Source organism: Chrysochloris asiatica, unplaced genomic scaffold, assembly GCF_000296735.1.
Source record: "Chrysochloris asiatica unplaced genomic scaffold, ChrAsi1.0 scaffold00128, whole genome shotgun sequence".
Lineage (NCBI taxonomy): Eukaryota > Metazoa > Chordata > Mammalia > Afrosoricida > Chrysochloridae > Chrysochloris > Chrysochloris asiatica.
The window spans coordinates 3674134-3801792 of NW_006408646.1; the positions used below are offsets into that span (position 1 = coordinate 3674134).

Consider the following 127659-nt stretch of genomic DNA (forward strand, 5'->3'; position numbering starts at 1 on the left):
GGACCATAATTCTTCTAGGATAATGGTAGCAAACTGGTTAAGCACTTGGCTGGGAACCAAAAGGTCAGTGGTTTGAACCTACCAGCTACTGCATGGGAGAAAGATGGAACAGTCTGTTTCCATAAAGATTTACTGCTTCAGAAACCCTGTGGGGCAGGTTTCCTCCCTCCTGTAGGGTGTTTAGGAGTTGGAAATGACTCCACTGCAGTAGGTTTTGTTTCAGTTTATTTTGGAGGGTGGAGGTGGGAAGAGCCCTAGTGGCACAGTAGTTAAATGCTCAGATGCTAACCAAAAAGTTGGTGGTTTGAACCCACCAGCTGATCTGAGGGAGAAAGATGTGTCACTTTGCTTCCATAGATATACAACTCTCTTGTAGAGTCACTATGAGTAGAAAATGACTTGAGAGCAACAGTCTTTCTGTCCACCACATCACCTCCTCTCACCTGAACTAACTCCGGCTTGTTAAGCCATTCAACACATACTCTTTTGGGGTGCCTATAATGTCCTGGGCACTGTGTGACCAAGACAGACATGGACACTGCCATCATGGACTTCCCAGGTGAGCAGGTATCAATGTGGAGTCCTGGTATGACACTGTAGGATAAGCACTGGACCACAAATCAGTTTAAACTGCAAGTTCAGTGGTTCAAACTTACCAGCTGCTCCTTGGAAACCCTATACGGGGTCGCTATGAGTTGAAACCAACTTGACAGCACTTAACAAGAACCACAGCAACAATAGGATTTCAGTGTAAATGTCTCCGCCTCCAGGAAGTCTTCCCTGATTGTTCACAGGGCTCTTTGGGGTTACCCTGGGTCCTTATGCTGTCCCCATTCCAGTGCTGTCACCCTGTGTGGCCACTGGCCCATCTCCCCAGCTGGACAGGGAGTGTGTCATTCACTTCCTTGTGGCCCAGGCCCCTAACTAGCACAGTTTGCTTGAATGGGGAAGCTGGGTTCAGATCCAGTTCCACTATTCTCTGGCTGGGTAACTTTGGACACCTCTTCCTCCGTTTTTTCAGCTGCAAAATGGGTAAAGCAGCACCTGACAAGGCCCATAAAGCACATAACAGGTGAGGTGAGTTCATGGTAGAATTATCGTATTTCACGCAGGAGACCTGGGTTCAACTCCTGGGTAATGCACCTCGTGCATGTTGCTGTGATGGTGAGCGAGTTTCAGCAGACCTTCCAGACTAGGATAGACTAGGAAGAAAGGCCTGGCAATCAATTTCTGAAAACCAGCAGTGAAAGCCCCAGGATCCATCCATCCTGGGGAGGGCATGGGACTGGGCAGCACTTCATTCTGCCATTGTGCGTAGGCTTGGGACAGCAACACTACTACCAAGTGGGCAACCAAATAGTAATTCCTCTCCTCCCTTGCACCATTTTATGGAGGCAGGTCCTGAGTTTAGTGATCCCATTAGGGTTGATCCCAGGCCTCAGGTTTCTCCACCAAAAAACTAGGTTACAGGAGCATTCACCCCAAGCCAAGCTGCGCAGACAACACAGTGTAGCTACAGGTGCCCCTTCTTCTGAAGCTAATACCCCCTCCTCTGTGAAAACATCAAATGTTACCTCTGACGCACTGGTTAGAAGATTGACATCCAAGCAAGAAAGCCACAGGAACAGTGAAAACGCATCTATCTGTGACACCCTACATTCAAATCACTGTTCTCCCCTACTCAGTCAACTGACATGGCACAAGTCCCCGCAGCTTCTCAGAACTTCATGTTCCTCCTCCATACAGTGAGGATACCAAGATCACCTTTTGTGAGGAAGAGATGAGACAAAGAATAAAAGTTGGCTTGGCCAAGTGCCTGGCTCCAGTAAGGGTCAGAGCATCGTGACCTACGTTAATCAGAGAGCAGACCTTCCAGCACCCAATCCCATCACCACCCAATCCCATCACCATTGAGGAAGCAGCCAGGAGACGGTGCTGCTGGAAATTTTGCAAGTTCAGCCTCCGATTTCCCGTAACTCCGTGACTCCTACTAGCCTCATAACTTTGGAAAATATTCTTGTAGCGTTTGCAATTCTTGATCTGGGCCCCAATGCTGAAATTATTGCAGACTTTTTTCTTTCTTTCTTTCCTCTCTCTCTTCTTCTCCTTTTTGACAGCTTGAGCAAAAGGAGCTGTTTTTTTCATTTCAAGAGGGGAAAAACACACAGGCACACACACACACCCTCCCAAATAGCATCGTTTTGCAGGACAAAATGTCCCCTGTGCTCTGGAGTGCACAGCCCCAGCCCCGCTCCACTGGCCTCACAAACGCTCAGTGTCACTGTAGCTTATATAAGTGTGGTTTGGGCCTGCGAGGTTGGACGTGGCCTTGAGTTTTGAAAGGAGACAGAGGAGTCTGGGTGAGGAGCTGCTTGGCTTAAAATAAATCCAGGAACTCAATGAAGGAGGGAAAAAAATCCTTAAGACTCAAATGGAGGGACCATTTCAATGTATAGTTTAGTGAGTCCTGAACTCAGGAAGTAGAAACCAGAGCCTGGCCAACTTGGCTTTCTCAGCCCCAGGATCCATGTGGGCAGGGCCAAGAAGTCAGAGGAGGAGAGAGGTCACAATTTGACCCCACTGATGGGATTCAAAGGAGTCCTGGTGGCAGAGTGGTTTAAGCATTGGACTGCTAACCAAAAGGTTAATGGTTTGAAACCAACAGCTGCTCCTCTGGAGAAAGATAGAATTGTCTGCTTCTTCTATTAAGTTTTACAGCCTTGGAAATCCCAGAGAGAGCAGCTCTCCTCTGTCCTATAGGGTGGCTATGAGTTGAAATCCACTTCATGGAAGTGGGTTTGGGTGGACTACAAGCAACAAACAGGGAGACCACCGTATTGCTGGAGGAGAACACAGCAATTCTTCTCTTTTTTAAACATGTGGTTTTGTTCACCATGTTTTCAGTCATTTCCAAGGGGCCGAGCATTTAGCTACTTTTGGTAGCGTAGTGGTTACGAATCGGGCTGTGAACCTTAAGGTCAGCGGTTCGAAACTACCAGCCGCTCCGCGGGAGAAAGATGAGGTTTTCTACTCCCGTAAAGATTTACACCCTCGGAAACCCTGTACAGGGTCGCTATGGGTCGGACCCGACTCGATGGCACTTAACAACAACAACAACAACTGACTGCTACAGGACTGTTTACTGGTGTGGCGCTGTCAGATCAACACTGGACTGAGAACCATAGAGCTGGTGGTTCAAACCCACCAGCTGCTCCTCGGAAACCCTATACAGGGTAACTATGAGTCAAAACGGACTTGACGGCACTTAACAACAACCACATTGACTGCTACAACCCCACAGAGAACTCCATGGAGCACATGGGGGCTCTACCCTGCTGGACCCCATTACTTCTTACAGTAGAGTCAATTCTCACTCACAGTGACCTTTATAGGAGAGAGTAGAACTGTCCCAGCAGGCTTCCAAGGAGCAGACAGTCTCTTCTTTCTCCTCCAGAGTGGCTAGTGAGGTGGCAGTCTGTTTCCATAAAGATTTACTGCTTCAGAAACCCTATGGGGCAGGTTTCCTCTCTCCTGTAGGGTCTTTAGGAGTTGGAATTGACACGAATACAGTAGGTTTTGTTTTAGTTTATTTTGGGGGGTGTGGAGGTGGGAAAAGCCCTAGTGACACAGTAGTTTAATGCTCAGATGCTAACCAAAAAGTTGGTGGTTGGAACCCACCAGCTGATCTGAGGGAGAAAGGTGTGTCAGTTTGCTTCCCTGGTGATACAACTTAGGACACTTTATGGGGCAGTTCTATTCTCTCTTGTAGAGTCACTATGAGTAGAAAATGACTTGAGAGCAACAGTCTTTCTGTCCACCACATCACCTTCTCTCACCTGAACTAACTCCAGCTTGTTAAGCCATTCAACACATACTCTTTTGGGGTGCCTATAATGTCCTGGGCACTGTGCGACCAGGACAGACATGGACACTGCCATCATGGACTTCCCAGGTGAGCAGGTATCAATGTGGAGTCCTGGTATGACGCTGTAGGATAAGCACTGGACCACAAGATCAGTTTAAACTGCAAGTTCAGTGGTTCAAACTTACTAGCTGCTCCTTGGAAACCCTATACGGGGTCACTATGAGTTGAAACCAACTTGACAGCACTTAACAAGAACCACAGCAACAATAGGATTTCAGTGTAAATGTCTCCGCCTCCAGGAAGTCTTCTCTGATTGTTCACAGGGCTCTTTGGGGTTACCTGGGTCCTTATGCTGTCCCCATTCCAGTGCTGTCACCCTGTGTGGCCACTGGCCCATCTCCCCAGCTGGACAGGGAGTGTGTCATTCACCTCCTTGTGGCCCAGACCCCTAACTAGCACAGTTTGCTTGAATGGGGAAGCTGGGTTCAGATCCAGTTCCACTATTCTCTGGCTGGGTGACTTTGGACACCTCTTCCTCCGTTTCTTCAGCTGCAAAATGGGTAAAGCAGCACCTGACAAGGCCCATAAAGCACATAACAGGTGAGGTGAGTTCATGGTAGAATTATCGTATTTCACGCAGGAGAACTGGGTTCAACTCCTGGGTAATGCACCTCGTGCATGTTGCTGTGATGGTGAGCGAGTTTCAGCAGACCTTCCAGACTAGGATAGACTAGGAAGAAAGGCCTGGCAATCAATTTCTGAAAACCAGCAGTGAAAGCCCCAGGATCCATCCATCCTGGGGAGGGCATGGGACTGGGCAGCACTTCATTCTGCCATTGTGCGTAGGCTGGACACTACCCAAGGTCAGCAACACTACCACCAAGTGGTCAACCAAATAGTAATTCCTCTCCTCCCTTGCACCATTTTATGCAGGCAGGTCCTGAGTTCAGTGATTCCATCAGGCTTGATACCAGGCGTCAGACTTCTCTATCAAAAACTAGGTTACAGGAGAATTCACCCCAAGCCCAGCTGTGCAGACAACACAGTGTAGCTACAGGTGCCCCTTCTTCTGAAGCTAATACCCCCTCCTCTGTGGACACCAGGTCTTTCTCCCATGGCGTGACTGGTTGTGGTCAGTGAGTAGCCAAGCACTTAAACAAGGGACTTCCCGATAAATGCCTCAAACCTGTGATTGCAGCTAACATTTTCCATATACCTGCTTCACACCAACTGAGTGTCTCGTACATAATCTCTTTATAGTTTCATAGGCCTCCATGATGAGGGTGTTTTCACCCCAACTTTACAGCTGAAGGGAATGAAGACTCTGGAGGATGTTGTAAGTTTCAGAACATGCAGTTGCCTCTGAGCCCAGCCACTTAGCCACTGGGGTGGAGGGTTCTTCTGGGCTTGGCTCCTTTTGAAGCACTTGCTCACATAATTTCAGTGAGTTGTTTTCTCAACAACCTGTACAGATGAGGAAACTGAGCCTTAAACAGGAAAGGACTCATCCAAGGTCACAGAGCCGGGAGGTTGCAGCTCTGGGATCAGAACAGTTGCAGCAAGTTCTAAGTGTTTGCCGGGCCTGGAATGGGCCCCACCTGTGTGCACAAAAGTGGGTGAAGGATTCATGCTTGGATTCAAACTTGGCTCTTTCTCTTTCCTGCTATGGGCTTGGTGGATCCATGGTCTAAATAACTTTCAGCTGTAGAACTGGGCGCTCTTTCAGCATCTGGCTGTTGGTTATCTCAGGCCTGTCCCCCTCATTCTCTTTGTGGTCTTCCACATCAGCACCCAATTTTTTTGACTCTTCAACGCCTTGATTGGCATCAGAGCAGAGTCTGGGGAAATCCACATTTCACCACTGCCTTGATTTGGGTTTCTCCAAAGGTTAGCCCTTCATTTGAGAGGTGATGCCTAGAAAGTGCAGAACGGGAGAAGGGAAGAGAGAAAGCAAAGGAGAAAAGTCAATAAAGGATGCATTGAGGCATGAATCACCACTGTGGGCAACTGGGGTGCAACCCTGCTGAGGGGACCTCTGGGAGACTGTGTGGATTACACTCCACCGATGCCCATCCCTCTCTGGTTGAGGGCTGCTCCTGGGGTGGGGTTGGAAGTGGGGGTGTCAACTTGTTGGCTCTTGTAGCCAGTTGCCCACTCACTTGGCCAGATCCTGTAAGAACTGGCTGTAGTGATTGGAGAAAGCTGACATTTGTTTCACCTGCATCTGCAGGATGTTCATCCATCCATCCAGTTGTTCAAGCAGCAAGCATTTTCTGAGCACCCTTGTGCTCGCCAATGCTAAACTTTGAACAAAGACCCCCTGGAAGGGTGGAACACACACCTAGTAGATGTCAGGCACTGAGATGGAACAGAAATATGTAAGTTTTTTCAAAATACATATACTCATATGTCGTTGTTAAGTGCCATCGAGTTGGTTCCAACTCATAGTGACCCTGTAGCAGAGGTGGGGAATCTCTTTTTCTGCCAAAATTTGTAATATCATTCGCAGGTCATATAAAATTATCAACTTAGAAATTGGCCTGCTATATTTGGTCAAATATTTAATTAACTGACTCCTAATGTGATGACTAAGGAGCTCTGGTATCGTAGTGGTTACTAATCGGGCTGTGAACCGCAAGGTCAGCAGTTCGAAACTAGCAGCCGCTCCGTGGGAAAAAGATGAGGCTTTCTGCTCCCGTAAAGATTTACAGCCTCGGAAACCCTGTACAGGGTCCCTGTGAGTCGGAACCAACTCCACGGCACATAACAACAACAAATGTGATGACTGGAACTGGGGTTATCTTGGCAGGGTCAGACCAAATGATTTCATGGGCCTTAGACGGTCCACGGAGTGCTGGTGTGGCACTGTGGGTTAATGCACCAGACTGCAATGCCATTTGAACTGCAAGTTTGGCAGTTCAAGCTCACCAGCTTCTCCTCGGAAACCCTATACAGGGTTGCTAATGGTCGGAACTGACTCGACGGCACTTAACAACAACAACAACAACAACATATGGTCCACGGGTCGAACTTTCCCCACCCCTGCTGTATAGGACTTCCAAGGAGCGACTGGTGGCTTTGAACCACTGACCTTGCAGTTAGCAGTCCAGTACTGATCCTAAAACACCACACTGGACTTCACATTCATATGTATAATTATCAAAACCACTTTACCATTTTCTGTAGCCCCCTTCTGACTCACTGTGGGACCTAGGGCAAGGTGAATCACCTGTAATTCCTAGAATTTTTCCATCTGTAAAATGGGGATGAAAATAGTACCTACCTCAGAGGGTTATTAAGAGGATTCCATTTAAAGTTCTTGGAAACAGTGCTGGACACAAAGTATGTTCTCCATAACAAGTTTCTATTTTTCTTTCCTTTGTATTACCACATTTCACCAAATCAAAAATACTATCAATTTGTAAGCTGCTTCTCAATTTTAACATCACTAGTTGCTGTTAGAAGCCTAGATGTTGCAAGCAGTTTGCAATCGGCTGCTAGCCAAACATTGGTGGTTCAAACCCATCCAGTAATTCAGAGAAAGACAAGGCCTGGAGAAGCTCTTCTATAAAGATTATAGCCAAGAAAGCCCTAGAGAAAACGTGTACTCTGTAACACACGGTGTCTCCATGAGTCAGGGAACTTGAAGGCAGCTAGTAACAACAGTGGAGTCTTGCGGCACTGTTAACCACAGTGTCGGCAGGTTCAAATCCATCAGCTACTCCGAGGAAAAAAGATGAGGCCATCTGAGAGAAAACCCTGAGGAGCAGTTCTACTGTATCCTATAGTGTCATTATGCGTTGGAATCAGCTGAATGGCAGTGAGTAATAACAACAGTTGTCACTAACTCTGTTCCACTCAGGGTCACCCCATGTGTGTCAGTGTAGAACTGTGCTCCAAAGGGTTTTCAATCAAGAACTGTGATCTTTCAAAAGCAGATCGCCAGGCCTTTCTTCCAAAGTGCCTCTGGGTGGACTCACCTTCCAGTTAGCAGTTGAGCACCTTAACTGTTTGTACTACCCAGGTTCTCTGCATTCCAATTTTAGAAATGGTGAAATGGCACGGGTGTGTGTGTCTTAGAATTGATGTTATACTCATTATTATTCCTGTTTACCAATGAAATCATTGCGACTTCAGCTAGGGATACAATTTGTCTATTTTCTCCTAGGTTCCCTGCTTTCTGCCCTTGGGAAAGGGTCCTTACCAGGCCACCTTGGTGTCAGGTTCAGGCAGATTTTGTTATTAAGGCCACGCTGCAAGAGGAGACTCACCCTTTTCAGACCAGGATTAATATATTTTACTGCCTTGTCAAAGAGAAGCAAAAGTCTGGAGCAATTATGTTGATGGGGCCCCTACCCACCCAACACCCTCTTCCCAGCCTCTGCCAAGATGACTCAGCCCAAATTATCCCCCTAATTGTCTCAACCTGTTTGGACTCCCAGCTGGGGCCCTCCTTGCCCCAAACCCGCATTACTGGATCCTCAAAGTCCGCAGACAGACAGACAGACTCTCCTCTCTCTAAGATGGAATGTAGACTTCCAAGCTCACCATTTTCCATAAGCCCCGTTTCACTTCCCTCTCCTTTCTGCCTCCTCTCCTCTGCACGTACACACACACACACACACACACACACACACACACACAAGGTTATTTTAGTAACTTCATGAAAGTTCCTGTTCAGAATAAACCTCTTCCCTTGCAGATGCACGTACCTCCACCCTTAGCCTTGCCTTACACTTGTTGATGTGTCTGGGGAAAGAGAACTGTTGATTTCTAAGTCCTTTTAAGAGAGAAACTATCTTGTGCTGACATCTAAATCCCACCCAGTAGAATTCATTGCACAGAAATGCCATTCAAGACAAGTGGGATGAAAAAAGAAAAAGAAAAAAAACAAAACAGTTAAAGAACTTAGATCATGAGAGAGAAAAGCAGACCTTAGAGGAAGAGGAGAGCTATAGCTAAATCAAATTCCTTTAACAAGAATAAACAGACACAACAACAAGAACAAGCAGACACAAGAATGTTTCACACAAACCAAAGGGTACACAGGGGAGGTGGAAATGCACTAGGAAGTGGACTTCTACATGTAGGACTCAGTAAAGAATCTTTTACTTCCCAAGAAAACTCTCTTACTATATTGTTTTTATGGATACAGATCTCCCATAAATGTCCAGTCCATGAGGGAGTCAGATTGTGGCACATGGGACCCTGACCCTATCTATGAGACCACAAACTGGGAGACACGGTGAAACCTCACTTATTTACCTTTAATTAGCAAGTGCACAGGAATTAATTGATTCTCTCAGACACTCATCCATAAGTGGCTCACTATCATCTTTGGTCTAGACACACATATACACACACATCGCTTCCCATCCCTGCTACATAAACATGGATCAAGTATTTAATGCAGAGTCACCCTTCCTTCTGGTCCACCTGCTGCTCCTTTGCTTGTATATTTGTGTTGGAGTATGTGATTTCCAAATGAACACACAGTAGATCATCCTATGTGGCTCACGTGCAACTTACTTTTCTCTAACAATACATTTTTGAGATTTATCCTTGTTGGTAAGTGTAGATGTAGCTCATTCCTTTTAACTTCTGCATAATACTCTGTTCACGAAAAATCTATATCTATTCATTTCCCTATGAATAGACATGTAAGATGTTTCTAATCCTGTCCCACTAGACATTCAGTGTTCTTCTTTAATGAGCTCGTCTATAAAAATGAGGTACCACTAATGACCTCCAGCTTGCCACCACTGACAGTCTAAAAAGCAGCCCTCCCCCCCAGGAAATTCAAAGGCGAGTCAGAAGGCCCTTATTTGTAGAATTGGGTGCCAAATGTTGTTGTTGTTAGGTGCCATTGAGTCAGTACCAACACATAGCAACCTTACGCACAACAGAAGGAAACACTGCCCGGTCCTAGACCAACCTCACAATTGTTGCCATGCTTGAGCCTGTTGATGCTGCCACTTTGGCAATCCATCTCGCCGGGGGTCTCCCTCTTTTTCTCTGATCCTCCACCTTACCAAACATGATGTCCTTCTCCAGCGACTGGTCCCTCCTGGCCGTATGTCCGACATATGAGAGACGAAGTTTGGCCCTCCTGGCCTTCAAGGAGCGCTCTGGCTTCTTCTCCCACAGATTCTCCTCTCTGTTGTTGACATCTATACATGGCTTACTCTGAGAAGCTCTGCACAATGCTTGGCACAGCTGGAAGAATGGCACGGCCATATATCCTCTGGAATGAATGGGAGGAGAGGGGAATGAGAGGTGAAGTTCTGATGTTTCCATTCGGGCGGGGGGCGTTTGCCTGTTTTATCAATGGCAGCCCTGCCTGGGGAACTTCCTGCCCCAGACTAGCAGGATGCACCTCACGCCATGCTGTGGTTATCCTCTCGCCATTATATATGTTGGCGGCAGAGTCCAGGAAATCACCACTGGATCTATAGTCCCGTATTTGGGGATTAAACCCTGCTGACATGAACCTCATTCTGCAGTATTCCCTTGTGATCCAGACCCCGGGGGCCCATCTGAGGGTGGATCTGGGATTGTTGTTACAGGAGAGAGAAGGAAACCAGAGCCCAGGCCCACGAGCTTCAGAATCAGATTGAGGGCCCAGTGGAAACACTGCCATATGCTTAATTGTGCTCCAATTACACAGAATGCTCCAGAATCGCTGCTCTGGGGTGGAGAGACGCTAATGGCCATTATTACATTTGGACAATCCTGTTCAGTTTTATGTGATCTTTGCAACTACTGTGTGGCTCGCTGAGAGTCGTCAACCTGTTCTAATGGGAGAAAAATGGTAGAGTTACTAATTTGCAAATGCTGCTGAGCCAAATTCCAATCCAGTCTCTGAGGAGATGCAAAATAGTTTCTCCTGGAACATCTAGCCCACTAAGCAGAGACAAGTAACACACACACACTCACACACACGTATGATATATGTGCACAACAGATATGATAAATAGAAATGTATATAGGTGGTCCAGGGAAGTACACCCCAAAGGAGGCACAGTTGAGCATCCAAGAACTAAATGGAGAGAATGATGGAAAAGTGCTATGAAGAGAGGGAACAGCCAGTGCAAAGGCCCTGAAAGGATGGTGTGCTGGAGACAAAGTCAGGAGGCAGTGTGACTGGAACAGAGTGAATGAGAGAGAGAGAAGGGGGTCAGAGAAGGTATGGAGTGATCAGTGGTTCACGGTAAGAAGTCTACACTGACTGAGGGAGCTATGGAAGGTCTTTGAGCAGAGGAGGTGTTTAAAAGAATTATTTGGGGTTTACAAGAATAACTCTGGGCTTCTCTAGGGAGGAGAAGGGCACAGTTGGGAAGTTCTCAGGCAAGTACACAGATGAGATAGTATGGTGGCTGGGTTGGGCCAGAGTTGTAGCAATAGAAGTGTTGAGAAGGGTCAGGTAAAAGATGTATTTTGAAGGTAAGGCTGATATGATCTGCTGATTCATCCAAACTGGGGTATTAGGGTGGCCTTGACCCAGTCGTGGAGCTGAGGGTTGAGCCTAGTCTTATGCTCAGCTTTGTCCAAGGATCACAGGTTGTTGAGGGGATTCGTTGATCCTCTTGAAGAAGTATGCTGACTATAGCTAAAGCTGGTAGGTTCAAGCCAGCTTCACACTGCTGTCTGAAGGTAGTCATGTGACTCCTTGTTACAGTTAGACTCTACTTCTTGCTTCTATTCCCTCTTTCCAAGAAGGTGATCAGGGGCAAGGTGTGGGACTAGAACGCTGGGTCAACTACAGGGTTCCAAGGACAGATAAAGCTCACATAAATAACCCTTGCTGTTTTCACCTACTTTAAAGATACAAACCAGAAAAAGGAGACTCTTTTGTTATCCATTGTTGAACTCAGTTGCCCAGGAGAGAATGATCACTTGACTGAACTCTACATACTGGTTGAAGAGTGAAGAATCACGGTGCTGGGATCCAGCCAGACACTTTTCCCACTTCTTCCTTTGGCATAACCTGTTTCCCAAGTTCCATGCAGGCTTTCCTGAGGATTGATGGTAAACCAGGCACAGAGACAGGCATTAGGATCCAAAAGGGAATGGGCCAAACTCTCTTCCCTTGAGGAGTTCAAAGGCGAGAGGACAGCAGACAGCATAGCATAATAAATGAGTGGTGACAATACTCTTAGGTGCTGAATTCATCCAGCATGTTGTTTTTCTACCGTGTGCCAAGCACAGGGGTGAGATGATACAGGTCCCCAAAGCACTGAGAGTTTAGTGTTATGTTTCCCAAGTTCTAACTCATCACAATCACTCCTGGGACCTCATCAAAAATACAGATCTCTATGCCGGAACCCTCCAGGATTCTCATTCTGCAGGCCTGGGCCAGGTCCAGGGAGGGTGACCAACTGTCCTAGTTTGCCTGGGTCTCTCTGAGAGCTTTCTCAAGATGAGAGACTTTTTCAACACTAAAACCAGGACAGTCCTAGGAAAACTGGGTCAATTGGGCCTCCTAGGCCCAGTAATCTGCATTTTAGGCATATCCTCTTAGGTGATTTAGATACAGGTGGTGGTACAGAGAGGACATCCCTGGGACAGGCAGGCAAACTGGCCAGATGTTGTAGTCCAGGAGGTATTTGCAGGAGTCCAAGTGGGATAGCCAAGGAGCTCTGGTAGCGTAGTGGTTATGAATCGGGCTATGAACCGCAAGGTAAGCAGTTTGACACTACCAGATGTTCCGCAGGAGAAAGATGAGGCTTTCTGCTCCCGTAAAGATTTACAACCTCGGAAACCCTGTACAGGGTCGCTATGAGTTGGAACCAACTCCACGGCACGTAATCAACCAAAGTGGGATGGCCAGGGCTGGGACTCCAGGCTGAGGTGACCACAGTCCAGACACCCTATAGTGAAGACTGCTGACCTGGGTATGCTTCAGAGCATTCCCAGCATGCCATGCAGGCTAGAAGAAATAAAAATGAAAAAAGGATTGATTAGCCCAACTGGGTGGAGACTTCCAAGGCTGTCGATATTGTAAGGCCAAATTTCCCAGCAACCTCCACAGCTGGGCTTCCGGGAGCTGCAGGGTATTTGGAATAAAGGTTTGACCTTGGAGAAGTATTAATGAAAATGTCACAGGCACTAAAGTCAAAGCAGATGCAGAGCCGGCTACAATGGTAGACCTAACTGATAAGAAACAGCCCAGGAGAGAACAAAACCTCTTGAGATTAGGTCAAGGGCAGACAAAAAAAAAAAAAAGAAAGAAAGAAAGACATCGGGGGTCCCCCATGGCAACTTGGAGGAATGCTGTCTCTCCCGCGGAACAAGCTGACATTTTTGTGCTGCTGCTTTATATACTGACATCCCGACAGGGCAGCGTTTCAGAGGCCTCCACACCAGCACATAAATATTACGTCTCCATCTTCAGCTAAGCAGAGCTGTGTTGCATTCTTATTACTTCATGTGGATTAACCATCTGGAAGTTGAATCAAGCCACAGAGTAAAGAATGGGATCCAATTTTGCATTCACCAAAATCAGCCGTACTAGTCTCAATTTATGGCAGATGGTTATGTAGTCTCAGCGGGCCAAAAAATCTCTCTGCGAAAGAATAAAGTTTATGCCAATTACTGTAATAGGAACCAGCACAACAACTGTGTGGGGTTGACTAAGATTGCAGATATTGCTGTACAGCTCATAAACTGCGGGGGGCCGGGGGGAACGATGGGGACCCAGTTAATTCATTAAGATAACGCGAGAGAAATGAGGAGCTGAGTTCAGTCATAAAGCAGAAATATTTCCTCGACAAGGATGGGAGATGAGGTGGAGTTGCTCTTCTGTTGGGATGGGGCATGGTCACAGGGAGGTTGGGGCTAGGAGGAGAAGGGTTCAATTCTGAACTTCTCCACCCCATTAATTTCAAACAGGTCTGGTCAGGCTCACCTGTTCCAAGCGTGGCATATAGTGAGTGTGGCCTGGGGTCCACAGTGGTTCCTGTTCCTTGGAACTCCCAGCCTGGCTGAGGGCAGTGCACAGGAAGGGCTGGCTGGGAGGTCAGGGAACACTTCTTTGCGGATGTGGATGAAGGATGATGGAGAGGGAAGAGACCGGACCGGTCGTGAAGACATCAGGGACTTTTTCTCAGAGGAGCTGAATCAAGGCCAGTGTAGCCGGACCAGAGGTGCAGGGCCTGCTGGCACACAGAGGAGGTTTGTGTCAGTCCTCAAAGCCAAGATCCAATGACATGAGTCACCTTAGTTTTGGAGAGAAGCCTCTTCTCAGCTGAGGGTCAGGTTCTTGACCTCTTGGAGGTAAGTGTGTAATCTCGCTCCCAGGTCACTAGAAGACAGGTACTCAGGTGGAAGAACTGACCTCTCCCCACCATGCACTGCCGTTACTTCCTGGCCAGCCAGTATCTCCTGAGACGACAGGCTTCAGCCCAGTGCTCCCCCTTGAGCACTGGAGAGAGGGGACGTGCAGGCAGCTGGTCTGGACATACCAGTTTCCACAGCAAGGTCACCTGTTTCCACTACAATGCCAGTTGAGTTTTGATATTTGTTTTTAGATGAAAGTACTGACATTTGCTACTCATAATAGGATTGCCAAGCAACACAGCTTGTCAGGGATGGTCCTAGTTTTAATACTGAAGTCAGACTTCCCAGGAAACCCCTCTGTCTAAGACACTGGTCACCCTAGTTTTCTAACAGTCTGCCCTGGGGGGCAGGTCCAGTGTAGTAGAGATTTTCACAGGTTACTTACACACTTTTTTGTCTCGTGGCCACCTCTTGTATTGGTATTATTAACTAACTGACGTGCCAGGAGTCCTGGTGTGGTGCTGTAGGATAAGCACTGGACTGTAAGGTCAGTTTGAACCACAAGGTTGGCAGTTCAAACCCACCAGCTGCTCCTTGGAAACCGTAAGAACCAATTCGATGGCACTAAACAACACATGATAGGCCAGGAGCCCTAGTGGCATAGTGAGTAAAGCATTGGTCTGCTAACCACAAGGTCGGTGGTTCAAACCTACCAGACACTCCTCAGGATAAAGGACTGTATGCTCCTGTAAAGATTTACAGTCTCAGAAACACTAGGGGAGTTCTGCCCTGCCCATATTATAGTGTCTCTATGAGTCAAAATCTACTTATCAGCAGTGGGTTGGGTTGGGTATGTTTTGCCAATTGACTTCACTCCCTCCTCAAGGTATTTTGGTCTAAAAAATTCATAACTTTGCAGCCTGTATGCTCCACCACAGTCATGAAAATATTTTCAGCACATATAAATATTATTGTTGTTAAGTGCCATGGAGCCGGTACTGACTCATAGCAACACTGTATAGGGTTTCTGAGGCTTTAAATCTTCATGGGAGCCTAAAGTCTCTTCTTTCTCCTGTGGAGCGGCTGGAGGGATTTGAACTTCGGACCTTATGGGTCACAGTCCATATATATTTTATATACTCCTGGGTTGTTGTTATTGTTGTTAAGTGCTGTCGAGTCGGTTCCGACCCATAGCGACCCTGTACAGGGTTTCCGAGGGTATAAATCTTTACGGGAGTAGAAAGTCTCATCTTTCTCCCACAGAGCAGCTGGTAGTTTCGAACCGTTGACCTTAAGGTTCCCAGCCCGATTCATAACCACTATGCTACTTTTTCACACCTGTCCAGCCTGTTCTATTAATGCATCTACTCACAGATCACTGTAGGACTGTGTCTACAATAGAGGGACTGAAACTTCCTTCCCGGGCCGTTGCTCTGTCAGGAGCAGTGACAGACTATGAATGCAGGCCTTGGATGTCAGAGGCCCTCCACACAGCCATTGCCTCTTGGAGAGAGAAAACAGCAGTGACCGACCATTAGTAAGAGGCGATGGCACTGTGACATTCTCTGGGAAGGCTGGCAAATGAGGGAACACAGCCCTCCGTAAACAAGTCACCCTGCTGTTCCTTTCCTGGCCAGACATCTCTCCTTGCTCACACAAAGGCTTGAGCAAACACAGGGCCACATCATCCTGGTGACTGTGAACCAGGGTTGGGCCAGGCTGTCCCTAAGCCACCGACTGAGCTCCCCCAGGATCTGGGTGCTGTGTGAAGCACTGCGAGCCTAGGATAAGGGGCCTAGGATGGGGTAAGAATTCCAGGGCGAAAGGGAGAACCCCCGGCTGAGGCCCAGCACTCACATGGACAGGGAGCTTGCCAGCAAGAATGCAGACTCTGGCCTCCATCTCACAAGTGGAAAATCTGAGCCTGTTGGGCTGGAAGGGGCCATTGAATCCTGAAATCCTCCCTTCGGCTTGCTGGCAGGCACTGAGGAAGAGAAGTGAGCTCATGGGCCTCCAGATGCGGAACCCAAAGACCTCATTCCCATGGCAGAAGCTGGGCATTAGTGTATGGGAAATGCTACAAAAATCCCTTTAAGTAACATTCTCCTGTAAGGAAGAAATACAACAGCCCTGTGATAATAAGACACGTCTACAGTTACGCTCATTTCTCACCTTGAGGTACCAGATGCAAAGTTGCTTGCCTTTCCAGGTATGCTTCTGAAGAGTCATTAATCCTTCCGCAAGTACCTGAGGGGGCTTAAATAGAAGACATGGGTACAGAACAAACCCTCAAACTTCACAGCACCACTGCAGAAATGGAGACTGAGGGGTACAGTGGGGGAAGGGAGTCACTCTAGACTAGGAGCCTTAATCAGGAGACCTTGCCCATTTCAGTGTTTACTGTAAAGAGACCACCCATGAGGCATCTGCATTTTACTTCCTTGTAAGATGTTTTACAGACCAACTGGCATTGCCCACCTTGAAGGATGACCTTCTGCTGGGGCAGAGACCAGACCCCCCCAGAATAAGTTGTGCCTGCCCCTACCTTTATGGTGTGGTGCTGTAGGATAAGCACTCAACCACAAGGTCAAGCACTCAACTCACTAGTCGCTCCTTGGAAACCCTATACAGGGCCGCTATGGGTCGGAACCGACGTGATGGCATTTAACAGCTTTTGCAGAGGAATCCATATTGAATAAATGATGTGCACACAAGCAATTAGCATGGCGTCTTCTACATTGGTCCTTTGGAGAAATCCCCGCCTAGCCTATGAATAACTATGACGTCTTCCCCCCACCCCCTGCCCCGCCCCTTAAAACCTTTTTTAAAAAGCCTAGCAAAGCCTTGGCTAGGGGAGTCGGGGGTTAAGCTTTGCATTAAGCCTCTTTCCTGTAATAAACCTTTGCTTGTATGGAAACCCTTCCTCTCCTGACTATTCTTGACCAGTAGAAAGAACAACCCTCTCTTTCAGGCTGGAGGTGGTGCAATTAGCCCTCTTAGAAACTTCAGGAACCCACCTAAGAGGCTGCTCACCTGGACAGAAATGCAACATGGAGTTTCCTAATGCCAAGATAGAGCCGGTAAGTTAAGTGCCTAGGAGAAAATGTTTTCTCGGCTCTGGGTTCTGGGGAAAAACTGTCACAGATGTTTGCTCCCAAGAGGTACTTAAGAACACAGGAAATGCTTCATAGACCGCTTACCAGCCTTACATTGGCCTCAGCAAATGAATGCCACAGGGATGGATCATGACCTGGGGCAAATTCCACTAGTCTGTGCTTCAGTTTCTCATCTGTAGATTGGGAAAGAGAACAGCATCTACCTCACAGGTTGGTTGTGAAGATGTGTTACTTACAGCAGTGCCTGCCACACAGGAGACAGGGGGTGTCCCAAACTTTGTGGAAAACTTCCATCATCTTTTCATTCCATTTTCCCACAAAGTTTTGGAAGCCCCCACATAGTAGTGATATTAAGTGTTGCGTTATATTTTTCTTGCGAGCTATGGCCCTCAGACCAAATCTGGTCAGTCACCTATTTGTGTAAAGTTTTATTGGAACACAGCCATGCTTACGTGTTGTCTGCCTTTTGCAATACTTAAGTGGCATTCAGTTGTGGCCTTAAAGTCCAAAATGTTTATTATCTAGCTCTTTACAGAAGTTTGCCAATTTTGATTTGAAGGAATAAAGGCTTGTGTGACGTTCACACGTAGCTGTTCTGGGCCCGATCCTAAGCCTCCTTCCTGCCTAACTTGGGAGAAGTTGCTTATCCTAAACAAGTGTCTCTGGAATGACACCGGGGATGGAGGGATGGGGGTGGGGCGGGGGGGGGGGGGAGGAGATGACGACTACCAGCACCTCTTGGTAGGCTGAGAGGCTGTCACAGGGCCTGCTATGTGGGCCAAGGGAAAATGGAGGCAGTTGAGAGCACAGGCATCAGTATTCTGGGCTGCAGGGAGCCAGCCTGTAAAGGGATGCCCAGAGGCGAAGCTTTTGTTTAGCACATACATTAATAAACACGAAGCCACTCCTCCGTTCCACTTCAACAACCCCTTAGTCTGGAGTGCAGGGCGATGAGCAGGTGGTGTCAGAATCTTTAGGATATCAAAGTGGAGGCATGCCGCAGCACCTTCCTGCTTCTCAGTAACCCTAGCAGCAGACACATGACCAGAGTGTCACCGATTTAGAGCACCTCTGACCTTTAACTATGCTCCATGAGGAGCCAGGATACCAAGCTCAGGGCAAAACATTCACCATGGTAAATACGGTGCCAGATTTCAACCGTGGAAAACTTATAGGAAATCTACCCACTTTTTCTCACAAGGACAGCATTTCGTCTGACAACCACAGATGGTATTTTCTGGACAACAGACGTACAATGAAATAAAATATGCCAATTGAGAAGCATTTACCCAGCATTATCTTCATTGTATTTCATACATCAACAGCTTTTGTTAGCACATCATCGTTCCACCCTTCAACTTTCAGTTGGTAGTAGTTGGCAATCAGATGCAACAGTTTCCCTGTTTCTATGGACTACACAGGCGTTCAGGGAGGCAGAGAATTGATGATTCCCTTGACCTGTGACTGACTCTACTGAGGCTGTGAGGTGGACAGGCACCTGGGCTCCACTTAGAACTTGAAGAATGTGGCTCATGTTGGTCACTGCCTTTGGCTGCATCAGGTCTTTTGGGTTCCAGGTTGCTGCACAGGGTTGTGTTCAATGAGTAGGGAGGGATGCAATATTATCAGGGATGTTCTAGACAGCCATCTGATGAAGGTGTTAGTAGGCAATGCCCTAGACCAGGGCTTGGCTAACTGCCATGGGTAAATCCAGATTGCTTGAACAAAGGAAGTTTTATTGGAATAGAACCGTGCTCATCCATTTACATATTGTCTGTGGCACTATAGGATCAGCAATGGACTGTGAACGTCAACAGTTCAAACCCACCAGCTGCTCCTCAGAAACTATAGAAAGTTGCTGAGCCGGAACCAACTCAACGGCACTTTAACAACATAGCTGCTTTTGAATAAGGGCAGAGATGAAAAGTTCTGACCACATGGCCTGCAAAGCTTTAAGTCTTTACTACCTAGCCCTTAACACAGAAGAGGCATCAGGGCACGGCTTGGACCAGGACATCCAAGAGGAGCCGGAATTGATAGGCATTTTTGTGACTAATCAGAATTTGTGTTTCTGATTGGTCACAAAGACAGTAATGTAAAAAATTGTCATTTGGAGACAATTCCAACTCAAGGCAACCCCATATCAGAATACAACTGTGTTCCACAGGATTTTCAATTTCCCAAATCTTTCTTCTGACATACCTCAGGTTGGATTTGAACCTCCAGTCTTTCAGTAAGCAGCTGGGCACAGAAGCTCATTGTCTTACTCAGAGACTCCAGTAAGGCATATATAGTATAAGGAAGGTGAGAGATCTAAGAGTTTGGTTTTAGATTCCTTCAATGACAGTGAACCAAGGAAGAAATGAGGGCCTGAAACTTAACCCTGTATCTTTTCATCATACCTGGTACCATTTGCTACCAGCATGATTACATCTTCTTGTAGCTAGTTGTTCAGGCTTTCATTCTTGGGGATGAAATAAAGATCTTACAGATTTTTGGCATCTCCTCCAGCGCCTCCAGGTCTCCTGAACTCCCAAGGCACAAAAGTGGCCTTGGCATAGGGTAGACAAATATCTGTGTGGGAAGGAGTTATTTCACAATTGAAGTGACCAAGAAGGGAGGTAGTTTCTGGGTACAACTGTGGCCCACTTTGCCTTTGAAGATCACTGATTGCCCCCTCCCCCCCCCCACCCCCAGCTGATTTGGGAGACAAAAATATATAAAGATAACACCTACAAAATGACATGGTATTGTTGTTAAGAGCTGAGGAGGGCATAGGCTACTACAGAGGCTACCACTCTAGGTCAAAGCCAACTTCCTGAAGAAGTGGCGTGTGGTCTCAGGGCTGTGAAGAGAGAATAGGAACCCCATTACTTTGAGAAGGCCTTCATCTCAATGATTTTCCATGAAGGCAAGGTGGGCATTTTCTTACCTGCCTTTTCCTGTTGACAAGGGTACACCCAAGCTCCAGGAACCAACTGATGGGCAATCAATGATCTTCAAAGGCTCCCCATGTGATTATGGTGCAGCCAGAGTCAAGAACCACTGGTGTACGTGAACCTAAGCATTTAGAGAGATGGGGACCCCCCATGACAGTGGGGCAATGAGATGAACCTGGTTGGAATGATGAAGACATTCTTTTTCAGTGGAACTGGGTATCAGAGCAGTGGCTCCTGACACGTGATGACCAACTGTCTTGAGGGAGGGGAAGTTAACATGTTTTAGACAAAAAAGATGCCTAGTAATATGACACTTTCAGAAGGCAGTATGTGGTTAACACACCAGTGTTGGGCTCCTCGCGTCACTGAGCAGGACTTAGTTTGGCCTTACAACTTCTGTGAGGGGCAGCTTTAGAACACCTGTGATTTCTGGTTTTCCCAGCACCATCCTGTTGAAGAACTGGTTTTGAAGGAGATCTGTTGTTGCTTCAGGTTTCCAAGTCAGAAAGCACCAACCCTTGTGACACTGGTAGGGTTCCTGGGAAGCATTGTGTGTCAGCAGCCGATGTTCCATGCTCAGCAGGATGACCTTTAGACTGTTCTCCAGCCTCCCTCTCTTCTTCCTTTACAATCATGCAAAGTCCCAAACACTACAAGAGCCAACCAGTGTGATCTAAAAATCAATTCTGGGCCCATTGAGCCGTTATCGCAAAACATTCTGTGGGTCTTATGATATCATATTTGAGGGGCTAAGAACTGTCAGAACACTCCTCTTCCAAATAATCAACAGGGAATTCCACACCATCCCCATGCCAACTCAGCTACTGAGAGAAGATGAGGAAAAGAAATGTTAGTAAGTGCCTCTTGCTTCCTCATATAAGGTTTGAAGCAGTGAGTGGACTGCAAACTTCAAAAACTTAAGTGAGCTAAAGAGGACAGAAAGGTGAACTTCTTGAAAGGTAGTGTGATGTCCACAAAGACAGGGGGGATCAATTTGTAGAGTTTGGTAAAGAAATAGAACAGGGAAGAATTACACTTAAGGGAATACATGATCTCAAATTACCTTGCCTTCCATAAACCAAATCCATTGTCATCAAGTGGTTTCCAACTATAATTCTGACTCTGTATAGGAGTTCTAGTGTGGCACTCTGTGTTAATGTGCCAGACTGCAAAGCCGTTTGAACTGCAAAGTTGGTGGTTCAAGCTCACCAGCTGCTCCTCAGAAACCCTACACAAGGTCGCTATGGGCCAGAACCGACTCGACAGCACTTAGCAACAACATAGGAGTCTTGGTGTACTGCCACAGGATAAATAAAAAATTCCACCTCAAGGTTGGTTTGAACCACAGGTTGGCAGTTCAAACACACCAGTCACTCCTCGGAAACCTTATGCAAGGTGACTATAAGTTAGGGAAGACTCGACTGCACGTTAACAATAGTTTTTGAGAATAAAGCTTTGAAGAAGCGGACAGCCCAACGCCTAATCCGCAGCATCACCAGGTCTTCTTACAAAGAGCAGGAAAGATTTCTGCCTCCATTTTCTAGTCAGAGGTCTAAGACAAAGTAGAAGACAGGAACAGTCTATAGATGGTTCTTGATCTCAGGGCCCAGCACTGGCCCAAGAGCTGCATCCTATTAAGTTCCTTTAGTCCGGCTGCCCAGGTGGCTCTGGTCTGACTTTTGCTGTCCCGTCTCTACAATGCGCAGGACGTCCAAGATCCTTCTCAATCAACTTGTGACTCTCAAGTCACGATTCTCACGATAAACAGCAATGTAGCTGTCCACATGTTTCCTACAATGGACTGTGCCCAAATTTTTGTCCACCAAGGTAGCTTCATCAAGACTCAGTGCCAGGTGTACAACTGCTCTTTGCTGGCTGCATGCACGAATGACAGGATGTCAACGTGGTTGCAAATGTTATGCCTAAAAAATTCTAAAAAATATGTTATCTGTTCAATTCTTCACGTAACTGCCTCCCTCCTCTCCTAAGTGCTGAGCAGATCTGAAATTTAAGTTAGAAGCATGAGAAAACAGTGGTTGTGTGAAGAGAAGTAAAACGGAGCCCCAAAACCAAAAAACCACAATCATGAAATGATAGAACTGGATGACAAAATCCTTACTGGTGCTTTAAAACTACTGTGGGTTCACTGTACTTTTCCCCTTTAAAAGTAATTTAAAAAACAAGATTCAAACAGAGACCAATAACACAGAAAATTATTTACAAAACCAAAGGTAAATAACCTAATGTGGCCCAGTTGCACTTTGAAAGAATCTGAAAAACAAAAAACAAAACCACCTTTTTTTTTTCTTCATTTCTCCCAGAACGGTAGTGTTGCAAACTAGAGAATGCCTTAACTGCAAAGGGTAGAGAAAAGGCCCCAGAACTCAGAACCAGACACAGCAATGGGAAAACCACCACTCAAACACACAAGTGGCATTTTGTGATCAAATTTATTTTTTGTTTAAATTTCATTTACTTTGTTTTACTGTAATTTACACAAGAGACTGCCAAGTAAACTAGGTATTTTACATTCATCACACATTCCCTCCAATCTGCACAGTTGTTAGAAAAACATTAAAATCTATGCACCGGCTCTTGCTTCCACGTGCACCCGAGCTCCCAGCGAAGCTACAGATGCTGGTTGAGAGTGCGTTTCATTAAGTGGGAGAGACTTTTGATTTCACAAAATTAACCCTCCCCTTCGCACTTTGCACACAATGATTATGCTTTGACGAGACCCATCTTAAAGCAGTGCCCAGAGAGTAAATGCCAGTTTTCACCCTGAGAGTACAGAGACCATCTGACACATGGGACTTGCTGCCTAGGAATTGGACACTGTGGTGCAGCAGCCATCTTCAACATCCTATGTTATCACTTCAGTTGGTGCAGGGGGCACGTGGGAAACTCAGGAGCAGGGGGGTGGCTGTCAGCACTCAGGTTACTAGAGCCAGTTGACTGCAGGGGCTGGTGTGTCTCAGAAGGATGCGAGGTAAGAGTTAGTGACCGGAAGGCTTTGACAGTTATCACTCTACTCAAGCTCCCAAGGACTGATGTGACAAAAAACTGGATCCAGACAGAGAAAGCTGATACAAAGCTTACCTAGCTATTGTTCCTTTCTTAAAATAAAAGATGGTGGCTTCTAACCAGCATTTTCTGAATGCTTATCTAAGACATATTCCAATGGATGTCCTACGTCAGAAAGAAAGAACTCAAAAGGGTGGAGGGAGGTGTGGCTACCTCTGGGCGGGGTCTCCTACCTGGGCAGGCAAGCCTCATGCTTAAATTCTTCCTATCTCAAAGTCAGCATCTTCCCTTAAGGTATATTTTCAACATGAAAAGCGCACAAGGGCAGCACTACATTCACTCTATTCTATTGTGTAAGTTGTGATGAATCTAGACCACTTGCATAGTTTCCAAACTATAATTTCAGAAGACAGTCATTTCAGAAACAGGTTTCTGGAGAAGTGCCGTAAGTCCAATGTCTCTACCCAGCCTGCAATGCTATTAAGATGAATTTCTTAACCAATTCCCTGGTCTAACAGGTGCCTGGAAACTGTATAGCAGTGTTTATTACAAATCACAAACCATCATCTCCATTTTGCTAGGTTTGATGTAGAAAAATATGTGAAATTTAAAATACAAAAATCCAATAAAAACCAGAATTTTTTTTTAAAGGATTTTTCCTTCAGGGCAAACAAGTAAAAATCAGCATGTAAATTTGCTCCTTCCTATTAGATACTGTGAAATTTGGCTATATGATAATGACCATCCAGAAATAAATAGTTATAAATACATTCAGAGGATACATTCCAGATTTACTGGGCTACTAAAAAATTTAGACTACACTTTTTCTGTGGGAGTCTGTTTGTTGAAGGGCTGAAAATACCAATTTCTAAGAGACTGATTTAAAAGAACAGAAAAATAATAAAAGGCTATATATATATAATATATATTGGTCCACAGCTTGACATTTATGAAACAAACCAGCTAGTATTACATTGCAGTCAATTTGTCCATGAATGGTAGTACTCTGATAATTATTAAAATCTGTTCCAGGTATATATATTGAAAATATTTTCTTTTGCATTCTTGTTGAAGATAGGTACAGTACTTTGGAGAAATTGTACTAATCCCTTCAGTATGTTCGTCTGTACATATATATACACACAAGTGTGTGTGTCTTGCTCTGTAGCTCTACATGCATTTTATATACAGCTACAGACACACGCACATACATATATACACACGTGGTTGAGAACCTGTGCATGTGTGTACATAACCACAAGCACTCATTTGGGAAACATCAACACTGCAAGATACTGGTCAGATTCGTCTTCACTCGTCACTGGCTGCACTTGTTCCCCTCACTTGACCTTGATTACGTAACTGTAGGAAAAGGGAAAGAGTACAGGTTGTTAAAATACAGGGAAACACACACAAAAAATGATACGTCATACACATTCTCCAGAAAAAACTCTAATGTATCAAAGCTTTCAGCAGAAAACATATCCTCAACAACTACATTTAAAAAGTTTTTATCTTTCTTAAAGATTTTTGTGTAACTAGTGATACAGCATTTTGTTTCCTCAGAGGGAAAAATAAAGTAGAAGTAGAAATAAGTCACAGAAATGTGACTTAACAAAAAACAACAGTAAGAAAAAAAAAATACATGAAGTTAAGCAAAGGGCTTCAGAGGCAACTTGGGAGAGCTGATTCACGTATTTACTTCTGACTATTGAACACTTCATTTATCCCCATGCCCAATAATTAGACAACAGGTAGCTCACAGAAGAGTGCAGCAAAAAAAAGAAAAAAACAAACAAAAAAAAAAACCAACCCACAGCGGAACAAGGGGGGGAGTGTTATATCTTGTTCTTTGCTAATAAACATCTTAGTTCAATATTAACAAATGATGACAGCATACTGTTGATTTTTGGTTGCTCACACTGGTTTCATTCAATATGTGGGGTAGATTTTTATGCACTTTTCTCCAGGCTAAGCAAATCTCTTATTAAGAGTATATAAATTTGTCTTATAGAAATTTTACGACCACAGCAGTTTTATTTTAAAATTGAAAGTGAAGTGCATATCAAAGTTAACTGTTTGAATAACTGAAGAGTCAACATGAAAGAAGACTTTCTGGGACACAGGAAATATTTCAACTAAAATGGACTGCTAAAGTTGGGACTCGGGGGATGGACGAAGGACTTTCCTTAGTATGATTTCAAGTGCTTTTACATACTTAAACTACAAATGGTCTTGCTAAGAAATTGGTATTAACCAGGGCTTCACACTGGCTCCTCCTGGTTCAGTCATAGCCATTGAAGGGAAACCAGAAGGAACCCAAATTGGTAAAATGTTGGTGAACCTTTATGACAACCAAAACGCTTAAAGTAACAGGTGGATACACTACTAGAAACTTAACCTCCCTCTTAGAAAGTAAAAGCAGTGTGGGTGTTGCTTAACAATGAAATCTCTTGACTGGCAGAGTAAAAAACAATAGCACCCCTTCAAATACGGCGACCAACCATGTTGCTTTGAAGGTGTATTGCTATCCACATTCCTGGCAATAATTCAATCTCCTGCATCAGGTTCTTGAAATGGTTCACTATGCCCTTCCAAGTATCCTACTTCAGGGCTTCAACCCTTAATTTTTCCTGTTCTGGCTATTGTTCCACTTCATCTAATTTTTAAAAATTTTGAGTCTGTGCTGATTTTGATTCACTCATCATGAATGAACCGGTCTGAACCAGTTCAAAGGCCTGCAATGAACTTGCTCTGGATGAAGCAAACTCAGCTGGTGTCTATGATGATATTACATACTGAATGAGTGTACTTGGTAGCTGGTTTTCTCACTGTAAATGCTTAGAACTAGCCCAGGATTATGAAATCCAACGTGTTCCCCATGGATAAAATTCATACAGAATGATAATGCAAGTGGCCACTGTCAATTTCTAAAATATGTTATCTTTTACATTTCAAAAATAAAACCACGTGTAACATTTAAGCTAGAGGTACAGCAAGTTAACTAACTACCCATAACCAGAACAATGTTGATTTTCAAACAGTTCTTTTACTGAGGTCTTCACTTACACAGTTTGATATTGTCTCTGACCCTACAGGGGACTCATCTAGACATCAGCAGCCGACGTGCCTCGGACGGAACCCTTCTTACGCATCTAAACGTAAAATAAAATCATGAGCTGCTAAAATCACAGAGAGAGGGAGAAAGGAGAATTAAAACCAAAAAAGAAAAAAAAGTCTCGAGAGATTTTGAAGTGATGGCTGCCTGTTTATAACCATATCCACATTGAGAATGAAGTTCTGAGGCCTCTTAGTCTAAAGACAGTTTTGCAAATTGGCCTTTTCTTTACACAGCAGGAGAACTATTGAATCTAAGAAATAAGAGGATATACACTGATGATATGAAACTACCAAAGACAGCCAAGTGTAAAGGAATGGTTCTCTCCGTATGAGGGAGCTTCAAAAAGTTTGTGAGAAAACTGGAATTGAAAGATAATGGAATTTTCCTATGAACGTTATGAAGCCCCCTTATATAATACAAGGGAACATTCCATTGGTCTGGCCTATCTGTTCCTAGTTCCTGGAGCAGATCCTTCAGCTGCTTTTAAAACCAGGGCCTCTCAGAGGACTTCTTAAGCATAAATTTACTTAAGAGAGGAGAGGATGAAGGCAGAACAAGATATACCACAGAACACAAAACAAGGAGGCATTCAGAACCATCATCTACTGACAATCGTAAAGACTTAATGAGGAAATCAAAGAAGAAAGGAAAGAAAAGGAGTAAATATAACAGGCACATTTAAAACTACACACACACAAAAACAAAAACAAACAAAAGTACTAACGGAACAAATAGGTATACATTTGCTTCTAGTATTCCTCTGGTTGCTAAACCCAACCCCAGGGTTGCTTTTTAGGGTTCAAAGCAAGGGTAGTCCTCTTCTGCCCTGGCTTCTAAAGAGGCTAGTTGTTGGCTAAGCTAAACTGTATTCTTCAAAACTGTCTTATAACCCCCACCCTCTACGGTTATGATTATAATGAGATGTCTTTCTGATGTTAATGGGGCAGGAGTGTGCCTTGAGTCAATCTTCTGAGATACAAAAGAGATTAAATAAGCAAGTTGAGAGCAGAGATGGGTAAAGAGAGATTCCAAGATACATGGAGATCTCCAAGGAACCAGGAAACTGAAGCAGAAGAGACAAGGACCTTCCCTCCAGAGCAGGGAGAGAGACAGTCTTCCTCTAGAGCTGGCACTATGAATTTGAACTTCAAGCCTCCTAAATGGTGAGCACTCATTTGTGGTTATTTCTGTTCTAGCTCCACTAGATAACTAAGACACTATTTCCTTCTCTCCATAATTAAAACTCATAAATTCAATTTTCAAAACTGGCAAACTTAGAAGAGAGTAACAGTGCATCAAGTTCTTATCAGCAGGTGTCAGAGGAACCGGACCTCCGAATGAGGGCGTTGAAAGCTCTCAGTGGTGAAGAGGACTTTCACAGGAGGTGGGCGCGCTTTCTGGGTAAGCATCGATTCTAAAGATGTCTACAAACCATCTGTTAAGACCCAATGCAGAAGCAAGTCAATGTGGAATAAGGCACCCCCTAATGACTAAGTAGAGTAATGGTTATGAATCGGGCTGCGAGCCGCAAAGTCAGCAGTTCGAAACTACCAGCCGCTCCGCGGGAGAAAGATGAGGCGTTCTGCTCCCGTAAAGATTTACAGCCTTGGAAACCCTGTGTAGGGTCGCTATGAGTTGGAACCGACTCCACGGCACACAACAACAACAACAACAACGACCACAAATCACATAAGGAACAGCACTTAAGACAAAAAATGTGTCTTTAAGTAACTGACCAGCTGCTCTTACCCTGGTGTTGTGCTGTGGGTTAATGCGCTGGACTGCAAGATCATTTGAACCGCAAGGTTGGTGGTTCAGTCTCACCAGCTGCTTCTGAGAAACCCTATACAGGGTTGCTAATGAGTGTCGCCGGCACTTAACAACAAGAGTTTTACAGTGTCTAGAGGGAAGTAGTCCTTTTATGCCATGTGGATACAATATCTTCTCATAAAGCAGGCTACCGCCTCATAACTTCTCTTATGTATTCTTACTGTGTGTCAATACTAAAGTACCACCGACTGACTTGTCTGAAGAAGTAGCTAAGCCTGCACATCCACTGCTGCGGGTGGGCACAAGAGGCACCCCTTGTGTTTGGGGATCCTGATGTTGACTGCAAGCTTGTGAGGAAAGCAAAAGAACTTCCAGGGGAAGGGTGGGAAGAGGGAAGGGAGTCCAGGAGTCTGGAGGCAGGCAGGGCTAATACTCCCACCAGGTCAATACTGACAGCTCTTCTTCAGATTATGATAGTTCTACAGCATACAAATCAGAACCATGAGTTTCCTGTCGTGTTTGGTAAATCCTTGTTGGAAATGCCAGCCATATCATGAGTCTAGTATGAATGAGTATAATTCCACTGCTGTCTTTCTGGATGTCCAGCAGAGATGGAGCTGCTCTAATGGGATGAAGGAAAGATGGCAGGTATTCTGGAGCCTGAAGCACTTGAAGAGGGGAAAATGGCAAAGGTAGGGAAGAGAGAATTCAAAACGGAGGTGAAGGGGTTCTTGGAAAACAGCACCTGGCTCTTGAGCAAAGAAAAAAAAAAAATGGGAAAAGAAGAGGGAGGCACGGCACCCCACCATACTCCTCTACATGTTTCAATGTTTTGCCCATGGGGTGAATCAAATAAAGGGGTGGAGGAGAGTTGTACATGCTCCCCACTCTGAAGATCCAAGGTCATCCAATTAGTAGAACATGGGGTTCAAGAGGTTCCCACTGGCTGGCCTAGAAATCTAATCCCTACTTAGAATGTTGTTTCTGTGGGAAAAGGTATGTTCCAAATTTCAAACAATCAACTTAAAATTTTTGGAACAAAATCCATTCATAAGCTGGAGACTGCCTATAGTTTACTTTATGTCTAAGATAAGGTTAAAACATTTTATTGCCTTATAAAGGAAGTATGTTCTGGTCTTCTCAGAAGGTTTGTACAAAACTAATTAGAAGCAGATCTGCTGTAATCACCAAAAGTAAGCAATCTTAAACACAGATTCTTTACGATGCCATGTGCCAGAAAAAGGGCTTCTCTTCTGTGCCAAACAATCTGATTCATGGCCATTCTCCAGTGATTCCACAGAGTTCCTCCTGTACTCACAGGCATTCGTCAAAGGCTCGAGCCTGCAGGGCTTCCAACATGGACTGCTGGCAGGACTTGTGATGACTGCATGGAGACTGACTGCTATCCTGTCCTACACATTCCTCGGGTTCAGTTCCCTAGTGGGGCTTTACTGCCAACTCAAGAGAAGTGGGCCAGGAGAAAAGCAGAGCTAGGCACATGCGAGACAGTGTCAGGGAAGAGCGAGTCCCTGGGAGAGACACAAGGAGTCCGTGCACACCCTGCAGGGTGGTGGCTCTCTGTGGTAATGAGGAGATACGGGGTGCTTTGACTTAGAAAGATGCTGTGAGGGCACCTGGCCCAAATACCACCTGAACTTTTGCCTACTGTTTGTGAAGAAATAAGGGTTCCTTACTGGTTGGGAAGAGAAAAAGTGTTTCTAGAGTCGAGGACAACAGCACTAGCCTTTACCTTTTCTACAGAAGAAGGAAGAAAGACTTGCTCTGATAATGTGTATGATCTCCCAAGCAAGCCAGAGGCATGCTGCTTGGTTAGCCACAATGAATCATTATACAAACACTGTGGAACTAGCTAACAGCACAGAGATAGCACATTAAAAAGAACCCAGAACTACTGGGCATTTCACAGTGAACAAGTTCTAGATCAAGGACACTCAAGTCTACCTTCATAGAAGATGCTCAAAACGCAAGAAACTAGAAATCAGGATAGTAGTGTCTACGACACTTGACTTTGATGAGGATAAACAGATTTGTGGATGGCTTTCAGAAACACTTGTCTGGAGTCTAAGGCTACACTTACTAATAAGCACGTCAATGATTTGGAAAAGGACAATTAGAGAATTACCACAGAGAGAAAGTCTTACTGTTTCTAGTTCTTTTTGAGTTTCATCTTCCATTCTCCTAATGTCTTCCATGGTCAGATCAATCCACTTGTCAATCCAACAAAAAAGCTGGCGATGAAAGTTTGTAAATATCCTTTTTTCTTGCTTTTAAAACAAAGAAGAAATATACAGTATGAGATCACAAAATCTGATAATTAATGACAGAGCACTTTTAAACTTTAGTAAATGTTAATCCATGTCCCAAGTAATCCATGAAATGAGTATGTACTGAGACTGAAAAGACTCTACTATTAATGGTGTGGAGCTGTAGGGTAAGCACTGAACTGCTACCCACAATGTTGGTGGTTCAAACGCATCAGCTGCTCCTAGAAAACCCTACAAAGGCTTGTTATGAGTTGCAACCAACTCAACAGCATTTAGCAACAATAATCAGTGAAATTTTTACTTCCATCCTATTATCATTTTGTTCCACAGAAAGAAAAGTTTCTCTCAGAAACATAAACAATCTTATCTGGCAAAGGTAGTGTGGTTTAGTGGAAATTGAGTAAGTGCAATGTACACTTTCTGATCCAACATAAATTTTTCCTGGACCTGACTTATTTTTACCTTCTTCTAAATGTCAATGACCAAAGGTCAATTTGATTCCTTCTGCTATAAAACCTCATAATGTCATTTTTAAACGTCTGCAATTCCAAGGGATACTGTGGAGGTGGAATACAACAGTTACCTGAAGCAAAGAGCCCTGGATTCTTCAGCCCAAGATGTCTTGTTAAATCAAGAATTATTACTTACTCTCATCCTTATTAATTTTTCTACTCTGTATGTTATTACCATGACACATATAATCCTAATTATAATTAGCAGTTTTCATTGCTGGACTATATGTTTTAATAAACTTTCTAAACAAGGAAGAAAGTGCATGGAACAATGAGTATGTTTGTATAATCTTCAACTTTAAGTCCTCTCTGACTTCCCTGCCTGCCTCCCCCACCATGAACAGAAGGGATTTTATCAATTACATGTATGACTTCTATTTGTCATAACATGGTTGTTAATGTATTATTATAGCCCAAAAGAATGGAAGGAAGCCAATATTTAGATTGTCTACCACTGGTCTCCTGGTATAGCGATGTCGATTAATGCACTGGACTGCAAAGTCAGTCTGAATCACAATGTTGGCGGTTCAAGCTCACCAGCCATTCCTCAGAAACCCTACACAGGGCGCTGTGGGTTGGAACTGACTCAACGGCACTTAACCACCACCACCATTGTCCAATTGAAAGCCCAAGGGAAATCAAAGTTCCCCACACTTTAAGATAACTTTCTGTTTTTAAAATTATATATGTTGTTGTTATGTGCCATGGACTTCCGAGGCTGTAAGTTTTTACAGGAGCCTAATCTTTCTCCCATAAAACAGCTGGTAGTTTCTAACTGCTGACCATGAGATTAGCAGCCTGATTCGTAGCCACTATACTACCAGTATATGTGGGGACTTCAAAACTTGTGGGAAAATTTCATTATCTTTTAAATCTCATTTTCTAACGATGGTTTTGCAGTCCCCTTATATGAGAAAAAGCTTATTGTTTTGATGGTTTTAAGTGTGTCTTTCAGTGACATGACATTCACCATATTGTACTCACTATTCATTTTTAAACAAGGTATATCTCTCCAAAAGGATCATTTTCTTCTTATATATTAATGCAGATAAAAGTGAAAGGTAGAAATGAATGTAAAATTAATGTTCTCCCATGTAGACTATCACACAATTCATAATAAAACATTTAAAAAAAAAAAGTGAAAGGTAGAAAAGTTAGGGTGAAATCCAAGATTCAATTATCTGTGAGAATCAGAGATATAATGGTAGTTTCGTTACAATGACAAAGGAATAAATACTCACCTGCTGAAAAAGCACCAAAGCAGCTTTGTGTAGTCCTTGTGTATTTCTAACTATGTGTGTTTATTCAAGTGCCACCCTTGCTTCTTCCAAGTTACTTTTATATGAGAAAAAGCAAGTAAGATTAGAACCCTTAGATTGTTACTGTGGGGTTCAGGGTATAGAGAGAACAGTTCTCAATGAGATCCGTAAGAGAAGACAATTCATACTGAAGTGCAAGGAGTGTGTGTATACGTGTGTGCATTAAGGAGCTCCCTGGCAGGGTCTTGCCATCTCCCTTCAGCCATGCTAGGTAGCCAGGTCCCCTGGGGGACTTGCTGTACATGGAGACAGTCCTCTATAGAAGACCTGGACAAACTAGCCAGTTGTTGTTGTTAGGTGCCTTGGAGTCAGTACCAACTCACAGCGACCCTATGTACAACAGAACGAAACACTGCCCAGTCCTGGGCCAACCTCACAATTGTTGCCATGCTTGAGCCCGTTGATGCTGCCACTTTGCCAATCCATCTCGCTGGGGGTCTTCCTCTTTTTCTCTGACCCTCCACCTTACCAAACATGATATCCTTCTCCAGCGACTGGTCACTCCTGACAATATGTCCGAATATGAGAGACGAAGTTTGGCCCTCCTGGCCTCCAAGCAGGTTGCACTTCCAATATTCTCCTTCAACACCATACTCCGTACATAAAACATAAAAACCATGCTAGACTATTCCTCAAAGAAAGCCCCTTAGTGCTTCTGCTGACTCTGGTCTTTATTGTGTACAAAGAAGAAAAAATAAATAAATAAGAAAAGGACAAGAAGAAGTATGCAGAGACAGTTAAGTCTCATGTCATAAAAGAGAAGGGAGCATAGCAGCAAACAAAATACCCTGCGAAGTAGTAGCCATTTCAAATCCGATCCTAAACTCTTGCTACCACATTTTGCACCGGCTTTACCTTCTGAATGAAGTTTTCTACTTTGCTCTGCAGCCCCCACCACTTGAATTTGATGGTCACCAGCTTGTAGGCACACATCTGAGGACCACCTGGGTTGTTTGCCAGCTCCTTCTAGATGAGAAAAGTTGAGAAGGAGAAATCAGGACTTCGATATTTATGTTTTGATTAAAATGGACTGCCGTGTAATGACATCATAGGCATTTGTGGAGAAAAATGACAATCTCTGGTGTATACAATAACTATTTTAGCAGAAGCAGCAGTATTCCCCAGCCTTACACAGATGAAGTTACTTCCCAGCTCTAGAGTTTAATAGATGCATTGCTCTGCCTCAAATTACACTGTTCAGACTTCATATGAAATACCAAATAGTCTTCACATCGTATCAACAGTGAGTCCGTTATATGTGTTCTCCTAACAGCATTATCCTGCTCCCTTCGTGGCTGTGGCAAGACACAATACAAAATGATGAGGAAGTGGATTCTTCTTTTGTGTCCTCATATACTGGCAAGTAGGGTGGCAACTGAGACATTTTAAAAATTGAAGGGGGATATGAAAAGTCATGGAACAGCAAAGATGACCCATAATTATTACATGTTCAAAGGAAAATCGCATACATACGTACTTTTAATTTCTATAATTGATTATTACACCTCATTGTTTAAATACCAGGGAATCAAGACAAGACTTATTCTGATCATGGTGAGTGGAAGAGGGGGAAAGGCAGCAATGAAGAAATGGGCTGAGTACAACCACATTCCATAGACGCCCGATGACCTGAAGATGAGAGAGAGAAGAAGGGACTGGTTGCTCCAAAGTGTGGTGAGACCTGAGGACTCTTGAGCCCATGGACAAGAACATAGCCACAGAAGGCTAGAGCTGAGAGTGAAGCATCCAGCTGATACGAAGTGAGGGGAGATGCACAAGAATGCCCAAACTTGCAGACAGTACCCATTTGACCTAGCCTCAGAACTCAACTAGAGGAAAATTAAAACAACAACACACAACCATTTTTGATAAAGGAAACCAATGGTAAATTACTATAACTTGATGAATTTGAATTGAGCTACACTAATGGATGTGGTGGCCATGTGTTGTGGAGTTGGTTCCGACTCATATCGACCCTGTACAGGGTTTCCGAGGCTATAAATCTTTATGGGAGCAGAAAGCCTCATCTTTCTCCCACAGAATAGCTGGTAGTTTCAAACTGGTGATCATGAGATTAGCAGCCTGATTTGTAATCACTACGCTACCAGAGCTCCTTATCTAAAATTGTTGTTGGTGCTGTAAAGTGCCATCGAGTCGATTCTGACCCATAGTGGCCCTGTGTAGGGTGTCCAAGGAGCAGCTGGTGAGCTTGAACCACTGACCTTACAGTTCAAACGACTTTGCAGTCTGACACATTAACCCACAGTGCCACACCAGGCGATAAAGGCACGAAGTGACTGGCTTGCAAGTTTTCAAGAGGGAGTTTAAGAGTATGTGGGAGAAGATAAGAGTCCCGACTGAATAGTTTTCTTCTTGTCTAAATGGGTCTGGTAAAAAGAGATGGGGATAAGATTTCATATGATTCAACAGTGAGTAATTGCGACTGTCAAAACTGTAAAGGTTGAAGTTTTTTTAACAAAAACAGGGGAGTAGTTAATCTTACAGTCCAGAAACAGAGGACCCTAGGACCATCAAGGGAGACGAGCACAAATGGAATGTGGGACCTCATCCAGAGAGGCAGCAACACCAGAGATGGAGGTAGAGATGGGGACATGGAGAGAGAGAGCAGCTGAGGACTCTAGATTCATGGAAAGAGAGTAACTGAGAACTGGCGCCCAGGAGGCAGACTTGCAAAATGTGCACGTTGGTGGTTTAAATTATTAAATATGCATGCGTGTTTAAAAAAAAAAAGCTAAAATGAATAGAGAGAAATGTTAACTGATGGTACATGGAGGGGATTATAATCATTGTAACGAAACAAAATGTATGATTTATTGAATGTAAAACTGATGATCTGTCCTGTAAACTTTCACTTAATTCACAATAAAAACTTGAAAAAATAAAAGGGAAAATACTTTTAATAGAAAAAAAGGTGAGGGAGAGCATGTGCATGAACAAGTGAGCTGGGAGGGACTATTCTAGATTATAAGAGACTACAGAGATACAATACACATATATTGTGAGCATATAATGTCTGCATTTTCTTTCAAATAATTTAGCCAAATAGTTTTTTAAATGCACATATTGTGTGGAGGAGGGAGGAAAATGGGGATACAGAGAAGGAAAGCAGATATGATAAACCGCTAACAACTGCTGAATCTAGGTGGAGCAGTTGTTGTTCCAGTCTTTCAGTTTGTGGGTGTCTACAATCTATTACAAGGAGCTCTGGTAGCGTAGCGGTTACGAATCAGGCTGCTAACCTCAAAGTTGGCAATTCAAAACTACCAGCCATTCCGAGGGAGAAAGATGAGGCTTTCTGCTCCCGTAAAGATTTATAGCCTCAGAAACCCTGTACAGGGTCGCTATGAGTAGGAACCAACTCCATGGTACTTAATGACAATCTATTACATTACTACTTCTGTGACACTGACCAGTGTAGGCTTTTGTGCATTTTCTTTTTTGGCAGGAATGAGGCTCATCAAGGTGATGTGTGCAGGAGAGCAGCACCCTCCTGAGTTGACCCAGAGCAGAGCCTGGCACACTCACAGTGGCAAGCAGGCCCGGCCAGGGTCTCAAGTCTGCACAAATCTAGAGGGGCAGGGCCACTCCGAGAGGCTCAATGCTCACTCAGAGATGGTTAGGGCAGTAGATACACACCACTCCGGTCAAATCCACCCAGACTCATAGTTTTTCTCTCCACCCTTTATTCTTTAACAGAAACATATTCACCACATTGAAGCTGTAAAACAGTTAAGATTTTCCCCCCTAACCTGTAGAAATTCACTACCTGGGTAAGACTACAGAGGCCCTTCTATAAAAATTAAAATCATTGAGCCAAAGAGCAGAGCAGTGTTTTCCAAAGGCTTGTCCACCCTACTGGCAGCATCACAGGCCAGTAGCAGTCCCACTGTGCACCATTGACAGAGATCACTCAGTCTCACACACCACCTTCAGCAAACATTCTCCCATTTAGTTACAGACACAGTCATTTTAAAAAAAATGATGGATCCCTAGGTCTTAGTCTAAATCCTCAAGATTATTCTTCATTATGAAATCATAACACCACACCACTTTTTTTTTCCTCCAAAGTCTCCATAGTATTCTGAGTGAATTCTAAGGATAAGATAGATGAACGAGTTCTACCTTGGTATTATTAATGAGACTGAAAGTTCTGTACAGTCCTGCATGATTGATCAACTTTTCTGAGAAAATCTCTTCTGTAATAACATTTCATCTTCTGAATAATGACTTAGTGCATGGGTTAAATCAATGAGGTAACACCAACAAGCATTTAAATAAAAATATCACACCAAACTGTCCATCTGCAGGTGAATTCTACATCAACAGCAGAACCTGGCTAGCTTAACCCATTTCCCTCCATAACGTTCTTATCCATATAGAGCAGCAATGTGAAAACTCAACATTCATTACGCTGTACTGTACAAACAAATCTTATTCGGCAAGTATTTTGTGGGTGCCAATTCCCATTTTTTCTGTTGCCATCAAGTGGACTCCGACTTACAGCGACTCTGTAGGAGAAAGTCAAATTGCTCCCTAGGGTTTCTGAGGCTGTACATCTTTACAGGAGCCGACCACCCCATCTTTCTTTCTCTCTTGGGATGGCTGGTAGGTTTAAGCCACTGGCCTTGAGGCTAGCAGTTGATCAATGAGCCCACTGCGCCACTAGTGCTCTTGCGTGTGCGCGCGTGAACACACGCATGCACACACAGACCCACACACTTCCCACCAGGTGCCAATTACACAATACCCTAATTCTGTGCTAGGTACTGTCAGGGAACACAAAAGTGGAGGATAGAGAAAAGAATAAAATCACCAGTGTATATGATGTCAATAGATTCTTTCAAAGGATGCCCTTCTTCTGTAGATGCTGGGGGTCTGTCCTATAATCATTTATATACTGCCCTCCCACTGCTTGACCTGCAGGCCCCTGACACTTAAGTTGGTTTCCTGTGTGGAAGCCAACCAGCTTTCCATAGGATACAGATGGCTTCTAAGTAGCTAGCCTTATTGATTTGGGCATGTGTAGAAAATGGCACTCAAAATTGTGAATTAAACTAGCCAAGCATTAGTGTTAGACTAAAAGGGGACTTGGGTTGTAGCTCCCAACTTCTTGTGCAACTTCTTGTGCAACATGGGCAGGATCCTTGATTTTCCTGGACCTTGCTTCTCTTTCTGTAAAAGGAAAGGCTAGACTCAACCAGAACCTGTGAATTATGGACTAGTAACTGTTTGGAAACTCCCCATCATTGGCCATCTTGTTTCAAAGAAAATCCTTGGGTGTTTTCAGTAGAACCCTGACTCTTTAGAATTCTTTTTGTAAAAATAGCAGGATGAAGCCTGGTTCTAATTAAGGGGTAAGTTAAATGTAAGACAAACAGGCCTACCTCAAATCTGGGTTCCAAGAACAGAGTGCACACACGTGCCTTCCACAATTAACCACGTTTGTTTCTCACATTCTTTCCAGGGATCCTGTCAGGCTGCTCAAATCAATCAAGGTAATACTGGCAATGTATACGGAACAGTGGTCTATAAAATGATCTAAGGAACTGAAAAATAACAGCACAAAAGACTGAAGTAAGCTAGCTCCCAAATCTGAACTCAGTTTCTATATGTTTTCTCTTCTCTACCCAACTTGCAGGTAAGAAATCACTTACCAAAAAAAAAAACTTCAGGAAGAAAAAAGCATCCAAGAGCCAACATTTCACATAGTATGAGGCACAGGAGGTAATCCTACAGGAACATCATCTCAGTACCACCAGGAGAAGGCAGTGAACCTACAAGTTGGATTTTCTCCTTGAATTATCAACAGACACATAATATTTAAGGTCTCTTCCAATTCTAAAAATGATTTTTGCGATTCACCTCTCAATTTGAGGTATAGTCTTAAATTAAGTAAGACCTTAATTAAAGTTTACAAATAGCTTAAAAATTCTCCACTTAGGGTAAATAAAAATGTGAAATTGCTTTGACGTGTTATGTAAAATCTTCTGGCACCACCTTTCTAAAATACAACTAGAGACTATGTAAGTCCTAAAGCTGTTCATGTCCTATGTATACATTAACCTGGTAATTCCACATTCACACTTTTCCTTTTCATGTTTTATGAAAATAAAAAACAACACTATAGATATATTAACATAAAAAAAAAAAAAAAAACTGAACTTAATCTCAACACCCACTTATGAAGAGACATTAAATTTTAATTCTCTGGCCTTCCCAGTAACGGGTATTATGAATAAAGTCATGACAAAAACCATCTTTTCAAAGAAAATGAACAATTTCGGGAAAAAAAGGATAATATAAACAAGTCTCTATGTATGTTATAAATACTTGGAGCAAAATGACCTACTTGAATCAGGAAAACACAACAAAAACAGTAATTATCTTTAAATGGCAGACTACAATTGATTTCTGTTTTCTACTGCGTAAAATTTTGTATTTTAAAAACTTAGCAATAAATGTATTTGATAATCAGGAAACATACTTGCATACATACATACATACATACATACATACTGTTGTTGAGTGCCGTCGAGTCCGCTCCAACTCACAGTGACCCTGTACAGGGTTTCCAAGGAGCAGCTTGGTGGGTCTGAAATGACCTTGTGATCTACAGTCTAGTGTTGATCCTACAGCGCTACACCAGTAGTCCCTACAGCACTACACCCTTTTCTGAGTGCTGTTGGATAAAGATTTGGCCTAAATTATCTGGATAACTGTTTCAGACTTTCATTCTTCTTTGGCTATGAACAATTTAATGTTTCCTGCCTGATTCTTTAGTTCCCAGTGTTAATGTATCAAGTGGAATGCTAAATTAAGATGATTAACACAGAACTTCAGACCAGACCATATGTAATTATTCTTAAAATTTCTAAAGTAACCATAAGGCATAAATTAAACATAACATACAATTAACTCCTCTCCTCAGAGTTATCAGAAACATTCTTGTGACTAGATGTGAGACTTTCAAAATGTGGAAAAACTCTCACACTATGACAAACATGTATGGCCTCCCCCCTCAGAGTACCGTGCTAGGCTCTATGGGACTGGCTCAGAGACTTTAGACATAAACAAATACTAATGTTTTCTGGCTTTCCTGGTCATCAAGTTAGATAATAATCACAGATTAAATAAAGTCAAAATGTGAATGAACATCTTTCTCATCTAACTGCAATCTAGTGCCAGCCTGTCTATCACTTCCTAAGCTAAGGGAAAGGAGAATTAACTACAAATTGAACTTGACCCCCATGCTTCTGGCCAAAAAGAAAAAAAGAAAACCAGGAGTAAATAAGATTATGTTGCTGATGTACCTGAGTTTTATATACATTAAAGCAAGCAAATGTCAAAGGACAATTACAACAAAAAAGAAGGTAAAAGGGGCTAACTGGAAAGAGACAGAGTCACGGGGTAACAGAAGAGCCCAAGTATGATTCATCGCAACAGCATTTTAACTTCATCTGAAATACAGCAAGCACTAGTTAGCTGAGAAATGCTTCCCGAATTGTACTGAAGTCACTTGTAGAGTCACCAAATTCCTGAAATGTCCTGTTTCTAACTATGTAAGATGAAACCCCAAAGCCCAAATCATGTTTTCAATTTCACGATGCACGTTAGGTTTCTCTGAGGTATGTGGACGGGGCCTAAGGGGCAGTAATGTATACTGGAGTCACACAACAGAACTAAACAAAACGCAGCATGTGTTTAGCTGGAAGGGCGAGTAATCAGCCCATGTTATCCACAAGAACTAGTTTCATGTATCTGTGACAAACAAATATATACAAATGTTAAAAGAGAATTGAAAGGAAAAAAAAAAAAAAAAAAAAAATCCAAAGGCATTCTCGGAAGTTACTTTCTAACACTTTAAGTCCTTTCCGTCTCAGGCTAGATATCAACTCTGCACACACTTTTTTCTATTTAAAAAATGTGTTGGCATGAAGATGAACTGGGTACATGCAACATTTCACTAGAGTGAATACTTTGCAAGAACACAGCAGTTTCTATGAGGCGCACATTCCCCTTCATATTTTAATTTCTCAATTTTAGGGAATATGATTGCTCCATTTCAGCTGTTGATTTGGTAATGTTAAGTTTCCAACCCAGATTTCACTAAGCGAGTTAAAAATAAATGCGGTGCTGAGATATCCCGAGAAGTTCCGGATTGGATGGCAGCAGAGACAGCCAGGTAGGAAAGGTTCCGTGGGGGAGGGATTGAAAACCAAGATAAGTTGCGCTCATGGAACAGCACCAGAGCTCTGGATCTACCATAAGGTCCAGGACGTCAGTTTCCCACACTTGCAAGTGAAAAAAATCACGATATACAGGAAAATATTGCAAGTCAGGAATGCTGGAGACGGGGTTCCTGCTGCAACCACCCTACTGGGCAGAGTTCAGAGAGAGGGGCTATAGCCAGACCGGCACAGGGAACCAGCACTAAAAGCATTACAGTAACATTTAAAAAAAGGAGGTGCGGGGATTCTACACATTTTTTCCTCCTATTCCCTGTCCCGCCTTCTTTGCCCAGCCCAGGACACCTTCAGGCAGGTGGGTGTGTACCCCCTCTAAAAAAATAAAAAAAAATCTAGTGCTGACCCCACAGTTTTCTCACAGTACAGAGAGAAAGAGCTTGGCGACTACTTAAGACGTCAGCCTCGGGGTCGCAGCCCTAAAATTAACTTGTGCAGGACCCTTTACTATCTAGCAAGAAAAGAGCAGGCCCATCAGGCCTGATAAGACAAATCACAGAACAATCTGTAAAACCCCATCTTAAAAGGACGCAAAACTATCTCAAGAATTACTCTGTGCAAACACAGACACCTAACTGACTTTCAGAGACAAAAATAGTGGACAGTCTTTCTCCCGTTAACTTCTCAATTATCTATCTGCACACCTCCACAGTGGTGACTAGAGGAAGGGTTTGAGCGAACAGACACCCCCACCCACTGCAGGAGGGTTCTACCGTGCACACACACTGCCTGTGTAGCAAGGCGACTGGACACTTGGCTACGGTTTTATTTTTGTTTCAAAGTGGTGGTTTTTGTCCCTGCTTTTATATTGCTTCTGCTTTTGGTCCTTTTGATCACACATTTTTCCTAGAAGTGGGAGCTTTTCTTCCCTCCATTACACAAGAAGAGACAGCAATCGTGGCCATATGGCCAAGCTACAGGCATACCCCATAATATTCCACCATTGAGACACGAGACAATAACAGCTGCTAAGAATTACATGCAAAAAGAGAAGCCTAGCTCCTGAGCATATCCACCAGGAGACACTCAGTAAGCTTAACAACACAGAAACAAACATCCATTTAAGCATCAAAAAACCCCACATAACTACTGGAAATGACAAAAGATTTCAAACACAACGAACGACCTCAAAACATGTCTCAAAACAGAGAAGAGTAACTGAGACACAGGAGCTGGAGACAGACAAAGGCTTCCCAGAAGAGAAAGAGCAGGTTTTGGATTTGCCTGAGAAGGAATTCAGAAGAATGATATGGAAACAAATTCAAATGCTCCAAAAAGGGGTGGGGGAAAATAAGGAAAGTGCTACAGGAGCAATCAAACAAGATCGATACAGCACTGGAAACAATTCAAAACCGGCAAAAAGAGGTCCACATGATTAATAATAAAATATCAGAAACGGACAATACACTGAAAGGGGAAAGGAGCAAAACAGAAGAGATGGGAGGCAGAACTAGCGATCTGAAAGACACATCTCTCAATACTGCTAAGACAGAAGAGCAAGCAGAAAAAAGGATAAAAAAATCTGAAGAGAGTCGAAGATTCATGCTGGATAACACTGAGGAACAACTTAAGAATTATTGGCATTCCAGAACAGGAAGAATCACACAAGTCCAAACAGGAGATAGTTGAAGAGCTTCTGCAAGAAAATTTCCCTAACATCTTGAAAGATGAGAAGATAAACATTCGAGAAGCTGAACGTACCCTAGGAAGGATAGACAACCCAAAAAAGTCACCAAGACATATAATAATCAAGCTCTTCAAAATGAAAGACAAGGAGAGAATTCTAAAAGCAGCCAGGGAGAAGAGAAGTGTCACTTACAAAGGCAAGCAAATCAGATTGAGCTCTGACTATTTAGCACAAACCACACAAGGCAAGAAGGCAATGGGGAGACATATACAAAACCCTAAGAGGAAAAAAGTGCCAACCAAGAATCATCTATGCAGCAAAACTATCAATCAAATACAATGGTGCAATCAAAACACTCCATGATCAACAGAATCTAAGAGATCTGATCAAAACCAATCAGGCATTACAAAACATCCTAAAGGGATTTCTTTGGACTGAAAACCAACAAGAACAGATAACAAGCAGAGATTGACAGGTAACACCACCTGGAACTCAGTCAACAGATAACAGAGTTCAAAACAGAACTACAACTACGAATCCAAAGGATCTGGGAGGTCAACTAAAGATCAAAATAATATCAATATCAAAGAAGGGATAAATGTAGGAACAGAGATCCAGGTGGTGAGGTTGTCAGGTGGATTACAGGATAGAATAGATTCTCTTAAATGGAGAGAAAAGATAATAGACTATAACATTAACCCCAAATAAAGTTAATACTTCACAACTTACCACGAAAATGAACTTCCAAGCAAATCAAGCAAACATGAAAACTAAGAAGAAACTGACAAGAAATAGCACAAAAAATACAAACTCAGCACGAGAAGCCATGCAGAACAAGGCAATGAACAGCACTACCAAAAAATATAATGGCAGCAATTAATTCATACCTATTGATAATTACATTGAATGTCAATGGAGTGAATGCACCAGTGAAGAGACAGAAAGTGGCAGATTGGATAAGAAAACAAGACCCTTCAATATGCTACCTGCAAGAGACACACCTTACACACAAAGATAACAACAGACTAAAAGTTAAAGGATGGAAAAAAACATACGGAGCTAACTGCAACAACAAACAAACAGGAATGGCAATTCTGATCTCTGATAAAGTAAGCTTTAAGACAAAAACCAGCATAAGAGATAAGGAAGGACACCATCTCATGATCAAAGAGTCAATTGAGCAAGACAACATAGCCATAATATCTACACTCCCAATGAAACAGCACCAAAATATATGAAGCAAACCTTACTAGAACGGAAAGAATAGATAAATCTAAAATTATAGTGGGAGATTTTAATATGCCACTTTCGAAAAGGGACAAAACTACCAGAAAGAAACTTGAAAAAGTGACAAAGGAACTAAACAGCACAATCAACCAACTTGACTTCATAGAAGTGCACAGCACATTCAACCCAACAACAGCACAATATACATTCTTCTCCAGTACACATGGAACAATCTCCAGAACTGACCATGTATTAGGTCACAAAGCAAGCCTCCATAAATTTACAAACATCAAAATACTACAGAGCATCTTTTCAGACCACAATGCTATAAAACTAGAAACCAACAACAAGAAGACTAAGAAAATAAAGTTGAATACATGGAAACCAACCAAACAACACTCCACTGAAAAGCAACTGGGTAAAAGAAGAAATTAAGCCTTGAATTCACAAAGTTCCTAGTAACAAACGAGAATGAAAACACAACATACCAAAATCTTTGGGACATGGCAAAAGTAGTGCTGAGAGGGCAATTTATTGCGATAAATGCACACATCCAAAAAGAATGTTGTTGTTGTTGTTAAGTGCCATCGAGTCGGGTCCGACCCATAGCGACCCTGTACAGGGTTTCCGAGGGTGTAAATCTTTACGGGAGTAGAAAGCCTCATCTTTCTCCCGCGGAGCGGCTGGTAGTTTCGAACCGCTGACCTTAAGGTTCGCAGCCCGATTCGTAACCACTACGCTACCAGAGCTCCTTAAAAGAATAAAGAACCAAAATTAACACATTAACACAGCATCTCCAATAATTAGAAACTGACCAACAGAAGGAACCTACAGTCACCAAAAGAAATAATAAAAAGAGCAGAAATAAATGAGATGGGAAACAGAAAAACTATAGAGAGAATCAACAAGAAGCTGGTTTTTTGAAAGGATTAATAAAATTGACAAACCGTTGGCAAACCTAACCAAAGAAAAAAGGGAGAAGACACAAATAACTCATATTAGAAACCACACAGGCGGTGTCACAATGGACCCAAACGAAATAAAAAAGATAGTATCAGAATACTATGAGGAGCTGTACTCCAACAAATTCGAAAACAAAAAAGACATGGATGCATTTTTACAAAAACACAACCTACCTAAACTTAAAGTGAAATAGAAAACTTGAACAGACCTATAAGTAAAGAAGAAATTGATCAGGTCATCAAAAAACTCCCAACCAAAAGTAGTCCAGGCCCAGACAGATTCACTGGTGAGTTCTACCAAACACTCAGGCAAGAGCTGTCTGTCACCAATTCTACTCAGATTATTCCAGAATATAGAAGATGATAGAAAACTTAATACTTTTTATGAAGTATGACCCTCAATACCAAAACCAGGGAAGGATATCACTAAGAAAGAAAACTACAGACCAATATCCCTCATGAACATAGATGCAAAAATTCTCAACAAAATGCTAGCCAACAGAATCTAGTACACCACATTAAAAAAATAATACATCATGACCAAGTGGGTTTCATGAAAGGGATGCAAGGATGGTTCAACATTAGCAAAACAAATCAATGTAATCCACCATATAAATAAAAAGGAAAAGAACCACATGATCATATCGACTGATGTAGAAAAGGCATTTGACAAAATCCAACATCCATTCCTGATAAAAACACTCAACAAAGTAGGAATTGAAGGGAAATTCCTCAACACAATCAAGAGCAAATATATACAAAACCAAAAGCCTACATCACCCTCAATGGAGTTAAACTGAAAGCCTTCTCTCTGTAAACGGGAACCAGACATGGATGTCCTTTGTCACCACTCCTTTTCAATACTGTTTTGGAACTCTTTGCCAGAGCTATACAGCAAGATAGGTAAATTAAAGGCATCCAAATTGGCAAAGAGGAAATAAAATTCTATTTGCAGATGATATGATCCTATACTTAGAAAACCCCAAAGACTCAGTAAAAAAGCTACAAGACCTCATTGGAAGATTCAGCAAAGTGGCAGGGTATAAGACCAACCTAACAAAAATCAGTTGGATTCCTCCTACAGTAACAATGACAGCTCTGAAAAAGACATTAGGAAAGAAACACCACTTACAATAGCTGCCCAAAGGATGAAACATTTAGGAATAAAAAGTAACCAAACAAACAAAGGACCTATACAAAGAGAATTACAAAACACTACTACAAGAAACCAAAAGAGACTTACAAAAGTGGAAGAATACACTGTGTTCCTGGATAGGAAGACTCAGTATCATGAAAATGTCAATATTAGCCAAAGCAATATACACATATAATGCAATTCCAATCCAGATTCCAATGACATTCTTCAGAGAGATGTAAAAGACAATTACAAACTTTTATGGAAAGGAAGGAGACTCAGGATAAGCAAAGCACTGGTAAAGAAGAAGAAAAAGGTTGGAAGCCTCTCACTGCCCGATTGCAAAATTTACTACACAGCTACAATGGTCAAAACAGCCTGGTATTGATACAATGAAAGATACATTGACCAATGGAACAGAATTGAGAATCCAGAAATTAACCCATCCACATACAGCCAACTGATTTTGAACCAAGTGTCTAGGTACATTACATGGGGAGGAGACAGTCTCTTTTACAGATGGTGCTGGCAGAACTGGAAAGCAATATGCAAAAGATTGAAATAAGACCTTTACACCTCACGCCCTATACAAAAACCAACCATGGATTAAAGACCTAAATGTGAACCCCAGAATTATGAAAGTCATCAATGGGGACAAATGTGAGGGTTCTAATATAGGGAATACACAGACTACAAAACATTTTGAAAATTACACAAACAAAAGTAGACAGATGATTGGGACATACTAAAAATTAAAAACTTACATGCATCAAAAGACTTCACCAAGAGTGAAAAGGGAACCCACAGAATGGTAAAAAATATTTTGCAATGACCCATCAGACAAGGGACTCATTTCTAAAATACAGATTTTAAGCCTCGGAAACCTAACACAGAGTCATTATGAGGCGAGCACTTAACAACAACAATCTGACTGCTAGACATGGAGAGTGGTGGCTCCATAAGATAAGCACTGGACTGCAAACCACAAAGTCGGTAGCTCAAGTCCACCAGGCACATCAAGTGAGAAAAAATTCTGCTCCCACAAAACTTTAAAGCCTTAGAAACCCTATGCAGGGTCACCATGGGTTAGAACTGACTCTGATGGCACTTTAACAACATTGGACATGAGACTGACAAGAAGCTCTGAAATCTGCTTGAGCGAAGTAGAGCTAAAGCAACTGTTCTGAAGAAATGAGGAAATAAAAAAGCTGAACAGAAAATTTCAAAGAGCAGCTCAAGAAGATAAGTCAAATATTATAATGAAATGTTGTAAAACCAAAGGTGAAGAACACATATTGCTCAGCATATCTCAAGCTAAAGAACTGAAGAAAAAAATTCAAGCTTTGACTTGCAATATTGAAGAATTCTGTGGGCAACACACTGAAATGATGTAGGATGCATCAATCATATGGAAGGAATACAGTCACTGTACCAACCATTTCAAGAGGTAGTCTGTGTCCAAGTTGCACTAAAGGCATAGACAGAAAACAACGCTCCAGGAACTGATGAAATACAAATTGAAATATTTCAACAACTGATACAGTTCTGGAGGCACACTGGTATATGTCAAGAAATTGAGATGACGGCCAGCTAGCTAACCAATTGGAAGAAAACATCGAATAATACCATTAATACCACATGCAAATAAAATTTTGCTTAAGATTAATTTTAAAATGGTTGTAGCAGTACATCAACAGAAACTTGGCTGCTAACTAAAAGGTCAGCAATTCGAACCCACTAAGCTGCTCCACAAAAGAAAGATGTCTGCTTCTGTAAAGATTACACAGCATTGAAAACCTTATGGGCAGTTCTTCTCTGCTCCTTAGGGTGTGGTGAGTCAGGGTAAACTGGACAGCAATGGGTATTTTTAAGAGCTACATATGTGTTTTTTAAAATGGAATTAAGAACCTAGTTATCAAGTCCGGTATGCCCCCAAATCAGCTATCTTTAAATGCCTGCTCTGTTATGCATACCAAAATGTAGTCTAACCAGATACTAATTATTAAGCTCTGAGTGCACCCATAGTGTGGTTTCAAATGTGAGACTACAGAGAGGGAACCTATTTTGACATGCCTCCTCAATCTTCTTGTGACATACTGGACTCACCAGTCTCTCTACATGGGTGGCTACTGAGTACAAGGCTCTGTTCAGTAGCTGTAGGAAGATTTCCAGAGCTGGATTTCAAATTCTCCCTCTTGTCACACAGCCATTTTCTATCCCTGGCCAACAGCATCTTAGGAATTGCTTGACCTTTATGATAATTAATGGACTGCAAAGCAGATTGTCTACAGTTCAAGTCCACCAGCCGCTCTGCAGGAGAAAGATGAGGCTTTCTGCTTCTTGGCAACGCTATACCGGGTCGCTATGAGCCAGAACTGACTCTACAGCACTTAACAGCAACCAACAGGATAATGTGGACACATGAAAACCAGTGCTAACTTCTTTTCCCAGACACGGAGTGGAAAGAGAAAGGAGTCTTGGTAGCATGGAATGACAAATTAAGTGTCATAGCATTGTAGGAGAATCACTGGACTACTAACCACAGGACAGCGAATCAAACCCATCATCTGCTCCTTGAAAAACCTACACAGGGTTGCTAAGAGTCAGAACTGACTCTATGGCATTTCACAACAACAGAATGCTCAAAAAGGCTGCCTTCATTGGCTTGGAGTATACAGAATGGTCTTTATGGCTCTTCTAGAATGACTCTAAACACGGACCAAGCAAGTAAACAGTATCTGTAAGGTGCTATCAAAATAGATTCTGCAAGACCAATTTCTAGACCACAGAACAATTGTTCAGACGGCAACTTATACAGAAGACAGATAGGATGTGCCTTCATAAGTAGAAACAGTGTCTGTATTTATAAGCAGAATATAAAACTACCACCACGCCTGGATCAACTTCTTTGTTCAACCTGATCGCCCTCCACTGTTCTAATACTCACTCAGAGCTCTAGAGAAGACTCTAGAGGCACATCAATCCCTGGACAGGACAGGCTTTGGCAAAGCCTCCAAAAAAGACCTTTAGATGCCTCCTTTTTAACCATTGTACATCTGCAGACATGGAAGCTTAAGTATTCACAAAGCATCTGGCTTAAATGAAGAAAGAAATGAGGCCTTGCTGTAGAATAAAAATGACACCATAATCTTCAAAGATGATATTTTAATTTCTTAAAATGACTCCACCTCACCAGATCAGAAGCTGCTGCCAATCTTGAAAGTTAAAAGGAATCCATGTGTGAAATGTTTCTGAGAAGTCACCAAAACAGGCAGGCAGATCACTGTCACAGTACACACAAAGACCCCAAACATGTAGTGAAAACATGCATATATGTGTACATACACACACACATCATACTGAGAAGACAGACATTCTACATCTATGAGAAATGAACCATGTGTCTTGAAGCAAAAATCATGGCCAGGTTCCGATTCAAATTAATCAAGTGTGGAATCCTAAATATAACAAAATAAAATTCATGTGCTCAGCTTTCAAAACTTTCTCCAGAAAGAAGGTTTGGGTTTAAGTAAAAAATAAAAGGCATGTTAGATTCTATATCCATAAGTAATAACTGGGCTTTTAAAGAGATCACATTAGAAGGCCGAGGATAGAGTGGGTAAAAAGGTATAACAAAATTCAAAATCATAAAAACAACTAGACTTACTGGTTAAAGACTGGTGGAACCCCGAGATTATGGCCCTTGCCCACCCTTCAGGTCTGGTACAGAACCTTCCCCTAAGACTCAATTTTCAGCCAAGCAACAGACAAGTATGTTGGGGCTGGGGGATAGGGCTGGGGGCTGGGGGAGGAAGAGAACAGCAACACTAACTAGTGAGGTGTGCGCACCACAGAATTGTCAAATATTTGAGATTAAAAGGGCAAATTTTAACCAAGGAGAATGCTCAGAAGAGTTGGGAAAGGAGGAATGGAAGCAAGAAACACAGGGAGGAAGTGGAAAAAAGTGATGTTACACTGAGGAGACTGAATGTGACGAAATGAAGTGCATGAATTGTTGAATGCAAAACTGATAATCGGCATCTTCACCCAATTCACAATAAAGAGTTAGATAAAGAAATAAATAGAAGAAAACCTAGGCATCCTACTATAAATAAGCCCTGGTAGTATCATGTGCCTGCCCTGCTTCCAAATAAATTTTGTCTTGGAAACCCTATAGAGGAAATTCTACTCAGTTCTACAGGGTTGCTTGAGTTGAAACGGACTTGACCTCAGTGGGTTTGGAGTTTTTTTTTAGTTTATCATAAGGTAGGCTAAAAAACATCCATGTTTCTAAAAATGTGGGAAATGTAAAAATTTCTTAATTCCATCCATCATCCAAAAAGCTTTATATGATGAATGCAAACCAAACACTCAGGTAATTCCATTTTTCCATTAACTTTTTGAAGCCTCTTCAAATGTATAAGATCTTATCAACCCAAAGAAATGATGGTTGAAAATTCTTTTTTTTCTCAAAATAATTTAGACAAAAGAAAGATGATGATAAGAGCTAACATATATTGTGCACTTTCCAAATGTCAGGAACTTACTATTCCCTGCTCACATTCCATTTTAAGGATGTGGAAACTGAGGTGCACAGGAGTTAAGTTGCTTAAGACATAACTTAGGACAGTTAAATGAGTTTTGAATGCAGCTCCCTTAGTGCTAATGCCACCTAAATACTCCCTAATGATTGGAAATGCACCAATGATATTAACAGGAATTATGCTATTCTGTCAAAAACCATGAATACCCACACAACTCTCAGTAAAATAGGGCAGATCAGTGAAACAAACAGTCAGAATTTGCTGTCTTCCCCCCTTACTTTCCTTTATGACTAGCACTGATGGGGTGTTTAAAGAAAAAGGCAGACAGCATGTTGTTTCTCCTGTAACTAATAACTGCGTTTCTCTGGCGACATCTCTCATCTATGAAATGAACAGTGTCTACTTAGTTTGGGCAAGATGATGACCCTGGGCAAGTACAGCTACAACAGGAGAACATCTTCTCCCCTTCCACCTCAACTGTCATGTACCAGGGGGCTTCACAAAGTTGGTGGAAACAGAAATTCAAAGATAATGGAAATTTTCTATCAACTTTTTGACGTCTCCTTGCATTTCCCTATTTCCATAGTACAAAAATATGGAAATCTCCTCCAATAGTATCTGTCCCCAGTGCTGTCCTCAGTAACACCATAAGGGTATTTCTTCACATGAATAGTCTAGCAGCACATTTACAGGAGAATAAACAAACTGTAGTACATACACACAATGGAATATTATGCTACCTTGAAAATAACAAAGAAGTTGCATGCCACTTCCATGTTATGGATGAACCTCAAGGACATTATGTTGAGTGAAATCATAAGGAGAAATACTGCATAGGACCAATACTGTAAAAGACTAAGAAAAAGAACCCATACTAATCCACTAAAGTGGATTCTTTGCTGGTTGCTGGGATGTAGGGGTAAGGTGAGGGGAGGGAGGGGAAGGTGAAACACAGTGCAGGGAATAGACACAGGATAGTTTGGGTGCTGGGGAGGGGGGCAATATACAAGAAGGGAGAAGGGAATAGAAGAAAAAAGCAGACAGGAGAACAAGTAGGCAGGTCTGAATGGGCTAAATGGGACAGAGACAAATAATGATGTATGCACAACCTTGGAACAATAGGGCTCTGGGATACAGAGACTGGGACATGTTGGAATGGGGGAAAAGGGGGAATAAAGTTAAGATGCTTGGCTGTCTTTTGAATCTTGGTTTTCCTTGAATTATATTATAAAATAGACACTGGAGGGGGAGAGAAAGGAATTGCCAGAAACATCACCATAGAAAGCTTGTAAGTCCGTCTTCTGCCTATAACTGATTGGAATATCTAAAATGGGGCTACAACGTGCCCAGTGAAGGAGGCTTCCTGTGGAGCCTCTGTAATACATAAGGCTATAGGTGGAATCCAGAACCACATCCAGATCTTCAGAGATGGGAAATTTCCACTTGAAAGGACGAGAAGACCAGCCTGGAGCAGCTAGAAGAAGAGAAGATACTTCTTGAAAGAAAGACCTACAGGAAAAATACAAAACAATATAGGCAGATCGACTGTTACTACAAGAACAAGCAAGTTGCTTGCCCAGGAGGCATCAAGGCAAGTGGTCGGGTCCCCTCAGGGCAAACCCCCTTCCAAGACAAAGACTGAATAGGAATACCCGCTCTGATTGGTGACCTCGCTCATCACCCATAACAGGAAGTGAGGGAAAAACAGCAATGAAGAGGCGAGATAAGCCCTACAATGTTCAACAGACTCCTGTGAACCCAGGTGGAGACCTGGTCAGCCAGCAGTGTGGCAAGATATGGGGACTCTTGGGACCAGAGTCAGTGACACAGCCACAGAGGACTACAGTGGAGAGTGAAGCATCCAGCTGATGAGAAGAGAGGGGATATGCACAAGAACACCCACACTTGCAGATAATACCCACTTAACCTGGCTTCAATAACTGGATGATCAGAGCTCAACCAGAAGAAGAAAGAAGAAAAAGTGTAATCTGATTCAATTTTATGAACTTTACCTACATTTATGGATGCAGTAGCTCAAAAGAAGAAACAAATCCTTACTGAAAGAATCATTCCAACCACCTCCACACACAGAGTAGACAGGATGGGCAACTTGGACACTGGCTACCCAAAGGAGGGGGGTCTTACAAAAGCAAGAAGTGACTGGTTTACAAGCTTTCAAGTAGGAACCCAGATGTAGAGGGCAAGGAGGAAGGTAGAATCTCCACTAAGTAGTATCCAATCTGTTTAGGCAGGGCTGATGAAATGAAATGTAGATGGGTCTCTTATGATACAGTAGTGAATAATTGTTATCAGGACTGACTGTGAGAGTTGGAAATGTAAAGGTAGATGTTTTATAGCAAGGAGTGGAGTGATTAACTTTCCAGTCTAGGAGCAGAGGTCCCTGGGACCAATAATGAAGAAGAGCAGAGAGTGGGACACTATCCAGAGAAGCAGTGATGTCTGAGATGGAGGCAGAAAAGATGACATGGAGAGGTGGAGCTGCTGGGGACTTGAGATCCAGAGAGGGAAAGGGGCGGGCTGTGTGTTGACGACTGGGGGTGGGGGTAGGGCCAGGGCAGGCTTGCAGGGTATATCCTGTGGTTGGTTGATGATGCATGGAGGGGATTGTAACGGTGGCAATGAAACGATATACAATAGAATGAATATAAAACTAATGTTCTCCCATGTAAACTATCACATAATTCACAATAAAACATTTATAATAAAAAAAAAGAAATGGGTCTTCTGCATGGAAGGCAAGAGTTCTATCACTGATGCAAGGATGGTTCAACATTAGAAAAACAATCCATGTAATCCACCATACAAATAAGAAAAAAGAAAAGAACCACATGATCCTATCAACTGATGTAGAAAAGGCATCTGACAAAATCCAACATCCATTTCTGATAAAAACACTCAACAAAGTAGGAATTAAAGGGAAATTCCTCAACATAATCAAGAGCATATATACAAAACCAACAGCCTACATCACTCTCAATGGACAGAAACTGAAAGCCTTCCCTCTGCAAAAAGGAACCAGACAAGGATGCCGTTTGTCACCATTCCTATTCAATATTATTTTGAAAGTATCAGCCAGAGCTATACGGCAAGACAGGGTAATTAAAGGCATTCAAATTGGCAGAGAAATTAAAACTCTATTTGCAGACGATATGATCCTATACATAGAAAACCCCAAAGATTCAGTAAAAAAGCTACTAGACTTCATTCGATGATTCAGCAAAGTGGCAGGGTATAAGATCAACATACAAAAATCAGCTGAATTCTTCTATAGTAACAATGACAGAGCTGAAAAGGACATTAAGAAATCAATACCATTTACAATAGCTGCCCAAAGGATGAAATATCTGGGGATAAATGTAACCAGAGAAACAAAGGACTTACACAAAGTAAACTACAAAATACTACTACAAGAAACCTAAAGAGACTTACAAAAGTGCTAGAATATACAACGCTCCTGGACAGAAAGACTTAACATTGTGAAAATGTCAATACTGCTCAAAGCAATATACACATATAATGCAATCCCAATCCAGATTCCAATGACATTCTTCAGAGAGATGTAAAAGACAATTACAAACTTTATATGGAAAGGAAAGACACCCAGGATAAGCAAAGCACTGCTTAATAAGAAGAATATTAAAGATGGAAACCTCTCACTCTCTGATTTCAAATTTTACTACATGACTACAGTGGTCAAAACAGCCTGGTATTGGTACAATGAAAGATACATTCATCAATAGAACAGAATTGAGAATCCAGAAATTAACCCATCCACATACAGCTACTTATTTTCGACAAAATGCTTAAGTATATTGCATGGGGAGGAGATAGTCTCTTTTACAGATGGTGCTGGCACAACAGGAAAGCAATATGCAAAACACTGAAACAGGACCTTTACCTCACACCTTAGACAAAAACCAACTCAGCATGGATTAAAGACCTAAATGTGAATCCCAGAATTATGAAGGCCATCAATGAAAAAATAGAGACAAATGTGAGGGCTCCAATACAGGGCATATACAGATTACGAACATTTTGAAAATTACACCAACAAAAGTAGACAAAATAGATGATTGGGCCATACCAAAAATTGAAAACTTATGTGCATCAAAAGAGTAAAAAGGAAACCCACAGAATGGGAAAAAATATTTTGCAACGACACATCGGACAAGGGACTAATTTCTAAAATATATAGGAAACTACAACACCTCTACAAGGAAAAGACAAATAAACCAATTAAAACATGGACACAGGACATGAACAGACATTTCACCAAAGAGGAGATCCGCGCAGCCAACAAACATTATGAAGAAATGTTCACAATCACTAACCATTAGAGATGCAAATCAAAACAACAGTAAGATATCATCCCACACTAGCAATAACAGCAAAGATTAAAAAAGGAGAGGACAGATTGGTGACCACATTCATCACCCATAAGGGGAAGTAAGGGAAAAACAGCAATGACGCTGCAAGCTAAGCCCTACAACATTCAATAGACTCCTGTGAACCTGATAGAGACCTGGTTGGCCAGCAGTGTGGCAAGACCTGGGGACTCTTGGGCCCAGAGTCAGTGACATAGCCACAGAGGACTAGAGTGGAGAGTGAAGCATCCAGCTGATAAGAAGAAAGGGCATATGCACAAGAACACTCACACTTGCAGATACTACCCACCTGACCTGGCTTCAATGGCTGGATGATCAGAGCTCAACTAGAAGAAGAAAGAAGAGGAAAAAAAGAGTAACCTGATACAACTTGATGAACTTGATCTACATCTATGGATGCAGTAGCTCAAAAGAGGGAACAAATCTTTACAGCAAGGATCATTCCCACCCTCTTGGTATACAGGGTTGACAGATATGGGCAACTTAGACATCTGCTACCCAAAATGGGGGGGCTACAAAGCCAAAAAGTGACTGGCTTACAAGCTTTCAAGAGATAGCCTAGTTCCAGACAGGGCGGGGGAAGGTAAGACTCTTCACTGAGTGGTTTCCAATCCATTTGGGGCTGATGAAAGGAGATGGGGATTGGACTCTTGTGGTATAATAATGAGTAATTGCTATCAGGACTGACTGTAAGGGTTGGAAATGTAAAGGTAGACATTTTGTAACAAAAGGAGGGAAGTGGTTGATTTTGCAGTCCAGGAGCAGAGGTCCCTGGTGACCCTACCCAAAGAAGCAGTGACGCCAGAGATGGAGGCAGAGACAATGACGTGGAGAGATGGGACTTGCTGGGGACTCTGGACTCAGGGAGGGAGAGGGGCTGCGTGTTGATGGCCGTGGGGCAGGCTTGTGGGTCGTACCCTTTGGTTGTTTGATGATGCACGGAGGGAAATGTAATCATTGCGATGAAACAAAATACAATAGGATGAATGTAAAGCTAATGTTCTCCCATGTAAACTACCACATAACTCACAATAAAAACTTTAAAAAAAAAAAAGGAAGTTCTATTACTGAAACCACAGCCCTCAACAGCTACGTAGTAACGCAATTTATGAGAATAGTCACACCCACCACTATCTGGCAACAGCAAAATACTGTCAGACACAAATGGTTAGAAAGTTATCAGTATCAGCCAGTGTCCTACCAGAAAAAAAAAAGGCTGTCATTAAGCACACATAAACAAAAATATGAGGTAAACCATGAAAGAGAGACCATTCATATTTCTCAAAACCAAACACATTCTAGAATTAAGTAATTATTAATTTGGTAGTAAAAGACAGAGCAATATTAGTTTCAAAGGTAAAACTCTTCAGCATATATTCCAAGTTCCCTCAGAAAGGTTGAGTACCAGGTTAAAGGAAGAATCAAATTCCTTTTGCTAGTGCTAGGAGTCCCTAAAAGAGAAATTTGAGCCCATTATATTAACATCACCATGTAATACAATGTTCCCCTTTATAAAGTTTTTATTTGAAAAACTGATAATTCAACAGAAATTCACTATTTAAGGCACCTCTGGTGGTGCAGTGTTTAAATTCTTGGCTGCTAACTAAAAATCAGTTTGAACCAGCCAGGGAAAGATGTAGCAGTCTGCTCCCAAGATGACAAGCCTTACAACTGCCATGAGGCAGTTCTCTGTCCTAGTCACTAGAAATTGAAAGTGATTCGACAGCAGTGGGTTTCTGTGTCTCAACCTCAGTTAGAGAGTGGGCACTTAGTACAGAAAGCTGTCCTTTCACAAGTTAAGGCCACTTTGAAAGAAGCACCTCTCCTCTTCCTCTACTAGGGCATTCTCTGTAAGTAAGCCAAGGTTCAATCGCCAAGGAGAAAGCTTCCACTCTGAGTCAGAGAAATTCTGAAGTCTACGGTGAGAAATCTTGGAAAGGGTGGAGAGACTTTTTGAAACACATTAAAGCAAATTTAGGATGATGCAAAGGGATCCTTTCTAAGTTGACAGACAGCACTTTTTGGGTATTAAGTTAAACATCTCTGATGATGGCTATTGCATTGAACTGAACTCTACCCACAGAACAAATGTACAAGCAAGGTATTTGTGAATCTTCTCTTACAAAACCAAGTAAGCCTCACTCCATTTTCGTTGATATGCAAGGCAGTCCACAAAACAGTATGGTGCCCATGGAGACCCAACTCAGTGAGTTCATGTGGGGCAGCTATAACAATTCCATACTTGCAAACAACTAGCCCTTGGGTGAGCTGGATGTTGTCAGAATAAACAGACTAGTGAACAAGTCAACCCTTGTTTGTGGAAAATCCGCAATGGGCATGTCCAGGTTTGTATGTGCCTCTTTCTTCTCTTGTCAAATTAGCTGTAACAACATACCGTCCCCCATGAATCCATTAAGGAGCTGGCATTTAATTTACTGGATATCCTTGAAATGTACTGTATTTCTACAACAATTTAAATTCTTGCCTTGACATTGCTTTTCTTACTTCCATGAATCAAGTAAGGGTGTGTTCTTTATTCAAAACAACTGCTCGCCACAAAAATTTCTCTCTTGCTCCATACTTTCCAAAATGTAATATTAAAGGGCCAGAAACATGGGCACGTGTGAAAGGAGCTCATTCCATTTTACTAAGAGTAAATGTAAACAATAAGCCTTCATATTTAACATGGATGGTTTGGACTGCTCCAAGTCTCAGAAAAGAACATTAAAATTTCCAAAGACAAAATCACTTGTCTCTTTTAAAAGTGGTCTGAATCGTGTTATGCTGAAATTGGCAGCAGACTGTATTGTTTCCTAATGCAGCACCGACTTGCTGGCCAACTGCAACTGCCTGGAAGTCCTTATCGCAAATGCAACTCTTTTTGTGCCATTTCTACTTTTCCCTTAAACGTCACCAGCTCTTCAAGACTCAGGGACCTGTCAAGTGTTGTGTTGCCAAGACTCTGCCTGTCAGAAAGGTCAGCATCCAGTACCTTCCAGTTGGGTCCCAAAGGGCCTCTCTTGGTCTTGATTGACTGGAATAATGCTGGATCTTCATCAGCTTTGTAGTCCTGCAAAAACAAAACAAAGTCAGAGGAAAGAGAAAATGTTTTAACCACACCAGAGTAGCTCTTCGCAACTATATGAATACACAACAGAGGTTGATTGTACTTACTTATTTGTGTATAAAAAGTACAAAAATGCTCCTATAACAACACCAGACTTACAACTGGGTTCTCATGAAAACTTTTACTTCAGGCAAAGTGACTACAAAAGAAGAAGTAAAAAAGTCTTGACTAGCAGTCCACAAGAACTAGTTTAGTGGAAAGCTTGCTCTAAAATCAAAATCTTGCAACATTTTTGGCATTTTGATATACATATACAGGAGGGCTTCAGATAGTTTGTGGGGGGGAAATGTAATTTAAAAGATAAGAGAATTCTTCCACGAACTTTTTGAAGCCTCTTTGTAAAATTACAGTCAAGGAATAAAATGAACCCATCTCAGTTTGGGTAATACTCATGGAAGAAAGACGACTATTAACATCCACTCAAGAGCGACTCTGAAGGCTGAAAGCACAAATATGAACCACAAATTTTGATTTATCACAGGATGCTACTAGGGTTGGATCTATGCTTCATGCCTGCATTTCTCAACCAGCCTCTCCAAAAACCCCGCTAGAGAGCCAGGAAGACAGGGTGTACCCGGGAATACACACATCATCAGAAATTGTTGTTGTTAAGTGCCGTCGAGCTGGTTCTGACCCATAGCGACCCTGAACAGGGTTTCCGAGGCTGTAAATCTTTACAGGAGCAGAAAGCCTCATCTTTCTCCCGTGGAACAGCTGGTAGTTTCAAACAGCTGACCTTGCCATTCGCAGCCCATTTCGTAACCACTATACTACTACCAGAGTTCCTTATACTATCAGAGCAAATTGAGCTAGCACAATTTAGCTCATTATCAAAGCAGCAGGTGAAGGAGGGAGGAGGGGTCTGTCATTCCTTCATGTAGCTGCCTCAGCTACAATATGCTACCTGGGAATGACCCTACAATTCAGGTGATTTAGGATTCTACAAGGTATGAATCCTCTGCTCTCCCTAATATTCTCCTCTTCCAGATATAATGGAAGAAGTGAAAGACTTAATCATCACAAAAATGCATGCATACATACACAAAATCTGCAGACAGAAAATAAGAAATGTGTAGCAACACTAATAGTGGATAGAGTTCAGCTGGCGAGTTTAAGATACTGAAGCGAGATTTATGGCAGACCATATGCTTTAGAAGCAGCCCTTGTGATGTAGTGGATTAAGCACTGAGCTGCTAGCCAACAAGGTTGGTAGTTCAAACCCACCAGCCACTTGTAAAAGAAAAGATGAAGCTGGCTGCTCCATTAAGATTTACAGTCTCTAAAACCCTAAAGCAGAGTTCTACTTTGTCCAGTAGAGTCATTATGAGTTGGAATCGACTCGACATTAGTGGGAGTTTTATATGCTTTGAGGAAGAAATCCTAGCAGAAAATTACTGATCTTGAGGTAAGGGAAATGCAAAAGCACAAAGGAGTCACTACACCTGCTCCAAAATATAATAAAAACCTTAAGAAATCAAAAGTAACACATCCTGAAGCAGCCAATCCCAACTCAACAATCAGTCAGGAAAAGCCCATTATATGTTAATAATGCCCAAAGAGGTTATAAATAAATTAGGGGGAGAAGGAAACCTGTGAGGTTTGAGTAGAAAATGAAACATTCAAGAAAGGCAGTTTGGTAGATATGAGAGGAAAAATGGAATTGAAAGATAAATTGTGGTACACTGAATTTACTTACTGTGTCTCCTCTAGCATGGTCTTTACAACTCCTACCAAATGACTGGATGGCTGTTGTTGTTAAGTGCCATCGAGTCAGTCTGACTCCTAGCAACCCTGCTAGGAGCTGCTGGTGGGTCTGAACTGTCAACTTCATGGTTTGCAGTCCAGTGCTGACCCTACTACGCCACACCAGGAATATGATTTGGTGGGACTCTGCAAGTAGGGCGTACTCTACTAAGGCTGGGATTGGTTACTTTTGCCATCCCACTAAGTTTAAAAGGAGCCACTCAGAAGTAGTAAAAGATGATCCAGGATCATCAAGATGAGTTACAAACTAAGTGCCAGATCCCTGCCCAGAAAAGCGACAGCAGCAGAGATGGAAACTTGGAGGAACAGAGAAGCTCCAGGCTTCCCAGTCCAATAACCGAGTAATGCTGAGTGCCTACAGGCAGGAGATTGGCATGCAGAATGTGCTTTTTGGGCATTTACAGACTGGCTAAAGCAGCTTTGTAGCACTTGCCCAAGGCTGAGGGGCTAGACAAGAGCGAGGTGTTATCTGCAGTACGGGAGAGAAGTGTTGCTGACTGGAGCACTGTTGCATCCTGAGTTGTTTCTGATCCTGAACTGTATGTACCCTGCCCTGTTCACCTCTCTAATAAACTCCATAATCATGAGTACTGTCTTTGAGTTCTGTGTGAGCACTGCAACAGATTATCAAACTCAGCAGAAAAGTAAGAATGTCATGGAAGGAATAGCTGGTGTCAGAATGGATGGAGTAGGGTTGTAGGGTAGACGCATGTCTGACCTTAGTTTCAGAGGAACTGGCTAGTGTTGATTTTGAGTGTGGTTTCAAAAATTTTCCCCAAACTTTTTGAAGCCCCATCATTATGTGGCTCTGAACACCAAGCTCTCTACAGGTTACCTGAAAAGCTACAAAAAGGCCTCTGTTGCTGTTGTTATTAAGTGCCGGCGAGTCAGTTCCGACCCATAGCGAACCTGAAAACAGGGTTTCCGAGGCTGCAAATCTTTACGGGAGCAGAAAACCTCATCTTTCTCCATCGGAGCAGCTGGTAGTTTTGAACTGCTGACCTTGTGGTTCGCAGCCCAATTCGTAACCACTACGCTACCAGAGCTCCTTCAAAAAGGCCTTACAATGGGCTAAAATTATTGAGCAAACAAACTCAGCAGATCCCACCAGGTCTTACTGCTTGCTTGAAAATATGAAGTCTTTTGTAGCCACAGGTATTATCCAGGGTCAGTCGGCCATATCCAGGAATGGACAATGGGCGGTACACTTCAGATGTCTGAGCAGAAAGTGCAATTTTTGTCAGCTATTATGAATTCTTAAATTCCGATTTAAAGCCACAATCTGAAAGTTAACAGCTTTACTTCTGACTGAAAAAAGAACCAGCCGCACTGGTGGTCTTGAGAACTAGCTTCACAATGAAAAATAAGCTTCTCTGCAAACAAAAACAATCATGCAATTCTAGAAAACATTATCTTCCTCTCAGTCAGTGGCATGGGATTAAAACCCAAAACCAAGCATGTGTTTCTCCAAAATTGAATATATTTTATACCTTATCAGCTAATCACTTCTGCATCACTTCCCTCTCTCAAATCTATTGATTGAATCGCTGCCATGCAGAAGGAGTATTGCACAGAGAATCTGAGAGGATCAGAAAATCAGCAAACGGTTTGGTAGCCCATGAAAAGTCATCTTATTGGAAGAGGCAAACACAAAGAAGGCAAGTAAAACTCACGGGGTACATGTTAACTGCCAACAGAGTAGAAGGAAGAATTCTAGTCAGAATGAAGCCAATGATGGCTCACCTGTTCATTCCACTTAAGGACAATAAAATATTTTTTGTTTTTTGGCTCCGTACGATAAGTATTACACTGCCAACCACAAGGGCAGCCATTTGAGTCCACCAGTTGTTCTGTGGGAAAAAAGATGAGGCTTTCTACTCCCACAAATATATACAACCTTGGAAACCCTATACAGGATCTGAGTCAGAACCAATTTGACAACACTTAACAACTTTTACTACTAACCGGAGGGTGACCTCACTCTGGGCATGATGAGCTAATGTTTACGCAACATCTGAGAATTTAGGGTGTATGACCTATATTGAACAGTAAATGCCACATTTCCTGGATGCAGTACAGGAAACTTCATTACTTTAAGGTAATATTACATACTTACTTCTCTGCTAGGTTCCAAAATCCATTGCAATGGTCACACAAAACTTAGAGACAATACTCATGATTATGGGATTTATAAAGGAAGTTAAGAGATTAAAGTCAGGATCAGAAACAACTAAGGATGCAGCAGTTCTCCATTCAGGAAGACCTTTTTGTCAAATAGCAGGTACACCTCACTTGTCTTTGGCCTCTTGGCCATATGGTCCCTCAGCCTCTGCCCTGCTTGGGCAAGTGTTACAAGCTCCTTTAGCCAGTTGCCAGCTTTCTGCCTGTAGGCATGCTGCTCTGTCCATAGGGCTGGGAAGGCTGCAACTGCTGCCACTTTTCCAGGCAGCACTCTGCTTGTGGTTCTCTTTCTTGATGGTGCTGGATCATCTGTTCCCACTTCTGAGATGGTTCCTTTTTAGAGTCCTAAAGACCCTGATTTATATGGTCCCGCTCCTCAGAAACCTTATACAGGGTTGCTATGAGTCAGAATGACTTGACGACACTAACAACAACCCATCCACTTGAGTTCTGGTGTGGTGCTGCAGAGTAATGCAATGGATCGCAAGGTTGGTTTGAACCTGAAGGTGGGTGGTTTAAAATCGGAAACCCTACACAGGGTCACTCAGAGTGGGAAACCACTTGATGGCACTTAACAACTCATCCATTTGATGGGAGTTAAAAAGACTTTGGAGAGAGAAGCCAAACCAAGTAAATTCATGGTAATTTATGTAAAGGTTAAGTTTTAACTATAGCCATCATGAAGGATTTTCACATGGAATAAATCAGTCTAGGAGATCAGTCTAAGAATGATTAGGGTTCCAATAAGGATGAAGATGTTAGCAGACAGATTAGATGGACTTCCTTCTATAGTACACTCCCCGTCCCCAGCCTGCTCCATTATCAGAGCATCAACTTCGGGACAGCCAATACCTACCTATCTTACAGATTGGGACTCCTGAGTAGTACAGCCAATAAGGAGTGGTAACAAAAATATTTAACAGATTAATGAACTGGAAAAAAGAAAAAATAACTTCTCCAAACTTCTCTGCTCGGAACCTAACATAGTGTGCTTGAAAGAATATTCCAAGCCCTCATTATTTTTGTCATCTGTTGACTGAGATAAACTTGTAAACTATAGATTTACAGAGTCATGGAGGTGAACTAGATCTTAAAGTCCATACACACCCCTCACTTTACATGTCCAGTGTGGCACCAAGGCTCACCACCCCCCAAGGACTTCAACTTATGCCTTCTTTACGCTTCTGTCCTGGGCTCAATCTTGCACAACACACAGGATGAAGGCAGACGGGTCCACAAATGCCAGAAAATAAAACACATTTTAATACCACCAACCAGAAGCAGAGCAGCAGCACCAGAAACACCAAAGTATATTTTCCTGTAAGGCATGAGTGTGAATACATGAGGGGGCTTAAAAAAGTTCACAGAAAAAAATCCTTTAACTCTATTTTCCACAAACTTTTTGAAGTCCCCTCATATATGACACATACATACAACAGATAAGTTTTCCTTCTCTGTCTTTCTCATGAATTCAAAGCAGCAAACATTAAACATATTATGCTGGAAATGTCAGAAAACCCAATTAACAACAATAGCACCTTAGCCTTGGCAGGTGAGGATGATGTATCTTGTCAAAACTGAAGCATTTTTGTGCTTTTAAAAATATTAGTTGGAATATGTAAATGTTTAATCAGTTGGGTTTTACGGAGCAAGATGTTAAGAGAGCATGAAGCAGGTGCAGTTTTAACCACCTCAATTTTGTAGCTCTAGAACAAACACTGAATTTTTCTAACAGTACCTTCTCTGCTACAATTTTTATTGTTGGGTATTCTCATTTGGTCTGTCTATATTTGAAAACTGGCCGATTTATATCCATATCACAATGAACAAATATATTCCTTCATGTATGACAGTTTCAGCATACAGAATGCAACCTCAGCTACCAATTATAGCTGCAAATGAGCAATAGTGTGGAATGAGACAGCCTGCTGGCTTTGTTAGTATTCTGTCTCCTTCGGGATCCCATGGGGAAAGGGGAGGCTCTGATGAAGAGAAGCCTTTGGCTCATGGTTTATTGTGCTTGCCACCAGCTGCAGACTTCTCATCTCATTAGTTCTTTTAGAATACTGTGGGTGAAGACAGCTGTAGCCTACTTGATTCTTCAGCTCCTGGGTATTCTGAAGGCTGAATTTGCTATGCACTTTCTGTAATCCTTGGGAAAAAAAGCAAGCAAATTCACTAGGCCAAGGAAATGTATTTTTAAAATGAGTTTTACAATCATGTTTAAAAGTGGTAAAATCTTATTGCTAAGTTGCGGTGTGTCTATATTTATGATCAAATTTTAATTATCTGTATAATGCCCAGAGGCCTGGTGAGGACACGGGTTTGGTAAAACCATCATTATCAAGTTAGGTGTAATGTCCCTAAACGTTACTTGCTCCAAAGGACAGAAAAATATAATGGTATCAGCATAAGGTAGATTCGGATTAGTGTTAATACAACTCTATTTAATTGAAAACTCTGATTTAAGTGAGAAAGAAAGCAAGGGAAAGTTAAGACACCCTTTGGAGAACAAATAAAATATAATAGGCAAATAAATGGATTATTTAGTCTCCACACTTGAGCCACAGTATACATTCACGCAATTCTTATAAGTAACAGTTTTCTGTCACTGGAATACAAAAGTTGTGTGACCTCTTGAGTGTACATCTGTTATTCACTGCAATTCTCCAAAGAATTTCACAATAGAAACCAGATTCATGTTGAAGACAAAGAATATTACTTTTACAAATCTTTTAGCTGAGGAGCTGCCCCCCAGATTCTAAGTAGGTAATCTGTGCTGAGCCTCACTGAAATGTGTTTGGGCCCAGATTGGACTCATGATTATGAATGAGGAAGTGAGGTGGTAGGGCAAGCTGGCAGGAGTTTGACAGTTAGTGAGAAAATCAAGTGGAACTCTGGCCCCCACAAAACTGCAGAAAGAACTGTGGACTGGTTCCCACAGGTGTGGCAAAGTGTGAACCAAGGATTTGAGTGCCTAAACCACAAACTTTTCACTCTGACACCTTACAAAAAAGATCAGAAGTCCGAGTGGCTTAACCACTAATTGAAAGGTTGGTGTTTCAGACCCACCAATAGATGAGAAAAAGATTTCACTGTCTGCTTCTGTAAACGTTGCTGATGTTGAGCACCATATCAAGTCGGTTCCGACCCAAGATTATATCCTTGGAAACGCTATGAACAGTTCTACTCTGTCCTATAGGATCACTATGACTGGGAATCGACTTGATGGCAGTGGGTTGGGTTGGGTTTGGGGCATAAAAGGTAACTCCGGAAAAAGGTTAACAGTTCTAAGAGTAAACATTAAAAACTTGAAAGGGCTGATAATAATCAGATCCTGCCACGTGTTATAAAACACTCTTCCTAAAATGCTTAAGACTAAAATGAGTAACTGAAAAGTGCTTAGCCTAAAATGAGTAATTCGATAGCTGTTCAAGTAGCTCAAATACAACCACTAAATTTTAAATGTGTGGATATTGCTGTTCCACTTAGCAAATCTGATTTCCTCTAATCACATCCTAAGACTGAAGCCTGGGGTAAGGAGAAAAGCTGAATTAAATATGAAGATAAATGACAAACATCCGTTATTAGTACTGCCCTGAACTTTTCAGTATTGTAATGCTTGAAAAGTAAAGCGTTCCTGGATCTTATCACTAGGGTGCCAAATGAACAGCTTACCTGTCCAGAGATGAAAAGGCATGCCTGTCTCCAAAGGTGAAACTTATCAGAAATAAATTGCATTCAATTTTGCAACAGCAAATAATCAGAGATGTAAAGGGAAACAACATTTATAACTAAAGAAATTGATTTCACCATTTATTTTCAAATACGCAGCCCTTCTTTTCTGTTTTTAATTACATCTCCCCAACGGCTCCTCACCCTTTCAGGTTCCCACCGAGCACCATTAATATAGTCTAAGTAAATCTCATTAATTCAAACTCTTCCACCTTGGAATTCATAATAATTTGGACAGGGGCTGGGCTGAAGTTTATCTTTGCATGATCTGTGAAAAAAAGATTTGCTACACAAATTAATAGAGTAACAAGATCTCAGGAGGGCTGTTTAAACAGTTCAGAAGTGTTTTAGAGCAATTCAGAAGCATTCATTTGCATATAATTATTATGCTAATTACAAATCATTCTTATCTATTCATTAAAGCAGATTCCCAAAGGGCCACTAATTGTCAATAACTTGTTGGCCTAGTTTCTGTTACTGAATGTACCTCAGAGGAACAAAACTGCATTAAAAACTGTTCGCCAATTCGGCCCTCTCATTACTCCTGACTGGCTTTCCACCAATGAATCCTACAAGCAGAATCTTTAAGCAACTGTACCAAGAACTGAGAAATGCTGTCAGATCTGCCCGCCCACACAGAAGACACTCTGGGTAATCTTTCTAATCTCAACTCTCCACAGAGCCATGAAGAAGGGGGTGACAGGCAGGGTGAACAGAGGTAGTCAAGGGGGCTCTCTGCTAAGCGTGGGGCCATCAGCACTGAGGTGACCACTGTGAGCACCTTTCTCAATTTGCCAGTACTGTAACCAGAGATCACCCACCCTGCCATGAGTATGAAGACAGGTGGCAGAACCTTTGGAAGTTTACAAATAGAAACACAGAAACCAGGCGACTTCAACCGAGGGGAAAAGTTCCAACCCAATGCCCAATGTGATAGCACCATGTGCTACAACGCAGACAGGATTGTGCCCTTGGTGGAGATGGGGCAGGTGAGGCAGGGAGGCAGAAGGGTAGTGAATAGTCCAAAACTAGTGGGTCCTCTGGGCTGCTTGCTATCAGTGGGGTGGGTACTGGCTTGGGGATACTCGTGTTTCATGCACAAATATGCAACGTATTAACTACTGTAACATATATCATCATACATTTCTACTATGGAATTGAAGATATTCAAACTGTACAGACTAGTTAACGGTTTAGCTTTTAACACATTAATAAATTAATTTCATGAAAGACATTTGTATTTAAGCATCATGGAGTGCTGGTGTGGCGCCATAGAATAAACACTGGGCCTCAAGGTCAGTTTGAACCGCAAGGTTGCTGATTCAAACTCACTAGCCACTCCTTGGAAACCTTATACATGGTGGCTATGAATAGAAACTGACTCGATGGCACTTAACAACAGTTTTTACACTGCATATGCCTGAAACATCACTAATACGCTTAGAAAAAGTTTTACAGAGCATCTTTCCATAAGTACTAATAGATCCTTGAACATTGCTCATGGTAGTGTTGAGTGCCATCAAGTCGATCCCTAGGTAGAACAAATGAACACTGCCCCTCCACTCCATTTCACACTTCCATCAAACTTCCTATGCTAAAATGGGGGGAACATCACAGGCTGAGCTTGGTTCAGTAAAATGCCCACCCCACCGGTTCTTAACTCCAGCTACAAACACACAGCTGTTACTGCTCCCAAATCTCTTAATTTCATTTAATCCATAAACATCAACTTTAACAAACATTTCATAGGAAATAATTGCTGAAAAACAGTACACTTTTTTTCTTTTTTCTTTTTTAACAGCAAGAGTAAAATCAGATAAACAGCAGCTCTGCTTCTATTCAGAGACACCTCTATGCCAAGCAGGGCGTGTTCTCTCCGCTGACCCTCATAAAGCTGAGCTAAATAAAGGCACCATGATCACCATTGGGTCTGTAGAACAAAATCCCTTTGACCCAATTGACTGTTTCTAAGCAAAGGAGTTCTGGTAGCGTAGTGATTACGAATTGGGCTGCTAACCCAGGGTCAGCAGTTCGAAGCTACCAGCTGTTCCACGGGAGAAAGACGAGGCTTTCTGCTCCCATACAGATTTGAAGCCTTGGAAACCCTGTACAGGGTCGCTGAGTCAGAAGCAACTCCGCAGCATATAACAACAACATGCAGAATCTTAAAGCAAAGTATGGAATCCTGGTGTGACACTTGTGGGCTAATGCGTCAGACTGCAAAGTCGTTTGAACTGCAAACTCAGTGGTTCAGGCTCACCAACTGCTCCTTGGAAACCCTATCCAGGGTCACTATGAGTCGGAATCGACTTGACAGCACATAACCAACTATTCACAATAGCGTAGTAGTCATGAGGTGGGATGCTAACCACAAGCTACCAGCTGTCCGCAGTAGCAAGACAAGGCTTTCTGATTCCATAAAGATTTACAGCCTTGGAAACCCTATATAGGGTCGCTATGAGTCGGAACCGATTCCATGGCACATAGCCAACCAACCAATCTCAATTTATGGAGTCCTGGTATGGTGCTGCATTATACTGCAAAGATGGTTTGAACAGGAAGGTTGGTGGCTCAAGCTTACCCTCCACTCCTCAGAAACCCTATATAGGGTTGCTCTGAGTCAGAACTGACACAACAGCACTTAACAACAACAAAAGCAGAATAGCAGATTGCCATGAGAGACAATCATAATTATTTACTGCAAAAATGTATTTATACTTTATATAAGAAATCTGATTTGGAGCTGTTTATAATAATTTAAAAAGAAAATTTTCCACTGGCAACTTCAAAATATTTTCTGACTCTTTAAAATTCTACTTCACACCCTACCTTCTCTCTCACCCTCCCCCCCTTTCTTCTTATAAAACATGGGGAAATAGAAACAAACATTAAGAATGAGTTATATAGCAAGAAAGTAATTTGTGCCAAACACATTTGCACATGCCGATTTTTGAACAGAAAGAAAAAATCCTTGTGAAGATTTAAGCAAGCACAGAATAGGCAGTATGTTATTTTTCCACAAGAGGGCACTGCCATACAACAGTATATTGTTATGTGCTGTTGAGTCAGTTCTGAATCATAGCAACCCTGTATAGGGTGTCTCGTGTAGTGCTGGAGGATAAGCGCTCAACCACAAGGTCTGTTTGAAGAGCAATTCTGGCAGTTCAAACTCACCAGCCACGCCTCGAAAAACCTATATAGGGTCACTATAAGTTGGAACCAACTCGACACACTTTGCAACATAGGGTTTCCAAAGAGTGGCTTGTGGATTTGAAACATTGGCCTTATGGTTAGTAATCCAGTGCTTATCCTACAGCGCAATACCAGGACTCCAACTATATTTATGGAACTAAAATATTAATGGAACTTTAAATGGAGTCCTGCGCTGTGGGATAAAAGCACTGGACAGCCAAGGTTGGTTTCAACCACAAGTTCAGCGGTTCAAATTTACCAGCCGCTCCTTGGAAACCCTATGTTGTTGTTGTTGTTAGGTGCCATCAAGTCGGAAGCGACTCATAGCGAATGTATGCATAACAGCACAAAACACTGCCCGATCCTGGGCCAACCTCACAATTGTTGTTACACTTCAGCCCACTTTGCCAATCCATCTCGCTGGGGGTCTTTCTCTTTTTCTCTGACCCTCCACCTTACCAAACATGATATCCTTGTTCTGCAACTGGTCCCTCCTGACAGTATGTCTGAAGTATGAGAGACCAAGTTTGACCATCCTGGCCTCCAAAGAGCACTCTGGCTGCACTTCTTCCAACACAGATCTATTTGTTCTTTTGGCAGCCCATAGTATTTTCAATAGTCTCCTCCAACACCATAACTCAAAAAGCATCAATTCTTTTACGGTCTTCCTTATTCACTGTGCAGCTTTCAACATGCGGTTACTGAAAATACCATGGCTTGGGTCAGGCACACCTTAGTCCTCAACCTGACATCTTTGCTCTTCAATGCTTTAAATTTGTACAGCAGATTTGCCTAATGTAATACGACATTTTAAGTTCTTGACTGCTGCTTCCATGAGTGCTGATGGTTGATCATGGAGAATGAAGTTCTTAATAACTTCAATCTTTACTCCATTGATAAGAATGTTGTTGACTGGTCCAGTGGTGAGGATTTTTGTTATCTTTACATTATGAAATCCATTTTGAAGCCTGTGCTCTTTGATCTTCATCAGTAAGTATTTTAAGTCCTCTTCACTTTCAGCAAGCAAGGTTGTATCATCTGCATATCACAGGTTGTTAATGAGTCTTCCTCCAATCCTGAGGCCATGTTTTTCTTCATATAACTCAGCTTCTCAGATTATTTGCTCAGCATATAGGTTGAGTAAGTATGGTAAAAGAATACAACCCTGTCGCACACCTTTCTTAATTTTAATTTTAAACCATTTAGTTGTTTCCATATTCTGTTAAAACAACTATCTCTTGGTCGTCTGTCAGTTGTTCATACTGTGGTGGCTTGTGAGTTGCTGTGATTCTTCTGGAAGCTATGCCATGGCTATTTTAAACACCAGCAGGGTCACCCATGGTGACCAAGCTCAGATGAGCTTCCAGATGAAGACAAATAAGGAAGGAGAGACCGACTACTTTAGAATATTTAGTCACTGAAAACCGTATGAATAGCAGAGGAACACTAACAGATATAGTGCTGGAAAATGAACCCTTCAGGTTGGAAGGCACTCAAAATGTTACTGGGAAAGAGCTGCCTCCTCAAAGTAGAGTTGACCATTACGACACTAAAGGAGTAAAGCCCTTGGGACCTTCATTTGCTGATGGGGCACAACTCAAATGAAGAGAAGCAGCTGTAAACATCCATTAATAATCGGAACATTTCCTAGTATGAATCTAGGAAGGAAATTGTCAATGAAATGGAACACATCCATATCTTAGGCATTGTGTTGTTGTGTTGTTAAGTGCCGTCGAGGCAGTGCCAACCCATAGTGACCCTGCATAGGGTTTCCAAGGAGCAGCTGGTGAGTCTGAACCACCGACCTTGTAGTTCAAACGGCTTTGCAGCCTGGCACATTAACCTATAATGCCACACCAGGATTTAGGCATTAGTGAGTTGAAATTGACTGGTATTGGCCATTCTGAATCTGACAACCACATGGTTTATTATGCCGGGAATGACAAATTGAAGAAGAACTGTGTTGCATTTGTTGTCAAAAAGAACATATCAAGATCAGTCATGAGGTACAACGCTGTCTGGAAACCCTATACAGGGTGGCTGGCTATGAGCTGGATCCGACTCGATGGCACTTAACAACAACAACAAATACTAGGATACTGGTGTGGTGTTGTAGGATAAACACTGGACTGCTAGCTGCAAGGTCAGCAGTTTAAACCCACCAGTTACTCCTCAGAAACCCTACAAGGGTGGCTGTGAGTCACCATGACTCAACAGTACTTAACAACAACAAATATTTGAGAGCTTAAAGTTGGTGGAGAAATGGAATTTAAAAATAATGGAATCTTTCTGCGAACTGTTTTGAGGCTGCCTTATGTTCAGAGCACTAAATCATCTGACTTATGGTACTGACAATGAATAGAGAATACACAGTGGATTGTCAGATGAACAACAAATCTGTCTTGGAAGAAGTACAACCAAAATGCACCTTAGAAGTGAGTATGGCCAGACTTCATCTCATATATTTTGAACATGCTGTCAGTCAGGACCAATCACTGGAGAAGACACATCATGCTTGGTAGAGGGTCAGAGAAAAAGAAAAAGGCCCTCAAAGAAATAAGAGTGACACAATGGCTGCAACAATGGGTTCAAACATAGGAACCCGAGAGGCTGGTGCAGGACCAGGTAGTGTTTCATTCTGTTGTATATGGGGTCACTATAAGACAAAACAGAGTCCTGATGTGTGCTGTAGGTTAATGCGCCAGACAGCAAAGCCGTGTGAACTGCAAGGTCGGTGATTCAAACTCACCAGCTACTCTGTGGAAACCCTATACAGGGTAGCTATGGGCTGGAGAATAAACAAGATGGTGGATCGGGTAGAAGTGCAGTGAGGAGCTCAATCAGCAACAACACAGAATACCAGACCAAGCAGAATCAGGGGATGGTCCTAGAACTCTGAACTACATATAAAGGAATACTTAGAAGGTTAGAAGGCTTCCGACTAGGGGAATGTGTAGCGGAAGCAAGAAATCCATTGCTTTCTAATCCAAGACGCTCAGCTGCTCCAGGAGCCACCATCTTGGGTGAGACCAAGCAGGGGAAGGATCAGAGCAGCCACGGACACCTGACAGGAACCACAGAGATAAAGGCGTGGACATTCTTTTTTTAAAATATCTGTTCATTGGTCTCTCGCTGTCTCCGTTCTGATGACTAGAGAGGGTGCCTAAGTGAGCAGACATCCTATCATCCCTAGGCCCGAGGGTTCTATTACGCAGGCACACAGATCTCCTTGAAATTTAAAGTGGCAGTTTCTACTTAAAATCAAATGGCAGAGCAAAACGGCCACAGCTGGCCCTGAACTGTTTATCATTAGAAAAAAGGCCTGAACAGGGTTTGTGAAGCGGGACAGGCAGACTAAAAAGGAAACAGGCTGAAGATTAAATCCTGAGTTACGTCACAATGACCAACAGTGGCATGCTGAAATTTCTGAGGAAGAAGAGTGAAAAGGGAAGCCCATCTGCTAATCACATCTACCTGGAGGCAATTAGAAAGCATAAAAAATACCAAACTACATACCCATCTAAGTATTAAGGCCACAGATAACTACTGAATATACCCAAAAAACCAGAAACAGATGACCACATCTGCACATGTCCAGAAACGAGATAAAGTGACTGAGGCAAATGAGCTGGAAGCAGACCTACACTCCATATTGGAAGATAGGAGGCTTTGGAAATGCCTGAGAAGGAATTCAGAAAAATAATTATAAAATGTATCACAACACTATACAATGGAGTTGAGAAAAAATAAGAAAGAAGTCAGGAAAGTGCTACAGGAACAATCAAATAAGATAGATACAGCATTGGAAACTATTCAAAACCTACAGAAAGCGGTCCAAATGATTCATAATAGAATATCAGAAATGGACAATACACTGAAGGGCAAAGAAGTAAAACTGTAAAGAGATAGAAGCCAGAACTATTGAGCTAGAAGAAAAATCTCTCAACACTACTAGGATAGACAAGCAATCATAAAAAAAGATAAAATAAATCTGAAGGCAGCCTAAGATTCATGTTGGATAACATGAAGAGGAATAATTTAAGAATTATCAGCATTCTGGAACAGGAAGAATCACACAAGTCCACAGAGGACATAGTTGAAGAGCTTCTGGAAGAAAATTTCCCTAACATCCTGAAAAGTGAAAAGATAAGCATTCAAGAAACTTAACGAACCCCAGGATGGATAGACCCTAAAAGACAATCACCAAAACATATAACGATCAAGCTCTTCAAAATCAAAAATAAGGACAGAATCCTGAATGCAGCTAGAGAAAAGAGAAGTGTAACATACAAAGGCAGGCAAATCAGATTAAGCACGGATCTCTCAACAGAAACCATGCATGCAAGAAGGCAATGGGAGACATATATAAAACCCTGAAAGAAAAAAAACTGCGAACCAAGATTCGTCTTCCCAGAAAAGCTGTCAATCAAATACAAAGGTGTAATCAAAACATTCCAGGATAAACAGAAGCTAAGGGATTTTGCCAAAGTCAACCCTGCTATGAAAAACATCCTAAAGGATGTTCTGTGGACTGAGAACCAACAAGAACAGACAACATACCAGAGAATGACATACGTGGGCAGCATCCTCCTGAACTCAATAGACAAATGCAAGAGGCGAGAACAGAATAAAATTATAATAACAGAGGATCTGGGAGGTCTATGATAAAAAACAATTACAATGTGAAAGAAGGTAAACACAGAGGAACAGAGATCCAGGTGGTGGGAACGTCAGGTAGATTACAGAATAAACAGACTGTCTTAAATAGAGGGAAGAGTTAATGGAATATAAAGTAACCACAAAAGTGGGGTTGGGGTGGGGGGTTTAGTTCGGGTCTTGGGCAATATAAGAAGGTTTAGTTCGGGGAGGGCAATATAAGAAGGGGAAGGAGATGGAAGAAAAAGATAGACAGGGGAACAATGAGACAGGTTTGCATGGCCTAAGTGGGACAGAGGTAAATAGTGATGCATGCACAACCTTGGAATAACAGGGCTCTGTGATACAGGGATCTAGGCATAGCTTGAAGAGGGGAAATACTAAAATGCATGACTATCTTATGAATATTGGCTTCCCTTGCCTACTATTGTAAAATAGACACTTGAGGGGGATAGAAAGGAATGTTGGGAAACAAGACTACAGAAAACTTATAAGCCCGTGTTCAGCCTATAACTGACTGGAATACCTAAAAGGGATTCTAGAACTTGCCCAGTGAAACAGACCTCTTGCAAAGCCTTTGCAGAATTTAGGACCTTAGGTGGAATCCTAAGTCCCATCCAGAACCTTGTAAGGTGAGACATTCCCACTAGCAAGGACAAACAGACCAGCCTGGAACAGCTAGAGCAATAAAAGATACATCTGCAAAGAAAGATCATCAAGAAAAACCCAAAACAAAAATGTCAGCATGATTGGCTACTACGAGAATAAGCAAGCTGTTCACCATCAAGACAAGCAATCAAGTTTATTCAGGACAAACTCCCATCTAAGACTGAAACTCAAAGGGAACACACGAACGGACATGTAAGCTCGCTGTCGACCACACTGGTCTACTGATGAGTGGAAGAGGGGGAAAGGCAGCAATGAAGAAATGGACTGAGTTCAACCACAGTCCATTGACTTCTGTTTGATCTGGAGATGAGAGAGAGAAGAGGAAGGGTTGGTTGGTCCAAAGTGTGGTGAGACTGGGGGACACTTGAGCCCATGGACAAGGACATAGCCACAAAGGGCTACAGCTGAGAGTGAAGCATCTAGCTGTTAAGAGAGGGGAGATGCACAAAAACACCCAAACTTGCAGACAGTACCCATTTGACCTAGCCTTGATGACTTAATAATCAGAACTCAACTAAAGTAAGATTACCACCCCCCCCAAAAAAAAAGGAAGCAAGAAATTTTTTTGATAAAGGAAACAAGGGTAAACTGCTACAATTTGATGAACCTGACCTATACTCATCGAGGTAGTAAGTCTAAATATCAACAGGGAGGGAAGGAGTCTTCACATCAAGTATCAATGCTAACCCCTCTGTACACAGGGTAGATAGGGATGGGCAACTTAGACACTGGCTACCTAAAATGAGGGGGCGATAAAGGTACAAAGTGACTGGCTTACAAGGTTTCAAGAGGGAGTTTCATTTAAGGGGGTGGGAGAGAGAAACAGTCCCCACTGAATAATTTTCATCTTGTCTAGATGGGTCTGGTGAAAAGAGATGGGGATAAGAGTCGTACGATTCAATAGTGAATAACTGTTATCATTACTAATTGTGACTATCACAATTGTACAGACAGAAGTTTTGTAACAAAAATAGGGGAGTGGTTAATCTTACAGCCCAGAAACAGAGGACCCAAAAACCATCAAGGGAGAAGAGCACAAGCAGAATGCGGTACCTTATCCAGAGAAGCAGCGACACCAGAGACAAAGGCAGAGATGGGGAGCGGCTGAAGACTCTAGATTCATAGGAAGAGAGGGTAAGAGCTGGTGGCCAGGAAGCTGACTTGCAGAATGTGCCCTTTGGGGTTGTAAATTATTATATATGCCTGAGTGTTTTCTTTTTTTTTTTTTAAAAAACTAGATAATAGAGAGAAATACTGTTAACTGATGGTACATGGAGGGGATTATAATCATTGTAATGAAACAAGGTGTACAATTTGTTGAATGTAAAACTGATGATCTGCCCTGTAAACTTTCACTCAATCCACAATAAAAACCTTAATAAATAAATAATCATCTTGATTTCTTGATAACTAGGAATCCTGGTATAGTGCTATAGAATAAGCACTGGTCTGCTAACCACAAGATCAGCAATTCAAACCTACTAGCTGCTCCTTAGAAAACCTATACAGGATCGATATGAGTCAGAACTGACTCAATGGCACATAACGAAGTACCCAGACGGTACAAATAGTGGCCAGAAAGTACTTGACCATCTAAGTAAGGCAGCAGAAGTAAGTGGGAAACATTTACACATTTCTTTTTATTAGGAATCATGCTTATGTTTACAAGGGGGTTCCAAAAAGTTCATGGAAAAGTGAGATGAGCTCATGCGATTTTTTTTCCATGAATTTTTTTAAGCACCCTCACATTTACATCTTTTAATATGAGCAAAGGGGAGATGAGGCTTGCATTTGATATGTGGGAGTTCTTAATCAAAGCAGTATCAATGGCAACTTCAAACTTGCACTAGAAATTGTTATACCATCAATCCAAGGAAGCCACTGCACTATGCATTCACGGAAGAATGAGGGAGGGGCCCATCCCAATTCTCTATTATCCACTCATCTCATTGGCCAGCTTCTAGAGCTCTCTTACACCGGTTGATGAGCTAATAACCTCTCCAGTAGAAATGAATGCCTGGGTTTGTTCTAACAGCAAGAGAAAGAGCCACTCTACCAAGACAAAGTGGTTGCTTATGCCAGAGTGTGACAACCACAGGACTTCACAAGACTTGCAGCATCTTGGCCATCAACTGCTCAGATTCTCTGCTGAGCCCTAGGCCTGGGTAGCCACCGTGCCCAGAGATGGACAATTGGGAGGATCTGAAATGCAAGAGTGCCTAGAAAGCTGGTGAGAAGACAAGTGGACGCAATGGGAAGTGCTGCACTTAAGGTAATTTGAAGGATCTGGTACGTTGAGCCATAAAAAATTATGATTTCTAGGCAACAGACATTGGCTGCCTAAAATGGGGAGCAATAAAGGCACAAATGAATAAAGGTCGTGCAATGAGGGATATCACTGCTGATGTCCAACGGATCTTGGCAAAGGCTTTTGATAGTGTGGATCATGACAAGCTATGGACAACATGGCAAAGTATGAGTATTCCTAAACACTTAATTGTGCTCATGAGGAATCTGTACAAGGACCATGAGGCAGTTGTTCAAACAGAACATGGGGACAATGAATGGCTTAAAATTAGGAAAGGTGTGCGACAGGGTTTTATTCTTTCACTATACTAATTCAACCTGTTTGCTGAGCAAATAATCCTAGAGGCTGGGTAATATGAAGAAAAACATGGCATCAGGATTGGAGGAAGATTCATTAACAAGCTGCAATATGCAGATGATACAACCTTTGCTTGCTGAAAGTGAAGAAGACTTAAAATATTTACTGATGAGGATCAAAGAGCACAGCCTTTGGTATGGATTGTATCTCAATGTAAAGAAAACAAAAATCCTCACCACTGGACCAATAAACAACATTCTTATCAACAGAGTAAACACTGAAGTTGTCAAGGACTTCATTCTTCTTGGATCAACTATCAACACTCATGGAAGCAGTAGTCAAGAAATCAAACGATGTATTGTATTGGGCAAATCTGCTGTACAAGATCTTTTTAAAGTGTTGAAGAGCAAAGATGTCAGCTTGAAGACTAAGGTGCACCTGACCCAAGCCATGGTATTTTCAATAACCTCATATGCATGTGAAAGCTGGACAATGAATAAGGATGACCATGAAAGAATTGATGCTTTTGCGTTATGGTGTTGGAGGAGAATATTGAAAGTGCCATGGGCTGCCAAAAGAACCATCATATCTGTGTCGGAAAAAGTGCAGCCAGAGTGCTCCTTGGAGGTCAGGATGGCCAACCTTCGTCTCATACTTTGGACATATTGTCAGGAGGGACCAGTTGCTGGAGAAGGATTACATATTTGGTAAGGTGGAGGATCAGAGATAAAGATGGATTGGCCAAGTGGCAGCATCAATGGCCTCAAGCATGGCAACAATAAAAAAAAATTTAAAAAGCTGGCCCAGGATCAGGCAGTGTTTCGTTCTGCTGTGCATAAGGTCACTATGGGTTGGTACCGACTCGAAGGCACCTAACAACAAAAGCACAAAGTGACTGGCTTACAAGTTTTTCAAGAGGGAGTTTAGTTTCAAAGTGTGTGGTGGAAGGTAAGAGTCCCCCTGAAGTTTTTATGTTGTTTAGACTGGTTTGGTCAAAGGAAATGGGATAAGATCCTTATGATTAAAAAGTGAGTAATTGTTATCATGACTTATTATATCATGGTTACAAAGGTAGAAATTTTGCAACAAAGAAGGGGGAGTAGTTTATATTACAGTCCAGAAGAGAGAACCCTAGGACCATCAAGGGAGAAGAGCATGCATGGAATGTAGGACCCTCTTCAGAGAAGCAGCAACACCAGAGATGGAGGCAGGGATTAGGACATGGAGAGAGACAGCAGTTAAGGACTCCAGACTCATGGAAAGATAAAGGATGTGTGTTGGCAGCCAGGAGGCAGGCTTACAGAATGCACTCTTTGGTTTGGTTGTTTAAATGATTATATATTCCTGAGTGTTTCTGTGTACATTAAAAATACAAAACAAAACAGGGAATAGAAGCAAATCCTGTTGAACAATGAATGATTTATGGAAAGGGTTGTAATCATTGCAATGAAATGAAATACAATAGAATGAGTATAAAACCTATGTTATCCCATGTAAACTATTACTCAATTCATAATGAAAACTTTTTAAAACTTAAAAGAAAAAAAAAGAAGTCATTTCCTTGCAGGACAAAAACTAACAAAGGAGCACTGGTGACAAGCTGCTAACCTCGGGATAAAGATGGGGCAGTATGTGCCCATAAAGATGGACTGCCTCGGAAACTCTGTGCTATAGGGCTACTATGCGTCAGAATCAACTGGACAGCAGTCGTGGGTAGGTTAGCAGGCTGGCTGACCCAGAAGAAATTGTCATTTTCCTCTAGTGCAAAAAGTAGAAGCAATTTCATGTAATTTGGCCTAATATTTAACCTTTTCCAGTCACATTTCATCAACATCTTTTTAATTTTGAGGAAGAAAAATATTATCTTACCAAGAAGTATATCTTATAATCTTTACATTTCTTTAGAATTATTAAGTGTTTTCTACCAACAGTACACTGAAGCATGTGGTACCAAATACAGAACATCTGGACACTGAAGAAAGCGCGATCAAACGGCAAAAAAACCACCTCAGTCCTTTCAGGGGCACAGAAACCCTCAGTGACACAAGCTTACAGGTTTCTAGGACTCAACCAACTCGAAGGCACTTACCTACAACAACAGGACTCAACCCTACGTTAATTAACCCAGGCTACATCAGCTCACTGAAGCTGACACTGTGGAAAAAGTATTTCAAAAAATGCAGCGACTTTCGAAAACAATACATATTTCAGGTTTAAAACAAAAAGTATCAGACATTCATGGAAACGCCCAAATAATGGAACAATGTGTTCTGAGTGAAAACAGCTGAATGCCTGGAGAAGCATGTCGTTTATGTCCGTTTCCAAAGGTGACAGGAAGTGTCCAAAGCCAGGCCTGGTTTTTCTGGTCTCATCTAAAATGAGACATTGTTCTGCCTACTAAAAGGATATTCATCAAAGAAACGGATTAGAACCAAAGAACTAGTGGTCAGTGGTAGAAGGAACAAGCAAAAAAAGGCACATACTTAAAAAACAATTCACTTTCCCTGGAGTCACAATCTTCACACTGGGATTTATTTCAACAGCTGCTCAAGACCTTTAGATGAGCCCCAATATCCCAGGGCAAGCTTCTGATATGAAGGCAGCAGGGCTGTTTGTTTAGTAAAGTGCTGGACTCCAAACTTCCTGACTCAGGTTAACCTTTGAACCATGACTTTCTAGACAGCCAGGACTGGTTATAGAAAGAGAACAAAAAGGTCTCTTATCAACAGTGAGAAAAAACCCTGTGGTCAATTCACTAGGGTCTTTCTGGAAGGACAATCAATCAACACCAGTAAAGTCCACTATAACAGCTGGAACAAACTATAACTCAAAGTCTCTTGGGAACACTAACTGATGAAGAATGCTATACTGTCTTCGTTGTTCGAGTCAGTTCTGAAGCATAGTAACCCTGTGTAGGGTTTTCGACAAACAGTAGGTGAATTTGAACTACAGACCTTAAGATCCAGTACACTGTCCCACAGAACAACATCAGGACTCCTTTAGATAGACAGAAATAGTCCTTTTACCTGGAAATTACCATACCAACAAAGAAGCAAACAGCAATACCCAAGGAGCTCTGGTAGCATTGCTGTTAAGTGCCCTAGAGTCGGTTCCGACCCACAGCAACCCTGAACAGGGTTTCCAAGGCTGTAAATCTTTACGGGAGCGAAAAGCCTCATCTTTCTCCCACGCAGTGGCTGGTAGTTTAGAACTGCTGACCTTAAGGTTTGCAGCCCAATTCATAACCACTACGCTACCAGAGCTCCTTTTGGGGATAGGTATCTGCCCATACATCACCTAGCCTAGACAGTTTGATAAAGTCCTACCCCAGAGATTCAGAAGGAAGGGGGACTGAGAATTTGCATTTCTAATAAGGAGCCAATGGACAGAGCAGGAATGAATGGAAAGGCCTTCAAGTGCTTTGTTTTGGGTCCATAAAATGGCCCAGTGAAACTGTGCACGGATGTTCCCAATGCAGCACGCCATGAGCTCTTAGCTGTATCTCTTCCTTTCAAGAATACGTTTCTAGTTATAAAAACAGACAACTCCTGGTTATGAAACAACCCATTTGGAGAAACCTTTCACCACACATGAAAACATGTTCTTATTTGATAGAACCATTTTGTTGTTAAGTGCCATGGAATCAGTTTCAACTCATAGCAACGCTGTGTAGGGTTTCAGAAGCTTTAAATCTTTTTGCTAGAGCGGAAAGTCTCATCTTTCTTCTGCGGAGCAGCTGGTGGGCTTGAACTGCTGATCTTATGGTTCAAAGTCCAGTACTTACCCTATCATGATGTACCCTGGAGTCGGTTCTGACTCATAGCAACCCTGTACAGGGTTTCTGAGGATGTAAATCTTTACAGAAGCAGAAAGCCTCATCTTTCTCCTGCAGAACAGCTGGTAGTTTCGAACTTCTGTCCCTGAGGTTAGCAGCCCGATTCTAACCACAATACTATTTATCTTATGGATCCATGTAAATATGGAATAAAAAACCAAAACCCACATCCACCGTCATCAAGTAGACTCTGACTCACAGTGACCCCGTAAGAGTAGGGTTTCCATGGTTGTAAATCTTTCCAGAAGCAGAAAGCCTCATCTTTCTCTTGAGAAGCGATTGGTGGGTTTTACAGCTTGAGGACTAGGGTGCGCCTGACCCAGGCCATTGTGTTTTCAATAGCCTCATATGGATGCGAAAGCTGGACAGTGAATAAGGAGGATCGTAGAAGAATTGATGCCTTTAAGTTGTGGTGTTGGAGGAGAATACGGAAAATGCCATGGACTGCCAAAAGAACCAATAGATCTGTTTTGGAAGAAGTGCAACCAGAGTGCTCCTTGGAGGCCAGGACGGCTAAGCTTCGTCTCTCCTACTTTGGACATATTGTCCGGAGGAAACAATTGTTGGAGAAGGATGTCATGCTGGGTAGGGTGGAGGGTCAGAGAAAAAGAGGAAGACCCCCAACGAGATGGATCAGCCAGGTGGCATCATTGATGGACTCAAGTGTGGCAGCGGTAGCGAGGTTGGCCCAGGATAGGACATTGTTTCGTTCTGCTGTGCATGGGGTCGCTGTGTGTCGGTTCCGACTCGATGGCACCTGACAACAACAACTGCCAACCTTGAGGTTTGCAGTCCAACACACTTTACCCACTGTGCCACCAACCAAAACCCACTGCCATCGAGTTGATCATAGCGACCCTATATACGATTTCTGAGACTAGACATCTTTACAGGAATCCTGGTATGACTGGATTCTAACCACAAGGGTGGTGGTTTAAATCCACCAGGCATTCCTCAGAAACCCTATCCAGAATTGCTATAGTCAGAACCAACTCGACGGCACTTAACATCGTCTTTATAGAAGCGGATGGCCTTATCTTTTTCCCTGGGAACAGTTGGTACAATCAAGCAGTCTACAATGCTGGTTTGGCACCACAGGATAATGCACTGGACCTCAAGTCTACTTGAATGGCAAGGTCAGTGGTTCAAACCCACCAGTTGTTCCTTGGAAACCCTACATACAGGGTCATTGTGAGTCGGAACCAACTTGTCAGCAGTTAACAACAGCAACAACCTTGAGATTAGCAGCCCAACATCTAGCCCACAGCATCCCCAAACAAACAAGCAAACAATCAAACTCACTGCCAATGAGTCAATTTCCACTCAAAGCTACCCTGGGTAAGTTTCTGAGGCTGCAAATCTTTACAGGAACAAAAAGTCTCATCTTTCTCTGGCAGAGGGGTTGGTGCGTTTGAATTGCTGACCATGTGGTTGGCAGTCCAGTGCTTATCCTACAGCACCACCAGAGCCCCTTCAATATGGGAAAAGAACTACAATTTAAAACTATACCTGCCAAATCGTTTTTATAACATTAATATTTACTTATTCTGACAACTAAAAACCAGGCAGATGTTAAGTTACGTATCATTTGTAGACATGCCAGCCTTAAAAATGGTTTACTTAAATATCACCCTTAGTTAAAACAAAGAAAAACCCCTTGGAGAGTCTCAAAGTCATACAGCACGTACTGTTGCAGAAGCATGTACTACAGAGGGAGGCTGAAAGCAGCTTTTCTGGTTACTCACAAATATCTAACAATGTGCTTCCAATTTCTTTCTTTCTTTTTTAAATGGCACTCATTTTCTTTCAAATTACTTCCAAAAATGAAGGTCCCTCTGATGCGAAGCATGTGTACACTTGGGCTTACACTTTAAAGACTTCCTCTGCTAAGACGTGACTTGTGTATACAAATCATCTGAGAGTTACTCAGACAAAGCACTGGAGATGATTACAAGGGTCCGATTCAAATCTAGACCTGAAAAAAGGGCAGCAGCAGATGTCGACAGATTCATCTGCATAGTTGTTAAAAGAGTTGGAGATATGCATGTGCATTTCATCAGGACATGGAAAGAGTCCTCAACTTTAGTACTGTGGCTACGTATCAGTGAATTCAAAAACTGAATTAAAAAAACAACTTATAAACTTACATTCTAGGGTTTTAGGCTGTATATCTTGCTTGACTTATGTTACAGTTTGATGTTGCCCAAAAAGGTACTTTCTTTTTGTTTTGTTATTTCAAAAATTTACAACCTCAGAAACGGTAAGAAGCATTTCTACGCTGTCCTATTGTTGTTGTTAAGTGCCATCGAGTCGGGTCCGCCACTTATAAGTTGGAATTGACTAACTGGCAAAAGGTTTTAGGTTTATGTGATTTCTGTAGCAAACTACTGTGACTCGAGGTCATACCTGACAGATTTTTACAACAAATCCTTGTTCCTAGAGTTATTCTGCCATTGTCACCCTCCAAATATGCAGAAATGTCAAAACACCGACATTTTGTATTTACACATACCTTTTATGCACAGTACAATTCTTAAGGATGACCATACACACATCAAGTATACACAACAGTGGTATACAGGTAGTATGAAATCAGCAATCCAACAGTGAAGCCCTAAAAATAATCACCAGTCACTCTGAATTAAGATGTTCTGGCTGTTTGTGTAGTCCACCTGCAGTGACACACAAACCCCACCAGGTGGAGTTAAAGGATTCAAACTTCACTTCCAAACTCCTCTGACTTTTTGAAAGCCCAACTACTTCACATCTGCCCTTCCTCCAGAGGCCTGGGCTACTTGTCCACTCAAAATTACTAATGTAATCAGTAAAGAAAATAATCGCTTGATTTACAACAAATTATAAGCAGCAAGAAACTCAATCATTTGAGTAGTTAAGAAAAAAATTAACTTACTCAAGCGCTACCAGAAGTAGTTCATTGAAAATGGAATGAAAATCACTGAATTAAGATTAGGAGCTAGGAGTCTGATCCTCACACCTTCAGCAGGCTCGTTTAGTTATGAGTTCCTAACTCAAGTGTCACTTCAGTCCTTGGAGAGCAAGTTTTAGGGACTTAAAAACTGACTTGGGTCAGCAGACATTTCCTAAGGTGACTCCCAGGAGTCATACCCTTGGCTCCATCTCCTCACTTTGTGTTCACGCAGAACAGGAAAAAAGCAAAAGTGATGGGACCCAATTCCCTAGAATGGGTTACCTTACATAGCCACCAAATTGCTGGTGAATTGTTATGCAGCTAAGAATACATATTTAATAAGAGGCCTCCACACTTCCCTACCCCAAGCATAAATCACACCCTGGCAGTCCTCCACTCCCCAAGAATGGACCGACTGTGCTGATGCTGGAGACCAGATGGGTCAAGGAAAGTGCAATGAGCAAGTTGGGAACAGAGTATGGGAACAAGAGTGCAAGCAGGCCAGTCATCTGCCACTCTGGGATTGGGGTGGTAGAAGAGGCAGCAAACTAGGATAACATCTTCAATGACACAACTATGAAATCAATGGTACAAATTCCCAAAGTTACAGGTGAATACTTCATCTTTTCTCCACCTGGCGCCAGTCCACCTATTTTCTCTCTCCTAGGAAATCACTACCACCAGTGTTTGACACATTCTTTCCCAAGTCTAGACCTGAGTAAGCAAAATCACACCTACATGTGAATCTTCCTCCCCCTTTTAATAAATAGTGTTGGCCTAATCAAAAAGTCCAAGTTTGTACCCACCAGCCACTGCACAGGAGAAAGGTAAAGTGATGTGCTCTCGTAAAGATTTATAACCCTGGAAACCCTATACAGAAGTTCTAGTCTGGTATAGGGTAGCTGTGAGTTGAAATTGACAGAATGCAGACGGTGGGTTTTGTTTTAAATCACACAAGTGGAAGCATCTTATACATATACTCCTCTGGTTTCCCCTCCACATTATCTTGGAAAGGACCCCTTAACAGTAAAAATAGAGGTGGTGTATACATAGACCACAACTCAGTTGAGTTAAATATCTCATTAACAAAATAAAGTTTTCATTTTTATTATCAGTACTTTTATAAATCCCATCTTTGTCTTTGGGGGTTGGAAACACTACATTATCTATTAACAATAACAGAAAGTAAAAACAGATGATTTTAAGTGCAGTTTATCTTAACTCATATACGTCCTAAGTAGAGGACATTTTGTGGCTGTGTGATGTTTTGAACCAGTTCCTGACTGATGATAAAACATTGAGACACCAGACTATTCCCTGTCTTAGGATTGTACATTTGTTATTTAGCACACTGAGAAATTCCCAGATCAATTCATAGAAGTAGAATTTTGCTGGGTCAAAGGGTATGCATGTGCCTTGGTAATTCTGCTAAACAGGTTGTCCCAATTCATACTCGCAAGGTCAACGTATGTGTGTGCTTGTTTCCTTAACCCTTACCAAGCCAGGTGCTATCAACTTGCTATCAAACCACTTCCAGAACCCCACCAATGAGCTACAGGGAGAAGGATTCCAATGTGAGGTAAATCTCTCTGTTTAGTGCCATTGAGTTGGTTCCAACATAGTGACCCTAGCAGTTTTCAAGGAGCTGCTGCTGGGTTTAAACCGTCAACTTTGTGGCTACCAGTCCAGTGTTTATTCCACAGCACCACACCAGGACTCCCGGCAGGAGTGGAAATTTGACCTAGACCATGATGGGCAGGCAGGATTTGAGCGAAGGGGAAGGAGTTCCTGGGCTTGATCAGTGGTATTATTTCTTCTTTTGAAGACAGAAAGACAATGCTCAAGGAAAACCGCTTAGAGAGTTCCAACACATGGTCCTAGCTTGGATGGAATGAAGAGTCAAAGGCAAGAACACTGAGTGTAGAGAACTTCCAGTTCTGGCATTAGCCCAGTGATCTTCAGAATCTAGTTTATGTGGACTTCCATCTCCTCACATGCAAAGAAGGGACTTTAACCCTGAAACCAAACTTCCTATAGCTGCAGAACTGTGTTCAAACTAACTTTGGGGATAAAGACTAATAATGGAGCAGGGCGGGGTGCAGCATAGCCCATGCTCTAGTTACTTCTTCCTGACAAGATCCAGGAGGCTGCACGAAACCCTTCAGGTGAGCAAAGTGCAGTTTGAAAGGAAAGAGACCCAGGCAGCTACAGTCCCTCCCTTTCAAAATTCTATAAACCACTCTGATTTCTCCTCAGTCCTGAGTGCTGGTCCTGTACCTCACTTCCATTCAGACTGCCTACTGTTGATTCACTCATTTAATGTGTATTCACTGAGTACCCACTATAGGCCTGCACTATTCTAGGAGCTGTGGAGACAAGATGGTGGTCAACAGTGTAAAGATTCTTCCCTCTGTGGTTCGATTTCTCAGAAGGACCCAGAGCACATGTGTCTGAACACTGAGGGTGTATATACTGAGGCAGGTAAGATGATTTCCCCGATGTCCACTCTTCCTCCTGCTGTAGCTCTTCCACACAGCCTTTTCAGATCTATGTCCCCACGGATCATTTGTTCTCTGATCTCCCAAAGTACATGGACTGTACAGAAGTCTCTGCTTTAATTTCGGACTACTTGGAGTCCTGGTGTGGCACTGTGGGTTAATGCGTCAGACTGCAAAGTCGTCTGAACTGCAAGGTCAGTGGTTCAAGCTCACCAGCTGCTCCTTGGAAACCCTATACAGGGTTGCTATGGGTCGGAATCAACTCAACAGCAGCACCACCACCACCCCATACAGACTAAGCAGGTCACCCACACCCAAAGACCACTATGACAATACTGCCATTTTAACAACTTCAAGTGTGTTCTAAAAGTTTTCTTCTTTATCACCACACTGTGAACTACAACTTTCAAATAAAATTGCATTGAAGAACAGAATCAAATGAACTCCACAGAATCAAAACTGGACAGGTATTTGCAATACAAGCGAACCCTAAGTTACACATTAACTCATCAAGGCCAAATCCTTGGGGTCAAATCTAATGAGTGTCAGGGTAACCGTCTGCACTAGAAGAACAGGCACATGGCGACCCGAGGAAGAAGGGCCATCCCAGGGTCCCTGTCCCTTCAGGTCTCCCTCTTACCTCCTTGCTGGTTTCCTGGGATCCCCTGCTCTCAGGCTGTCCTCCTACTACCCACCATAAGCAGTACCAACCACATTCTGTTGCTATCACTGCCAGTCTTAACAACCTGCAAGGGCACTCTCGGCTCCTGCCAGGCAGAACACCCTGCCCCTCCCCATATAGCAGAGCCATGTGCTCACTAGAGTTCCTTTTTAAATGTCAAAGATCTAGGAATCCCTATATTGTACTTTTCTAGTATCCACAATTGAGCATAGACAAAAGCTACTACGAATTCAGTACACTTTACCATAAATACGTATTTTAATGATGAGCACTGAAAAACAAAACCACACACATAAGCAAGTACAAAGGGGCTTTAAACAGTCTGGAAAAACGTAATGAAATCCACTTTCCAAAACATGGTGTGAAAGTTGTTTGCCAGTGCTCCTGTGTGCTCACCGGAGGTAATAGCAATAATGGCTGACATCTTATGGAGCTAGTATGCTTTAAGCACATGACCTGAATGAACTCGTCTAATCCTGTGAGATAATTTTACTCATTGCACATAGGAGGAAACAGGCACAAGGAGTACAGAACTCGTCCCACGAGTCAACAGAAACAAGATTTGAATCTAAAGCGTGTATGCTCTTAGTCACAGTTCCTGTTGCAGTTCTCCTTGGGTGATCTATTCTCTCTCACTACCCACTCACCCCAAACATTGTCCTACTCAGAGAACCATCAACTCAGTCCATTTGCAAGCGGTGCCTCTGGAGGCACCTGTCTTAACTGCTGTTGTCCTGAGTCCTTGGGGCCAACAGTACCTGTTGTCCTCTTGAAGGCCAAATGGGGATGGCCACCCCAGGTACCAGGCCTCTGAGGCTCTCCCACAACCTGCCTCACAGGGTTCTGTTCATACCTACAGTGCCCACTTTAGCCTGTGGGCAGGAATACAGTGCAACATTTATGACTCCAGCAAAACCAAATGTGCCATGTCCTCTGCTGGTGAGTGATACAGCATACACACCTACAAGTCAAGGTTGGATAAGCAGTCCCATTGTTTGGCCAGCACCACTTTGTCATATGCCAACAACGTAATTTGAACGTCTTCAGGCAGAGCACCTAGCCCTGGTGTGTGGTCTACCTGCTTAGCTACTGTCTTGTGACCTTCTAGCACTTAGGCTATTTGCCTGACCTAGAGAGTACCTGAGTCATACACTACACATTCCTCATTCTTTTTCTATCATCAGTTTTCCACATACAGCAAATTCTGACTAGAAAATGATACCAAAAGAAATCAAAGGGCAATACAGACTCCATTTGAATTTATCAAAAACAAAATACACATTCACTTCTAAGATTATAAAGTTTCCTATATAATTTCAAAGGTAGAACTATCCCTAAAATTGGGAGTAACTTCAAATTAGAGCACAATTAAAGTTTAAGATGGTTCTAGGATTAAGGTCCCTAAGCTTCTCAGGAAGAAAGAAAAAAAGCCTAAATCATGACTGCCCATGGGGACATTTGAGCCAGCTGCTGCCACTGTCACCCCTACAAAAGCCATGGAGCTCACACTTCTAAGTAGGGAACAGTCACTATTGGGAGGGCCACTCCCAATGATTTCTGGGAAGAGGTCAGAGACTCTGTTTTAAAAGATTTACCTGTAACTTTCAAAAGCAAAACCAGGCATTTAGTTTTTTTAAAATTATTTCTGTTCAGCTTACTTCAACACTGCTCAAGTTCAAGGAATAAACACTAAAACCAAATGGAAGGGACTGCTGCCTGAACACGTGGTGACTGACCATGACAAATGACAGCATCCCTCAGTTCCAAAGCCTTAAGCTCTCTACATATGCAGGAACAAGATCAGTGGTTGTCATATCATGTAACTGTCCACTGTTAGGCTCTCTAAACCAAAGCAGCACATAACTTTCTATACAATAAGAGCAGAGTATTATTTATGAATGGATATAAAATAAGATGGGGCAAAGAGTAATCAGCATGCTATGGGGGGAGGAATTAAGCCAAATGTCTGAAGTATGAATCATCTAGTAAGCATGAAAACCGAAAGCTGCATTGTTTTTTCAACTGAGATAGTCTACCATCAACCACTTCCCACAAATGACCATTTTAGCCCTCACTGAGTTGCTGAAACTATGTAGCAAATTAAACTTTTGCTTTCTTACTTACATTTTTAAAGTTTAAGTATTTAAAGATGCTCCAAGGAAAGTTCTCTTGTGAAACATTTGATCTTTTCTCAATGAAAATATAGACCTATCCAAAGGAATGCCAAAAAAGTTCATGGAAAATTTCACCCTTTTTTAATCCCACTTTTCCACAATCTTTATGAAGCTCCCTCATATATTCCAGTGTACTGGGATTCTTATGAAGGGACCACATGCACACAGCTGAAATGTACATGAACAAGCCACCTTTGCTCTCCTTCTTTGGGAGCCCTGCTGCACAGATCCAGACTTCAGTGCCAGGCATTACATTTCCAATATCAAATGAAAGAAAGATGTTAAGATGTTAAGAGTCAAGTGGTTAGGATGTCATAATACTTACTGCTGGTTCAACCTGACTTCGATCTGCAATATCTATGTGGACAATTTCAACAGTTTTCCATGTGTTGGGATCTAAACCATGTACCTACAAATAACAAGGGAAAAAAAAAACACACAAAACAGTGACTTATTCTCAGTAAGCAAAACGCTTTCACTCCCATATTATGTATCTTTATCTTGCATCTCTCAGATTTGTTGTTGTTAAGTATCGTGGAGTCGGTTCAAACTCATAGTGACCCTGCAGCACAGGGTTTCCGAGGCTGTAAATCTTTACAGGAGCAGAAAACCTCACCTTTCTCCTGCAGAACAGCTGGTAGTTTCGGACTGCTGACCTTTTGAGGTTAGCAGCCCGATTTGTAACCACTACGCTACCAGAGTTCATCTCTCAGAGTACACTATGGGAAATAAAAAAAAAATTCAAATTACTATTTCATTAAATCAGCTAGCTGTATGAGACCTTAAGGGTTTCATACCTCTTCTGTGACCCCTAATCACCTCAAATAATAGGTGGGGAGGAGACGGTTGCCAAATGAACAGGTAGTCCTTAAGAAAAGAAATGATTTACATATACCCAATGTGCCTGGCCTAAGCAGCTCTGGGAGTGTAGTGGTTACGAATCAGGCTGCTAACCTCACAATCGGCAGTTAGAAACTACCAGCAGTTCCGCGGGAAAAAGATGAGGCTTTCTGCTTCTGTAAAGATTTATAGCCCTGGAAACCCTGTGCAGGGTCACTATGAGTCGGAACCAATCCCACGGTACTTAACAACAACAATGTGCCCGGCCTGGTGTGGCACTGTGCGTTAATGCGCTCCACTGCCAAGACTGGGTTGAACCATAAGGTCGGTGGTTCAAGTTCACCAGCCACTCCTTGGAAACCCTAAGCAGGGAGGCTCTGAGTTGAAAACCAATTGGATTGCACTTAACAACAATGTGCCTGATAAAGTCCTTGTACGCTACTGCTTTTAAGTGCCATCGAGTTGTTTCCTACTCATAAGAGACCTTGTATAGGGTTTCCTATTGGTTTCAAGAAGTGGCTAGTGAGTTTGAACCAATGAATTTACAGTTAGCAGTCCAGTGTTTATCCTACAATGCTACACCAGGACTCCTCCCAGTCCTATGTAAACACAAGGTGGTTATTGTAGTTAAGTGCTGTCGATTCTGACCCTAGCAACCCTGTATAGGGTTTCCAAGGAGCAGCTGGTAAGCTTGAACCACCGACCTTGCAGTTCAAACGACTTTGCAGTCTGACGCATTAGCCCACAGCACCACATCAGAACACCAAACAAGAGATAGTGTCATTATAACTAGACTTCATGAAGCTGCACTAAAAGACCTAACACTTTTCCTGAAGGGTATTACACTAGAGTTACTCAGCTTTGGTATGATGTTCATTCTCCTCTATGCTCCATGCTGTTCAATCGTTTACTTCTGAAACTCCATCTAAGAGCCAATTAAGAATTGTTTATGCCCCTTTGGAGACTGAAAATGGTAGGTTAAAACCTACACAAAGCAAACCAAACCACCTCATTTACATCTCAAATTTTAAAGAGTTACTAACTAGGAAAAGCAATAAAAAATATCAAATGATCACTGAAAAGAAAAACTCAAGTACAATAAATTATATACTTCAGAAGTTGTATTAATTGGTATCAATAACACAAATTCAGAGAAATCAGTGTAAAATAGTAATTAAAATACAACTATTACTCTGGTAGCGTAGTGGTTACGAATCAGGCTGCTAATCTTAAGGTCGGCAGTTCGAAAGGACCAGCTCAGCTGTCGCATGGGAGAAAGATGAGGCTTTCTGCTCCCATAAAGATTTACAGCCTCGGAAACCAGTATAGGGTCACTATGAGTCGGAACCGACTCTATAGTACTTAACAACAACATTATCATCAGACAACAGTGCGAATAAATCCTATTAGAAGTATCAATAACTTGCTCTCCTCCAACAGCATATCTTAAGGTTGAAACAGTACTTCTTAACGGAAGTGTACACCAGAAAACCCTGGTGGGCTTGTTAAGTCATAATTTCTGTGACCCACCTTTAGAAATTCTGATTCACTAGCGTATGGGGAGGAACCTGGTATTTTACGTTTCTAACAAGTTCCCAGATGATGCTGATACCAGTGCTGCTGGCCCAGAGACCACAGTTTTGAGGACCACTGAGCGAAGAGCAAAGAAGCAGTGGTTAAGCACTTGGCTGCTAATCAAAAAGTTAGTGGTTTGAAGCCACCAGCTGCTTCACAGGAAAAAGATGCAGCAGGCAGTCTGCTCCTATAAAGATGGCAGCCTTGGAAACTCTACAGGGTCACTCAGATAAGACCATTAATCTCTAACAGCTGCCCTCCGAAGGCCCAATAAACAGAAACTCTTACAAAATAGTAACTATGTTTCTTTGAGTCATAGCTGACTTAAAAAAATTACTTTAGGGATAAATGTGTACCAGTTTATAATAATTTAAATTTAGAGGTTCCAGAAACTTTCTTCTCCCTTCTGACTTTCGGTTATTTCTCTGACAACAGATATTTCAGCAAAGAGGGACAGAATTAAAAAGTACTTATTCTGCTATGGAAAGCAGCTCTGGCACATACAGAAGAAATGACAGCAATCTCAAAGTAAAGGCTATCAATGGGCTGGGTATTATCTGTGCATTTTATTTATCTGTGCTCTCCTGTTCCACTTACTAGGAATAAAGAGAGTAGTTGATAGAAACAGCAAGCCCTCACACATGTCCACTTAAGAGTCATGACCTACGGGACTGATAAGGGAAAGCCTGTCTGTTTCTGGTTCTAGAAGGTTTACTTACCTCACCTCAATCCCACACAGCCTGGTGTGGTCAAGTGCTAGTCTAACTCCCTTGACATCACTTTGGGGATGGCAAAGTGGACTTACAGTACTTCCATTCCCAGGGGAAGAGCCAAAACTTACATTTTCTAATGTTCCCAAATCTGGTTTGTGCCATGTTTCAATTTTAATGAAGAAGTCGTCTTTCATATATTCATTCTGCAGAAAACACAAGAACAAAATGAGAATAATCTTTCACCAGACTCTCTGGGGCCCATGTCTGAGTGAGCCTCCCCCCTACACTAGCATCCATGCTCGGGCTCTACCAGCAAACTGGTCCCCAAGAGACAAAGCAATCTATTTTTATAGACTTGTCGGGAAACCCAAACGCAGCATACGGCTGTAAATAATTTAAACAATCCTGCTTGTCATGCAGCACTCGGGGTTATATATATAAAAAAACGTTGTGAGGTTTGTTGAGCAAATTTGGCATTCAAAAACAGCAGCAGAAGCAAACTAAAATCAACAGGAGATTTGGGAGAAAAGGTGGGAAGGAACGGGGAATACTAGAAACATGGTGGGTGTGGACTAGTGAAATGAGCACAGGAAGACGAACCAGGCAGCAGTGGGCGTTTTTCATAAATAAGCAAGTAATGGTTGGAAACAGCAATTGTAAAATCAAAGTTCTAAATCGAACACAGAGTTTATAACACAAAAAGTGTTTTACTCACCGTTACAACTGAGGCACAATGTAGAGCAGGAAATGAAAAAGGAGAAATTTCAGAATATTAATTTGAGTCAAAACAATCTGCCCCAGTATTTACTGTCATACAGATAAAACTACCAGGGAACATGCAACAGTCAGGAGTTCACTCTACAAACACAGTTTACTATAAACAAGGGATGTGATACTTCATTTGGATTATGGAGAACAAACCGAATGTGAAGAATAGACTAATTTGCAAATAATGTTCGAAGGGCTATCCCAAAAGCAAATCATCATTTTTAAGGTACTCCTGGCTAACGATCGGTACTCCTTTCTTCCTCTGCTAGTCTATCAGTCTTCCTCAATTATGTGACAAAAGAAATAGAAATACTGTTGAGACTACACCAAAAGACACTGCTAAGTGAGTGTAGGCAGCATCGTCAGCAGGGACTTCAATGTGGCATGTGGCCTTTATGAAAGGTCTGGGAGGAGGAACCAATGAAAGTTCCTCCTCTGCCACCACCTGGGAGCGACATTCCAGGAGTGGCGGGTGACCGTGTCTGTGAAACCCTCCTCAAAGACATGGGCACCAGTAATAGTCCCTCCCTCGATTGTTAAGTGCCATCGAGCCAGTTCTGACTCAGAGTGACCCTGTAAAATAGGGCTTCTGAAGAGCGGCTGGTAAGTTTGAACCACCAACCTTGTGGTTCAAACTGGATTTGCGGTCCAGTGCAAATACCAGGTCCACAGCGCCATATCAGGACTCCTCCTTCAATAGTGGGTCCAAATCCAAACCCAATGCTGTCAAATCAAATTCCAACACACAGCGACCCAAGAGAAAGACTACAGTGACCCATGGGGTTTCCAAGCCTGTCATCTCTTTATGGTAGCAGACTGCCACAACTTCCTCCTGTGAAAACACTGGTAGGTTCAAAGCGCTGATCTCTCGGTTAGAAGCTGAGTGTTTCGCCACTGAGCCACAAAATTCCGTCATTAGTGGGGTATATGTAGGGGTGAAGCAGCTGCTGGGGACAGGCTTACTTGTTCTACAGTAGGGGTATGCATTCCAGGCTTTTTCATGAAACACCAAGGAGCCCTCAGGAGCAATCATCCGCACAAATGCTGGAACTTTACTGTGAGGAGGAAAACATTGAACATATTTTTAACAGTAACATCAACTGTTAATTAGCATCCATCAGACTCCTTCAGAGTCCTGTTATCGAAGGGGACCATCTGCCACACCTGATGAACTAGAATTCAAGACTACATCAACAGTTTTATTTTGAATCCCAAAGTAACCTACAGGAAAAAGCAGTGTTAGACACAATGACACAATTAAGAGTGTGTTTAACTGTACAGAGGGAAGATTTTAAAAACAGAAGCAATTCTTTCTTAGGGTTAGCTATCTTTTCATCTACTCTACTGATCTGATATCTAAGACACTGAAAACGGAGTTAACTCCATCAGTGCATTAATACAACATTAAAATTATCTCGGGTGATTAGACTTCACTGTTTGAGTACAAATTAGAAGCACCAGACAACTAAAGGTATAAGTTTTGTAACAAAAAGGGGAGTGTAGTTAATCTTAACAGTCCAGGAACAGAGGACTCTAGAACCATCAAAGGAGAAGAGCATGAGCGGAATGTGGGATCCTATCCAGCAAAGCAGTGACACCAAAGATAGAGACAGAGATGATGACACAGAGAGATAGAGCTGCTGAGGACCCTATAAACTCATGGGAAGAGAAAGGCTATGTGCTGGCAGCCAGGAGGCAGGCTTGCGGAGTGTGCCCTTTGGTTGTTTAAATGATTTTGCATTCCTGAGTGTTTTTGTGTACATCCCACACACACACACAGAAAAAAAACTGAGGGAAAAGAAGCAAATATTGTTGAATGATGATGCATGGAGGAGACTGTAATCACTGCAATGAAACAATGGGTGTAAAACCAATGTTTTCCCATGTAACTATCACTCAATTCACAATAAAAACTGAAAGAAATAAAAAACAGAAGTACTAGAATAAGGAAACTTCTCTTGAATCAAATTCTTTTAATGTATTTCACAGAACAAAACTACGACAATAAGGAATCTGCCAAAAAAAAAAAAAAGAGAGAGAGACTTTAAACTATTTCCATAATCTTGTAGGTATAGAAAAATGCCTCGAGCAGGATCAGAGGGGAGAATCCAAAACTCACTGCCTTTGAGTCAATTCTGACTCACGGTAACCCTACAGAACAAAGTAGAAATGCTTCCTACTGTTCCTAACACTGTAAATCTTTATGGGAGCAGACTGCCTCCTCTCTACCCCATAGCATGGTTGAAGGGTTTGAACTACCAACCTTGCAATTAGCAACCCAACACTTAAACCTACTGTGTTGCCAGGGCTCCTAGAGGGCAAAAAGGGTTAAATATATGACTGATTCATACCCAACTTGTACAAATTTATAAAATGATCACAAAAATTCCCCAAAACAGACCCTTCGACCTAGAGCCAGTGACATAGCCACCACAGAGGACTAGAGTGGAGAGTGAAGCATCCAGCTGATAAGAAGAGAGGGCATATGCACAAGAACACCCACACTTGCAGATAATACCCACTGGACCTGGCTTCAATGACTGGATGATCAGAGCTAAACTAGAAGAAGAAAGAGGAAAAAAAGAGTAATCCAATACAATTTGATGAACTTGACCTACACCTATGGATGCAGTAGCTCAAAAGAGGGAACAAACCTTTACAGCAAGGATCATTCCCAACCCCCTCTCCATACACAGAGTAGATAGGGATAGGCAACTTGGACATTGGCTACCCAAAATGGGGGGGGAGGGGGGGGGAAGGCTACAAAGGCAAGAAGTGACTGGCTTACAAACTTTCAAGAGGGAGCCTAGATCCAGAGGCATGGAGGAAGGCAGAATCTCCACTGAGTAATATATCCAATCTCTTGTGATACAATAGTGAATAACTCTTATCAGGACTGATAGTGAGAGTTGTAAATGTAAAGGTACACGTTTTGTAGCAAGGAGGGGAGTGATTAACTTTGCAGTCTAGGAGCAGAGGAAGGCCCTGGGACCATGAAGGGAGAAGAGCGGAGAGTGGGACCCTACCCAGAGAAGCAGTGATACCTGAGATGGAGGCGGAGTCGATGACGTGGAGCGATGGAGCAGCTGGGGACTTTAGACCCAGAGAGGGGCTGTGTGCTGACCACCGGGGGGGAGGGGCAAGTGGGCAGGCTTGTAGGATATACCTGGTGGTTGGGTGATGATGCATGGAGGGGACTGTAACCATGGCAATGAAACAATATATGATAGGATGAATGTTAAAACTAATGTTCTCCCATGTAAATGATCACATAATTCACAGTAAAACACTAAAAAAGAAATCCCCAAAGCAAACAGGCACTTTCCAAATACAAAATCCAACTGATTTAAGATGAACATGTTGCTGGTTCCAGGCTATAAATAAAAGTTTTACATGTACAGTCTCTTCACACAGACTTGGATTCAAATCCCAGCATTACCATCTGGAAGCAGTGTGTCCTTGGACACATTATTGGCCTTTCTAAGTTTCCTCATGTGTGAATGTAGTTCATATCATCTACTCTGAATAGTGCTGAAGATTAACAAATTTGGCAGCTAACTGAAAGGTGAAGGTTCCAGTGGCACCTGGAAAGATAGGCTTGATTATCTACTCCCAAAAGATCAGTCACTAAAAAACCCTTCAGGTCACTCTGACACATACATGGTCGCCATGAGTCAGAATTGACTCAATGACAACTACTTAGGATTACTGCAAGGAATGACTCAGATAATGACTGTAATGTGCTTAGCACACACCCAATACACTGAGAGGTCAGTAAATGGTAGTTACTGATTTTTCATTCTAAGCCAATATGGAACCGAGTACTTTCACATGCCTTTTTCTAAACTGAAATCCCTAACACTTTAGTGCTATCGAGTCAGTCAACTCCTAGCGATCCTATATAGAGTTTCCAAGGAGCAGCTAGTGACTCTGAACCAATGATCTTACAGTTCAAACCAACCTGTGGTCCAGTACTTTATCCCACAGTGTGATACCAGGATTCCAAAGCACTTTGTGACTATTGTTGTTAAGAGCCATTGAGTTGGTTCCAACCCATAGCAATCCTGTATAGGGTTTCCAAGGAGCAGATGGTGAGCCTCGTTGTTCAAAGCGCCTTTGCAGTCCAGTGCATTAGCACACAGCACCACATCAGACGAGGAGGCATTATATCATTATTGCATAAATCCATTATGTAAGTGGCTAAATAACTCTAAGTCAAAGATATATATATATATCCTTCAACTTTAAGCCCTATATGTATCGTACAGCCACTTCCCTGAGGACTATCCAGCACAACTTGACTTCCCAAACTAAGAGAAAAAACAAACTAAAGAAATTAGGAATTCAGAGAGGACTTTTTACCCCATAATAAGACTGAACACTTGGCAAAAGCTATTTTTGTGCTGAATTCTGGAGGCTAAACAAGTCCAAAAAATTTCTAGAACCAATATGGTTCTTTTCAACAAGGGTGAAGTCTAATCAGAATATATATAATACAAATAGATAAATTATAAGACAAGATACAGATGATGAGCTATCTCAGAATGTCATAAACATACTCATAACAGTTAATCAGTTTAGAAAAGGCAAGAGAAAAAAAATCTATGTACTAACTCAGAAATACATTTTAACTATTGTGTTGTTGCTAGAATACTAGAAGTTACTTGTCAGTTTGTCCTACTGTGGTGGTTAGCATGTTGCTATAATGCTGGAAGCTATGCCACTGGTATTTTAAATCCCATCATGGTCCCCCGTGGTAGAAAACTTTCAGTGGAACTTCCAGACTAAGACAGACTAAGAAGGAGAAAGAGACTACTTCTGAAAATGTAGTCATTGAAAACCTTATGAACAGCAGCAGGACACTTTAAGCTGCAGTGCTTGAAGATGAAACATTATGAAAAGCATGATAATATTGTCAGCATTGAGCTCAAATGTAACAACTGTGGGGACCACAGGACCAGACAATGCTTCATTCTGTTGTGCATGGGGTTGCTAAGTCAACTCTGACTCAATGGCACCTAACAACAACATACCATTAATATATGGAGCCCCAGTGGCACTATAGGTTGGCAGTTCAAACCTAACAGCTGCTCCACGGGAGAAAGATGGGGCTTTCTGAGAATGTAAGATTTATAGCCTCAGAAACCCTATACAAGGTCACTATGTGTTGGAATCAACGTGACGGTTTCCAACAACAATATACCATTAGTATTTCGAATACTAGCAGGATTATCCGTAGTGGACAGGTTTCAGCAGAGCTACCAGGCGACAGAGTAGGAAACAAGACCTGGCAATCTACTTTTGAAACTAGCCAATAAAAGCTTGTTGGGTAACAAATAGATCATGATGGTGGCAATATGACTAAGTTAACATTTCCTTCCTGTTGTTGTTGTGAAGTGTCTCGAGTCAGTTCCAACCTATAACGAACGACCCTGTACAGGGTTTCAGAGGAGCAGCTGGTGAGCTTGAACCATCGAGACCTTGCAGTTCAAAGAGCTTTGCAGTCTGGCACATTAACCCACAGTACCTATCTCTCATAAACATATCAGATTCACTGATCCAAACAATCAAAAGTTGTCAGTGAGTCATGAAGGACCAACAAGTCAAATTTACATAAGAGGTTCTGGATTGCTTCATGTTCCAAATGTCTAGGATCTTATTTCTACTATGCCAATTTCAGCAACTGATTTTATGTTTTAGATTAGTTAATATTAAACCTAAATCTTTTAGTTAGTTTTGTTTCAAATTTTCTGGCTTCTGCTATACATTTACTCTTGGTGTGGCACTGTAGGATAAGCTCTGGACTGCTAACCACAAAGTCAGTGGTTCATACCCACCAACCGCTCCGGCAAAACCCTATACAGGATCACCACGTGCAGAACCTACTCAATTGCATTTAACATACATTTATTATGAGAGCACTGTTGTTGCTGTTAAGTGTCATCGAGTCAGTTCCAACTTTTGGCAACTCTGTACAGGGTTTCCAAGGAGTGATTGGTGAGCTTTAATTGCTGACCTTCTGGGTCAAACCGACTTTGCAGTCCTGCACATTAACCTATAGTACCCACATCAGGATTGGCTAACTTGCTAATCATGTAAATAAAGGGCATGGCACCCTCCTTGTAGGATAGGATCATTCAAATACAGTACATGGATCCCTAACAAGGGAATTGGTTAGTTCTGCTACCCCAGTAGTGCAAAGGGGGATCCTACTACTGTCAAGAAACAAAAGTCAGCAGTGGATCATGTCCTTTGGACCCAAGATCCCTGTACTAAACCTCCTAGATCCAGGAGACAGAGAGCTGTGACAACAGGGATAGTAAGAAGCAGCAGCAGCAGAACCAGGAGACTAGGCAGTTGACAAGAAAAGTGGGATTCCTGGAAAACTGACTGCCTTTGGGCAAGTGGCATGCTGGTGGAGTGGCGTGGCGTGCCTCTGGATCCTTGTCTTGGAAGATAAAGCTGAGCCTGAGGACCAAGCAGGGTGCCTATGGGCAGAGGTCGAGGGTCTGGATGGCTAAGAGGTCGAGAGTCAGAGAGAGTCGTGCCTCTAAACAGAGTTGAAAGGAGGATGTTTTGATCTAAGAACTGCATCCTGAGCACTCCTGCTCCTAAATTGTGACCTGTTGCTTCCGTAACAAATCTCATAAACATGAACACTGGCTCAGATTTCTGTGTTGCCATTGCAAAAAATGATCAAACCCAGCAAAAATTTGAGAATGTAGAGAAACGTACAGCTGTTATCACAATGATAAAATGGTTGGAGGCTGGAGATACGTCTGACTTCTGCCTCAGAAGAATTGGCCTTAGACTGATTTTCCTCCTCTCCTCCAGAGGTTTAGAGATCATTTTTGAAACCCAAATCACCCATTAACTGTTGAATAAGTAAACATGTCACTGTAGGATAAGAACTAGACTACTAACCATAATCACCAAGACACTCCTGGGAAACCCTGTAATACATGGTCACTATGGGTCAGAGGTCTGGTAGTGTAGTGGTTAAGAATTGGGCTGCGAACCGCAAGGTCAGCAGTTCGAAACTACCAGCTGCACTGTGGGAGAAAGATGAGGCTTTCTGCTCCCGTAAAGATTTACAGCCTTGGAAAACCTGTTCAGGGTTGCTATAGTTCGGAACCGACTCGACGGCACTTAACAATATCATGGGTCAGAAAGCAAAAAGTCATTAAGAAGACAAGAAAGAAGGAAAAGATCAAAATGGATGTCAGAAGAAACATTGAAACTTGCTCTCCAGCATAAGAGAAGCTAAAGCAAATTGAAGAAATGAGGAGGTACAAGAACTAAACAGAAAATTTCAAAGATCAGCTCAAGAAGATAAAAGCCACGTTACAACAAAATGTGCAAAGATCCAGAGTCAGACAACCAAAAAGGAAGAACATACTCAGCATTTCTCAAGCTGGGGAAACTAAAGAAAAAATTCAAGCCTCGACTTTTGTTATTGAAAGATTCTCTGGGCAAATTATTGAATGATGCAGAAAGCATCAAAAGAAGATGGAAGGAATACAGAGTCACTGTAGCAAAAGGAAATGGCTGATGTTCAACCGTTTCAAGAGACAGCATATGATCAAGAACCAATGATAAAGAAAGAAGAAATCCAAGGTGCATTGAAGGAATTGGCAAAGAACAAGGCATCAGGAATGGATGGAATAAAAATTGAAATCTTTCAAGAAAGTGAGGCGGCACAGGAGGCACTCACTCATCTCTGCCAAGAAATTTGCAAGACAACTATCTGGCCAACTGATTGAAAGAGATGCATATTTGTGCCCCTTCCAAAGAGAGATGACCCAAAGGAATGCAGAAATCATCGGACAATAGCTTTGATATCACATGCGAGTAAAGTTTTACTAAAGGTAATACAGAAAAGGCTGCAAGAATACATTGACAGAGAACTTCCAGAGGTTCAAGTCGAATTTAGAAGAGACCGTGGAATGAGGGATATCATTGCTAATGTCCGATGGATCTTAGCTGAAAGCAGAGAGTATCAGAAAGATGTTTTACTTGTGTTTCATTGACTACGCAAAGGCTTTTGATTGCATGGGTCATGATAAGCTATGGGCAATATTGTGAAGTATTAGTATTCCGAACACTTAATTCTGCTCATAAGGAATCTGTACATGGACCAAGAGGCAGTTGTTTGAACAGAACATGGAACACTGGATGGTTTAAAATTAAGAAAGGTGTACAACAAGGTTGTATTCTTTCACCATACTTATTCAACCTGTATGCTGAGCAAATATCTGAGAAGCTGGGTTATATGAAGAAAAACATGGCATCAGGATTGGAGGAAGACTCATAAACAACATGTGATATGCAGATGATACAACCTTGCTTGCAAAAAATGAAGAGGACTTAAAATATTTACTGATGAAGATCAAAGAGCACAGCCTTCGGTATGGATTTCATCTCAATGTAAAGAAAACAAAAATCCTCACCACTGGACCAATAAACAACATTCTTATCAACGGAGAAGAGATTGAAGTTGTCAAGGACTTCATTCTTCAATACTCACAGAAGCAGCAGTCAAGAAATCAAATGACATATTGCATTATGCAATTCTGCTGCACAAGACCTTTTTAAAAGTGTTGAAAAGCAAAGATGGCAGATTGAGGATTAAGGTGCACCTGATCCAAGCCATGGTATTTTCAATAAGCTCATATGCATGTGAAAGTTGGACAGTAAATATGGAAGACCGTAGAAGAATTGATGCTTTTGAGTTATGGTGCTAGAGGAGAATATTGAAAGTGCCATGGGCTGTCCAAAGAACCAACATATCTGTGTTGGAAGTGCAGTCAGAGTGCTCCTTGGAGGCCAAGATGGCCAAACTTCGTCTCTCATATTTCAGACATATTGTCAGAAGGGACTAGTCACTGGAGAAAGATATCATGTTTGTTAAGGTGGAGGGTCAGAGAAAAAGAGGAAGACCCCCAGCAAGATGGATTGGCCAAGTGGCAGAATCAATGGGCTCAAGCATTGCAACAACACTGAGGTTGGCTCAGGATCGGGCAGTGTTTCGTTCTGCTGTGCACAAGGTCACTATGAGTCGGCCCCGACTTGATGGCACCTAACAACATGATGGGTCAGAACCGACTCAAAGGCACTTAACAACTAACCATAAGGTCAGTGGTTCCAACCCACCAGAGGCTCCACAGGAGAAATATGAGGCAGTTTAGTCTCATAAAAATTTATAGAGTTGCTATGAGTCAGAATTGACTTAATGAACATTGAGTTTGGTTTTCAGTATATTCACACGAGGAGCCATGGTGACGCAGTGGTTAAAACACCCAGTTGTTTGAACCCACCTGCCACTCTTCAGCAGAAAACAATCCACCTCTGTAAAGATGAGAACAGCTCTACTCTGTCCTACAGGGATGCTATAATCAAGATCTACTTGAAGGCAGAGGATTTTTATTTATATTCATATAATGGAACGCAATTTGGCAATAGAGAGAAATGAACATGGATAAACCTTGAAAACATGCTCAGTGTAAAGAAGCCAGTTGCAAAAGGTTATATATTCTAGTAAGTCCATTTATAAAAGATGTCCAAAGTAGGCAAATCTACAAAGGCAGAAAGTACAGCAGTGCTTGCCAAGAGATGGGGGAGGGGAATAAGAAAGTGATTGTAATGGGCACAAGGTTTCTTTTGGGGCAGGATGAAAAAGTTGTTAAATTGGACAGCAGTGAAAGCTGCACAATTCTGTGAATATACTACAAGTCACTGAAGACTGTACTTTAAAGGGATGAATTCTGTGGTATATATATTATGTCCTAAGTTTTATTTTTGCTAAAAAGCTAAAAAGAAGAACGATGGCAAGTAACCACTCTGGGGGCAATGAGAGAAGTTCAAGAGAGATGATGGTAACTTGGGTTGAGGTGCAGTGATAGAGGGGGAAAATAAAAAATGATGAACTAAGAAGAAGCATTTCAAAGGGATGCAAAAATCCCGATTAGTTGGAAAGGAATAAAATAAACAGATAAAAATTGGCTAGCTGTGTGGAGATGACAACAAGGATCTAAAAAAGTACTGTTGTTATGTGCCGTGGAGTCGGTTCCAACTCACAGTGACCCTGTACAGGGTTTCCAAGGCTGTAAACCTTTACGGGAGCAGAAAGCCTCATCTTTCTCCAGCGGAAACAGCTGGTAGTTTTGAACTGCTGACCTTAAGGTTCACAGCCCAATTCGTAACCACTATGCTACCAGAGCTCCTTCTAAAAGTATTAGAGCAGTATAAAAAATAAAGGAAAGAAAATCAATGAGAAATGAGATATAACAGAGGAAACCATCTATTTCAGAAAATACTTCTGATATTTCTCTCCAATAAGATCACTCCTAATTTAGAAAACTCTATACTACACGCAAAGAGGAGATGCAGTGGTGGGTCCTAGGATGGCTAGTTCCTGTACTAGAGTTGGTTGTTGCAGTTACATGCCTTCAAGTCAGTTCTGATTCATAGCAACCCTGTATAGGGGTTTCCAAGGAGTCGGTAGTGGGTTCGAACTCCTGCCCTTGCTATAAGCAGTCCAGTATTGAGTTGGTTAGTATTTACCAATTTCCTACTTATACAGCATCACATCTCACCTATCTTGGTATTTTCAGGTGATTTACAAATTCTCATTTTCACACATAAACATAACTTCAGTTCCTGGTAAATGGCTCCTTCTGTTTACAGAAATGAGCTCTCAGCTTCAATCAGATGAAATTTCAAAATACTGATTTTCAACACTCCTTGTGCAGTTTCAACCCTTGGGGAACACATGGCTGCATGAGTTGACAATGCTGTGTTTTTTTTTTCCAAAACTCTTTCCCTGATTTCCTACATGGAGCAGAATATGGAACACAAGTCAACATTTCTCCATGACTCAGATCATCATATCTATTTGTTACATATATAACAGCAGGGACACCACAGGTTGGTAGGACAGTGATACAGGCTATAGCCTGCTTTATCTTAACAGTCATGATTTTTAACTTGCTTTTGGGTCCTTTTGTTTCTTTCCCATGAAGCAGAGTCATGCAGCTGTAGGCAGAACAGGGCTGCCTTTCTGAAAAGTGGTATACCAGGTTGTCTCCCACTGCTGAGGGGTGATCATCTATGTCACTCCTCACTCAACTCAGAACATTGTTAATGGTTTCCAAATTACCCAGACAAGGACTGAGAGGCGCCCCTCCTCACCATCTTGCACCCACATGCCCATGAGGTTTGAAACAGAAGTATCCATGACCATTTAAAACATTTGCATGTGGTGTCCCAACAACTGTCCCCCAAAATGACAAATGTCCATTATCGAGAGTGGACTGGAGATGGTGACGGTATATAATACGTATAAGAAGTACACATGGGAAGCTGACTTTCCCCAAGAAGAAGCCAAAAAAGGCCTAATTACTGTGTTCCTACAATGAAATCTCAAGTTATACCTCAGTGTTTAAACAAATTTCCTTGCCTTGCTTCAAAACTCTGCCCTCCCGCTCCACCATCCACTACTAGGCATACCTTTGACAGCTTTAAGGAAACACTCAAACTTTTGTGGGAACATATGAATAGGTGTCAAAATGAAGAGGTGAGAAAAAGTGATTGAGTTTAGGGAAGAGAGACCAATGACTACATAACCAAAGAACACATGCTTCTGTGCAAGACAGCTCTACGCTGGGCTCAGTTCTGAGAAGGGAAATAAGAGACCTGACAGAAGCGGAATCCAAGGGGCTAAAGAGACAGACTCAAGATGGGTTAATAGGTCACTTCTAAAGGAACTAGCTTGCTTAGAGCCAATGATTTTTATGCTGGACAGAGAACAGTTAAGGATATCTGAGAACCTTGTGAGTTCTGGTGGCACAGTGGTTAAGCATTATGTTGCTAACTGAAAGGCTGGCATTTCGAACCCACCAGCTGTTCATAGGAGAAAGATTTGTTAGTCTGCTTCCTAAAAGATTGTTGCTATTAAGTGCCCTCAAGTTGGTTTCAACTCATGGCGACCTTGTATAGGATTTCCCAGGAGTGGCTGATGAGTTTGACCCGCTGACCTTGCAGTCCAGGGCATTAACCCACAGCGCTATAGGGCAGTTCTATTCCAATAATGCCGCTATGGTAGGAATCAGCTTGATGCTACCTTGTTAAAACTTTCATTTTTAGAAAAAGACTTGAGACTTAAATGGGGTATGGTGAAACACATGGGTTTGGAAGAATTTCTCTATCAACTCCTTTGGGGTTTACTTAAGAAAACAAAAATATTCTAACCCTCCCACAGGTCTTAGCAGTTAGGCAAAATGGTGAAGAGGACAAGTTCTGAAATCAGAATGGTTGCCTGTGCTCACGTCCTACCTCTGCTACCCAACAACAGTGAGATGTGGGGCCAGTTACCTCAGGCTATTCAGTACATATGGCTATATGGCTGCTGTAGGTGACGAATGCGTTCCCACCTAGAACCCTGACAGTGATCAGCACACACTGAGAACAGTCAGTACTAGATTCTCGGTTCACAGTTACCATGGATGACCACTCACTGTAACTTTATCAAAGGATACGGATTCATTATTCCTAAAGAGCAAACATCCAGAATGCTCCTTGGGAGGATCACTACCGTTTGGATTTTTAAAATACTTTGCTAAAATAATCTCTCAAATTTTTAGTTGTGTACATTTTTATCTGACTAGCACATCTGACCAAGAAGTACTTGCTGAAATGGCAAAGTATAACAGCCTGGAAATCAAGAGACATGGTTATACTTGATCATGTGGTCCTCAGAATTTCAAGTGTTTCAAGGACTTTCAGAAAAGCCTGGACAAGTTCCTCAAAGGTCGGTGGTTCAAACCCAGACAAGTGACAGTAGATAAGTCACTCCTGGGAATCCAATACCAGGTTGTTGAATAGGAACCAACTCAACAGCACTTAACAACAAATCTAAAATAAAACGTTTGTGGCCTTAGTCAAGTTTGTGATTAAATGCTGGAAAACAAAACCAATCCCACTGTTTTCAGTGGACAGACTAGAACTGCTCAATAGTTTCCAAAGCTGTAAATCTTTATGGGAGTAGACTGCCTCATTTTTCTCCCATGGATCAGCTGGTGGGTTTGACCTGCTGACCTTGTTAAAACTACCCTAAAAGGTTTCCAAAGATGTAAACTTTTACCAAAGCAGACTGCCACATCTTTCTCCCATTGAGAGGCTGGTGGATTCAAACCACTCACTTTGACAGCAGTTGACTGCTTAAGCCACAGAGCCACCAGGGCTCTGGAAATGCTGGAAAAGGAAACATATATTACTATACACAAATTTAACTTCCTCAAGGGCAGCTGGAAGTGGCTACACTAGCTGCAGTTGGAAGGGGCTATACTAGCAGCCCTGCCCTATAAGAAGGAATCTTTTCTAAGGCACAGTGATGTACTCAGCACTACTGGTAAGCATTTCCTCTTGCTTCCATAATACAGTTACACTGTGGCTACTGTGCCTTCAGTGTGCCCCATACAACTGGATATCTGACTGTCCTTGCCCCATGCATGTACCTCCTCACCTATCCAGTGAGGGCGGTCCCTGTCTCATTAGTGGCATTTGGTTTTCATGACTGTGGCTATCTGCCACACTATTGGAAAATCATTCCTTCTGCTTTCTCCCCTGTCCCAAACCTACTCTGGGCTTCAACCCACAAGTTTAGCATCTTACAGGCATCACATGGCCCTTACCAACCAATCAGATGCCTATCCTCCCTTACCCCAGGAGTTCTATGCTCTTCAGGCTCTGAGTGCTTTTTGCTGGGCACCTGGGACTACTGAATGGGAGACCAAAAAGTGTGGTTCTTTCACATACTATGTGACTTTGGGAAAACAATCTTCTAAGGTACTATGTGTATATTACCTAGTCTCAGGACTGCAATGAGGAGTAAAGGGTGAAACCACAGGAAGCTGTGGAATGATTCAGTGCCTTCTAGGAATGAAGCTTTTCCAGAAGCCTGAGTGCACTGGAAGGATGGCCTCCTGAGAGCTAAGTGTTTCCTTTATCTCATCCACTAAAAGCCTTGGAGGAATTCTGAATCTCATCTCCAAATAAGCTTTCCAGAATAAAAGTCAACTTGTACACTAACCATATTTATATAGCACATTTCAATGTAAGAGGGTTAGTGTTTATAGCCGAAGTGTCACCTAAATCAGATGTTTCAAAGTTAATATTAGAAACAGGATAATTTTAAGCAAAAAAATTTAAGAATCGCCCATAATTCTACCACCAACTAGTAAGTATTCTTAACATTTTAATGATCCTCTTTCTAGTTGTTTTTTTTAAATTAATTTTGTAAACATCTGTTAACTGGGATCGAACACGTTATTATTTATCAACTGGTATTTTCAAGTTCCAATATTCCAACTCTTAAATTTTAAATTGAAGGGTATTGTTTTTTCCAACTCATGGTGACTCTCTATAGGATTTCTGAGACTAAATCTCTGCAGGAGCAGAAAGCCTCATCTTTCTCCCACAGAGCAGCTGGTAGGCTCAAACCACCAACCAAATGGATCACAATCCAATATTTAATCCCCTAGAGTCACTGCACTCCCCCATGGGAAAAACTGCAGGATAGTTATAATTTATTTCAAGTTGATACACATTATATACGGACTAATATATGGATAAACAATATGGACTAATAAACAAAATTTGTATATACCAAACGTTTCGGGTTTATTTTAGAACCTCCAGAATGAACTGAATGTTTAAAAGAAAAATTCTGTGTTGGTAGAATTCAATTAATGAGTAACTACAAAACATTAGGAAAAGCTCCGTATACATAAATAAAATTTAATGCTACCAATATTACACTGAATATACATGCAGAACTACAAAACATCATCTCAAATGACATTTTAAAAAATATATTAATGATGGTGTGGCACTATAAGAAAAATACTGAAACACGAGATTGGTTTGAATCTCAAGGTCGGAGAGAGCTGCTCCTGGGAAACCCTACAGAATCAATATGAGTTAGAACTGACTTGTCGGCACTTAACAGCAACAAAACAAGTCAATAGTCACAGTTTATAATACAGTCTCTAAAAAGAACCCTTTTTAGAGTTTACAAAAAGTTAAGCCCTTGGATGCTCACCAAAAGATCGGTGCTTTTGAGTCCACCAGCAGAAGAAAAGACCTGGCGATCTGCTCCCATAAATACAAGAAACCCCAATGGGCCTACTTTGTCATATAGAGTCACTATGAGTTGGAAATTACTACAAAGCACACCAAAGATTAACAACAACATGGATAATTAACCAATCGTAGCTGTTGCCTTCATTATGTCTCAAAGTTAGAACAAAAGCAAAGAAATAGTGTTCTAACAAAATAATGATCAAAATTTATAATTCTATTAAATGACTATTTTATATTTATGAGCTAGTACAAACCAAGCAATAGAGTTAAACTCATAAAATAAATACTGACCATCATAGCTCATCTGTAACTGTAAAGAGCTCAACAGAAGATGGGTATGATTCATTTCAATCATGAAGAGAATAAAGGTTAAGAGAGCAAAGAATCCCTCCCACATTTAATAAACCAAGGAGATTACAGACTGCTCAAAGCCTCGACTGATCTTTTGCCCTTAGATAACTACTAGTATGCACTTTTCATTTTAGTGGTTACGAATAGGGCTGCGAACCACAGGGTCAGCAGTTCGAAACTACCAGCTGCTCAGCAGGAGAAAGATGAGGTTTTCTGCTCCCATAAAGATTTACAGCCTCGGGAACCGTGTACAGGGTCGCTATGGGTCGGAACTGACTTGAAGGCACTTAATTAACAACAACAACATGTCAAAGATAATGATTCAACTGCCAAACTTTAAAGGAATGTGCAAAAGAACTTTACAAACCAAAGAGAAAAAAAACCCTAAACACTGAATAAATAATTTGAAAAGATCATATCTCACTAATAAAGAAATACATATTTACATTGACAAAAATTACAAAGAAAAATATGGGAAAATTAACACTCAAAAACTCTCAGGGGAAAATGTGGCAGTAATATCAAAATGTAAAATGAGCATGTCTTCCCAGGTATCCTACTTTTACAAATTTCTCCTTAAAAAAAAAACAACCAAGCAGCCTATCAGGACTGACTGTGAATGTTGCAAATGTAAAGGTAGATATTTCGTAAAACAAAAGGAGTGGTGTGGTTGATCTTGCAGTCCAGGAGCAGAGGACCCTGGGACCATCAGGGGAGAAGACGGAATGTGGGACCCTGTCCAGAGAATCAAAAATGCCAGAGATGGAGGCAGAGACGATGGCATGGAGAAATGGAGCAGCTGAGGACTCAGGGAGGGAGAAGGGCTGTGTGCTGGCGGCCGGGGGGTGGGGGTGGGGTTGGGTGTTGGTTTGGGTGTGGGTGTGGGTGGCAGGCTTCCAGGGCATGTCCTTTGGTTGTTTGAATGATTATATAATTACTTGGTTGTTTGAATAATTACATATTCCTGAGTGCTTCAGTGTACATCAAAAAAAAAGAAGAAGAAAAACAGAGGAACTGGCAGCAAATGCTGTTGAATGATGATACATGGAGGGATGGTAATCATTGCAATAAAATGAAATACAACAGGACCAATGTAAAGCTGATGTTCTCCCATGTAAACCATCACTCAATTCACAATAAAAACTTTAAAAAATCCCACAGCAGCCTAAGTAAAGCGAAGACATAGATGTACAACCTAGTTTGCACAAGCATTTCTTGTCCTAAACAAAAACTGGAGAAAACCAAAATGGAATGATCATTTAGAGAATGACTGACTAACCTCTGCTATGAATCCTGATATGGCACTATACAATTAGCACTGGACTGGTAACCACAAGGTCAGCAGTTCAAATCCACCAGCTGCTTTCAGAAACCCGATACGGGATCACTATTATGAGTTGGAACTGACTTGGCAGCACACATGTCCATAGTAAGAAATTCTACTTAGCTTTAAAAAGAATGCCAAGGATATACAATGGCATGGAAAGATGTTCATATATCATTGTATGAAAAACAAACCAAACTGCAGAGCCTTACGTATAATAAGAATACTAACAATGATGCATGTGATATGTCTCCTGATATGCTTTATAAATTTGTTTGAACACGTATAGAAAATTATCAAGAAGGGCAAATCCTAGTTGTGTACGGTGTTTCTCTCTAAGGTTATGGGATACACAATAACAAGAAGTGGAAACTAAGATTTAATTTTTTAGTCTTCCATGTTGTGTGAAGTTCTGTATTAGAACTTTACCTCTGTAATTTAAAAAAATAGTAAAGGGGGCATTCTCTCAAAAAATAAACTGTAACATAGTAAAAAACGGATCTCAGCCTATCTATTAGACAGTAGTTACATGCTTATTATTAAGTAAGGAGGGTGGCTACAGCATTAATTATTTAAGAACTAAACATCAAATGAAGACACCCACTTACCTCTTTAGGTGATAAATTTTGTGTGTATACTGCCCTTTTTCTCCATCCTTCTCATAAGGCTCATTCTTCAAGACTTCAATTCCCTCTCCACCGCCAGTTTCATTTTTACTAGCTTCTGCAACGGAGTAAAGCTGCCCAACCTGATACTGAAATTTTAAATAAAGTAAGTCAGTAGTACCTGCAGAAAACTTCCTACACAAAAATCTTACAAAAGACAATAAAGCAAATCAAGCCCCTATAGCACGTATTATAGAATATGACCCCCCCCACACTACCACCCAGTCATGGAATTGATCCCGACTCATGATGACCCTATACGGTTTCCAAGGCTGTAAATCTTTGAGTACAGACAGTCTCATCTTCCTGCCGAGGAACAGCTGGTAGGTTTGAACTGCCAACCTTGCAGTTATCAGTCCACCAGAGCTCCTTATAAAATGACACACATGATAAAGTAATGTTTAGGAAGACCAACACCAGATAACCATACAACTTTAGAAAATCTATAATGTCTACAGAACTTCTATTATTCAAGAGAAATGCCAGTTATCAACACTCTGGTGCTTTAGTATATACTATCTACATACCAAGGAGCTCTGGTAGCGTAGTGGTTACGAATTGGGCTGTGAACCTTAAGGTAAGCAGTTCGAAACTACCAGTCGCTCTGCGAGAGACAGAGAAAGCTTTCTGCTCTTGTAAAGATTTACAGCCTCGGAAACCCTGTACAGGGTCGCTATGGGTTGGAACCGGCTCGACGGCACATAACAACAACCATCCAAATATCATCAATAAAAGATCTTAACACTAGTTTCTCCTCACTGTACAGTAAATATACATTTGTACTTGCCAAACCATTTTCACATTGACTGTATCTATTTTAATTTGCACAAAATTCTGAGGACTTGGCAAACGTATTCACTGTCCATGTGCCAAATAAAGTTTAGGTTTACAGGGATTATATACTGATTTGTATACGGGTAATAGAAAGAGCAGGGAAACATCCCAATAATAGTGACAAAAAATATAACACGCAATAACAAATGACTGAAGACCCAAATTTCAGTAGATCTTTTTATTTGTGACCTATGTATGCCCAATTTGCTCCTTGCCCATCTAATCAAAAACAGTACTGGGGGGCCAGGACTGGAATTGTGAATTGTGGAGTTTTCAAACTTAAAGAACCTGTTTTAATACATAAACATTACCATAAAAGGTATGAAACAACTGAAAGTGGCTTCCATTTCACTTTTAAAAGAGCCAGAAATCTCAGTGGTCTGCATCAGGATCTGAGTTAGCAGACTTGTCCTGTCTTGATCTGAAATCACTAACAGTCCCAAATAATGATGAAAATCAAAGCTAAAACCATGTGTTCTAATGTGTTTCAATGACCCACCATGACACTGGCTCCAAACTCTCCAATGTGACTCAATTTCTTCCCTCCAATGAAGATAGCTGAAGAAGTGTTTTTCCTCTGTATAAGCATTATTTTCCAAAAAGCTATACAAATATACTTCTGTAAACTACCAATTTAAAAAACAGGGGTAGTTGTAAAGCAAGTACGCACTGACATCTAAAAAGCCTATAGTATGATACTATCTTAACAGGTTAATTTCAGCACACAGACACAAATACACAATCTTCCTCAATTTATAACGGTTTAGCATGTTGGAACCAAACAAAATTTTAAATGCACCAGAGGTAATTTTCTATAAGAATTTTAGATTGCACAGAAAACTGCGTTTCTTCTTTCACTTTTACATAACGCCTAGGGCTAGTACAGTAATGCCACAATCCTTAAGTTCTTTACAATGGACTTTTCAACAGTCATAGTTCAAAAATAGAATTAAAATGTGCCTAAGACAAAAGGAGCTCTGGTAGCATAGTGGTTACGAACCGAGCTGTAAACCACAAGGTCATGTTTGAAACTACCAGCTGCTCCACAGGAGAAAAGATGAGGTTTTCTGCTCCCGTAAAGATGTACAGCCTCGGAAACCCTGTACAGGGTTGCTATGAGTCAGAACCGACTCCACAGCACATAACCACCACCAAGACAAAAGCTCTGATAGCATAGTGGTTACGAATTGGGTTGTGAACCGCTAGGTCAGCAGTTCAAAACTACCAGCTGTTCCACGGGAAAAAGATGAGGCTTTCTGCTCCTGTAAAGATTTACAGCTGACCAGCTACTCCTGAGAAACCCTATACAGAGTCACTATGGGTCAGAACTGACTCAATGGCACTTAACAAGCCAAAAGTTAAATTAGATCTTGGTCAGAAACAACAAAACTTTACACAGAAACAACTGTACAACAAACTCCAAAAAAATATAGTAGGCAAACAGACGGGCATGTAGTGGCATGCTACTAGGTTTTCTCTTATTGTCACTTTTTCAGTAAAACTGGGAATAGAAACAAGAAGTACATTTCTTAAACCTGGATATAACCAAAAGTTCAGAAAATAATTCTGGATGATGATACTAAGGATTAGAATTATTTCAAGAAGTAGATTTAATCAGCTGAAACCAAAAGAAAAACTAACAAAAACCAGTGTCAGTTTGCCCATTTATTCTCAAACAACTGTGCAAGTAATGGATGATGGTACCTGCCTTACCTCAAGAATGTTTTCACTCAGTGAAACCTCAGGCACTACCCAGAGAGTTCCGTTCAAGTCTACACTAACAGTGCTGGGCAGCTATGCTTCTTTAGTTCCTATTTTCTTTTCTCTGTCTTCTGTCAGCTATCATTTCTTTGGATATCAGTTTTTGTCCCACTTCCAGTTCACTGATTCTAATCAACCTCTGGTCCTAGAAAAACCAAAGAATGGAGGCAAGTACAGAGTACCCATTATGGAAAAGCCCAAAGGATCTTAGTTAGGGGCTTTGTTAGGTTATCTTGATTTCTTGAAAACCTTTCCTGCCTTTATCCCCATTCTTGACTACACTACAGAGCGCTACAACTACAGGCCACGCCAGGTCTGAATAGGTGATGAATTTCTATATTCTGTGCAGATATTAAGGAAGGTAAAAATTTCCCCCAGCTATGTGTGCTGGTCAGACCCCAACTGGAATACTAGTTTCAGTTCTGACTAACAACCTACAGCACCTGCAGGAGTAAGACAAGCTGGTAAGAAAGTCTAGTTGTTGTTGTTAGGTGCCATCGAGTCAGTACCAACTCACAGCGACCCTACGCACAGCAGAACGAAACACTGCCTGATCCTGGGCCTACCTCACTATTGCTGCCAAGCTTGAGTCCATCGATGCTGCCACACTTGGCCAATCCATCTCGTTGGGAGTCTTCCTCTTTTTCTATGACCCTCCACCTTACCAAACATGATGCCCTTCTCCAGCAACTGGTCCCTCCTAACAATATGTCCAAAGTATGAGAGACGAAGTTTGGCCATCTTGGCCTCCAAGGAGCACTCTGGCTACACTTCTTACAAAACGGATCTATTGGTTCTTTTGGCAGCCCACGGCACTTTGAATATTCTCCTCCAACGCCATATCTCAAAAGCATCAATTGAGTCATGTTTCATTAGGCCAAATGGACATGCTAGCACCTTTTAACCTATTAACCTCATATATAGATGATGGAACAAAATGGTTTAGAGGAGGAGAGAACGCAGTAATAAGAAATCCTGAAGGGTTACCATGTGCAAGACAGAACAGGCTTACCTCCTACTGCTCAAGTAGGACAAACTATAAACAATGGTCAAGCATTCTAGAAAAGCAGATTTTGGGTTAGTGTACAAATGTATGTTTAAAATGTCTAATAATCAAACGGGGCTGCTGTTCAAGCAGCAAGCTATCCTGACCTAAAAGTACTGAAGTTGAAGCTGGAATCATTTCTCTGGAATGACGCTGAAAGAATTCCTGCACTAAACAGGAGGTGGAACTACAAACATTCCCAGTACCCTTCCTAAGTAAGGCAGTATAACAGGAATTCATTTGCCTTGAGTTATCTGAAACATGGAATGCTGGTATGTACTGTAGAATAAGCACATTGGACTGCTAAGGATAAAGCTATAGGTTCAAACCCACAAACCACTCCTTGGAAACCTTATACAGGGTTGCTATGAGGCAGAACTGACTCGGCGGCACTTTAATGACATCATCTGTAACACACCGTAATTCATTATGTAGCCACACACATTGGAATGAATAGACATACAAATATTATGAAAATATCAGCTTAAATTAACCTATTAGACCTATCAAGGTAAACTATTATCGGTGAGATAATGCAGATGAAAGCCAGACTTACCTCCTGAACAGAACATGGCAAAACCACACGACTAAAAGACAAAAAGGAAAAAGAATATCCATTACATATGAAATAGTTAGCTTTAAAACAAATCTCTACACTTACAAGAACGTTTACTTTAAATCCAATTCTATTACAGAGAAGACTCTTAAATCCAAAATCCAAGGATGTCACTTAGGGAAAAAGGTCTTTGCAATAGGTACAGCCTTAATTAAGGATTTTTTAAATGAGGAAATAAAGAATTCCTGGATCTCCACTGATCACTAGTAACATTTTCTGTCCTTGTTGTACCAGGACACAATTACAGAGATTCCTGTAGGGGGGTAAAGAAACAAGTAAAAACATCACTGAAAATTGCAGGGTACAGAAATATGTTATAGGTAGTCATCAACTTAGAACGGATTTGAGTACAACAAACCATATTTACGACTGTCTCATGTGTTTGTTGTGTGTACATCTTATCATTAGTAATACGAGCTTCAAAAACTTTGTGAAAATGGAATTAAAAGTAATGGCATACAGGGGTAACGCACTGTATTAAATATGTAAGGTGTTATCTACATGGGTTTGATTACAGAAACGAGTAAGTATTCTCTAAACAATGAAGAAAAAAAAGATGACAATTTCTCATGAACCTTTTGAATCCCCCTAGTATGTACTACAATGTTGTTGTACATAATTTTGTTCATGTTATCATTCTTCAATGTTCATTCACCAACAAAGATAGAATTTATGGGTATTAGTAATACAAGACAATAATGAAAACTAAACAACAGCAACAATGACAACAATACTCAATTTATTCCAAAACCAACTTATGACAGAGTGTTTAGGGACTATCTGTACCTGTGTTTGTAGACTATCTATAGTCACGTTGCCTTCATGGAACTTTTAGCATATGGTTTTCATTCTCCATCTATATGCTGTGTATTCTGTCTTTATATCATGTCTCACAGAACACATGTCTCAAATCTCATGAATATAAGCATCCATCACTGATTTTTACAAAATAAAAATTAAAGAGAGATCCTTCAGGCTTAATAGTAAGAAAAAATCTTTTACCAAAAAAACTACCCTGAACTTTATATAAATACAATATCCCTTTCCATGGTAGAATCATTATAAGGTTGATAAGTATGGTGTTGTAGGATCAGTACTGGACTGCGAATCACAAGGTTGGCGGTTCAAGCCAACCAGCTACACCTTGGAAACCCTACACAGGGACACTGAGTCAGAACCAACTTGACTTGAGGGCACTCAACAACAACAAAGAGAGTACTACTGGACATACCAAAAGACTTCAATCTATCTCCATTTTACCTACAACAAAATCCTGATAGGTCGAATGCCAAGGTCAATGTAATGGTGATTTACTTTCTAGCAGACTTCAGATTTGTACAAGGAAGTCCCCTATTTCACTTATTTCCACCATAAACTTTGAAAACTAAGGTCACCCCAGCAAATCTACTGCCTCCTGATAACAGCTGGTTTCCAGTATACCAGCCTCCTTTTTGTTTTTGAACATGGTCCTTTCTCAGACTTTTCCTTCAAACTATTAAGCTACCGTAGCAGTTCCATTTAAAAATCTTAATCTGAATTTTTTTCTATAAAGAGGAAAGGGAAAAAAAACCCACAAGAAAACCTGTTGTGGTGGCAAATTCCCAAGTAGGTTTCCTCCTTCCATTTCCTCTGTAGCTGTACTTTTCTCCATACTCTCCTCAAACATCGCTGCCTGGCTGTTCACATCAGCTTACCCGCCATTTTCTGTCTGCTTATGGAGATCTAGAGGATGGACATTCTGAGAATCATAATAGCGTTACCAATTTCAATTCTTATCAAGAATAAACTTGTTATGTAAGGTCCTTCAGATACCTAATCATCTTAGATGTCGCCTCAGGATACACACTAACTTGCTTTCAGTCTCATTAAATATAGTATACTAAACTGCAGGATGGGGAGAATAGGCAGGGGAAAGGCAGGAAAGATCGAGATTAGGAAGGTTTTTACAGAACCTGAAATCCTATGGTAAGAAATGTACCTGAATCATTAGTCACTAAGAAATCCGAGATGGCAAGTGGCCAGACTACAAATACACAAAAGCAGCATCTGTACGTTGCTAAAAATGATGAGAGGCAGGAGAACAGGAAAAACTCTATTATGGGAAGCTAGGTTAACAAAGGCCTGAACCAAGATGATGCTCAGGGATCTGGGAAGACGGGATCTGGTGACCAGATGTGAGGGGACAGAAAAGGTAAGAGTTTAAGAGTTAAAGACTTATCTGAAGTTTCAGAAAAATAAAGAATCATTGGTGAGTAATTTTACAAACTACTCAATAGCAGGCTAGCAGGAAGATCCTCGTTTTTACATAACAACACTTTCAGAGAAACTTACTTCACAAACTGCAAATGACTAAGACATTCTGAATGAAAGATGAGCCAGGTAACATCAAGACTGACTTAATAAAACATGTTATAATAGAAACGGAACAGAGAGGTTCAGCTTTCTCTGAACAACCTCAGGCTAATCTTTTTTTTTTCCAAATAGAACTGGCAATTCCATTTAATTCTTTAAAACCTGGACATTATAACTAATGGTAATGTCATCTATAGCTTAGTGACTTACACTCATTGCTAACCTTTTACTTCAAGTTAATAATAATAATTTAAAAAATGCTACTTTGTAGAAGAGACATTTGTCTACCTATTTTATAGTTTATCAATATCTTCACATAGGAATAACCTACTCATTGCTCCTGCCCAAAAATACTATTAAAACGTTGACCCAAGAGCAGGAAGAATCATTTTTCATTCAACCACATTGACCAAGTACTTACAGTGTGGAACACTATATGTTATGTTAGATATCAGGAATCTGTAAATAAAGGACAGACCATGACATCAAACACTTGAGGGAAAAGAAAAACGTCTAAGAAAGACAGGAGGCGCTCTGGTGGCATGGTAGTTAAATACTGGGCTGCTAGGTTAATGCGTTGAAGGAGCTCTGGTAGCACAGTGGTTACAAATCGGGCTGCGAACCGCAAGGTCAGCAGTTCAAAACTACCAGCTGTTCCACAGGAGAAAGATGAGGCTTTCTGCTCCCATACAGATTTACAGTATCAGAAACCCTGCACAGGGTCACTATGAGTCAGAACCAACTCCATGGCACATCACCACCACCACCAGGTGAATGCACTGGACTGCAAAGTTGGTTTGAACCTAAGTCAGCAGTTCAAGCTCACCAGTCACTCCTCGGAAACCCTATACAGGGTTGCTATGCGTCAGAACTGACTCAATGGCACTTAGTAACAACAACAACCGCAATGTCAAGAGTCCTAGTGTGGCATTGTGGGTTAATGTAGTGGACTGCAAGGTCGGTTTGAACTGCAACATCAGCGGTTCAGGCTTACCAGCCGCTCCTCGGAAACCCTATACAGAGTTGCTGTGAGCTGTTGTTAAGGGAGCATTTAACAACAACAACAAACTGCAAGGTCGGCAGTTCAACTCTACCAAATACTCTAAAGGAGAATAAGGCAGTAGTCTGCCCCTGTAAAGCTTTGCAGTCCTGGAAACCCTGAGGGGCAGTTCTACTCTGCCCCATTGGGTCATATGAGTTGGAATCAACTTGATAGCAGAAGGAAGGGAAGAGAGACTTTGGGATCAAGAAATCTGATTTAATACTCCTTGTTAAGTTGTTAAGTGCCGTCGAGTCGGTTCCGACCCATAGCGACCCTGTACAGGGTTTCCGAGGGTGTAAATCTTTACGGGAGTAGAAAGCCTCACCTTTCTCCCGCGGAGCAGCTGGTAGTTTCGAACCGCTGACCTTAAGGTTCGCAGCCCGATTCGTAACCACTACGCTACCAGAGCTCCTTAGGGGGGAAAAAAACTAGATGTTGACCACATTTTAAAACAATTGTTTTAAAATGAACTGAAGCATAGTGCATTTTAATTTTTATGATAAAATTAGTAGATAGAAAAAAATACCAGTGCAAAATCCCAAGTGCTTTTGGTGAGTTAACTTTATACTACTCACATAGCTATCAAAAGTAACTATTTGAACACTTAACTTGCCTTTTATGGAGGAGAAACTTCTAAGAAAGACATAAAGATGCCTCAATAAAATCAATCTGCAACTCACTTGCTATGGGACTTGTTTTTATTAAGTGCTGTGGAGTTAGTTTTGACCCAGTATAGGGTTTGCGAGAAGAAGCTAAAGAGCTTGAATTGCAGACACTGCAGTTCAAATCGAATTTGCAGTCCAGTGTATTAGCCCACAATGCCACACCAGGACCCCTATGGAACTTAGGGCAAGTAAGTTTCTTTGTCCTGTTTTCCCCCTTTGTCTCATATCTTCCACCCATGCATATAACAAAGACCTCAAATAATAACACTTACATGACTAATTATGCAAATGATTTTGAAAAGATTTCTATTAATCCAGTTCAGTGCTATATAAAATACTTTAACAGCATTGTCCAAAACTTCTCTCTACATTTTTTTGTCTTTTCTCAGTATCCCTGTCACTGATCAAAGTTACCATTTTTCATGAAGTCATTTCACAAACGTTAACTGAGTCTCTACTATGTACCATGGATTCTTGTAGGAACTGGCTATGTGGGAGTGAGCAAGAGACAAAAACAAAAACAAAAATCCTTGCCTTCATGGAACTTCCAGTCTAGTGTTGCAAATCCATTCCAACTAGCAGCAATCCTGTCCCTGTATAGATAGGATTTCCAAAGGTACAGATTTTTGCAGTAACAGAAAACCTCATCTTTATCCCATGGAGCAGCTGATAGGTTTTGAAATTCTGATCTTATGGTTAGCAGTCCACAGCTTATTCTACAGCACCAGCAGTGCTCCCTCCATTCTACTGTTGTTAAGTGTCGTCATGTTGGTCCCAACTCATAAAGCCTGTATAGGATTTGAGGAGGAGCTGGTGGGTTTGAACTGCCAATCTTGAGATGTTTATCCCACAGCACCGCATCAGGATGCCTCCATTCTACTTATTGTTGTTCATGCTTACCCTATAGTAACACACCAGAACTCCTCTATATTACTTGTTAGTCAAGTCAGTTCTGACTCATTCTGAGGAGCAGATGTGGTAGTGGTGGTGGCTATATGCTGTGGAGCCAGTTCCAACTCATGGCGACCCTGTATATAGGGTTTTACAGGGGCAGAAAACTTCATCTTTGTCCCACAGAACGGCTGGTAGTATCGAAATGCTGACCCTGATGTTAGCAGTCTGACTCATAGCCACTGCGCTACCAGAGCTCCTTGAGGAGCGGCTAATGGGTTTAAACTGCCAGCCTTAAGGTTCAAACCTACCTTAAGATCCAGCTCTATTCTATTGTTGCTGTTGTTAAGTGTTGTCGAGTCAGTTCCAATCACAGCAACCCTGTATAGGGTTTCTGAGGAGCGCCAGATGAGTTTGACCCTCTGACCTTGTGGCTCAAATTGACCTTGCAGTCCAGTGCATTAACCAGCGGTACCACCCTACTAGACTAGAAAACATGGTAACAAATGGTTTATTAGACGGTGACAGGCCTGGTGTGGCACTGTAGGATATGCACTTGACAGGTAACTGCAAGGTTGGCAGTTCAAATCTACCAGTCGTTCCTCAGAAACCCTATACAAGGTCACTATGTACCCAGAACTAACTCAATCAGCCCTTCACAACATGAGATGGTGATCAAGTGCTCCAGAGACTATACCAGGAAAAGTCTATGAGGAAAGTTTCCAAAAGTTCATGGAAAAGCAAACTAAAAGATAATGGATTTTTCCACGAACTTCTCTGAAGCCCCCTCATTTGAAATGGGTGAGTGCTGTAATTAGGTAGGTACAGGGATTCCCTGAGAAGGGGATAGTCAAGCAAAGACCTAAAGGAAGAGGGTGCGCTGAGAACAGAGCACCGTAAGGCCAGTGTAAAGACCCAGAATCCAGCTTACTGATGGACGGCTGAAGAACAGTGGCCAGGCAGGCTAGGCTAGAGTGGGCAAAGGAAGGGTGTCAAGGAGCTCAGAGCTGAAAAGACGACTGCAAGCCCATGTGGTGGTGGTGGTGGCTATGTGCTGTAGAGTTGGTTCCGACTCACAGTGATCCTGTACAGGGTTTCCAAGGCTGTAAATCTTTACAAGAGCAAAAAGCCTCACCTTTCTCCCGTGGAACAGCTGGCAGTTTCAAACTGCTGACCTTGAGATCAGCAGCACTGTTGTTGCTATTAGGTGCCATCGAGTCGGTTCCGACCCATAGAGACCCTGTACAGGATTTACGAGGCTGTAAATTTTTATAGGAGCAGAAAGCCTCATCTTTCTCCCATAGAACAGCTGGTAGTTTCAAACTGCTAACCTTAAGATTCGCAGTCCGATTCGTACCAGAGCTCCTTATGGTGGTGGTGGTTATGTGCCGTGGAGTCGGTTCCGACTCAGAGCGACCCTGTACAGGGTTTCTGAGGCTGTAAATCTTTACGGGAGCAGAAAGCCTCATCTTTCTCCCGCAGAAGGTGATCATAAATCCCTGGACTTCTTATTTCGACACTATGAGTCTTTGGAGAGTTTTAAGCCTAAGACTAGAACGCAAGGTTTTTAAAGGTTTGAGAACGCACACCAAAACACATTGTCTGAAGGTAGCAAAATGAAACCAAAATCTATACATTTTTAAAAGGATTTTTTAAAATGTAAAGGGCATTTGGAAAGCAACGAAAGTACACTCGAAATGCCTAGTTGTCCAAGGGATGCTGACCCCACCAACCAGCTGTGACAACTGAACTGTGCCCTGCCCGGCCCATTTCCGGTGCCAGTTCTTTCCAGTGTAAAAAGGTCCCACCTTCGCCACAAAAATCACTTCTCCAGTCTGAGGGCCTCTATTGGACAGGCCTCCATAAAAGTAGGAAGGGGTTCAGGGTGTCACCCCATCTTAAAGACTTGGAAACGGTGACTCGGAATTGAGTATGGCTAGAGGCAGTCAAAGAAAGGCCCAGAGGAGCTCGGGTTTGGAGACTCCAGGCTTCAATCTGAACTTAGGGCTCACCCAACGTCCCACCTCGTGTCCCGACGCCCTGGCTCCTCTAGCAATTGAACCAATCTCGTGGCAGGCTCCGCCCCGGACGACAAATCACAGTCGGGCCCATAGCCCCCCGCCCTCGGGCGGCTGCTCGGCCCCAACCCGCGGGCCTGGGGATGGGCCCCGACCCAGACCGGCCGAGGGGCGGGGAGAAACGGGTCCCGGCGGAAACTCCCGGCCGCACCTTCCCGAGCTACGGGCCCCCGCCCGGCCCCAAGCACTACCGCAAGGGGGTGGGGGGGGGGGAGCGGTGTTGCCATAGCAACAAGAAAGGGGCTAGGGAACCCGCAGCAGAGTGGCCTCGAGGGGGCCGGGGGAGCGTGCGGGGGGAGCGGACGCGCGCAGGGAGCGGCCGGCCTGGGGCTCACTCCGTTTTCGGAAGGTCTCCGCCGCTCTTCAGTCAATGAGTCTCCCACCCCCGTCACCTCAGAGCCTCGCTAGCGCCCACCGACCCACTCACAATTCCTTAATCAGCACCATCTTCCTGGAATCCCCTCACAGCTGCCGCCGCCGCTACCGCCTGTCAAGGCGCCTGCGTGTCCCCGCCTCCCTGACTGGAGCCACCGCCGCGCCTGCGCGTTGGCACTGTTGCGCCGCTGCCCATCGCGTCAGCTCGCGAGGAGGATCTGCTCCGCCAAGTCCTGTGCCCCACCCAGGGCGCACAAGGCTTCCACCGCGGCTGCGCTGGCCCGCTGAACGCGTGCGGCATCTACTGCGGCTGCGCAAACTTGCCACACTCCCGCCCGTTGGCTTTCTAATTCCCTTACGGGGTTCCTGGGACCCATGCTTCTTGGGGTTTTCAGTCAGTTTTCTAAATTCGGCTTTGCTAAATTTCGTTCAGGGGCAGGGGTCTCGCCTCTTAACGGACATCTAACTTCCAAAGCCCACATAATGGGTTTAGGAGTAACAACGCCCAGTCCTATTACCTTTATTTGGCCCTCTCTGTTCAGGTTCCACAGAGTCACCTGGTTTACGGTTCACGTGGATGTTCCTGAAACCCAGAGCAGTACAAGGTTCCTGAGTACAACTATCTGCTACTCACCTTGCTGGAGCCGGCAGCTGTGACCACACGGGTACAAACCCCCACAGTAGGATGAGCACTCTTAGGCCCCCTTGGGAAGAAGAGGGACTTGTCCCTAATACCACTTAGGAAAGGGCCCTGTTCTGGCAAGACAGAGCGCAGTCACAGCCAATGTCCCCCATCCCACCCAAGAGTTGGACCTTAGATTGAGGAGTAGTAGCCCATAGCTCCAACCAGGAGTCTAGGCACTGAGGACACAGCTGGCCACAAAACAGACAACTGGCCCAGTCCTCAAAGAGCTCGCAGTCTAGAGGAGGAGTTTGAAAACAAGAATTTGGAATAGCGATAAATCCTGTGTGGAGACTAAAAGAAAATGATCACGGGAGGTTGAGTAGTCTGGGAAGGGGTCTATTGTATCCATTCTATCTAGGCGGGGCTGGTGAAAGGAGATGCGGATAGGTCTCTTGTGATACAACAGTGAATAATTGTTATCAGGACTGATTGTGAGGGTTGGAAATGTAAAGGTAGACGTTTTGTAGCAAGGAGGGGAGGTCCCTGGGACCATCAAGGGAGAAGAGCAGAGAGTGGGACCCTACCCAGAGAAGCAGTGATGCCAGAGATGAAGGCAGAGATGATGGCGTGGAGAGATGGAGCAGTTGGGGACTTTAGACCCAGAGAAGGTAGGGAGCTGGGGGGGCAGGCTTGTAGTGTATAACCTTTGGTTGGTTGATGATGTATGGAGGGGATTGTAAGCATAGCAGTGAAAAGATATACTATAGGATGAATGTAAAGTTAATGTTCTCCCATGTAAACTATCACATAATTCACAATAAAACATTTTTTTAAAAAAAGATATTTTAGAACCATCTTGTATAATTTCTATCTTACGTTAAAATTAGCCAGTTCTCCAAGGAGAATAATTTTAATTTTAAGTAAAGTGATATTAAAGTATTTTTTAAAAGGCTGTGGTTTATAGTGAGAAACTGAATTCCATTTTGAGTCTTGGCATAAATTCAAGCTCCACTTGAGTTCTGACCATTAACCAGCAAAGTAAAAAGTTTTGCCCTTAAGCAGTGTATTTTTTAAAGCAAATTAGGACTCCAAGGAGTCCTGGTGTGGCACTGAAGGAGTAAATACTAGACTGCTAACCACCAGGTTGGTGGTTCAAACCCCCCAGCTATCCCTCAAAAACCCAATACAGGGATGCTGTGGGTTAATGCAAAGTCATTTGAACCGCATGGTCGGCAGTTCAAGCTTACCAACCGCTCCATAGATAGGGTTGCTACGGGTCAAAACCTACTCAACAGCACTTAACAACAACAACAATAGAGAAATACCTTTTTTCAACAACATAAAAAACTATTCATGTGGACCTTGCCAGATGGAATACACAGGAATCAAATTAACTACACCTAGGGAGTAACAAAGGAGCTCTGGTAGTGTAGTGGTTACGAATCGGGCTGCGAACCTCAAGGTCGGGAGTTCAAAACTACCAGCGGTTCTGCGGGAGAAAGATGAGGCAATCTGCTCCTGTAAAGATTTACAGCCTCGGAAACCCTGTACAGGGTCGCTATGGGTCGGAATCGACTTGACAGCTCTTAACAACAACAACCACAGGGAGTAACAATGGAGTTCAATACAGTCAGTATACACAAGACCAGGAGCCAACGATAAAACAGACCATCCCCAAGGTGAGAAGTGTGACCCTGCATATATCCCACCTGAGTTTAGAACCATCTCAAGAATAGGTTTGATGTGTTGGACACTAATGATCAAAGACCAGAAGAGTGGTGAGATGACAAGAATTTCATACATTTAAGAAAGCAAAAAGTCATGAAAAAGGAAAGAAAGAAAAGACCAAAATGGAATCAGAAAAGACTCTGAAACTTGCTCTTACTTGTAGAATAGCTAAAGCGCATGCAAGAAATGAAATAAAAGAGCTGAACAGATTTCAAAGGGCTGTTTGAGAAGACCAAGTATTAAAATGTTCAAAAACCTGGAGTTAGAAAACCAAACGAGAAGAATATGCTCAGCATTTCTCAAGCTGAAGGAACTGAAAAAAATGTCCAAGCCTCGAGATGTAATATTGAAGGATTCTGTAGACAAACTATTGAATGACACAGGAAACATCAAAAGATGATGGAAGGAATACACAGTCACTGTGCCAAAAAAGAATTGCTCATTGTTCAACTGATGGTGTTGAAGAAGTACAAGCTGCTCTAAAGGCTTTGGCAAAAAACAAGGTTTCAGGAATTGACAGAATACCAACTGAAATGTTTCAGCATACAGATACAATGCTGGAGGTGCTCGCTTGTCTATGCCAAGAAATTTGGAAGACAACTACCTGGCCAACCAATTGGGAGACATCCATATTCATGCCTATTCCAAGGAATTTCTTCACTTCTCTTAAGCTGTTCCATATTCTGGTCTGATAATTCTATAATCTCTTCCATATCTGAATCAGGTTCTGATGCTTGCCCTGTTTCTTCAGACTGTGGTTCGTGCCATTTACATGACTTTTCATTTATGTTGAAAGCTGGACATGATGTATTGGGGAAAGGACCAAGGTTCTTTCCATTATAATCGCCTATAAAGCCCTGCTGATATGATGGTAAGGTATATAATTGTAAACGAGATCCCCTTCTCCCATAATTTATCTGTTAGTGAGCCTGTGCCCATGGGTTAGTGACTTTCATAATTCTCAGTTGTTATTTTCCACATCAGGTGAATGAAACAAGCAGGCTAGAGAGCACTGAATTTATGTGCCTTCTTCCACATGTTAAACCAAAATGAAAACCAAACCTATTGGTAGAACTGACTCATAGTGACCCGATAGGATAGAGCAGAACTGCTCCATGGGGCTTCTGAAATGAAATCTTGATGGCAGCAGACAACCATCTTTCTTCAACGGAGTGACTGCTGAGTTTGAACTGCCAAGCTTGCTGTTAGCAGCCCAATGCCCTAACCCACAGGCTATGATAAAACCTAGGTTGGTTGGGCTTTCATTAAAGATAGCAGAGTACTATTTTAAAATGACTCTTTTTTCTTTCCGCTGCCAGAAGCATGAGGGAATTTTTCTCAGAGCCTCGCAGTGAGAACCTGGTGGTGGTGGTGTCGTTAGGTGCCATCAAGTCAGTACCGACTCATGGTGACCTTATGCACAGCAGAAAGAAACACTGCCCAATCCTGGGCCAACCTCACAGGACTCCTGAAAGTAGTGAGGGCCCCCAAAGACTGGGCCTACAGGAGTTTCAAGCGTGGAAGCTAATCCACCTGAATCTAATTATAAAGCAACAATTATCCTTTAAGTATTCTTCCCTGATGCTGGGTCCAGTGCCTGAAGTTTATGCTACTAGTAAGTACAGATTCTTTGTATGAGCCTGTCTGTTTCTACTTTTTGAGGAAGCAGTTTGGCCCATGACCTCAATTTCCAAAGGGATGTAAGAGAAGTTGTTAATTTTACGTTTTTCAGCATTTTTCTTCTTGCGGACAGGAATGATTTGGAAGCTATTTGTATAATGGATGGACTGAAGCAACAAAAATTGTTGATTTTAAATTTTCAGCGTTTTCTTGTTGTGAGGACAGGAATAATGATTTTAAAGCTATATGCATGCTGGTCTGGAATACTGAAAGTTCAAAAATAGTAAGGTAAACTACCTTGTGAATTAATACTGATAACTTCTAACTCAAATTTAGGGCCTTGAAGATTTTACTAACTCCTTTTCTCTTATATCTTTACCTTTTTCTCATCACTGAGAATGCGGTTTTCCACTAAAGAATTTACCATTCTGTGAGTCTCTGTATTCCCATCCTGATTACAATTCTCTTCCATTTATTTCTATACATTTTCTGTGTCAATTTTTTTTTTAATGATTTAAAAGATCTCATATTTTTTGTTGCTAAGTTATTTGAATGCTTTCAGGTATGTTTTGAGATGTACTGACTTGAAAATCAAGGCATTTTAGAAGTTACATTTAGAAGTTTAGAGCTTGGACATAATCTGCTTCAGATTTTCCCAATTTAGAAGAGAGCTGCGCCTTAGAATCACATGGGGAATGGTAGGGATGCAGTGGTGGTGGCTGTGTGCCACCTAGTCGGTTCTGTGAGAAACATTGTCGATACCCCAGAGACTGCCTCCATCCCAGTTATGAGGTCACCAATGAGTTATATCTAATGCTTACCGACAAACACTCATGATATCCAATCTGTACTCATTTTAGTGAGAGTGAGGCTTTATTGTTATTCACATTTGCAAAATCAGGTGGCAAACCAGAAGACACAGGCAGACATGCCACATACATGGTCATTTTGCAAAGCATTTTATTCTCCTAGGTCGATATAGGCCCTCCCCCAGCTCTTCACTGACTGAGTACTATGGGGTTAACAATCTTTCCTGGAAGTTGCCTACTTCCCTTGATGGCAGCATTCTTGTTTAAAGTTCCTAGTCATAGAACAGGTTCTTTACGCCTCCCCCAATCCATCCTGCTCACATACCCCAGATGCATTGGCCACTGTTTCTATGTTAATCAAAACTCTGTCTGGTCTAGCAATTTCCTGGACCCCACCTTATTCCTGAATATGGGCCGTCTTGAGAATTTATTTCTCATAGTTCTAATCATATTCACCCTGTAGAGGGTTTCCAAGGCTGTAAATCTTGATGGGAGTAGCAAGCCTCATCTTTCTCCCATGGAGCAACTGGTAGATTTGAACTGCTAACCTTGTGGTTAGCAGCCCAGCAAGTAATCCACTACACTATGAGGGCTCCTTTAGTAATGCACTGAGTCCCATTAAAAGGTTTAAATACATTCATTCCTTTACTTTTAAATTCTCTCATTCAAGAAACACTGAGACCATCCTGTGTAATGGCTATTAATGATACTTAGTGACATAGGCAGAAATCCACAAAACCGGATGCAGATGACTCATTTTATTAAAGGAAGTTTTGTTGCTATTACTGAATTTTCCCCATTTCATAGTTTATAGCAGAATGTGTCTTAAAAAGATAACCAGTAGTAATTTTAGATTCAGGTAATAGTTTATAGAGGACCAAATAATACTTAAAATAGGAGCTTGAGAAATTCTGGTTTGTTTGTCCACCAGACTCCAAATCCTAAAACTATGCTGGCTTGAATAACCCTCATAATCTTGGGACTGTGCTGGTTTGTGACTAGATTCAGGTAAGGTCACTACCAATGCTGGACTAAAAGACTACAGTATTTTTGTTACATTACAAACATTTCAAAACTATTTGGTGATCATCCAAAAACGTATTTGTACTACTTTCATTGTGCACTGTTTCTGTTAATACCAGCATTCACTAATGGAAAGGATATTGGCTTTGGAACCAGGAAACTGTGGCTACACCACTTAAAGTATTTGAGTCCTATATGTATATAGTAATATGGGGGGGGGGGGCTTTAGAAAGTTTTGGAAAAAGGTCTTTTGTTTTTCTGTTGTTTTTCTTTAAGTTTTTATTTTGGATTGAGTGAAAGTTTACAGGGCATATCATCAGTTTTACATTCAACAAATCATACACCTTGTTTCATTACAATGATTATAATCCCCTCCA

General features: G+C 42.1%; 1 protein-coding gene across 1 annotated transcript; it reads right to left on the reverse strand.

The window, feature by feature from the left end:
* Positions 1-24278: 24278 nt before the first annotated feature.
* Positions 24279-121590, reverse strand: PITPNB (phosphatidylinositol transfer protein, beta). Its single transcript, XM_006869194.1, has 12 exons — positions 121530-121590; positions 114015-114045; positions 109762-109907; positions 93301-93392; positions 92285-92292; positions 91698-91772; positions 88767-88850; positions 57387-57464; positions 33085-33195; positions 30276-30398; positions 26292-26377; positions 24279-24584 (listed from the first exon to the last, which is right to left on the reverse strand). Exons 1-11 carry the CDS (start codon positions 121547-121549, stop codon positions 26330-26332), a joined length of 816 nt encoding a protein of 271 aa, XP_006869256.1. The 5' UTR covers positions 121550-121590; the 3' UTR covers positions 24279-24584; positions 26292-26329.
* Between the last annotated feature and the right edge of the window lie 6069 nt (positions 121591-127659).

Excerpts from the sequence above, each read along its gene's own strand:
- PITPNB (XM_006869194.1), bottom strand. The coding sequence starts at position 121,549 with ATGGTGCTGATTAAGGAATT. Across the intron at positions 109,908-114,014 it reads TGCCATGTTCTGTTCAGGAG|TATCAGGTTGGGCAGCTTTA; the intron begins GTAAGTCTGGCT and ends TTAAAATTTCAG. Across the intron at positions 26,378-30,275 it reads CTCAAAAAGAACTAGAAACA|ATGCGTAAGAAGGGTTCCGT; the intron begins GTAAGACTTTCT and ends TTTTACGTTTAG.